This window comes from Malaclemys terrapin, chromosome 13 (genome assembly GCF_027887155.1).
Source record: "Malaclemys terrapin pileata isolate rMalTer1 chromosome 13, rMalTer1.hap1, whole genome shotgun sequence".
NCBI classification, from domain to species: Eukaryota; Metazoa; Chordata; order Testudines; family Emydidae; genus Malaclemys; species Malaclemys terrapin.
In genome coordinates, this window is record NC_071517.1 from 39031340 (window position 1) to 39174483 (window position 143144).

At 49.4% G+C, this 143144-nt stretch overlaps 3 protein-coding genes and 1 long non-coding RNA gene across 4 annotated transcripts; 3 read left to right on the forward strand and 1 right to left on the reverse strand.

The window, feature by feature from the left end:
- Nucleotides 1–13719: 13719 nt before the first annotated feature.
- LOC128847371 (butyrophilin subfamily 1 member A1-like) lies at nt 13720–49221 on the reverse strand. The gene is made up of 7 exons (XM_054046760.1): nt 49212–49221; nt 18841–19113; nt 17098–17202; nt 16450–16470; nt 16232–16252; nt 16080–16106; nt 13720–15005 (listed from the first exon to the last, which is right to left on the reverse strand). The coding sequence occupies exons 1-7, from the start codon at nt 49219–49221 to the stop codon at nt 14488–14490; spliced, it is 975 nt and encodes a 324-aa protein (XP_053902735.1). The 3' UTR covers nt 13720–14487.
- Nucleotides 49222–52142: 2921 nt separating this feature from the next.
- LOC128847266 (uncharacterized) lies at nt 52143–55811 on the forward strand. Its single transcript, XR_008446883.1, has 3 exons — nt 52143–52362; nt 55225–55511; nt 55701–55811. It is a non-coding gene; the product is annotated as an uncharacterized LOC128847266 (long non-coding RNA).
- A 1376-nt stretch (nt 55812–57187) lies between these two features.
- On the forward strand, nt 57188–80642 carry LOC128847372 (butyrophilin subfamily 1 member A1-like). Its single transcript, XM_054046761.1, has 5 exons — nt 57188–57536; nt 60413–60694; nt 66282–66389; nt 69669–69701; nt 79562–80642. The coding sequence occupies exons 1-5, from the start codon at nt 57275–57277 to the stop codon at nt 80158–80160; spliced, it is 1284 nt and encodes a 427-aa protein (XP_053902736.1). The 5' UTR covers nt 57188–57274; the 3' UTR covers nt 80161–80642.
- A 28133-nt stretch (nt 80643–108775) lies between these two features.
- LOC128847234 (E3 ubiquitin-protein ligase TRIM39-like) lies at nt 108776–129739 on the forward strand. Its single transcript, XM_054046612.1, has 7 exons — nt 108776–109192; nt 114630–114725; nt 116189–116308; nt 117797–118027; nt 118548–118570; nt 118670–118773; nt 128698–129739. The coding sequence occupies exons 1-7, from the start codon at nt 108776–108778 to the stop codon at nt 129255–129257; spliced, it is 1551 nt and encodes a 516-aa protein (XP_053902587.1). The 3' UTR covers nt 129258–129739.
- The last annotated feature ends 13405 nt before the right edge of the window (nt 129740–143144 follow it).

Genomic DNA, 143144 nt, shown 5'->3' on the forward strand with positions numbered 1-143144 from the left:
GTCAGTATTTTCTGTGGCCACCATCAGGGGTGGGTGGGGGCGGGGGGGCGGAGGGTTTCTATTGTTCCTGGTGCTGTACATAAAGAATTTAGGGGCAAAAGCAGCGGGGGGATGGGGAGAAATTAACAAAAGGGAAAGTGAGGCTAAGTCTCCGGGGAAACATCCTGGCAATGAGAACTGTGGGGCTGGGGAACCATTCCCCCGGGGCCAGTGCTGAGCACCCCATTATTCCATGTTGCCTCTGGGAACCCTGCATCACCAAGCCCCCCAAGACCTCACAGTGCCTATGAGCAGAAACAGCCCCACAGCCACCTCTGAGCCCTGCTCTGGGCCTCTCCCTGTGCTGCCTGCAGGCTGAGTGAGACACAGGCATCGGTAGCAGCCTGGTGTATTGCAGCCTCCAGGATTCCCCAGTGGTAGCAGGGGGTGCTGCCCCCGACAGTGTGTCAGCTGCACTGCACAGCAGTTACATTCCTGCTGGGACTTCACTCCACCCTCCCCCAAGGAGGAGCTGCCCCTGCTGGTGACAGGTCTCTGCAGGGCCAGGGCCCCTAAGCAAGAGCCCCTGGTGAGTCGCACTGGAACACACAGTGCAACAGGAGAGAGTCTAAGGAGAGATCCTGGGGGAAGCAGAATCAATTGTGCACAGGCCCTAAAGTGCCAGGGCTCAGGGCTTCTGGCTGTTCTGCCTGTAGCTAGTTCCATGAGGTGAGGCCCATGGTTGTGAAATGAATGAATGAGACTGAATTTCCCCTCCCTGCTCCTCTCCCAGGGCCCAAGCTGCTGCAGCTCCCCACCCCATCCCACCCCCGCTCCATCTCTAGGGGGCTCTCACCTGCCCAGTCTGCCTCGATTTTGAACTGTGGGCAGAATTTCTGCTGAGTCTGCATCACTCGCAGCTGGGAGGAGTTAGAGGGAGACTTTCATCAACAGGTGTAAATACCGTCCACTGTCCCGGCAGGGCGTGTGGAGGACTCCTGCAAAATCCCTGCCCAGTTCACCGGAACCAAACTGGCTGGGGCAGGGGTTTCCCCATGAGGAGTTATTGCCCCTCCCACTGCTGTAGGTGGCTTCTCAATAGACCACAGAGGGGATTAAAGGTGCAGTTACCCCCAACTCTTTCATCAAGGGCCCCCATTTGCCCACCCCGCCCAGTGCCAGGGGCTCTAAGTGTCTCCCATTTCCTGCTTCCAGATTTCTGACACAATCAGGGCAGTTCTGCCCGCTGATGCCTATGTAAGGGGACTGTTGCCCCCTTACTAACATTCAGTGGGGTGTTTTGGTTGGCTAGCTCCCAGCACTAAAAGGGGAAGGGTCAATGGCAAATCAGGAGCCTGAGACTGACAGTCCCCAGGGGCAATGGGGAGAGGCCAATGCTCCAGATCAGCCTGATTGACAGGGCGGGCAGGCTAATCAGAGAGTCAGGAGGCCGGGGGGGTCCCGTCCTCCGTGTGAACTGGAATGGCCTGAGTCAGACAGAGTGGGGCCGAGCTAAGGAGAGAGCAGGGGCCCAAGCTGAGCTGGAGAGCAGAGCCGTGCCAGAGCCAGAGACGCAGCCCAGGGGGAGCAGATCCTGTGCTGGGAGCAGAACTGCAGCCACAGAGCCAGAGACGCAGCCCAGGGGGAGCAGATCCTGTGCTGGGAGCAGAGCTGCAGCCACAGAGCCAGAGACGCAGCCCAGGGGGAGCAGATCCTGTGCTGGGAGCAGAGCTGCAGCCACAGAGCCAGAGACGCAGCCCAGGGGGAGCAGATCCTGTGCTGGGAGCAGAGTTGCAGCCACAGAGCCAGAGACGCAGCCCAGGGGGAGCAGATCCTGTGCTGGGAGCAGAGCTGCAGCCACAGAGCCAGAGACGCAGCCCAGGGGGAGCAGATCCTGTGCTGGGAGCAGAGCTGCAGCCACAGAGCCAGGTGTGGTGAGCAAGTGGGGCCAGCCAAGAGGGGACCTGGGCAAAGGGCCCAGCACAGAAAGACACCACCAGACAAGGGCCCTTGCAGGCCAGACCGGGAGGGGGACCTTAACCCTACAGAGGGCTGACGCAGGGAAGAAGGGTCCCACCACTCAAAGCCCGGAGGTGTGTGGCCACCACCATTGCAAGTGTCCAACCCGCAGCGTCTCTGCAGCACGGCCAGGGCCTGAGAAGGAGCCTGGGACCTACAAGAAGCAGACTGTGACCTGCCCTGACGTTCCAGAGACACTGTTTGTGATGTTCCCTGCCACAGAGCGGGGTGATGTGTTTTCCTTTAACCTTTCCCATTTTTCCTTGTTCTTTTCTTTAGATTAATTGTTAATTAAATAATTTGTGTTTGCTTTAAATTGTATGGAATAATCAGTGGGTCAGGGAGGTGCCCAGTGCAGAGAGAGTACCCCGGAGTGGGGACACTCTAGCCCCTGCCCTAGGTGACCACAGCAGGGTTGGGGGTCGAGCCCCCCCAGGAATCCTGGGCCCAGCCTTGTTGGGGTTACGAGGACTCAGACAGACGGGAGAGTGGAAGGGGAGCCCTCAAGGGCAGGGAGGCCTCTGGGTAAAGGAAGTGGGAGCGGGGACTCAGATCCTTTTGCTAGCCCACCTCACCGGGGTAGTGCAGAAGTCAGGAAAGTTCCCCACAATAGCGGGACCATTCCCCCGCTTACATAATTGGCGTCACGAACAGGATCCTATCCACAGGGTCCACCCCATTGGTTTACTTGTTGAATTCTAGTTGCACGGTCCGGGCCTGGTTAAGCATCCTACCATGGCTGGAATTGAGGAACTACGGGCCCAGTTTGCTGAACTTCAGCGCAGATTATCAGACCAAGCTGAGGCATTGCAGCAAGCTAGAACAGAACAGAGAGAAGCCTTATCACTGGCTAAGGCAGTAATAGACCAACAGGCAGCAGAAACTAAGAAACCCCCTACTATTTATGTCCCACGGGAGCAGAAGGTCACGGAGTTTGGTGGCTTCCCGACAAGACCAGGAGACATTACGGTAGAAGAGTGGGTCAAGTCTGTGAAGGCGGCTCTGCGTGTGCTAAGAGTACCTGAAGAAGATCATGTAGACTTCATAGAGGAACACCTCAAGGGCCAGGCCAAGGCCACAGTAAAGTTCATGGCAGTGGCGGACAAAAAAAATGTGGAAAAGGTATTTGAACTCCTCCTAGAAGTGTATGGGGACAAGGTACCTATTGGAACCCGACTAAAGGAGTTCTTTGAGAGAAAGCAGGAGCCCGGTGAAACTATCCGGGCATATGCATATGACCTCCAGGAGAAAATGAGCAGAGTGGAGCGGCGAGACCCTCAGCGAGTTCCAGACCCAGATACGGTTCTGAAAGAGCAGTTAGTGCTGGGGCTCCAGGATGATTCCCTCCGCCGTGAAATGAAAAGGAGGTTTAAGGAAGAGCCCAGTAAGAAGTTCCATGAACTCATGCAGGCTGCCATTATGTGGTCAGAAGAAGAGGAAGTTCCTGTGGCAGAGGCGGCCAAGCCTAATCCCCATACACGAAGTGGGGGCCTAGTGAATGCAGCTGCTGGGGAAAAGGTCCTGCCCCAAACAGCGCTAACATTGGAAAGCTTAAGTGAAGCTGTCCAAAAACTGGCGGTCCAACAGGGGGAGATGCTGAAAGTGATGACCGAGTTGATGAAAGAAAAGAATCCCATCAGTATGCCAAAGTATCCAAGGGCACCGGGATCCCGAAGAGCCCCACTGAAGGACGAGCTGGGAAGATACATTTGTTACACTTGTGAAAGGCCAGGACATACTAGCCGAGAATGTTCACTGAGAAGGAGAATGGAGTCCCAGGCACTCAAAACCAATGGGGCACCAGGAGCAAGTGGTCCCTCTACAGTAGAAGGCCAAGCAGTGGCAGAAGGTTTCCTAGGCCTGTCCTTCGTGGAAAATCCCTCTGCATACAGTGTTGAGAGGAACATGGGCAGTGCCAGCATATCTAGCGACTTCTGTAAGCGAGCATTTGGAGACTGTCTAACTGCTGAAGTATGTATAGCAGGGGTGAAGACCAGATGTTTGTTAGATACTGGCTCAGAAGTCACCACCATTACTGAGTCACATTTTCAAAAATATCTGAAGGACAAGGACCTGACCATGCACAGCACACGGTTTGTACGTCTAACAGCTGTTAATGGATTGGCAATCCCAGTGGTGGGGTGCCTTGAAGCAGACATAGAGTATATGGGCCAGACACTGCCAGGAAAATGCATCTTCATCCTGAAAGACAAAGCCTCAAAAGGGAGCCATATAGGAGAAGGAGTCCCAGGGATTCTAGGGATGAACATAATTAGTGAGCTGAAGGAGCTACTCTTACCAGGAGAAGGGACCAGGAGGATGAACTGTCACGAGCACTCTACAAGGAATGCTGTGCTGAGTAGAGTACTGGCTCGAGAGGAGAGGCAGAGTCTTTCCCTGGGCCCCACAAGGCATATGGGAAACGGTAAAGTGGGCAGAGAACGGAAGACCATTATTCCTCCTTGGAGAGGGAAGATCCTTGACGAACACAGCTGTGTACCAGGAAATGAGCTGCAGGTGACGAGGGAGAAGGGAGGACGAGTTACCTTTCTTCAAGAAAGATGTGATGGGAGACTACCAGCTCCCGTTCAAGCGGCACGTCAAGGGCTGATTCCTGCACATGTGGCTAACATAAGGGCGTTGCCAGAGAAGCATCAAGAAGTCTTTTCTAAGAATGAGATGACCAATTATGATGACCAGGTCAAAGGTCACCATGACAGGCTGAAGATAGCCTGGAAAGTTGCTCTCAGTACAACTAAAGACACAGCCCAAAGGAGGAAAAGGACTTATGATAGCAAGTCCAGTGGGGCTCTCATCAGATCTGGTGACTGTGTACCAGTTCGTAGCCGTAGACGCCGGAGGTGTAATAAAATACAGGACAAATGGAAGCCAAATCCCTCCACTGTGATCACCCACAACAATCCCGAACTGCCAGTGTACCCTAACCAGCCTGAACGAGGAGGTCCTGGGATAGTAGTACATAGGGACCAGTTGAAACATTGTACTCTTAGTCCAGACAGGGACCATAGGAGGCATAGATCAGTACACCCTGCGGAGGCTGAAACCAATTGGGAAATTGTTCTAGTCCCACAAACCGAATACAGAGGGGGACAGAGTGGGGCAAACCCAAACCCTAACAAGAATGGCCAGATCCTTCAAACTGACCCAGTATTACCCGAGGATAGGAAAATAGAAAATATGGGTAACGAACCGCCAGTCTTAAGAAGGTCCCAGAGGGCTAATAAGGGCATACTTCCTGTTAGACTTAAAGATAATTATGTTATTGGTTCTATGTAGTGTTTTAATGAATATTGTTATGTATGGTATTAAGAAGTAGATGTGGAATGTTAAATATGTTAAATGTTCTTTTGATAATTGTTAATGGGTTGTTAATATACAATGACATGGGTATATGTTGTTACCATGGGGCCTGGATGTACCGGTGTAAATATTGTGGATGTGGCAGTATTTTAGCAAGGGGGAATGTAAGGGGACTGTTGCCCCCTTACTAACATTCAGTGGGGTGTTTTGGTTGGCTAGCTCCCAGCACTAAAAGGGGAAGGGTCAATGGCAAATCAGGAGCCTGAGACTGACAGTCCCCAGGGGCAATGGGGAGAGGCCAATGCTCCAGATCAGCCTGATTGACAGGGCGGGCAGGCTAATCAGAGAGTCAGGAGGCCGGGGGGGTCCCGTCCTCCGTGTGAACTGGAATGGCCTGAGTCAGACAGAGTGGGGCCGAGCTAAGGAGAGAGCAGGGGCCCAAGCTGAGCTGGAGAGCAGAACCGGGCCAGAGCCAGAGACGCAGCCCAGGGGGAGCAGATCCTGTGCTGGGAGCAGAACTGCAGCCACAGAGCCAGAGACGCAGCCCAGGGGGAGCAGATCCTGTGCTGGGAGCAGAGCTGCAGCCACAGAGCCAAAGACGCAGCCCAGGGGGAGCAGATCCTGTGCTGGGAGCAGAACTGCAGCCACAGAGCCAGAGACGCAGCCCAGGGGGAGCAGATCCTGTGCTGGGAGCAGAACTGCAGCCACAGAGCCAGAGACGCAGCCCAGGGGGAGCAGATCCTGTGCTGGAAGCAGAGCTGCAGCCACAGAGCCAGAGACGCAGCCCAGGGAGAGCAGATCCTGTGCTAGGAGCAGAGCTGCAGCCACAGAGCCAGAGACGCAGCCCAGGGGGAGCAGATCCTGTGCTGGGAGCAAAGCTGCAGCCACAGAGCCAGGTGTGGTGAGCAAGTGGGGCCAGCCAAGGGGGGACCTGGGCAAAGGGCCCAGCACAGAAAGACACCACCAGACAAGGGCCCTTGCAGGCCAGACCGGGAGGGGGACCTTAACCCTACGGAGGGCTGACGCAGGGAAGAAGGGTCCCACCACTCAAAGCCCGGAGGTGTGTGGCCACCACCATTGCAAGTGTCCAACCCGCAGCGTCTCTGCAGCACGGCCAGGGCCTGAGAAGGAGCCTGGGACCTACAAGAAGCAGACTGTGATCTGCCCTGACGTTCCAGAGACACTGTTTGTGATGTTCCCTGCCACAGAGCGGGGTGATGTGTTTTCCTTTAACCTTTCCCATTTTTCCTTGTTCTTTTCTTTAGATTAATTGTTAATTAAATAATTTGTGTTTGCTTTAAATTGTATGGAATAATCAGTGGGTCAGGGAGGTGCCCAGTGCAGAGAGAGTTCCCCGGAGTGGGGACACCCTAGCCCCTGCCCTAGGTGACCACAGCAGGGTTGGGGGTCGAGCCCCCCCAGGAATCCTGGGCCCAGCCTTGTTGGGGTTACGAGGACTCAGACAGACGGGAGAGTGGAAGGGGAGCCCTCAAGGGCAGGGAGGCCTCTGGGTAAAGGAAGTGGGAGCGGGGACTCGGATCCTTTTGCTAGCCCACCTCACCGGGGTAGTGCAGAAGTCAGGAAAGTTCCCCACAATAGCGGGACCATTCCCCCGCTTACACCTAGAACATTCGCTGAAGTGTTAGAATTGATCAGATGCAGCATTGAAACATTATTGTGTTACAGAAAGAGAGGTGAAATGCATTGAGTTGAATGTAAGGCCCCTGTACCTCAAAGCTGCACCCTGGAACCTCCATATTCACCACTGTCAGATCATTATGATATGTTTTGTACAAAGTATGCCTTGTGAGGTATCATTTTAAAAGTCTTGATCTGTTGGGCTGTGTGTGTTATTGTATGTGAAGTTATGAATTATTGCTATACGTGTTACTAAAATATGTTGTTGGGTTGGGAACACCACAACTAGCCTTTCAGGTACAACAATGGAGTAGCCAGACAGCGGTTAATGGCTCATCAACACCCATCAAGGAAAGAATCCACTATCCCGAGATTGTGTACAATGGAGACTGCTTGACCAATGGGGACAGACTGACCCCCACGTCACAGCAAAAGATCTTTCCACCAAGCTGGAAGAAACTATAACAGAAGGGGGTCCCAGGCTGGAAAAGAGTCTCAGCTGGTGTATTGAGGAACTAGACCATCTGTCAGGGTGAGACACTGCTCGATTCAAATCCTGTTTAGTTTGTAGAACTTAACCTGCAAATTTATTTTAATTTCTTATGTAACCAGCTTTGGTCTCTACATTTGCTACTTATAACCACTTAAAATCTCTATCTTTCTGTAGTCAATAAATCTGTTTGAAATTTAATCTAAAACTGTGTGTTTTGGTTGAAGTGCTTGGAAAATCTCAGCTCAGTTTACAAAGGCTAGTGCATGTCCTCTCCACCTCCAGGGAGGGGGCGGCCTGGGTAATGAACTTATATTGGCCAGGCTTCTGACCAGTGCAGGACAATACAGTTCTGGGGTGCAAGGCTGGGGAGTTGGGGGGAATTAGCTGGAGCCTCCCTATTGATAGTTCATGTGTGTCTGGGAGATCATTCATGTAACTCAGTTGGGTGTGTCCCTGCCTGTGCATGTCTGTGTAAGTGCAGCACCTGCCAGAGGTTTGTGGCTTGACGTCAGTATCACAGCGTGAGAGGGATGCCCCAGGTTGGTGGGAAAGGGGACTCAGTGATCCAACAGGTTGCTCCCCGGGGACCCCGTCACAGCCTCCCAAACTCGGCCAAATATGGTGGAAGGGCTGAACACTCCAAAGGCCAAGTTCCTAAGTCCCTATTTTAGGCACTAAGTCCGGGTTTTGGCACCACCATGATGCTCAAACCCTCTGTCAAACCTGTAGGTGCCTAAATTCACTTGGCCCCTAAGTTTTTTAAAGAAAAAGTTCCCTTTGCATCTCTGCTTGAATCTCTAGGCACGTGCAATACTGCCTCCCTGTGGGCATCTGGAGGCCTATCTCCTGCCTAAGTCCCAGAGCGATGCACAAACCAGTGGAAGATAAGCTGACGAACTTCTAAGGGTCTGGCTGCACCGCAACAAAAGACCCAAAGCAGCGAGTCTCAAAGCTTGAGTCTACAGACTTGGGCTTGTGCTACGGCACTAAAAATAGCCAGGTCATAGTTTCCATTCACGCTGGAGCTTGGGCTCTGAGACAAACTGCCTGGCTGGGTTTCAGCACCCAAGTGGGAACATCTACAGAGCTATTTGAGTGCCGTAGCATGAGTCCTGTGTGAGACTGAGTCTGTAGAGCTGGGCTCTGAGACTCGCTGCCAGGGGTGGGGGTTGTTTTTCTTTTATTTATTTATCTATTTTTCAGGGCAGACATACCCTAAATCATATGCAGGGCCTGATTTTATGGGCATGATCAGAGGCTGCCTCCTGGATTGGGTCTCATTCCAAATCCAGGAAGAGGAGCCTAGTGGCTAGAGCCCTCAGCTGGATGTGGGAGACCCAGGTTCCAGTTCCCCCTGTCTAGAAGAGGGGGAGAAGGGATTTGAAGAGGGGTCTCTGACCCCTCTCAGAAAGTTAGATTCTGATTTGGGGCTCCCTCAATCTCCCCTCCTGAAGCTGTTCCACAGTGGATCAGTAGTGTCAGGGGGGTTGGAGCAGGGGATTGGACCCACGGTCTCCCACTTGGCTGCAGCATCATTTTCTCCCACTCTCTCTCCTGGGCACTGGCCCTTTAACTGACAGGGGGAGGGAGGGATCCAGAATGTTCAGTGGCAGCTGGGAGGGGGCAGCAGCTGGGATGGGCAAATTGGGGCTGGGCATTTTGGGGTGAATGGGGCACAGTCTGCAGAGGATTTTCTATCAATAGTTGATGAGTTTAACCCAATCAGTTGGGGTCTTGCCAACTGTCCTGATAGCAGCCGGGTGGTGCCGCTCCCCCAAGTCCTGTTCTATTCAGTCCTTACAGCCCCTCATCCCCGCAGGGTCCCAGCGCCATCTAGCCAGGCACCAGCCACACGACTTGCATTCGTCCCCTGGGATTCTCCTCTTCTCTCCTCAATGGGGAACGTACGTGAGATTTATGTGAGTTGGCAAATATGACAATTTTAATGGACATAAAGTGGAAAATGATTTGATTCTAAGACACAAGGGGGAATGTTGATGGGAATTTAATCCATTTCTGCACAATCTAATCCCCCCCACCCCATACACACCCACACACATCAGGGCTAATAACTTGGGGCACGAGTTTCTTTTCCAAATACAGGGAAGTTGCTGCAGATTGAAATGGTAGGAAACCCCCGACCATGTGAGATTTTATATTGACATTTGAATATTAGTAGTGAGAAAATGGGACAAAATCTGCAGGGGAAAACAAACTTCAACCATTTGAGGGGGGGGGAGTTTTATTTAAATAAAAAAAACCAATTCTGTCTTTTTTTTTTCCTTTAGCAATATCAGGACAGTTTAGTCACAGCTCCCTTCTTTTTGCTGGGGGGCTGGTTGGGTGATTCCCATGTGTATTGGGAGCTTTGTAAGCTTCTCGTTGAAGATGGTAGGTGATTGAATCTTTAACAAACAGATATTTTCCTTCAAATGTTAGAGAAAAAAACAAATGCACCAATATTATTTCCCACTCAGTCAAGTCGCGGGGGCCCCACAGTGAGAGGTATTGAACAGTTGTAATTCACAGTGACTTCAGCTGGAGAGTGTTGGCACCAGGGGGCTACTACCCCTGAATGGATCTTTAATGGCTCCTAGTGGAGCAGATCACACCAGTGGAAAAAGGTCCACACACAGTAATTATCTTGTGTACCCTGCAGTTTATTTGAGAAGGAATTACAGAAGTGGTAAAGGGTTACATTAAGCACGTAACTCCTCTGTTAGACATTAAAGAACTATACATTAAGAGCTATACATTCCTCTTAGCAAGCATCTCTTTCACAAACATACACAAACAGGCCCTGTGCTAGCCCCACACAGTCCCTGCTTGGCAAACAGAGATGGTGGCTACCAATTCTATGGACAACTTCTTCTCTCCAGGTCTGGTCTCCTCAGCCCTCTGGTCTGTCTCGGATTCCCTCGAGGCAAGGCCTTGGCTGCCTGGAGACCCCTCTGGCTCACAGTCCTACCCGAGCCCACGGAGCAGAGTTTTGGCTACTCTGTCTATCAGCGTTGCTTCTTTAAGCGTTAATTAAGGATAGGGTGACCAACTGTCCCGAATTTATAGGGATAGTCCCAATTTTTGGACCTTTTTCTTATATAGGTTCCTATTACCCCCCAACCCCCTGTCCTGATTTTTCACATTTGCTGTCTGGTCACCCTAATTAAGGAGTCCCCCAACAGTAATTTAATTTGCTTGATTTTTATACTCTTTTTCCTCAAAGAAGTCACATGTCTTAAAAGCATTCCCAGTGGGCGTGTAGATACTAATTTTTACCTATTAATACTTTAGGAGGAGACTGCAGAATGGTGTCAACTGAACATTATCCCACATTCACTCCCTTATCAATCATTCACTTCAGCCCCCTGCGTGATGTCCTTCAACAGGGTCGAAATGCCCCAGTCAGCCCACGCTCCATTCAGGATGTTCTACATGTGTTGTTTGCACTGAAGTCCTAAGCTGATGGGGCCGGAAAGCAGGGGCACAAATAGTTTTGGCACATCAGTTGGCAGCCCCAAGGGGTTTTCTGTGATCCAACCCGTCACAAGTGGGATGGGCAGAAGCCAAAAGGTATCCAGAGGAGAGTGAAACAGGGGTTGGGGGGCACGAGGGAGGGGAAGGAGTGGGGCAGATGGGTGAAATCGGAGACAGGGTGCAGGTACTCGGGTTCAGAAAGGGGGAGATGCACGTCTTGTTTTCAGGGTACAAGTTCCCTTACACCTGTTTCTGCCTCTGGACTGCTTCCCCATTCTAGGAGTGTGAGGTGCCTATCTCCCACCTAAGTCCCAAAGTGAGTTATGGATCAGGGGAAGATCAACATTCAGCTGCTGATCTTGCATGTGAGGCCTGATCCTCCCAGCATGCCTCCCAGATTGGGTCCCATTCAAACAGCTGTTCAATGGAAGAGGTGTTGGTGCCCACCTTATAACTTCTAGCCCAGTGGTTAAAGCACTGAGCTGGAATGTGGAGAACCCAAGTTCAGTCCCCTGTCTCTACCAGGAAGTATTTGAACTGTGTGTCTCCCACCGCTCAGATGGGCGTGTTAATCACTGTGACGGGGTCCCCAGACTGTGGGACTGCTGAGCCCTCTGTCCCACTAACCTGAGCTGCCTCTCACACTGTGATGCTGACAAGCTACAAACCTCTGGCAGGTGCTGCACTTACTCAGCCATCCACAGGCAGGGACCCACCCCACTGAGTTACATGAATGCTTTTGCTAGCAACTCATGAACCAACAATAGAGGCTCCAGCCGATTCCCCCCAACTCCTCAGCCTTGCACCCCAGAACTTTACCATCTTGCAGAGAAGCCTGGACAGTGTCAGTTCATTTCACCCAGTCCGCCCCCCCTCGATGTGGAGAGGACACACACACCAGCCTTTGTAAACTGACCTGAGATTTCCTAAGCACTTCAACCAAAACACACTGTTTTAGGTAAAATATAAAAGAGATTTATTAGCTACAGAAAGATTATTTTTAAAGGATTATAAGTAGCAAGTGTAGAGATCAAAGTTGGTTTCTCAAGAAATAAAAATAAATTTGCAGTCTGAGTTCTACAAACTAAACAGGATTTCAGTCAAGCAGTGTCCCACCCTGACAGATGGTACAAGCAGGCTACAGATCCTCACTACACAGGCTGGAATTGCCTTCAAGCCCGGGACCCCCTTCCCCCATTCAAAGTCTTTGCCCTTCAGACCTTCCACCAGGTGTTGAGTTGGGGGGCGGGGAGGAGAAAAGCCAAGTGATGATGTCACTTCCTCTTTTATAGTTTCTTCCTGCTTTCTGGAAAGATCTATGTTGTGATGTGGGGGTCAGTCAGTCTCCATCGTATATATTCTCTGGATAGTGGATTTTTTCCTTGATGGGTTTTGGAGAGCCATTAACTGCTGTCTGGCTACTCCACTGTTGTAAATGAAAGGCTGGTTGTGGTGTTCCGAACCTCACAACATATTTCAGTAACACATACAGCAATACTTCATAACTTCCCATACAATGACAGCACATACAATCCAACAGGATATTAATATTCAGCATATCAAGACTTTTAAAATGATACCCCACAAGGCATGCATTGTACAAAACGTATCATAATTATACAACAGTGGTGAATATGGGGTTTCCAGGGTGCTACTCTGAGGTACAGTGTGTCACAACCACTGAGCTCCAGGTAGTCTGATGTTGGGATCCTTCAGCCTCTCCTGTTAAAGGTGTTCCACTGGGGATAAATAATGACAGAGTGATGGGAACAGAGTTCCTCAGCTCCAATCACTCCATTATCTACTCACAGTGAACCAACTGCAATAGGAGAGACTGAAGAATCCCACCCTCAGACTGTACCATAGCTCAGTGGTTGCAGCACCCACCTAAAAATGGAGTAACCCCAGTTCAAGTCCTTTCTCCCCCTGTAGCAAAGGCAGGGGGCATTGAACCTGGGTCCCTCACATCCCAGGCAAGTGTGCTATCACTGGCTTAAAGTTATGAAGTGCCTAGCACAGCGGTTCTCAAAGGGGGGTTGGGACCCCTCAGGGGGTCGCAAGGTTATTACAAGGGGGGGTCGCGAGCTGTCAGCCTCCACCCCAAACCCCACTTTGCCTCCAGCATTTATAATGGCATTAAATATATAAAAAAGTATTTTTAATGTATAAGGAGGGGTTGCACTCAGAGGCTTGGTATGTGAAAGGGGTCACCAGTACAAAAGTTTGAGACCCACTGGCCTAGCAGCACCAAAAGAACCCCCACCGCTCCCTCCACCCACATGTTGTGTGCAGGTCAGCAGGGGCCTAACTCATTCCTAGAAGAAATGCCTCAGGAGGTGGGTTCCCATTCGTGGATTGCTAAGCAGAGGTAGGTGTCTCACAGCAATGCAGACTTAGGCACTTATCTTCAAGAGAGGGGCAGAGCTTAGGAAACACCCCTGTTGTTAGCATCTCCCATTGGCTAGTTTAGATGGCTCCGCACCTAGCATGCCGGCTTTGTGGATGGCATTTTAAGGCCCCTGTCTGTCTCCATTCATTGTATAGGGAGACTAGGCACCTAAGTCAGCAAACACAAGACAGTGATGTCATTATACAGTCCTAGTGTAGGTGAGGCAAGTGATGCTTTCACCTCAGTTTAGCTAATCAAGGCTATCGATAACCCTCCCAAACATCCCCCAACCCACAGAATTTTTCTTGACCAGTGACCCTGAGGTGAAACAACCACTTGCCTTCTCTACACACAGATTGTACAATGAGAGACAGAAACCTGCACCCTAGTATAAACAAACCCCTGGAGACTGTCTTCGGAGCAGGTCCTGTCCCATGAACACTGCCCTGGACACCACAGCAATTGCTGATGGGCAGAAGAAATGTGAACAGCACAGTTCATATCTCTTTAGCCACCTCTGAACAAATTCAACGCCTCTGGAAACAAAGAAGAGAGTCAGCACCATGTATTCAGCTCCCTCTCCACAGAGCCCAGCTGAGGAATTCCTGATTGACATGGCTATAGACAGCACAACGGACAGAGCACAGGCTGGATAGCAGCATATCACAGCAAACCCCCAGCTCTCATGAGAGGGACATGCCAGTATATTGGCTGCTGGTGCTGGGGGGACACAACCAAGTAGGGAAGCAAATCCCACGACTCTGCCCCCCAACAATTGCAGCTGGAAAACTATAAAGGGACAAATCAGAATTGTCTTTTATGCTTTATTTACCGTGAACACCTGTCAGAGCGAAAAGGAGCCAAGAAACAGCTTCAAACCCACCCCAATGGAAAACAGACCCACAGGTTTTGGGAACAGTTTTTTTAATGACACTGAAATGGCAACAAAGTCAAGGAAGTAACATATGAAATGAATGAGTGACAGTCTCACCTTCAGTGACGTTTTATAAATCTTTGTTCTGCAGGGAGGGAGGGGGGAGGAGTTTCCAGGGGACATAGAATTAAGAGGCCATAGGACTGGGTGGACTGGATGATGCCAAGATCATAGAGACTGGGGTGTGTGAGACTAGAGAGGCTGATTTCAGGGTCCCCAGTGGGATATACCCCCCGTCTCTCAGGGACACAGTTTGAGCTGGCTTTCCATCCCCAGCCAGAGCCAAGGGCGGATTCTCTCCCCAGGGACAGAGCCTGGCGGGAAAGTGAAGATCGGGGCCTTGTCACCAGCATCGATAAATGTCACCTGCCCCCGGTCACAGTCCAGACAAACCCGGATCCTGCTGGGGGCCCGGCTCAGGAGCAGGGGGGTCGCAGGGGTGGTGAGAGCCTGGTACTGGCCCTGCCTCTGATCCATAGCCCAGATCCCCTCCTCAGGGCTAAGGCTGATCCCTTCCTTCCTCCTCACAGAATCCATGGCCACCCCCACAGCCCAGAGTAGCCCAACTCCCACCCCCACCTCCCAGTAATGTCTCCCTGAGGTGAACCCCTCACAGCCCAGCACACAGCACTCAGTGTCAAATCTCTCAGGATTGTTGTCGGGCAGATCCTGCCGTGTGTCTGCCCATCTCACACTTTTCCGATCCTCAGACAGGACAAGTTCTGGATGAGCCGTGTCTGGATCCAGAGTCACATTCGCTGGGGGGGAGAGAATCAGAGTGTTAGGGGCACAGGTCCGCCCTGGGGGAGTGTTTCATCATATCAGTGACAGAATCGGTCCCAGCTGGAGAGTGAACCAGGAAATATTCCTCCAAGATTTACCCGGCTCTGAATGGGAAGCAGCTCTGAGATCTCAGCATTCACTTCTGAGTTTCACTCCCCAGTCAGAGACAGGTCAGTGACAGAGCATAAAGATTTACTGACCCAGTCCTGAGACTCATAATCTTTCCCCTTGTGCACTCATCTATCCCCAGAGTGGGGATTAGAGACCCTGGAATCAGGGAAGCCCTAGTGGATTTCCCCTCACATCATTCACATAGTCACAACTATCTTTTCTCTGACGTGCCCTCCCTTCCTTGTATTTAAAATCCTGGAGCTTGGATGTCTCTTGTTGATGCCACCCTGACACCTGCTCCATCCTGCCACATAGCTGAGATCTGTCATGTCAATAATGACATGATTCAATAGATTCCCTAATTAAAATTCTGTAGCTAGTCATCAGGCCAGACCAAGAGAATTATCACTCTAGATTTCATTTCTAACAAAGATTTGTATTTATGAGAAAGGGGCTTCTACAAGAGAGGAGAATTAGAGGTGGAGAGAGAAGAAAGAGGGTTTGATAGAAATGAATGCATGGAGGAGAACATGGATAAGATGGTTAAAAACAGCAGGAAGTTGGGATCTGATGGAGAGAGCAGAAAGGGGAGATCACTGTGGATGGAGAGAAGAGAAAAGAAGCACAAGCTGAACACTGATCACAGGGACTCCTTGGTTTGAACTCGTGTGTCTGGTCAGCGCTCTTGTTCCTCTACCTGACACTAGGGCGGGATCCTAAGAAACAATAACTGCTCAGCCACTCGGAGCAGGGACGTTTCCAGAGTTATAGGAGCAATGTGTAAGGAGGACATGTGAGGATGGTCCATTCCTCTCCCTCCTTTGAACCTCAGCATCCTCCCTTCTTCCACCTGGGAAATAGTATAGTTTTCTCCTTGTTTATTTGCACAGCGAAAGGGAGCATGATCCCCCCATTGATTAAATATGATTTTTAATTACCTGCATCACCCAGGGATCTCCTCCACTCTGGAAGCAAACACATAGATGGGGATGAGAATTAAGCCAGACAAATGCAGTATCAATAGGATTCATTATCATAGAAAAGGTTGCATCAGTGTGAGAAAAAAATCAAAACAAAAAAGTGCCCTTACCTAGCTCTGTTTGAAGTTTACCTAAATAATAAACAGAAAGAAAATGCCTCACTCAAGATACATGTACAGTACTGGCTTCCTACCCATTACCGACATAACAAGTTAGGCAATTAGTATTGGTTGTATTGCTTATGATTTTCAAGTTGACATGGTCACAGTCATTCAAAAATCTTTCATAACATAACATTGGTTCTACCAGGAGCAAAAATGGAACTTACTGATAGTGTTGAGATGTTTCCCTAAAAAAAGAAAACATAAATACAATTATTTAGAGCCTTTTTCAGTGACTCCAGATTTAAAAGGATCTTTTCATTATGAGTCCTCAAGTAATAATAAAGTTGCCCGTCTACCAAGCCATTGCAGCTCTCCAGGGACTTGCATGTTGAGTTCCCAGTGGAAGAGAAATCAGTGACACAGAGGCTGGGTACCTTCTAAGTGTAATTTGATTATTTACACACATAGACCTGTCCTAGAACAGAGATGGTCACAAACAGCACACAGGCAATCAAAAACCCCATAAGGCAGGATTTTCATAGGAGCCTAGGGGAGTTAAGAGCCAAAGCATATTGAATTCCAATGGGAGTTGAGACCCTAACTCCCTCAGACCCCACTGAAAATCTAGTTAAACTAGTGCAAACCTGGTTTTAGGCTTATCTTAAGATGAATAGGAAAAGTTTTAAACTAAACTGAAGTAAGCTCTTCTTAAACTGACGTGTCCATGTAGGAGCTTGCTCTGGCTTTACAAAATCAATTTAAATTCACACCTTAAGCTGGTATAACTTTCTCACGTAGAAAAGTCTAAACTGTCTTTTCGAAGGAGAAAACCTCATTCTGATTACACTGTATTTTCCCCTTTACAGCTTTACCTTTTAATTTGAACAGAAAAAGAGTAAGATTGACGAACACCAACAAAATCACCAAAGTCACACTCCAACCCACCATCCAGGGAGATACTCTTGGGAAAAAAGAATCTGAAACACAAAGCCCACATTAGTTTGGAAATAGTAATAACAAACAGTACACTTTTATTGTAGGAAAATGTGTCACATCAGGATTTGTGTGAAATACGTGTAGAAAAATTTCCTCCCTGCAATATAAAAGCTGGCAGAAACCAATTTTAAAAAGAGGTTCTGCTCACACTCTTTTGGTAGTACCAAATGATGTATTAAATACTGTCAAAAGTACTACCACCCAACACCTCATCCCCTCCTCTCTCTCTCTCTCTAGGTGGAGCTAGTCACATCACTTGTTATTAAAGTTGTTCGACACGTCCCATTATAGGGCCTTCTTTTCATTTGCTCATTACTTTCCCAAACTTTACCATTTGGGGAGAAAATTCCCATGCTGGTTGTCTGCCTCAGGCTGAATTTTTTTTTGAAAAGTTTTAGCCAAAATGGCTCCATGATTTCTGAGAACGGGGTTAGGGAATAACACATTGTTCTGATATCAGTGTGTGTGCGCACGCGGCTATGTGTGTGAATAATTATATATATAATTAGTAGTGGGTTTGTTTATATTTTAATTCTGCTTCCTTTACACACGTTCTTAATGTTGTTGGATAACCAGGGCTTCTGACCCCATCACCCAACCCAGGAGCCAATTCAGGGAAACGTGCTTCCTTCTTTTTATGAAATTAATACTACAGTTAAAACACGTAGGAAGAGAAATTATAGTTAATCATTAAATTTCCCAACAGAAACCTTACACATAAGTAAAATTTAAACTTTTGTTACACCAGGGAATTTCATAGTAAAAGAAAACCTGAGGCTTTAAGAGAGGAAATCAATAATTACGGGAGAGCAGATAAATATCCAAATACTCTTCACTTCAGCACAGGAATTCCTGGCATAGGAACTTGTCCAAATCCTATTGATGTCTTTAACCAGCTTTGGATCAGGCCCACAGGGTTTTGTTGTTATGGCAACCCCTTTCCCTGTGAAGTTTGCTAAAGGGTGAGAAATCAAACTCTACATTAAAACATGGAGCTTTTTAGTGAGTGACACACTTAAAGGATCATTCCCGGGGCTCCAGACTTTCATGGCCCTGCCTTGCTTCTGACCTGCCATGAGCACAGACTCCACAAATTTCTTCTGTGTTGAAGAGATCACAGCATATCACGTCTCCCTCTGCATATTCACTGGGGCAAGAAGCCTAGACCTTGATTAACCAGTCCACTAGGAGACAGAAAGTCCAACCAATCAGTAGGGCCCCCAATATACCTTACCACTGCCCTTTGGTGACTGTATGAGAATGAAAATCTAATGTGACTTTAAATATCCATTTAATGTAATATGGGACTACAAACGCTAACCATCATGTTTGAATCACAATAATATACATATATAGTGTTACTACAGGGCATTTCTATGCATTAACATGTTTGGATTTCTTTTATATTGAAGCTTAACCCTGAATCTACTGGGTTTAAAACGCTTGTTTTGAGGTAACTACAATATCCCTGGAATGCATTTTATCCTAAAGTTTGCTCTCAACCTAAACTTTATCTTAATGTAGCTTTTTGTGAGGAAATATTTTAACTTTTGTTATTATTTAACAATCTGATTTCTTCCTTTTGGATATTACAGTGTGTGGTTTTGGTGGTAACTGACCTGATATATAAAATGTTATTGATTCTTTTTCTTGGTTCCTTATAGCACAGGACAAATTCTTGTTTGAATTTTCTGTTATAATGATAGAATTTTTTATTTCAAAGAGACCATGTTCCTCTTCAGATTTGGCTTCAGTTGATGAAGACAAAGGCTGCCCTTTGAGATTTCTCCACAGCACCTCGGGCTCCGGGTACCGTCCATCCAACTGACACACCACTCGGATCCCTCCATCCTGGTGACCCTCAACAGAGATGTGAGGTGCAGAGCCTGAAGCTAAAATGAATCAGTGTTAAATGAGATAAATATACAGCCCAGCATATAAAAGTTTATATTTTCAATAAAACGATTGAATACACTTTCTTTATGGCTGATATTCATGGAAACGTGTCTCCAATGGGACTTAAGCACTTGTTAAACCTTTGCTTAACTGTGCTGCAGTACTAGGACCTCAGCGATGGAAGTGGAAGCCTTACAGAATGTTGGAGCGTGTTAGCAGCAGTGTTGTCAGTGATGTGAAGGGGGCAAGGAATGCAGGAGATTTTCCCCTTGATTTCTGATTTTATAATGTTGGAGGCATGTTTGTTATGCTTATTACCTCCGGGTGGCCAATGGGCGGTAGCTATTTACTGTGAGACGCCTTAAGGGTGCTCCAGGGAGTTGTGGGGCACGTGAAGAAGTTTCTCAAGATGGAGGCTCGGTTAGTTGTCACTGTGAATGTGTAACAGAATAAAAGATCCCCTTTTCCAGTTCTAATCTCTTTTGGGTCCCCATGTCCACTGAAGGCAGGACAAGGAGTAATGGGCTTAATCTGCAGCAAGGGAGATTGAGGTTTGATATTAGGAAAAGGTTTCTGACTGCAAGGATAGTTAAACTCCAGAACAGGCTTCCAAGGGAGGCTGTGGAATCTCTGTCAGTGGAGGGTTTTTTAAGAGCAGGCTGGATGAACCAGTCAGGGACAGTCTAGATTTACTTGGTCCTGCGTCAGCGTAAGGGGGCTGGACTTGATGACTTCTCGAGACCCCTTCTAGCCCTACATGTCAATGATATTGAATTCTACATAGGCAATGAGGATAAAATGAAAACAGGCAGCAAGTTCTATATACTGTGTGAATAAATGAACACCTTTTTTTTATTGTAAAGAAAAAAATGGTTGCATGTGGAAAAAATGAAAGAGTATAATGTATACCAGGAGGACTGGATTCAGTACTCAGAGACAGACTCTCTTAGTACTTCATCACAAATGATATAGAGGATGATAACCATTTTATTGAGCATTTGTGGAGCAAAAACCTATAGTTTGGTGGCCCCGGAAAAGCCCAGTGCCAAATCCTTTGATAAGGTGGTTAAAGTTGTCATGTGCCATATAATCACATGCCATCAGAGATTGTGCAGCATTTTAAATGTAAGTTTCTCCTGCCAATGTGGAACATCGGTGGCAGTTTTTGTAGCAAACCTGTGTCGTTTATCAGAGTACTGTGGTTTTGGAGCTATGTTAACTGCCGTGCTGCAGGATAGACTTGTCTGTGGTTTCATTGAGAAAAGAATTCAGAGACGTCCGTTGGCAGAGTCCATCTTAGATGTTAAGAACGGTTTGGGAATAGCACAAAGCATGGAAGTAGCTGCACAGCATGATTTGGATTTACAAGGAAGCACCAGGCAGCACTTAGATTGTCAAAGAGTTGTGGGCACCATGTACAAATTGTCCAGCATTCTACACAAAGCAAATTAATCTTTAAGTAAACAGAGGTACCTCCTTAAGAACACACAAAGTTGTTTTAGATGTGGGGAGAAACATGATAATATCTCCTGCCCATAAAAGGATATGGAGTGCTGGGTTTGCCAGAAGTGAAGTCATCTTGTAAAAGTGTATGATAGAAAACAGACACATGGAAGGGAAAATGTGGGTCACGAGAAAGAGGTTCACCATATTGCAGAAAAGAAAGAGGAGCCAGAAGCTGAGGACTTGACGTACACCATGTTTAATCAATGAGGAGTCCTTGTGGCACCTTAGAGACTAAGGGTATGTCTACACTACCCGCTGAATCGGCGGGCAGTGATTGATCCTGCGGGGATCGATTTATCGCGTCTAGTCTAGACGCGATAAATCGACCCCTGAGTGCTCTCCCATTGATTCCTGTACTCCACCGCCGTGAGAGACAGCAGTTGACTCACCGTAGTGAAGACACCGTGGTGAGTAGATCTAAGTACGTCGACTTCAGCTACGTTATTCACGTAGCTGAAGTTGCGTAACTTAGATTGATTTCTCCTGCTCCCTCCCCCCCCCCCCAGTGTAGACCAGGGCTAACAAATTTATTTGAGCATAAGCTTTCGTGGGCTAAACCCCACTTCATCAGATGCATGGAGTGAAAAATACAGTACGCAGTATAAATATTACAGTACATGAAAAGATGGGAATTGCCTTACCAAGTGGAGGGGTCAATGCTAATGAGGCCATTTAAATTAAAGTGGAAGTGGCCTATTCTCAACAGTTGACAAGAAGGGGTGAACATCAAAGGAGGAAAATTACTTTTGTAGTGCTAACAAGGCCAATGCAATCAAGGTGGACATCACCCATTTCCAACAGTTGACAAGAAAGTGTGAGTATCAGCAAAGGGAAAGATTACTTTTTGTAGTGACCCATCCACTCCCAGTCTTTATTCAGGCCTAATTTGATGGTGACCAGTTTGCAAATTAATTCCAGTCCTCGCTTACAGACAGCCCCCCAACCTGAAGCAAATACTCACTAGCAACTACACACTACACACTACACAACAAAGACACTAACCCAGGAACCAATCACTGCAACAAACCAAGTTGACAACTCTGTCTGCATATCTATTCAAGGGACACCATCATAGGACCTAACCACATCAGCCACACCATCAGGGGCTCATTCACCTGCACATCTACCAACGTGATAAATGCCATCATGTGCCAGCAAGGCCCCTCTGCCATGTACACTGGCCAAACCGGACAGTCTCTACGCAAAAGAATAAATGGACACAAATCAGACATCAAGAATTGTAACATTCCAAAACCAGTAGGAGAGCACTTCAATCTCCCTGGACACTCAATAACAGACAAAAGTGGCAATTCTTCAACACAAGAACTTCAAATACAGACTCCAAGGAGAAACTGCAGAACTGGAATTAATTTGCACCACAGTTGAGATTAGCAAAGGTGGTGTTATGTCCATATACAGGAGTACAAGTTCCAGTGAGAGGTACAGTCAATGTGGAGGTGGGATACCAGGACCAGAAGCTATACTCACCTTTAGTAGTAGTGAAGGGGGAAGGCCCCAGCCTCATAAAAGAAGACTTTTTAAAGCTATTAAAACTTAACTAGGGAGGCAACAACTATGTCCGTACGCTAAGCATAGAAGCACTTCTTGAAAAACATTCAGAGATGTTCAATGGGGGTCTCGATGCTCCGAAAAGGGATCATTGGCAGAATTTATGTAGATCCAGTTGCTAAATCGCTTTACTTGAAGCCCAGGTCAGTACCCTATGCCACGTGCCATAAGGTAGAGCAAGAACTCGACCGATTACAAGCAGCTGGTATTATTGAGCTTGTCCAGTTCTCAGACTGAGCTGTTCCTATTGTTCCAGTGTTGAAATCAGATGGTGGAGTGAGGATATGCGGGGGCTACAAGGTCATAGTCAACCATGTGGCCCAGTTAGATACGTAACAGTGCCCCAGGAAAGAAGAGCTGTACACTATCTTATCTGGAGGAAAACCTTTCACAAAAATCGATTTAAGAAATGCATACCTCTAAATCTCTCTGGACAATAGATCTAACCCCTTTGTAATGATCAATACTTCCAAAAGGTTGTTTTGTTACAACCACCCACCAGGAGTGCCAGTAGCTCTGGGTATTTTTCAAAAGGCGATGGACAATTTATTCCAAGGCCTGCCACATGTCTGTGTATACCTTAGAGATATTCTGACTCAAGATTCTCTTGTAATCAGAACACTAACAAAACTTGGACCAGGTATTACAAAAATTGGCTGACACTGGTATGCATCTTAAGAGGAAGAGGTATATTTTTCAGGCTGCTGAAGTCATTTATCTGGGACACAAATTTGATGCAACTGGCTTACATTCATGGTGGAGAAAGTATAGGCCATTACCAAGGCACCACCACCAAAGTTAGTGTCTGAACTAAAATCCTTTCGAGGCCTTTTAAATTATTACAGTATTTTTCCTCCCCAACTTGACATCTATCTTGGCTCCATTACACAAACTGTTATAGAATAGGAAGAAATTCCAGTGGGGTCAAAAAATAGCTTTTGCAGAAGCAAGGAGATTACTAAAGTCATAAGAACATTAGAATGGCCAGACTGGGTCAGACCAATAGTCCATTTATCCCAGTATCCAGTCTTCTGACAGTGGCCCATACCAGGTGCCCCAGAGGGAATGAACAGAACAGGTGATCATTCAGTGATCTATCCCCTGTCACCCATTCCCAGCTTCTGGCAGACAGAGGCTAGGATCACTTCAGAGCATGGTTTTACATGCCTGCCCACCCAGGCTAATAGCCACTGATGGACCTGTCCTCCATGAACTTATCTAGTTCTTTTTTGAACCCTGTTATAGTCTTGGCCTTCACAACATCCTCCGGAGAAGAGCTCCACAGGTTGACTGTGTTGTGTGAAGAAATACTTCCTTTTGTTTGTTTTAAACCTGCTGCCTATTAATTTCATTTCCTGACCCCTAGTTCTTGTGTTATGAGAAGGAGTAAATAACGCTCCCTTATTTACTTTCTCCACACCAGTCATGATTTTATAGACCTCAATCATATCCCCCCCCTTAGTCATCTCTTTTCCAAGCTGAAAAGGCCCAGTTTTATTCATCTCTCCTCATATGGAAGCTGTTCCATATCCCTAATCATTTGTGTTGCCCATTTCTGAACCTTTTCCAAGTCCAATATATCTTTTTTGAGATGGAGCAAACACATCTGCACGCAGTATTCAAGATGTGGGCATACCAGGGATTTATATACAGGCAATATGATATTTTCTGTCTTATTATCTATCCCTTTCGTAATGATTCCTGACATTCTGTTTTTTGACTGCTGCTGCACATTGAGTTGATGTTTTCAGAGAACTATCCACAGTGACTCCAAGATCTCTTTCTTGAGTGGTAACAGCTAATTTAGACCCCATCATTTTATATGCATAGTTAAGATTATCAAACCTTTTAGTTCATTATGATAGTCAGAAGAACTAGTACACCTCTACCCTGATATAACGCTGTCCTCGGGAGCCAAAAAATCTTACTGTGTTATAGGTGAAACCGCGTTATATCGAACTTGCTTTGATCTGCGACAGTGCGCAGCCCCCCCTCCCCCGGAGCGCTGCTTTACCATGTTATATCCAAATTTGTGTTATATCGGGTCCCATTATATCGGGGTAGAGGTGTATTGTCTGGTGACATGTCACCATATGAGGTGGGTGCGGTACTAGCCCACCAAATGCCAGCTGAATCTGAGCATTCCATCAGTTATGCACCAAGGTCACCAGCTCCAGCCAAAAAATATATTATTCCCAGCTAAAATGAGAAGGGCAAGCTGTGGTGTGTGGGAATGAAGTTCCACTCTTAGCTGTATGTCAGGCATTTTTTTATACACTCAAACCACTAACCTCTGAAAGGTCTGTATGGTGAGAGCAAACCTGTACCGTGATGGCATCTACCAGAATCCAGAGATGGACTCATGTATCAGCTTATAACTATGAGTTTGAGTATAAACCTGGGAAAGCATTCGCTAATGTGGATACTCTGAGTAGATACTGAATAGCCTGCCCAAAGTACCTCAGCCTATAGAAACCATCCTGCTTATTGCACTACTGTTCACTTCTCTAATTGATGTAGCACAGATAAGAGAGACAGAGAGGGACTCATTATTGTCTCAAGTCCAGCGATTGGTTGTAAATGGCTGGACAGAGAGGGTAGGTACAGAGCTCCAATCTTATTATGCCCAAATGGAGTTTTTAAGTGTCCAGGCTGGGTGCTTCTTATTAAAACCCTGGGTGATCATACCTCCGGTAAGTAGACCAGTGGTGCTAACATTGTTACATGAAGCACATCCTGGCCTGGCATGCATGAAGGGGCTCGCACACAGTCATGTGTGGTGGGCCAGAATGGATCAGGAGAGCGAGACTGTTGTGCGGCAGTGTGGGGTTTGCCAGTCCAGGCTCTATGCTCCACCGCAAGTTCCTTTGCACCCGTGGGAGTGGCCTCATCAACCCTGGGCAAGGTTTCCTGTTGATGGTGCTGGTCCATGTATGGGAAAATGTTTTTAAATAATAATCTCCAAATGGCTTGAGGCACATGCAGTGCCCTCCTCTACAGCTACTCCTGACAGAATTCTGCATGCCTGTGTGGCTGCAGAATTCTTATGGTCCACAGATATCTGTGCCCCCCACGCAGAAAAATGCAGAAGAAATCTGTGGGGTACATGCACGTCTTCCCGGGCTGCCCAGGTGATGCACCTGTTCCAGCACGCCTGAAGCAGCCATCAGAGACGCAAATCACTGCAGTGGGGGAAGGGGGAGCTGGGCATGCATGCCTGCATGGGAGACGTTAATGAACATCAGGGGGCAGGGCTGGGCATGCGTGAGTGCCAACAAGCAAGAGACACTCTGTCCCTCTTGCTTGCTAATGCGGCTTGCCCGGCGTGGAGGTAAAAGGCTTTGGGTTGTTAGGCATGAGGCAGGCTCTGTCCCCTGTGGCAGAAATGTAGCAGCCTTCCTGCCTATGTTCCTTCATTGCAACAAAGCAACAAGCTGTTTTGCCAGGGTTGGAAATGCAATTAGCCAGTGCTATCCCTTAAATTTCCTGGAGGCTCATTTTATAGCGGACAACAGGAGTTGGACTGAAACAAAATTCAGTCAGTTTTTGCTTGAGAAGGGATAAGGTATGAAAGAATAAGAGTTCACTCTGTGCGTTCCTGAAAATCTGTTTCAATGCTCAAAATAAAACACTGTTCTTGATGTAAAAACAAACAAACATTGTTAATTGTGCTATTGATAATTAATTGATCTCATTCTCTGAGGCAGAAATGTAGCAGCCTGCCTACATAGTAACATTGTTAATGTTCCTACTGTTAGTGCCTACTGTTAGTTAGTTAGTTAGTTCCTACTGTTCCCATTCTCAGTCTATTCCCCCAGGAGCATAAAACCTGTAGAAGTTTTAAGGCTCCTTTAACGTTGCCAGACCTGGAGCACCCACCGAGTTGGCACCTATGGTACTGAGCATGCTCCAGGGGCTGGGGTGTGAAGAAATTTTTCAAGATTTAGGCTTTTTGGTTGTCTATGTGAAGCTGTAGTAGAATAAGAGATCTCCTCTTTCAGTTCTAATTGGTTTGGGTCTCCATATACTACAGACTTCTACACTTTAAGGTTTTGTTTTAAGAGAGTCATAGATGTTAAGGCCAGACAGGACCACTGTGATCATCTGATCTGATGTTCTATCTAACACAGACCATAGGGCTTCCATGAATTAATTCTGTTTGCCAGAAGCTGGGAATGGGTGACAGGGGATGGATCACTTGAGGATTGCCAGTTCTGTTCATTCCCTCAGGGGCACCTGGCATTGGCCACTGTCGGAAGACAGGATACTGGGCTAGATGGACCTTTGGTCTGACCCAATATGGCCAGTCTTGTGCTCTAGTTGGTTTTTCAAGTCCATAAGCTGTGATTCAGCTACAGCACTTTTTAGAACCACAGGTATTAGAGCTGGTGCAGTGTGTCTTGATGCAAATGTTAACAGTCACCAAACAAAGATTTTTTTGTTTTTAATGCAATTGAGGTGAGGAAATGGGCTCTTTTCACTACTGTCCCAGCCGAGACTAATTCAGATCAACTGATACCTGCAGCAAACAGTGGCATGTTTTGGGAGCAAAGTCATCTTTAGTCCTGACAGAAGCCTTCAGTGGATTTTCAGAGAGTTTGTTCGGATAATGTTTAACAGCATAAACAGAACTGCGTATGTGTAAGCAGTTGCAGAGTAATCATGTTTGTGAGGCAAAAAAAAAAAGATAAAAGTAACAAAAAAGCAAGAAAAGATTGGTTTGAAGTAACACTAAACCTGTACTGACAGAGGAAGAGAGAGAACATGGAAATGGGAGACTAATAGATACAAATAATACACCACTACCCCGATATAACGCGGTCCTCTGGAGACAAAAAACCTCACTGTGTTATAGGTGAGACTGCGTTATATTGAACTTGCTTTGGCCCCCCCGTTCCTTGTTCCTTGACCACCCCCTCCAGAGACCCCTGTCCCTAATCACCCCCAGCACCCCACCCCACCCTGCTCCCTGTCCACTGACTGCTCCGACCCCTGACAGGCACTCACCGGCAGCGGTGGGAAGCGGAGCAATGCAGCCCCAGCCCGCTCCACTCTGCCACCTCCCAAACACAGCACTCCATTTCCCGCCGCCGGTGAGCGCCGGAAAGGATGACCCCGTACTCACCTGCGATGGGAAGCGGAGCGCCGCAGCTGGGAGCTGGCAGAGTAGAGCGGGCTGGGGCCACGCTGCTCCGCTTCCCGCAGCTGGTGAGTGCGGGGAGGTTGGGGAAAGGACGCCCCCTGCCCCCGCACTCACCTGCGGCGGGAAACAGAGTGACGCGGCCCCAGCCCGCTCCACTTTCCTTGCCCTGGCCCCAGCCGTGTTGCTGGGGTGGGGGGTGGGGAAAGGTCCCGCACTCACCTGCGGCGGGAAGCGGAGAGCCACGGCTGGAAGCTGGCGGAGTGGAGTGGGCTGGATCCCTTCCCCCAAACCCCCTCCCCTGAGCGACACGGCTGGGACCAGTATGAGGGAAGCGGAGCAGGCTGCTCCTGGCCCCCGACTAATCCCTCGGGTCACTCTGGGACTGTGGGGCCCCCAAAATTGCCCCCCACCACAGCTCCTGCCTCCTAGACCTTGGGGGGGGGAGCCCCTGACCTCCCCCGAGACCCTCTGCCCCTTATCCAACCCCTCGGTTGTATGCGAACCCGTGTTATATCAGGTTGTGTTATATCAGGGTAGAGGTGTATATCAAAAAGTTATAAATAAGCCTGGTTAATAAAGGGAGGTTGAAGCTGTATTGTCCATTGTTGGAGGTGACTGATGAGATCATCCTAATGAGCTTCCCACAAATCGGACATCAGGAATGGTAACATACAAAAGCCAGTAAGTGAACACTTCAATCTCCCTGGACATTCAATAACAGATTTAAAAGTCACTATTATTGAACAAAAAAACTTCAGAAACTGACTTCAAAGAGAAACAGCAGAACTAAACTTCATTTGCACATTTAACACCATTAATCTGGGTTTGAATAGGGACTGAGAGTGGCTGGCTCATTACAGAAGCAGCTTTTCCTCTCCTGGAATTGACACCTCCTCATCTATTATTGGGAGTGGACTACATCCACCCTGATTGAATTGGCCCTGTCAACACTGGTTCTCCACTTGCGAAGTAACTCCCTTCTCTCCATGTGTCAGTATATAATGCCTGCATCTGTAACTTTAACTCTATGCATCTGAAGAAGTGAGGTTTTTACCCATGAAAGCTTATGCCCAAATAAATCTGTTAGTCTTTAAGGTGCCACCAGACTCCTTGTTGTTTTTGTCAATCAATTGATTACAATAGAATATATAGATTTTCCATGGGCGGGGGAAAGTGACAGGGTAGGCAGTTCCACACGCTGGAATAGGTTTTGGAGTAAGACAAGATAGCACATTAGCCAATGGTTAAAAGGTTACATAATGTCTCTGCCCATGGTCTCAAGTTAGCAAGCTAACATTTAATTAATACTTTGATAAAATGTTATTAGTATAAAATATATATGTTGAATTTTGATTTGGGGTCCATAGGAACGGAGCAACTCCTTTGATTGTCCAACAGGTACATTCCTAGGGGCTAAAGCAAAGAAACAGTGAAAGGACATGATAATACAGATTGTCTCCTTTATGTCTTAAGGCAGGGCATTAGTTCCTTGGAAGGGAGGTGGAAGGATGCCATATCATTATAGTGACATGTGCCAATTTTTTATAAACTCAAGGTTGGATCTGTGGGAAGACTGTTTTCCCTTCAGGAGAAAAACAGTAGGAACAGGGATCCTTTGTTTAATTTGAAACATTGGATGAAACATAATTATTCAGTTATTGCTTCAACATCTGGCATTTCTACTGACGAAGCATATCTTAGCAAAGGCAATGTTATCTTGTTTACCCCAGCTTTCTCTTAGCTGATCACTATTTGCTAGGCCTCTGTTCTCTTAACCATTCTCTGGACTTTGGGTCTGAGAAAGAGCTGGCACAATCCATATACCAGGTTGTTATATAAGATGCACATGGATTTTAACCCTTCACTGACTTATTAACTCCACCTCCACAAGTGGCATAGAGTGAAGGTTAATGTAGTTGGGTCAACGCAGTGTCAATGTAGACACTTCATTGCTTACATTGATTGTTTCCGGCTCTCAGGAGCCTTCTCACAATATCCCATTCTGACAGTACAATTGATACAAGCACTCCTGGTGAGGATGCACACCGCCGATACAAGAAACAAACATAGACATGCACAAGCATGTCTGCATAACTGCATGGTGCATAACTGGCTGGATAACCGTATGCATGGTGCATAACTGGCTGGATAACCGTACTCAGAGAGTTGTTATTAATGGTTCCCAATCCTGCTGGAAAGGCGTAACGAGTGGGGTACCGCAGGGGTCTGTTTTGGGACCAGCTCTGTTCAATATCTTCATCAACGACTTAGATATTGGCATAGAAAGTACGCTTATTAAGTTTGCGGATGATACCAAACTGGGAGGGATTGCAACTACTTTGGAGGACAGGGTCATAATTCAAAATGATCTGGACAAATTGGAGAAATGGTCTGAGTTAAACAGGATGAAGTTTAACAAAGACAAATGCAAAGTGCTCCACTTAGGAAGGAAAAATCAATTTCACACATACAGAATGGGAAAAGACTGTCTAGGAAGGAGTATGGCAGAAAGGGATCTAGGGGTTATAGTGGACCACAAGCTAAATATGAGTCAACAGTGTGATGCTGTTGCAAAAAAAGCAAACATGATTCTGGGATGCATTAACAGGTGTGTTGTGAGCAAGACACGAGAAGTCATTCTTCCGCTCTACTCTGCTCTGGTTAGGCCTCAGCTGGAGTATTGTGTCCAGTTCTGGGCGCCGCATTTTAAAAAAGATGTGGAGAAATTGGAAAGGGTCCAAAGAAGAGCAACAAGAATGATTAAAGGTCTTGAGAACATGACCTATGAAGGAAGGCTGAAAGAACTGGGTTTGTTTAGTTTGGAAAAGAGAAGACTGAGAGGGGACATGATAGCAGTTTTCAGGTATCTAAAAGGGTGTCATAAGGAGGAGGGAGAGAACTTGTTCACCTTAGCCTCTAAGGATAGAACCAGAAACAATGGGTTTAAACTGCAGCAAGGGAGGTCTAGGTTGGACATTAGGAAAAAGTTCCTAACTGTCAGGGTGGTTAAACACTGGAACAAATTGCCTAGGGAGGTTGTGGAATCTCCGTCTCTGGAGATATTTAAGAGTAGGTTAGATAAATGTCTATCAGGGATGGTCTAGACAGTATTTGGTCCTGCCATGCGGGCAGGGGACTGGACTCGATGACCTCTCGAGGTCCCTTCCAGTCCTATAATCTATAATCTAAGCGATGTAATTATTGCAGAGGCTGTATGCCGACATACGTTAGGTAGTCTTAATATTGTAGTGTAGACATTCCCCTAGAAATTGACATAGCCTGGTATTCTCTTTGATGCAATTTCGTTTATTGATAAGGAATGTACCAAGTCCTGGTTCTCCAAATGCAAGAGGAAGCAAGAACAAAAGGAACAGTTTCGTAGCTTACAGTCCCAACCCTCCCTAACCAACAGACCCAGAAGTTCTCTCTAACTTCTCCCAGGGTCGCATTGTGCTCACAGGCTCCTGCTTGGCTTCCCTGCTTGTTTGTCTCTGCCTCTCTCTCTCTTCTTGTTGGTTCTCAGTTGTGTGTGTTCGCTCTCTCACACCCCCATCTGGTCACAATATCCAGAGGATTCCTCCCTGCCCATGTCCTTTCACCCCTCACACCAATGGTGCTAGTCTCTGGGCAGACTCGATTAAGCCTTGTTTAGGTGTGGCCCCTTTTATTGCCTCTTACAACTATCTTAAGTGAAAGGTGCATTCACAAATCAGTTTGAATGAGATTTTAACTCAACCCATAACAAACTTTCACCCAGCTCATAATAATTGTTATTTATATTTTCCTGGTGTTGATACAGTTGGGAATTTTTGCTAATTTTTGTTCACTTTTGAATAAACTAGTGAAACAGGGAAATTGTATAAATCAAAACAAATCAATCAATCCTGTAAGAAGCAGCAGAAGCCATGGACATTCCTACCTGATTCCAGCTTGTGAACATAAAACGTAATGAAGAAAATGATAACATCAGGTAGAAACAGGGCCGGCTCTAACTTTTTTGCCGCCCCAGGCAAAAAAGAAGAGCGCCGCCCCGCCGTACCTCCCCCATGAGCGCCGCGCAGCCGAACCCCCCCAGCGCCATCAAAATCCCTGCCCCCCAGCACCACACCACCCGAAGCCCCGCCTCCCAGAGCGCCGCACCAGCCCCCGCCCCCCCAGCACCGCGCTGCCTGAAGCCCCGCCCCCTCCAAGCGCCGCGCCGCCTGAAGCCCCTGCCCCCCTCCGAGCGCTGTGCTGCGCCAGCCCCCGGTGCCCCAGCGCCGCGCCAAGCCCCCGCCCCCCCAAGCGCTGCACCGCCCAAAGCCCCACCCCCCTGAGCGCCGCGCTGCCCAAAGCCCTGCCCCCGAGCGCCGCACCACCGAAACAAAAAAAACCCCTCCAGCACTGCCCCAACGAAACAAAAAATAAAATAAAATAAATAAAAACCCGAGCACCGCCCCGCCCCACGGTGCCACCCCAAGCACGTGCTTGGTCGGCTGGTGCCTGGAGCTGGCACTGGGTAGAAGGGATCTGGCTCTGGAGCTGTGGCAGAAACTTGATCCAGATGACAGGAGAGGAGAGAGAAAATATAAAGATAAACAATGTACTGAATGTAACATAGTTGCAATGATTTAAGACAAGCTGGATACAGAGAAAATGGAAAATTCTGAACAGGATACATTATTGGCCAAGCAAAAGAAGGCCCTTTACGCAACTTAATTGAATTTCTGTGTCACACAATAACTTTTGAATGCTGCAGCTGATGAATTCCAGCATTTCATGGAACAATCTACACAGCAGTGGGTGGAACCCTCTTAATTTTAGGACAAACTCAGAAAACCAGACAGGGGGAATGGGGCACACATGGGCCCCTGGCATCTGTTTACAAAAGCCATCAGTTTTAATCAGGTCTCCAATTGTCTATAGATAAAGAACCAGCTGATGGCTGCCATTCACACCTTCCAACATACCAATAATCCACCATCCCATCTCCTGATTAATGAGGGGATAGGGTTGACCTAGGAGAGAAGGCCTTAAAAGCCAGAGGCTAAGTGACCAAGGGGAGCTAGTGAACAGGGGAGTTTGAGGGGGAGTTTGTGGGAGGGAGACGTCATAAAATCTCTATGACTAGGAAGGGCCACATTGCCAGTGCCAGCGCTGCTCCTGTCTCCTCCACCTGCACCTGTATCCAGACACACAACCTAACCATGGATGCCTCTACCCAGATCATGGTGTGGATTTGCAGAGACTGTGGCCTGCATTTCCCACTCACAGAAAGCCAGACTGGGGGGACCATCCAGTGTGAGAGGTGCCTGTTGGTGCAATCTCTCAGGAAGTAGTGGACGAGCTACAGGAGGAGGTGACTAGGCTGAGGAGCATCTGAACCCATGAGGAATTCCTTGAGAGTATTCATATGGAGACATCCAAGGCTGAGGAAGATATCCAGCTACAGAGGACTGCTGTCACACCACCAGGGGAGGAGGATATGGCTCTGATACAGGGAGGACACTGGCTGCCGGTTACTTCTGGCAGCAGGCAGTTCTCCACCCCTACTCCCAACCCACACACCATGGTGATGGAAAACCGATATGCTGCCCTGGCAACGAGTGATGAGGAATCACCCCAAAGGTGGAGGAGAGGAAGCCATATACCCCCAAGGCTGGGAGGATCGCAGCAACCACTCACAGGAGGAAATGTAGGGTAGTGATTATTGGTGACTCTTTTCTGAGGAGGACGGAGGCACCCATCTGTCGCCCTGACATGGCATCTTGGGAGGTCAGCTGTCTGCCAGGGGCCCATATTCGAGACGTTATGGAGGGATTGTCAAGGATCATCTGGCCCTCTGATTACTACCTCATGCTACTCATCCATGTGGGCACTAATGATACTGCGAGGTATGACCCTCAGCAGATGAGAAGTGACTACAGGGCTCTGGGAGTAAGGGTGAAGGAGTTGGGAGCACAGGTGGTGTTCTCTTCGATCCTTCCGGTCAAGGGTAGGGGCCCAGGCAGAGACAGATGTCTCCTGGAGGTGAATGCCTGGCTGCAAAGATGGTGTCACCAGGAGGGCTTTGACTTAATTGACCACGGGGATGCTGTTCCAGGAAGAAGGATGCTAAGCGGAGATGGGATCCACCTATCGAGGAAGGGGAAGAGCATATTTGGATACAGACTGGCTAACATAGTGAGGAGGGTTTTAAACTAGGTTTGAAGGGGGCAGGTGACCAAAGCCCACCGGTAAGTCAAAAACATGGAGAAAGGGTTGGAATCTGGGGGGAGGGGGGCCGGGGCATGGGCTGTTATAGCAGGGATAAGGGAGATAAGACAGAATGGGGGGGCCAGAAATCAAATCAGTATCTTAGATGTCTGTATACTAATGCAGGAAGTATGGGGAATAATCAGGAAGAACTCAAAATGCTAGTAAATAAACACAACTACGACATAATTGGCATCACAGAGACTTGGTGGGATAATACGCATGACTGGAATATTAGTATAGAAGGATACAGGTTGCTCAGGAAGGACAGGCAGGGAAAAAAAGGGAGGAGGTGTTGCCTTATATATTAAAAATGCATACACTTGGACTGAGGTTGAGATGGAAATAAGAGATGGTTGTTGAAAGTCTCTGGGTAAGGGGTAAAAAACAAGGGTGATATCATGGTAGTGATCTACTACAGACCACCTAACCATGAAGAAGAAGAAGAGGTGGATGAGACATTTTTTAAACAACTAACAAAATCATCCAAAGCACAGAACTAGGTGGTGATGCGGGACTTCAACTACTCAGACATCTCTTGGGAAAATAACACAGCAGGGCACAGATTATTCAACAAGTTCTTGGAATGTATTGGAGACAATTTTTTATTTCAGAAGGTGGAGAAAGCTAATAGGGGAGAGGCTGTTCTAGATTTGATTTTGACAAATAGGGAGGAACTGATTGAGAATTTGAAAGTGGAAGGCAGGTTGGGTGAAAAATGATCATGATTCTAAGGAATGGTAGGCGGGAGAACAGCAAAATAAAGACAATGGATTTCAAGAAGACAGAATTTAATAAGCTGAGGGAGTTGGTACGTAAGAGCCCATGGGAAGCTAGTTTAAGGGGAAAAACAATTGAAGACAGTTGGCAATTTTTCAACAAGACATTATTAAAGGCACAAGAGCAAACTATACCACTATACCACTGCATAGGAAAGATAGGAAGTATGGCAAGAGGCCACCCTGGAGAAACCAGGAGATTGTCAATGATCTAAAAATCAAAAAAAGACTCCTACAAAAAGTGGATCTAAAAATCAAAAAAAGACTCCTACAAAAAGTGGAAACTAGGTCAAATTACAAAGGATGAATATAAACAAATAACACAAGAATGTAGGGACAAAATTAGAAAGGACAAGACACAAAACGAGATCAAACTAGCTAGAGACATCAAGGATAACAAGAAAACATTCTGCAAATACATTAGAAGCAGAGGAAGACCAAGGACAGGGTAGGCCCATTACTCAATGGGGGGTGGGAGGGGGAACAATAATAGAAAATGTGGAAATGGCAGAGGTGCTTAATGACTTCTTTGTTTCAGTTTTCACCAAGAAGGTTGATGGTGACTGGATGTCTAACATAGTGAATGCCAGTGAAAATGAGGTAGGACCAGAGGCAAAATAGGGAAAGAACAAGTTAAAAATTACTTAGACAAAATTGGATGTCTTCAAGTCACCAGGACCTGATGAAATTCATCCTAGGATACTCAAAGAGCTGACTGAGGAGATATCTGAGCCATTAGCGATTATCTCTGAAAAGTCATGGAAGACGGGAGAGATTCCAGAAGACTGGAAAAGGGGAAATGTAGTGCCAATCTTTAAAAAGGGAAATAAGGACAACCCCAGGGAATTACAGACCAGTCAGCTTAACTCCTGCACCAGAAAAGATAATGGAGCAAATAATTAAGCAATCAGTAAGTAAGTACGGCATTTGGTCAGCTTCTTAGGAAAGGAATTTGCAAGTTAAGTGCCCAATCAAGAAACACTTAATGGACAATGGACCTTGGAAGAGTCCAATTCACATAAGAAGTGTACCTGAGGATTTTCAAAGTAGCATGGGAGCAATGGCTGCCACCTGTAAAGTTCTGAGTCATGCATGGACATGTGACTTGCCCATGTGACTCCAAAACTCCATCTTGCAGCTGGATTATGCATAGGAGAGAGGAAGGGGTCTCCACCCACAAGAGAAAGTCTATTTAAGCCCCTGGAAACCCCTCCATTTTGTCTTCAGCTGGCTCAAGAGATAGCCTCTCCACCTACAAAGGATACCTGAAAGAAACTGGAACAAAGGACAGTAAGCACAGGGGTGTGAGTGATTGCTGGCCCCAGACTAGAAGGAGGTTAGTCTGTAAAAGAAGCTTACTGGAACATCTCTGAGGGTGAGATTTCATCTGTAATGACTTTCTTACTGTATTAGGCTTAGACTTATGTGTTTTATTTTATTTTGCTTGGTAATTCACTTTGTTCTGTCTGTTATTACGTCAAACCACTTAAATCCTACTTTTTATCTTTAATAAAATCACTTTTTACGTACTAATTAAACCAGAGTATATATTAATATTTAGGGGGGTGGGGGCGGCAAACAGCTGTGCATATCTCTCTATCAGTGTTATAGAGGGTGAACAATTTATGAGTTTACCCTATATAAGCTTTATACAGGGTAAAACGGATTTATTTGGGGTTTGGACCCCATTGGGAATTGGGCACCTGAGTGCTGGAGACAGGAGCACTTCTTAAGCTGTTTTCAGTTAAGCCTGCAGCTTTTGGGGGTTGTGGTTTGGACCTCGGTCTGTGTTTGTAGCAGGCTAGCGTGTCTGGCTCAACCATGCAGGGCACTGGAGTCCCAAGCTGCCAGGGAAAACGGGCTTAGAGGTAGTCTCAGCACATCAGGTGGCAGTCCCAAGGGAGTTTCTGTGATCCAACCCGTCACAGGCTGTTTAATTTGGACATTAGGAAAAACTTCCTAATTGCCAGGGGGGTTAAGCACGGGAATAAATTGCCTAGGGAGGTTGTGGAATCTCCATCACTGGAGATTTTTATGAACAAGGTTAGACTAGTAGTGGGCAACCTGTGGCCCACGGGCCACACATGGCCCCTCAGGGTAATCTGCTGTCTGGCTGCCAGAGTTTGTTTACATTTGTACGGCCGCATGCAGCTCCCAGTGGAAAGTTAAAAAATGTTTAAACAAAAATGATTTTTTCATTAGAAAATGACTTTTAGAAAAAAACATTAAAATTAATTTTCCTATTATTGGAATGGAATGAAATGATGCTAAATGAGAATATATATTTCAAATTGATTCAAAATAGGAATTCTAATAAAATCAAAACATTTTATTGACCCCTCCCCTATTCTTGCTAGAAGAAGAATAAGAATGATTGAAAAAAAGAAAATAATTTTGCCTCAATAATATTTGATTAAAAATGAAAAAGTCTATACAATATTAAACCAAACAAAAGTGAATTATAGTGGTAAATGTGTTTTAAAATTATTTTTTTCTATCTTTAGACATATAGATTTCCTCAGGAAATCTCCCCTCCAATGACTGTTCACACAGTAGGAGATGATCTGTCAACAGATGGATAAATATGCCTTTTTTTTAAATTATGTCAGGAAATCCCTATTCAGAAGTGCACTTGATCTCATGATCTGCTTTAGGCACATGCTTAATTGCCCCTCATTTCCGAAGGAGAACGGGATGCAATTTTCTGTTTTGATTGATCGTGGAAATACTTTCAAGGGGAAAAAAAGAAAATGATCAGAAACAAAAGGATTCAGCCCCACAGTCAGAGGTAGATAACTAACGTTAACAGGCAGAAAGACAGAACACCTGGGAGTGGCACAGTAAATCTCTTCCAGTATTCTCAATACAGGAAGTTATTTGTTACAAATCTCCCTGGGACATCACTGAGAACAAGATCGGGCCCAGTGGTCTTGAATGAAACATACCCGCAAAAGAAACAAATTAATAATTCAACATCCTGCACAAATCTCGAGTTACACTGCTAGGACAATAATCTGAAAAGCACTGGAATGTAAATCATTGTGAATGTACTTGTAATGTAGTGTTTCCATAACGAGTAAAACAAATGTCATAGGATTATTTAATCTTTGTGTTATTAAAAATATATCCAAGCAATAAGCAGTATATATGAGGGGATATAAGGAGACATTTTGAAGTTAAATTTACCTACCTGATTGTAAAACTCCTCAGAAGAATCAATCTTCAGGCCAGGGTGTGCTCAGACCTCATTTCTTTTGGTGAGATAGTCACTTAAAATGTTAATTATTTCAGTTTATCGAGTTGCACAGATAATTCTGTCTATGAAATACCACAGAGTTTTCTCATTGCTTTTCCTTGCACTGTTTAAAAGAAATCTTATTGTGTTCCCAACATATAAATGTGCTTCCTTCTTGCAACCTTTGCCACGATGGAAAGCAAAAGTAATGTGTGACATTGTGCAGTCTACATGGTTTTATAAATATTTAATAAGTGAATATAATGTAACTGAAATATGCTTCATGCAAAAGGTCTCTTGTAAGGTATCATTACAAAGCTTATAATCTACTGAGTGTGATCATCCTATTTGTATAAATGTACCACTCTTGTATATGGGACTAGAAATATGAAATATAACTCTGAGGGCCTATTGTAATTATGCAAAGTGCGGGCCATTAATAGTGGTTTGGAATCTTAATGGCTCCCATCAACCAGGACAATTGACTGGGCCTCTGTTTGCAAGCAAGCCTTCCTATGAGTCAGGCTGGGAGGAATGAAGGCTTGCGGTCTTACAGCGACTTGTGATCATGTCACATGAACTGGAATCCATCTTTAACCTGGTTCTTTTCCAGTCGGGGGGGGGGGGGGAAACCCAGAGGGGCAAAGGGTTCCCGTCTTATGCAAAAAGATATATAAAGGGGTGCAAGAGAACAAAGGGGGAGAGGAGAGAAGCCATAATGAAGAATCCCCTAGCTACCACCTGAGCTGGAACAAGAGCTGTACCAGGGGAAAGAATTGTGCCCAGGCCTGGAAGGTGTCCAGTCTGAGAAAAAAATTTACTGAAGCATCTCTGAGGGTGAGATTATCTATATTCAGTTTAATTAGACATAGATTTGCGCATTTTATTTTATTTTGCTTAGTGACTTACTTTGTTCTGTCTGATACTACTTGGAACCACTTAAATACTGTATTTAATAAAATCCCTTTTTTACTTATTAATTAACTCAGAGTATGTATTGATACCTGGGGGAGCAAACAACTGTGCATCTCTCTCTATTGGTGTTATAGAGGACGAACAATTTATGAGTTTACTCTGCATAAGCTTTATACAGATTTATTTGGGTTTAGACCCCATTGGGAGTTGGGCATCTGAGTGCTAAACACAAGCACACTTTTGTGAGCTGTTTTCAGGTAAATCTGCAGCTTTGGGGCAGGTAATTCAGACCTTGGGTCTGTGTTGGAGCAGACGGGAGTGTCTGGCTCAGCAAGACAGGGTGCTGGAGTCTTGAGCTAGCAGGGAAAACAGGGATAGAAGTAGTCTTGGCACACCGGGGGGCAGCTCCCAAGGGGGTTTCTGTGATCCAACCCATCACATAATTCTAAAACAATGAGGAGTCCCTGTGGCACCTTAGAGAGTAACACATTTATTTGGGTATAAGCTTTCGTGGACTATAATCCACTTCATCAGATGCATGGAGTGAAAAAAAGTAGGCAGATATAAATATACAGCATGAAAAGATGGGACTCGCCTTACCAAGTGGGTAGGGTTACCATACGTCCGTTTTTTCCCGGACATGTCCGGCTTTTCAGCAATCAAACCCCCATCCGGGGGGGAATTGCCGAAAAGCCACACATGTCCGGGAAAATGCCGGCCGGCACTTCCTCTCCCATGGCGGCTCTGCTCCGCTCCTCCCCTCTCAGATTTACAGAGCCAAGCTGCCCGAGCCAGCGCTACTGGCTTCGGGCAGCCCCCCCCCTGCCTCCGGACCCCGAGCCCCCGGCCAGGCACTTCTCCTACCCGGCTCCAGCTGAGCTGCTCCCGCGGTGCAAGGTCCGGAGGCAGGGGGGGGCTGCCCGAAGCCGGTAACGCTGGCTCGGGCAGCTCGGCTCTTACAGTCTGAGAGGGGAGGAGCCGAGCAGCTCAGCTGGAGCCGGGGAAGGGAAGTGCCCAGCCAGCTCTGGGTCCTGAGGCAGGGGAGGGCTGCCCAAAGCCAGCAGCTCGGCTCTTACAGTCTGAGAGGGGAGGAGCAGAGCAGCTGGAGCCCAGGTAGGAGAAGTGGGGTCCGGAGGCAGGGGGGGGGGCTGCCCGAAGCCAGCAGCTCGGCTCTTACAGTCTGAGAGGGGAGGAGCAGAGCAGCTGGAGCCCAGGTAGGAGAAGTGGGGTCCTGAGACAGGGGAGGGCTGCCCGAAGCCAGCAGCTCGGCTCTTACAGTCTGAGAGGGGAGGAGCAGAGCAGCTGGAGCCCAGGTAGGAGAAGTGGGGTCCGGAGGCGGGGGGGGGGGGGCTGCCCGAAGCCAGCAGCTCGGCTCTTACAGTCTGAGAGGGGAGGAGCAGAGCAGCTGGAGCCCAGGTAGGAGAAGTGCCTGGCCAGCAGCTGGGGTCCGGAGGCAATGGGGCTGCTCCAAGAGTCAGGGAGCAGCAGCAGTCGCCGGAGCCTGCTCTAAGGTAAGCCAGGGATGCTAGCAAAGCTGGGAGTACCATGCGCCACTGATTGCACAGGTGGGGGGCAGCGCTGGGGGAGCTGCTCTGGGGAGTCGCCAAAAAGCACTGACTGTGGTGGGGGAGGAGGGGAGGGCAGTGTGAAAAAGGCAGGAGTGTGCAGAGGGATCAGAGCTCTGGCTGCGATGGGCATCGGGCTGCCTTGCCTGCAAGTGGATCAGAGCTCCTGGGGCTGGGGTGTGCTGTATGGCACTCAGCTCCCCATTTGTGATGAGACACAGCAGTGTGGTGGATCACTGCGAAATACCTGCCCAATCAGAGCTGTGGGGGCAGGACTTGCAGGGGCTGGCTCCGACAGCTCCCATTGGAGCTTTTCCCAGCCAATGGGAGCCACTGAGCTTGGCTTGTGGCGTGCCCAGCACGTGGAGACCCTGGCTGCCCCTGATCCTAGGAGCAAACACAATGCCAAAATGAAAGTGTAAATTCACTGCAGAACTAAAGACGAAGTTCCCATGTTTTCGAAGTGATAGAGATGAATGGGAAGCTGAGTGCATGGTATGTAGACCTGGTACTTACATCTCTGTGAAAAATAAAGGTGCTAATGATTTACAAACTCATGTGGACTCAGACAAGCACAAAAAAGCAGTTCAAGGAGAGAGCTCATCAACAAAATTGACAGATTATTTTGTAAAACCAGGCAGCGAATCAGAGGATGCTGTTACTGCAGCAAAGGGTGCGTTTGCATTTCACACTGTTAAGCATCATAATAGCTTTAAGTCAACGGATTGCACATCTGTCTTGTTGAAGAAGACATTCCCTGATTCTGAAGTGGCACGGAAATTTTCAAGTGCTAGAACCAAGACAGAAGCAATTGTTATCTCTGTGCTTGCACCGCATTCTGTTGATGTTGTTCTGAAAACATTTGAAGAAAATGACATAGCTTACTGTGGAGTTGCTACAGATGGAAGCAATCACGGTTCAGTGAAAATATTTCCAGTAATTATTCAGTATTTCAACTGGAAGAATGGCGGTTTGCAGTCAAGTTTGATTGAGGTCCAGAACACACCTAATGAGACTGCCGACACAATTGCTCATTACGTAAAAGAAACGCTTGAAAAAAATGGTTTGTTCGAGAAGTGTATTGCATTTACAGGTGACAACTGCAATACAATGTTTGGAGGACACCGGCGTGATGAAGATGGAAAGAACGTGTTTGCAAACTTAAAGAAGTTGTTGCAGAAGAGAACATTAATTGGTGTGGGTTGCCCAGCACATATTTTGAACAACTGTGTTCACCATGCAGCAGAAAGAATGAACATTGACATTGAGAACATTATTTTTAAAATTTACCAGTACTTTCATATCTACACTGTCCGAACTGAGCGACTGAAGGAGTACTGTGAGTTTGTTGATGTTGAATACAGAAAGCTGCTTTCTCATAGCAAGACACGATGGCTGTCATTATTTCCGGGCATTACAAGGCTGATACAGATGTTTCCAGCCTTGAAGTCATTCTTTCTGTCACAGGACAAACCACCCATAGTGCTTAAGACATTTTTTGAGTATGAATTAAGTGAGATTTACCTCTGGCACATGCATTCACTCATGAGTGTATTCCAAACTTACATCCAAGAAATCGAAAGGGAAAGCAATTCTGTTGTGGAAGTGCTGAACAGTTTGAACTCGGTTCAGACTATCCTTCTTGAACGCAAGACTCACAACTTTATGTCCCTGAAAGTTAAGGGACTACTGGCACAAAAGCGCATGGAAGGAATTGATGAAGAGTGTGACAAATTCTGTGCTGAAGTGAATAATATGTACAGCAGATGCTTAGAATATTTGGAGATGTGGCTTAGACCCCTTGAAGACTTCTCTTGTTTCAGGTGGATTACCCTGAGTGAGACACCGAATTGGAGTGATGTGGAACCTTGTATCAAGTACCTGACCGATAAGGGGATGCAAATTGATGACGTGAAGTGTTTTGATCAGTACAGCAACCTGAAGAAGTTTACAGAAAGTTGCAACAGTGATGAAGAGTTCAGTAATTTGCTAGCACACCAGAAGTGGACCAAATATTTTGAGAAATCCAAAAACATTGAGTGTCATTCAGAACTGTTAAAGATTGCACAGTTTTTCTTTGCTATTCCTTCTCACAATGCAAATGTAGAGCGAATTTTTTCACTGATGCAAAGCCAGTGGACAAAGGAAAGGACCAACTTGAATGTTGAGTTGTTGAAAGGAATTCTACTTGTACAGTACAACTTCAGACAAACTTCTTGTAAAGACTTTCATGCCTTCTTAAAGAGCAATCAACCACCGCTGAGAAAAATGCGATCTGCAGAGAAGTATGCGTGGGCACATGAGGAGAAAGAAAACTGAAGAACTGGTGAAAGGAAAGGACTCACTACATATAAAGAATTACGTTTTAGAATTAAAGAATTAAATAGCTCAAAATGTCCAGGATTTTACCCGTCAGGGAGGAGAACTGGGTGCTCCAAGGCATCTGGGGAGCTGGGAAACAGAACAGTGTGAGCTGCGTGTCCTGACCGCTCCCAAAAACTGAGCGCCGGGGCAGATCCTCCACTGAGCAGCTTCATTAAAGTCATGGGAGTCTATACTAGTGGAGTGCCTGACTTTAGAATTGGTGCAGTTGTTTCGTGTGGCTGGGAGGGAGGAGGGGGAATGTGGGGTGCTCAGGGGAAGGGGCGGAGACTTTGGGGAAGGGGTTGGAATGGGGGCAGGGAAGGGGTGGAGTTGGGCGGGGCCGGGGGCGGGGAAAGGGGTGGGACCGGGGGAGGGGAAGGGGCAGAGTTGGGGCGGGGCCGGGGCCCCGTGGAGTGTCCTCTTTTTTCAATGTTCAAATATGGTAACCCTAGAGAACTACAACTCCCAGCGGCCCCTGCGACACGACCAACCTGCCCCTGTGAGGCAGCAAGCCGTCGGGGGAGGGAGGGCGCAGGCCCCTGTCCTTTGGGTGGGGGGTGTCTCTGGGCGCCGCTCGGCAGCCATCGCAGGGCTGGGGGGCACCCCAAGGGGGGTTGTGGACGCCAGCGCATTGCGGGGAGCCGGCACTGTCCGGATTTGCGTCCCCCTGGGGCTGGAGCTGCGCCCCGGCCCCGGGCACCAGTCACGTAGGGTTACCATACGTCTGGTTTTTCGGCAATCAAACCCCCGTTCGGGGGGAATTGCCAAAAACCTGTGTGGTGACGACACAGGAAAGGAAATAGAACACCAGGTTTCTGGTAGCTAGAGAGCTTCGAAAGCCTCAAGCAAAAAGCCTCCCAGGAAAACTTTTCCTGGGGTTTTTATTCTTCTCCTTACTTTGTTTACAACTCTTCTTAGTGGTTACATTCTTATGCATGAAGAAAACATGCTGTGTACAATTACATAAAATAGCAAACCCATCTCTTGTGCACGTGAACACCAGCTGCAAGGGTGATGTCAGGTTGCCAATAAGTTTCCCAAATACAGACACTGGGACAAGGTCACTCCTGCCTCGTTGCCAAGGGAACAGTTTGCTGTTCTCGTGGGCAGACGATTCGGGAACAACACATTCCTACAAGCCGAACGTGTCCGGGAAAAATACCAGACGGGCACTTCCTCTCCCGCGGCTCCTCTGCTCCTCCCGACTCAGACTTCGGCTCTGTTTAAGAGCCAAGCTGCCCGAGCCAGCGCTACCGGCTTCGGGCAGCCCCCCTTGCCTCCGGACCCCAAGCCGCCGGACGGGCACTTCCCTTCCCGGGCTCCAGCTGCTCTGCTCCGGCGGCGCAGGGTCTGGAGGCAAGGGGGCTGCCCGAAGCCGGTAGCACTGGCTCGGGCAGCTTGGCTCTTAAACAGAGCCAAAGAGTCAGGGGAGGAGCAGAGCAACTGGAGCCCGGGAAGGGAAGTGCCCGGCCGGGGGCACAGGGTCCGGAGGCATAGGGGCTGCCCAAAGCCCGAGCGCTACCGGCTTCACGGGTTTGCCGGGCAGCCTCCAGACCCTGCGCCCCCGGCTGGGTTCTTCCCCTCCCGGGCTCCAGCTGTGCTGGGGAAGCGCCGGCCGGGGGCACAAGGTCTGGTGGCTGCCCGGCAAACCGTGAAGCCGGTAGCGCTTGGGCAGCCCTTTTCGTGTGGCTGGGAGGGAGGAGGAGGAGTTAGGGCGGGGACTTTGGGGGAATGGGCGGAGTATGGGGCGGAGTTGGGGCGGGGCCAGAGATGGGAAAGGGCCGGGGCCAGGGCCCGTGGAGTGTCCTCTTTTTTTATTTTTTAAATATGGTAACCCTACAAGTGGGGGGTCAGTGCTAACGAGGCCAATTCAATTAGGGTGGATGTGGCCCATTCCCAACATTTGACAAGAAGGGGTGAATATCAACAGAGGGAAAATTATTTTTTGTAGTAACCCAGCCACTCCCAGTCTTTATTCAGGCCTAATTTGATGGTTTCAAGTTTGCAAATTAATTCCAGTTCTGCAGTTTCTCGTTGGAATCTGTTTTTGAAGTTTTTTTGTTGAAGAATGCCACTTTTAAGTCTGTTATTGAGTGTCCAGGGAGATTGAAGTGCTGCTCTACTACTGGTTTTTGAAGTTACATAGGGTTACCATATTTTGTGCCTCCAAATGGAGGACACTCCACGGGGCCCCGGCCCCGCCCCCACCCCGCCCCCACCCCGCCCCCACTCCGCCCCCTCCCCAAAGTCTCCGCCCCCTCCCCTGCTTCCCGCGAACATTTAATTTGCGGGAAGCCTGAAGCAGGTAAGGGGGAGTGTGGGGGGAGGAGGCGCGGCCCAGGCTGGCCCCCCGGCGGCTCCAGCCTGGGTCGGCTCGGGCCCTGGGGTGCCGGCTCCGGCCGACCACCCCCGGCCCGCCCAGCACTGCCGGCCCCCGGCGGCCCAGCGCACCCCCCGGCGGCCCGGCCCCGCGACCCCGGACCGGCCCGCGGCCCCGCGGCCCAGCGCACCCCCCCGCGACCCCAGACCGGCTCCCGGCCCCGCGGGCCCGGCCCGGACCTCGGACCGGCACCACACCCCTGGCTCCCCGCCCGGCACCGCGCCCGGCCCGGCACCATGCCCCCGGCCCCGCGACCCCGGCCCGGCCCCGCACCGTCCCCGGCCAAAGAGGCCCCGGCCGAGCCCTCCCTCCCTCCCGATTTTCCCGGACATGCCCGGCTTTTGGGGATTTCCCCCCGGACGGGGATTTGAGCCCCCAAAAGCCGGACATGTCCGGGAAAATCCGGACGTATGGTAACCCTAAGTTACAATTCTTGATGCCTACTTTTTTTTACTCCGTGCATCTGACAAAGTGGGTTATAGCCCACGAAAGCTTATGCCGAAAAAATTTGTTAGTCTCTAAGATGCAACAAGGACTCCTCGTTGTTTTTGCTGATACAGACTAACATGGCTACCACTCTGAAAAAAGTAATGCTTTAACTAGAAAAGTTGGAGTCATTTCATCGGCTGTGTAGGGAGATTAGAGTCTTCTCTTAAAGGAACAGCTACAGTCCTGCTGAGCTGGAAGGGTCTGTCCCAGCAGACTCAAGCAATTGGGTGTCCCAAGTGATCTGGATCCGGGAAGGATATTGAAGAGAGATATTGTTCTTCCTGCTTTTCTGGGGACTACAGTAAATTGAATGGCCAAACAAACTAAGGAACAAAGGCAGAGACAGCACAGCTGCTTCTGGCCCCTGGAACCCACCGGGCTCGGTCTGCTGCTGGCTTGTGCGCTGCAAGGGGGCTGCTGAGCTCAGCTCTCCTGAGGGGTGTGGGGAAGGGTCCTGCCTCGGTGGAGGAATAACGCAGCCCTCCCTAGACCGCTTCGGCAGAGCATTGCAGAGAACGGCCATGGCTCTGGGTGTCTTGGGCCACCTGAATGCCGGAGTCTGCTGGCTGGGCATGGACCCCTCCAGCTCAGCAGGCCTGTGACTGTTTCTTTAAGAGAAAAGGCTAATCTGGTCACATGACCGCCTGTGTGACTTTCCTTTCGCTTTCCATCTCGGGCAGTGCTGTAAAAGGAAGGCCCCGTTCTCTGCTTGGAATACAAATATTTCTTTTCAAAAGGGCGAGGAAAAGCTGAGAAAACTGCAGCTATTTGGTAGCCAGGGCATTAGCCCTAGAATGTGATCAACTGAAATAGTCACTTACAATGTAAATCATCTCAACAAGACGAATGAAGTTTGATCACCCCCTGAAGACTGGAAAACTTCACAGAAGGACCAGTCAGGTAGGTTAACTTTGCTTCAGAATGATTCCTTATATCCCCGTATATATACTGCTTATTGCTTGGCCAGATTGTTAATAACACGAAGATTAAATAATCCTGTGACATTTATTTTACTCTTTATCTAAACAGTATATTACAAGTATATTCAAAATGATTTACATTCCAATGCTCTTCAGATTATTGTCACTCGAGATTTGTGCGGCAGGTTGATTTAGTCATTTGTTTCTCTTGCGGGTATGTTTCATTCAAGACCACTGGGCCCGATCTTGTTCTCAGTGACGTCCCAGGGAGATTTGTAACAAATAACTTCCTGTATTGAGAATACTGGAAGAGATTTACTGTGCCACTCCCGGCTGTTCTGTCTTTCTGCCTGTTAACGTTACAGTTTCCTACCTCTGACTGTGGGGCTGAATTGTTTTGTTTCTGATACTTTCAAGGGAAAAAAGGAAAATTATTTCCACAATCAATCAAAACAGAAAATTTTTGTTCTCCTTCTGAAATGAGAGGGAATTAAGCATGTGCCTAAAGCAGAATATGAGCTCTGCTATCCTGCTGAATAGGGATTTCATGACATAATTAAAAGAGGCATATTTATACATTGGTTGGCAGACGATTGGAGAGGAGATTTCCTGAGGAAATCTGTAAAACTAAAGGTAATAAAAAACCCTAATTTTAAAACACTATTTTACAATAATTATTCACTTTTGTTTTGTTTGAAATAGTGTATACACTTATCATTTTATATCAAATGTTATTGAAACAAAATTATTTTCTTTTTTCAATCATTCTTTTAGCAAGAATAGGGGAGGGGTCAATAAAATGTTTTGATTTGGTTTGATTAGAATTCCTATTTTGAATCAGTTTGAAATATATATTCTTGTTCAGCATCATTTCACTGAAAAATTAGAAACATTCAAATAATAAGAAAATTCATTTTTAATGTTCTTTTTTAAAAGTCATTTTCTAATGAAAAAATCATTTTTGTTTAAACATTTTTGAACCGCAGCCATGTGCAGCCCGTGGGCCGCAGATTGCCCACCACTGGTTTAACCTGTTCTTAAAAATCTCCAGTGATGGAAATTCCACAACCTCCCTAAGCAATTTATTCCAGTGCTTAACCACCCTGGCAGTTAGGAAGTTTTTCCTAATCTCCAACCTAAACCGCCCTTGCTGCAATTTAAGCCCATTGCTTCTTGTCCAATCCTCAGAGGTTAAGAAGAACAATGTTTCTCCCTCTTCCTTGTAACAACCTTTTATGTACTTGAAAACTGTTATCATGTCCCCTCTCAATCTTCTTTTTTCCAGACTAAACAAACCCAATTTTTACAATCTTCCCTCATAGGTCATGTTTTCTAGACCTTTAATCATTTTTGTTGCTCTTCTCTGGACTTTCTCCAATTTGTCCACACCCTTCCTGAAATGTGGCATCCAGAACTGGACACAATACTCCAGTTGAGGCCTAATTAGCGTGGAGTAGAGCAGAAGAATTACTTCTCATGTCTTGCTTACAACACTCCTGCTAATACATCCCAAAATGATGTTCTCTTTTTTTGCAAAAGTGTTACACTGTTGACTCATATTTAGCTTGTGGTCCACTATGACCCCTAGATCTCTTTCGACAGTACTCCTTCCTAGGCAGTCATTTCCCATTTTGTATGTATGCAACTGATTGTTCCTTCCTAAATGGAGTACTTTGCATTTGTCCTTTTTGAATTTAATCCTATTTACTTCAGACCATTTCTCCAGTTTGTCCAGATCATTTTGAATTTTAATCCTGTCCTCCAAAGCACTTGCAACCCCTCCCAGCTTGGTATCATCCGCAAACTTTATAAGTGTTCTCTCTATGCCATTATCTAAATCATTGTTGAAGATATTGAACAGAACCAGACCCAGAACTGATTCCTGCAGGACCTCACTCGTTATGCCCTTCCAGCATAACTGTGAAACACTGATATCTACCCTTGGGGAATGGTTTTGTAACCTGTTTTGCACCCACCTTATAATAGCTCCATCTAGTTTGCATTTCCCTAGTTTGTTTATGAGATGGTCATGCGAGACGGTATCAAAAGCTTTACTAAAGTCAAGATATACCAGGTTGACCACTTCCCCCCTATTCACAAGGCTTGTTACCCTGTCAAAGAAAGCTATCAGTTTGCTTTGACACAATTTCTTTTTGACAAATCCATGCTGACTGTCACTTATCACCGTATTATCTTCTAGATGTTTGCAAATTATTTACGCCATTATCTTTCTTGGTACAGAAGTTAAGCTGACTGGTCTGTAATTCCCTGAGTTGCCCTTATTCCTTCTTTATAGATGGACACTGTATTTCCCCTTTTCCAGTCCTCTCGACTGTCTCCCGTCTTCCATGAGTTTTCAGAGATAATCGCTAATGGCTCAGATATCTCCTCAGTCAGCTCCTTGAGTGTTCTAGGATGCATTTCATCAGGTCTTGGTGACTTGAAGGCATCTTATTTGTTTAAGTAATTTTTAACTTGTTCTTTCCCTATTTTGCCTCTGATCCCACCTCATTTTCACTGGCATTCACTATGCTAGATGTCCAGTCACTACCAACCTTCTTGGTGAAAACTGAAACAAAGAAGTTATTAAGCACCTCTGCCATTTTCACATTTTCTATTATTTTTTTCCCCACCCTTGAGTAATGGGCCTACCCTGTCCTTGGTCTTCCTCTTGTTTCTAATGTATTTGTAGAATATTTTCTTGTTACCCTTTATGTCTTTAGCTAGTTTGCAGGGCCGTCCTTAGAATTTATGGGCCCCTATGCAGTATAATTAAACTAGTGCCCCTATGGGGGGGGAGGGATGAGGCAACAAAGGATACCGAGTCGCCCAACCCGCCTCATGGTAGTGGAGAGTCACAGATCCCCACAGACACACCCGTACCCTCTCCCTCATGCAGAATGCGCGGCGCCGACGCATTCGGCTTTGTGAATACAGCCCCTGCCTAAGGAGACTGCAGTGTGCACTGGGTGTGCGGGAGCCAATCCGCTCTTACCTGCTGTCATGGATGGTGGGTGAAGCTGCCGCTTGAGGAGGTTAGCTCCCCAGCCCACCTGTAGCCATACTCCACTCCTGCTCTGCCGCAGGCCCCGCCCCCACTCTGCTCAGGCCCCACCCTCTCCCCACTGTATCCCTCCTCTCTTCCCTCCCGCTCCCTGATCACCCCTTCCAGCCAAATCCCTGACCCCAAATTAAGCAAATGACATTTGAAAAAAAAAAACCACTCTTCTGCAATTTCTTTGTAAAGAAAATGGAGCATGTTTTCCACTGCATGCCAGAAGGTGAAGCCTGGACATGCAGAAGGTACCTAATTAAAAACACTAAATTTGGGAATAAAAAATGTCAGTCACGGGTTTTTTGATATACCCTGAAGTTTGTCAGACATTTATTTGCAAAAACTTTGTAATAAGGGCAAGTCAGCTGTCCTGCTGAATACAACATTAAATATTATGGAATACATGATGCAGCTCTTCTCTGTTTTACATTTGCTTAATCAGTATTTCTAAGCTGATTTTATATTTTAAATGTACTCTTAAACCTTCATAAAGTAAGCATTCCAGATTACTACATATTTAACTCACTGAAACAAAGACATTATTTTAAATTAATCAGTCACAGAGGTTTAGTGTGTTCATAACAATGTTCATTGCTTTTAGAAAGAGGGAACACTAATTTACTTTGTGTGAGCTCCATAACAATGGACATGTTTATGAAATCTCACCAACTTAAAAACAATATGTTTCCAAAGATTTTAGGCATAACAAAGGATTTTATATCTTACTAAGGTACTGATTTTACTAGAGGGTTCTCTTAAAACTACACCTCTACCCCGATATAACGCGACCCCATATAACACAAATTTGGATATAATGTGTTAAAGCAGTGCTCGGGGGGAGGGGGGGCGGGGCTATGCACTCCGGTGGATCAAAGCAAGTTTGATATAACGTGGTTTCACCTATAATATGGTAAGATTTTTTGGCTCCCGAGGACAGCGTTATATCGAGGTAGAGGTGTAGTTCATCAGATAGTCAAAAGTAAAGAAAGGGAAACTCGTTTGTCCAGCTATCTGGCAGGAAAGGGGTATTGTCCCTTTAAGGGCTCTCTTCAACAGAGGGGTAAAGGGAGAAAGGGATGGACAGAAAGGACAGGAAGACTTTGGAAGCAAGTTTTTTGTACTATAGTAATTAAAATTAAAATGTGTATTTTAGATAAGGGTGGTGTTTTGATCGGTTTATTTAAAAAAAAATATGTCTGAAGGTCCAAGCATTTAAGGTTAAAGATGAATAGTCAGATTGTGCATGTAAAAATCTATACAAGGATTTTTTTAGAGATGTGATTTTATAATCTTCAGCAACACACCAATGAAATATTTTTAAAGCAAATTTTAAACTAAGGTCCTGTAGACTAACATGTTCTGAGTAAATATTACAGTAATCCACAGTAAATTCAGAAACTGACAGTATATACCTAGGGGTTGGCAAATGCCTGTTAAATGGCTTCATTACCACTTGAATGGCTCTTTCAGTGTTGTGCTAATAGGTCTGACAGGCTGGAGGCTTTTTCACTTTTAAGGGTACGTCTACACTTACTTCCTGGTTCAGCGGCAGGCAATCGATCTTCTGGGATCGATTTATCGCGTCTTGTCTAGATGCGATAAATCGATCCCGGATTGATCCCAGAAGTGCTCGCCGTCGACGCCGGTACTCCGGCTTGGCGAGAGGAATATGCAGCATCGACGGGGGAGCCTGCCTGCCGCATCTGGACCCGCGGTAAGTTCGGACTAAGGTACTTCGAATTCAGCTACATTATTAACATAGCTGAATTTGCGTACCTTAGTCCGAAGTGGGGGGTTAGTGTGGACCAGGCCTTTGTTACTAGATCCTGTCAGTAGTAAGACTCACCAGGCTGCAGCCGCTAGTTGTGGGAGCCTGCAGAAAAGGTCAGAACAGGGACTGGAAGAGGCGGGAGGATGGATACTTAGACCCAGGGGTTCCCCAAATTTTCAGGTGCCCTAAGCAGCCGCGTATGCTGCATATGCCTAAGGACGGCCCTGCTAGTTTGATCTCGTTTTGTGCCTTGGCCTTACAAATTCTACATTCTTGTGTTATTTGTTTATATTCATCCTTTGTAATTTGACCTAGTTTTCACTTTTTGTAGGACTCATTTTTGATTTTTAGATCATTGAAGATCTCCTGGTTAAGCCAGGGTGGTCTCTTACCATACTTCCTATCATTCCTATGCAGTGGTATAGTTTGCTCTTGTGCCCTTAATAATGTCTCTTTGAAAAATTGCCAACTGTCTTTAATTGTTTTTTCCTTTAGACTGGCTTCCCATGGGATCTTACATATCAACTCCCTGAGCTCGCCAAAGTCTGCCTTCTTGAAATCCTTTGTCTTTATTTTGCTGTTCTCCCTCCTACCGTTCCTTGTAATCATGAACTCTTATTTCCATCTCAACCTCAGTCCAAGTGTGTACATTTTTTAATATATAAGGCAACAAATACCTCCTCCCTTTTTTCCCTGCCAGTCCTTCCTGAGCAAGCTGTACCCTTCTATATCAATGTTGCAGTTATGCGTATTATCCCACTAAGTCTCTGTGATGCCAGCTATGTCATAGTTGTTTATTTACTAGCATTTCAAGTTCTTCCTGCTTATTTCCCAGACTTTCTGCATTAATATACAGACATCTAAGATACTGATTTGATTTCTGCCCCCTCTCCCCATTCTGTCTTCTCTCCCTTATCCCTGCTATAACAGCCCATGCTTCCCCCCCCCCCCCCAGATTCCGAACCTTCTCCCAGGTCTCCATGTTTTTAACTTACCTGTGGGCTTTGGTCACCTGTCCCCTTCAAACTTAGTTTAAAGCCCTCCTCACTAGCTTAGCCAATCTGTATCCAAATATGCTCTTCCCCTTCCTCCATAGATGAACCCCATCTCTGCTTAGCAGTCCTTCTTCCAGGAACAGCATCCCGTGGTCAAGGAAGCCGAAGCCCTCCTGGTGACACCATCTTCACAGCCAGGCATTCATCTCCAGGATGCCTCTGTCTCTGCCTGGGCCCCTACCCTTGACTGGAAGGACTGAAGAGAACACCACCTGCGCTCCCAACTTCTTCACCCTTACTCCCAGAGCCCTGTAGTCCCTGCAAGGTATGACCCTCAGCAGATCAGAAGTATCATTAGTGCCCACATGGATGAGTAGCATGGGGTAGTAGTCAGAGGGCCCGATGATCCTGTAACATCTTGGATACGGGCCCCTGGCAGGCAGCATACTTCCTGGGATGCCATGTCAGGGCGACAGATGGGTGCCTCCGTTCCCCTCAGAAGAGGGTCACCAACCACCACTACCCTACGTTTCCTCCTGGGAGTGGTGGCTGAGATCCTCACAGCCCTGGGGGTACATGTCTTCTCCTCTTCAACCTTTGGGGGTGATTCCTCATCGCTCATTGCCAGGGCAGCATAATGATTCTCCATCACCATGGTGGGTGGGTTGGGAGTAGGGGTGGAGCGCTGCCTGCAGCCAGAAGTAACCAGCAGCCAGTGTCCTACTTGTGACAGAGCCATATCTCCTCCCCCCAGTGGCATGACAGCAGTCATATGTAGCTGGATAGCTTCCTCAGCCTTGGAAGTCTCCATATGAATACTGTCAATGAATTCCTTGTGTGCATGGATGCTCCTCAGCCTGGCCATATCTTCCTGTAGCTCTCCCACCTGCTTCCTGAGAGATTCCACAAGCAGGCACCCTTCACACTGGATGTCCCGTTTCCGCCCCCCCCATCCCCCCGCTCCCCAGCCTGGCTTTCTGTGAATGGGAAATGCAGGCCACAGTCTCTGCAAATCGACACCAGGATCTGGTTAGGCTGTCTGTTTGGATGTAGGCGCAAGTGAAGGAGACAGGAGCAGTGTTGGCACTGGCGATGCAGCCCTTCCTAACCATAACAATTATAGTATTACTCCCTCCTACAAACTCCTCTCTTTGCGGTCCATTGGTTGCTTAGCCTCTGGCTTTTGGGGCCTTCTCTCCTAGGTCAGCCCTACCCCTCATTAATCACACAGGGGGAGAGTGATCACAAGGCTGATTGAGGCTGATCAAGGGAGCAAAGGTTCAAACTGTCCCCAAACACACAATCCCACTTCACCCAGTTGACCCTGTAACTGAAATAACCTGAAAGAAAAAGAAAAACACAAACAGCCAAATAAACTCACTCAAACTCACATGTCTACATAGACTCCCTAATGCATTAGACACCTTGATAAGTTGCAAAGGGCCTTGGCCTGGATCTACAAAGGGGCTTAGGTGTTGCAATGCCCAAGTTTTCAGATGATATCAAACTGGGAGGGATTGCAACTGCTTTGGAGGACAAGGTCATAATTCAAAATGATCTGGACAAATTGGAGAAATGGTCTGAGTTAAACAGGATGAAGTTTAATAAAGACAAATGTAAAGTGCTCCACTTAGGAAGGAACAATCATTTCACACATACAGAATGGGAAGAGACTGTCTAGGAAGGAGTACAGCAGAAAGGGAACTAGGGGTTATAGTGGACCACAAGCTAAATATGAGTCAACAGTGTGATACTGTTGCAAAAAAAAGCAAACATGATTCTGGAATGCATTAACAGGTGTGTTGTGAGCAAGACACGAGAATTCATTCTTCTGCTCTACTCTGCGCTGGTAGAGTATTGTGTCCAGTTCTGGGCACCGCATTTCAAGAAAGATGTGGAGAAATTGGAGAGGGTCCAGAGAAGAGCAACAAGAATGATTAAAGGTCTAGAGAACATGACCTATGAAGGAAGGCTGAAAGAATTGGGTTTGTTTAGTTTGGAAAAGAGAAGACTGAGAGGGGACATGATAGCAGTTTTCAGGTATCTAAAAGGGTGTCATAAGGAGGAGGGAGAAAACTTGTTCACCTTAGCCTCTAAGGATAGAACCAGAAGCAATGGGCTTAAACTGCAGCAAGGGAGGTCTAGGTTGGACATTAGGAAAAAGTTCCTAACTGTCAGGGTGGTTAAACACTGGAATAAATTGCCTAGGGAGGTTGTGGAATCTCCATCTCTGGAGATATTTAAGGGTAGGTTAGATAAATGTCTATCAGGGATGGTCTAGACAGTATTTGGTCCTGCCATGAGGGCAGGGGACTGGACTCGATGACCTCTCGAAGTCCCTTCCAGTCCTAGAATCTATGAATCTATGAACTTTTAGACACCTTGAAAATCACTGGAGTCCACAAAGCCTGGGTTAGGCTCCCAGGGTCCCTCTACAATGAATGGGGGAGAGATGCACCTAAAAATGGGATCCACACAAACCAAACTAGGTAGCCAATGGGAGATACCAAGGAGAGGGTGTGTCCTAAGCCCCTCCCTGGTGCTGCAGGGAAGTGCCTATCTCTGCTAATGACCCACAGCTGGGAACCCCTATCCTGGGGTCTGGGGCCTAAGGCTTCTCTTGATACAAGCACTGGGGGGAGGAGGAGCTGCTGCCTCCCTTACAGTGCTTAGCCCATCGGTTAGAGCGTTCCCCTGGGATGTGGGAGACTCAGGTTCAACTCCCCCTTCTGCCGGGGGGGGCAAAGGATTTGAAGAAGGTCTCCCACCTCTCACAAGATTGCTGTAATCACAGGGCAATGGGACATTCCAATGTGGGGATTCCTCAATCTCTCCTGCCGAGATTAAAAACTTAAACAGTCACTGGGCAGAGAGACCAAGTATGTGAGAATGACGCTGTAGTTTGGCAGTCAGGGCATCCTCCTAAGGGACGCGGGGTCCTGTCCACCTGCCCCAGTGATGTAGTTTCAGAACTGGGCTCAGGCATGTGTGAGGGATTCAGTGACAGTCTGAGAGCTGCAGTGTCCTCTCAGTGCTGCTCAGTGCTGGACTTACGGGGGGGAAGAAAGGACAAAAGTAGCTTTTTGCCAACTTTCTACTTGCCCCAATTCCTGGGGCTGCCAGAAGCCAGTTCAGATCCTGGTATTATGTAAAGCAGCCTCAGGACTTCTCCATCTTGCCCCAGCAGGCAGCAGCCCCCAAGGGCCATCACATCTGAGGGGGATCAGTGGAGTTCAGCAGCACTCCAGCCACACCCTTTCCATCCCACCACACCCCAACAACCCTTCAACCCTGGGGAGACGGGGCTGCAAGGGGGTGACTAGAGCTGGTAGCTTTACACCACCTGAGGATTCCCTTACGCTGACAGAATTCCCAGCTGGATGCCTGCACTGGCTTTCCGGCCCCTCGGCACTGCTGGAGAGGCACAAAGGGACCAGGGTAACATCAAAGATCTGGCCAGCTTCATGCAACAATGTATACAAGAGTGTAAGAGGTTTAATGATACATTTAGTCTTGTTTTCATAGGGCATGGCATGTTTGTAAGCTTCTGCCCTGTGTACTGCAACACACTCTGTGTCCTGTAGCTTATTCGCTGCACTTGTAGAGAAATCCCAGCAGTTTGCTAACACAGGTTTGGTTTCATTTGTTTCTCCTGTTGTTCAGAACAAGTTATAATGAAGAGGAGGATTTTCTCATTCTTTCGTGGCTTCACTGTGAGCTCCTCTCTGCCTGGCTATGTCGTTTTCTTCATTGCTCTGCATATTCACAATTTGGCATCAGGTGGGAATTTCTACTTATCCATGAGATTTCTGCCTGCGCATATACCTCCTCCTTCTAAACGTACCAGTTCTCTCACATTACAGCCTCATGTCATTCACCATGTCTGTTCACCCTGGAAGACTAGGCAAGTCACAAACTGGCCCTTTTGTTCCAGATTTTTGGCTGCATTCTGGTACCATCACTCCAGAGAGCTGCTTGGTCCTCCCAGCCAAGAATTTTCCCCTCTTGGGGTTGGTATTTCCCTGAGGGACATGTGGCTGGTTTAACAGCCCAGCCCTGCTCCCTGTCCGCCCCTGGCACAGGAGTATCCTGGGAGTGCTTGGGGCCTAATTTGCAAAACTACAAAGCACTCACCACTGCCAGCAGATTCTGTGGGAGTGTGGTGTGGACGTGTAACATGCCATAAGAATGCAAAGTACTCTGAAAAATGAGGCCATAGGTGTCTCAGTTTGGACACTCAAAGTTAGTGGACAGTTCTGACCTTAATTGCTCTGTGCCTCAGTTTCCCATCTGTAATATGGAGATAATGATACCTCCCTACCTCAAAAGAATGTTGTGAAGATCAATTCCTTAGTGGAAATTGACACACTCAGATAGGGAGGAGCACCACAGAAAAACCCTTGAGTAGACAATATAATTCTATATCTAGTGCAGGATTTGGAGGGTGGCAGTAAATATGGCCTGGATCCCCACACTGAATGATTAGGATAAAAAGAAGCATTGAATAGCTGCTCATTCAGTGAGAACGATCCATCCTGTGCACTGAATGAGGCAGGGTTCCCATGGAAAAAATACCACGTGTTCAAGTAATTAAATACTGTGGGAAACCTTCATTCTGGCATTTCCTAGTTCTGGAGTGCTTGACTTGGCCACCTTAACCTACTTGTTGTATGTAATTAATCTATACAGTTTCTCTCTCTCTGGCATTCTATGATGCAATCACTGTGGTAACCGACTCACAGGTAGCATGTAGCACAGTGAAGCATTTTGCCATAAACTAACATATAGACAAAGACTAAAATGCTTTACTGACAACGATGAGCTAAATTGTGACATTAAACTCCCAGCCCTGCTTTGAGTCATCTGGAGGGGCACAGCCCCAGTGGTATTTCCTTAGTGCATTTTGCCTCAGGCCTTGCCTCTTCCCCTTTGTGGTGCTAGTCTCATACCTCCTGTCTGTGTTAGAGAATTGAAGTACTGCTAACTGAACAGGAGGTTGCTCTAGTGTAAGCACCAGTGCTGCATTGTATCCACACTCTTTCTGTTTCCATCCTGCCCACTCTTGTGCCCTGCCACTCTGTTACAACTAAATTAACATCCATTCAGTTTCTCTCTGATTTAATCACCATTTTCTACCGGTACATTTCACAGCACAGTTCACAGTGACTGGACCTGACCATCCAATCACCGTCTCTGTAGGTGGGGTGGCCGTCCTGCCCTGCCACCTCTCCCCCAGGATGAGCGCTGAGGACATGGAGGTGAGATGGTTCCGATTTCAGTATCATCCATTCGTTCACCTGTATCAGGAGGGACAGGATCAGTATGAAGATCAGATACTTGAATATCATGGGAGGACAGAGCTGCTGAAAGATGACATCACTAATGGGAGTGTTTCCCTGAGAATAGACCATGTCCGGCCCTTTGATCATGGACAGTACACATGTCTTTTTCAATCCAGTATCTTTTATGAAGAAGCCATATTGGAACTGATGGTATCAGGTCAGTTACTTTGTCTTCCTGTTTTGATTTGCCAGTAGTGTAATAAATAGACTAATTGCTTATTGTGAGATACTCCTTGATCTCTCAAGGAGCACTCAAGGAAGATAAGGCCATTACAGAGACACTAAATGAATTCTTTGTATCAGTCTTCACTTCAGAGGATGTGAGGGAGATTCCCACCCATGAGCCATTCTTTTTAGGTGACAGATCTGAGGAACTGTCCCAGATTGACATGTCATTAGAGGGATTTTGGAACAAACTGATAAATTAACCGTAATAAGTCACCAGGACCAGATGGTATTCACCCCAGAGTTCTGGAGGAACTCAAATATGAAATTGCAGAATGGCTAACTGTTGTCTGTAACCTATCATTTAAATCAGCTTTTGTGTCAGACAACTCAAAGATAGCTAATGTGACATCAGTTTTAAAAAAAATGCTCTACAGGCGATTCCAGCAATTTCAGGCCGGTAAGCCTAACTTCAGTACCAGACAAATTGGTTGAAACAGAATGATCAGACACATAGATGAACACGATTTGTTGGGGAAGAATCAACATGGTTTTTGTAAAAGGAAATCATGCCTTACCAGTCAACTAGAATTCTTTGAGGGGGTCAACAAGCATGTGGGCACGGGTGTTTTGGTGGATACAACGTACTTAGACTTTCAGAAAGTCTTTGACTAGGCCCCCCACCAAAGGCTCTTAAGCAAAGTAAGCTGTCATGGGATAAGAGGGAAGGTCCTCTCATGGATTGGTAACTGGTTAAAAGTTAGGATGCAAAGGGTAGAAATAAATGGTCAGTTTTCAGAATGGAACGAGGTAAATAGTGGTGTCTCCCAGGGGTCTGTACTGGGACCAGTACTGTTCAACATATTCATAAATGATCTGGAAAAAAGGGAAAACAGTGAGGTGACAAAAATTTCAGATCTGAATTTAAGAGTCCAGTGGCTGAGCTGCAAACAAAATCATGCAAACTACTGTTAAAATCGCTGCTCTACTGGGGGAGGGGAAGGCAACCAGTCTTTTAACTATCAGTAAATATGATGCTAGAGGTGACCCTTGGATTTACAGGGACCCTTACTTCAGAACTGCATAAATTGGTTGAAACAATAATCAAAGACAGTTACAATAGTTTCAACTCCATGGAATTCCCATGCAATTATATGGAAAGCTCTTGTAGTTCGGAAACTTTTCAAACATGAAACAAGTGTAACTGAGGCACTTTTGTCTTCCTGAATCCAGCAACATCCTGAAATAATTGGTGAAGAGATGTGAACTGTCCCAATCATCTCATTGGGGTATTTAAAATGTCATCATTGATGACTATTTCACTGCTGATGGAAGAGAAACATTTAGCTAATGTACTTTCCCTAGAGTCACAAACTGCTTTTCTTACTCTCTGTTGTGCTAAAGCCCCCATCGTCTGTTCCCTGTCCAGCTGCAAAACTTCTGACAACGAAGATTACAAATAGCTTGTTTTGAAACTCTTTTCTTCATAAGCTGTACTGTGCCTGAGCGAGTGACACAGCCATGTGTGTGAACAGTGTAATAATCTGAGGGCCAAATACCCCAACAAACATGAGAGGCTTTTTCCAAATTTGCAAAAGGAGGCACAACTGGATGCCTGACATTTGAGAACTTAATTAATTTTGAGATTTTTGAATCTCTAGAGGTAAAAGTTCTCTTGAAAATGTAACAATAATAATAAATACTGTAATAATATTTTCATATCAATAACTCGTTCTGATTAAAATTTGAGGGATGTCAGACTAAAATGAGTCTTATAATGGACCTCAGGTTGGAATCTCACCTACAAAGGCACAGCCAGCATCTCTGTAATAATGTTTTCCATTTCTTGCACTCTTCATTCTGAAGGCTTTTAAAGCACTTTATAAGCCACATGCACACATGCTGAAATGCATCCCCCAATGGGCACACAGTGCAGTGCATTGTAATGGAGGGTGGGATTTTGCCCATGGTTATGAAAAATGTCACAGCAGCTTCTGTGTTTATACACAGCGGACAGGGCTTCCGTTTTTGTGTCTCACTCCGGAGATACGAACAAAGTAAACTGGCTGTACTTTATTTATCTTCTACTGAAGGACTGAGTCTACCGTGATGGGATTGAACATGCAATTTCAGGAGTCCAGGTGCCAGGGCTGTAACCAGGGTGGAGCAAGCGGGACAGCTGCCCTGGGCACAAAGCCATGGGGGCAGAAAAATAGGGCAGAAAAATGGGGAAGAAACAGAGGTGACACATAAAGCCCCATGGTGAGGCCAGCCCTGCGTGGTGAGGGTCGGTGAGGGAGTGCCACCTTCATCCCCTGACTTACCTCAGCGGGCCACCCAGCCTGTCTGGGTTGCGGGGGAAGCAACCAAAAAATCTGGGGGGGGGAACGTGGCCGTATGTCCCCTCCCCCCGCTCCTCCCCACGTGTTGCCTTTGTATAAAAAAATGGTAGGGAGCGCAAATATGCTTGCTCTCCCCAAGGCAGTAAAATGCGTAGCTACTGCTCTGCCGGGCACTTCAGACCATAGATCACCCAAGGCTTTTTCCAGAGACTTCAGTGGGTTTTAGGTCAGGCCCTGTCCTCTAACATGCACTGTTCCTACTGAGCTAAGCATTCAGCTTTCAAGGGTGTGTGCACTAGTGAGATTCTGATATTTAGCTGAGCAAACTATTGCAGGCCACAGTGAAGGGAACAGGCTGCCCAGCGCTCAGTGACACACACCTGCACAGCATTTTCCATGTAGCTCTGATGGTGGGTGCTGGGGACATAGAAAGAGAGTTAATTTGCTACTTCTCCTGAAGGTTTAGGCTCCTGTCTGCTTTGCTGAAGGTGTGGAATTAACACAGATTCATTCCATTCTCCTCTAGCTATGGGCTCGGACCCCCACATCTCTGTTGATGGTCACCAGGATGGAGGGATCCGGGTTGTGTGTCGATCGGTCGGGTGGCACCCAGAACCTGAGGCTCAATGGAGAGATCACCATGGGCAGCTGTTATCATCTGCCTCTGAAAAAATATCCAAGGAGGCCAATGGCCTATTTCAAACTCAGATTTCTATTGTTATAACAGAAGATTCCAACCAGAATTTGTCCTGTTCTGTCAGGAACCCGCTCCTCAATCAAGAGACAATATCAACAGTTTTCATAGCAGGTCAGTGCCCGCCCACACTGCACCGGGGTCTGATGAGACATTGCAGATATTAGTAGAGAATGTATATTATTATGCACTTATTACTGACCCCTGTTTATAGCTTTTCTCTGGGTAACACAAGACTCCCTCTATTACTCTTACCTGGGTTTCTTTCTTGCATTATATCCAGAAGACTACACTAATCTAACAGCAGCATCAAGAAGGCAGAATTCAGGACAGAGTCCCACTGGCTTAAATTAAATCTTTACCTGAGTACGGAGTGAAGGATCAGGCCTTAGTGCCATATTTTGGTGGAGTGGCAGCATTTTTAAAGTTGTGGCAGAGTTTTATTTTGACAGGACTGTTAAACCTTTATTTTTGAGAAATGTAGTAAAAGTGGTAAAAAAAAAACGACCAAAACCAGTCATATTGTTATGGGTTGGACATAAGGTGGGCATTCACATGTTCCTGGAATACCGGACATTCTGGTTCTTCTGGGAAGGGTCTGACCCCGCCCCCCCATTGGCATGATCCTAACCCTGCTGGTGAGATGATGCGTGTGAGGTCATGTAGAATGAGGGGACGCTATCTTTGAGAGTGCGCTACCCTGCCCCCAACAAGTGTGACCTTGTATGCACAGTGTGTGAGAGGTCATGCTGCACCAGGGTGGAAGGTGCCATTTTTGAAAGCCAGAAGAGGCAGAGCAGCATGCCCCATCTGATACCAAACAAAATCATGTCTGGTTTTGTCCCATTGCTGGACAGGGGACAAAGGTCTCAAACAGAGCACCAACCGGTTTAATACCAAATGAGCGGCCTCCCTAGTTGGGCATAACCCCTGCCTTTAATTTAAGACAGTGGCAAGAAGCCAGTAAGCTCTTTTGTCAAACCGGAGAGCTGAAAAACTAGCAGCCTTCACTCCAGATACAAGCATATACCACTGTCCAAAACAAAGGCATGTCTCAGGCACATGTGGGTGGAGGCATTTTGCTGGGTATTATTTTGGTAGAGGGGTGTGTGTGAGAGAGAAGCAGCGATTACACAGCTCAGAGGTGGACACAGGGAAGGAGCATAACAAGGACGGAGCGTGGGGCTGAGAAAAGCCTAATGAGAGAGTTTTGGGCAGAGTGCTGGCTGAAAGGGGCTTGGAGCTGTGAGCAAAACAATGGTTTGATTCCTCCTGCTTTGCAGAAGATCTGTCCCTATGTGTGTGGTTTGGTTATTCTATTGATGACCAGCTCACCACAGTGCCCTCCCAGATCCAGAAACACACTCCAGCATTCCTGAACTTCAGTTTTCTACTGCAGTCTAGTGAATAGCTGTGTAACTCAGGGGAAAGTGTGGGTCAGGCCTGTCTCTAGTAACTAGCTTAGTAGGAAGCTAGCCATAGCTCCAGTAGCAGTTGGTTCTGAAGCTCTATAGAGTTTGGGTTCCAACTTTTCTGCCCCTGCTGTGAGAAGTTTACGGGTGCATATAACAGAATTTCTTTTAAAAAAAACTAGTTGATTTAATTCACGCAATGAAAAACCATCCTTTAAAAAGCTGTTTGGTCTCAGTGGGAGGTGGAAGGGACAGCCTTATGGAGAGCTGGAGTCGGAGTGTGTTATTGACAGCCATGTCGAGGATGTGAAGGCTGCTAGGAATGAAGGAATGTATTTTCCTTTGCTTCTGATTTCTAGGCTTTTAGGGTTGTGGTGGGTGTGGCAACATCTTAATGGTCACTAAAGAAAGTTTTTGTTTTTGTTAATTAAATTACTAGTTAGCCATTACTGTAATAAAATAACAACAACACTTCACATGTTTACAACACTATTCATCTCAGAATCTCAGATTGCTGCATTCTGTTATTTGCTGAATAGGCTCTGGTGTTGCCCATAGTTTAATAATCACAAAATGAAGAACCCCCTCCTGGTGCCCAAGCTCACAACGCCGAAATAAGGACCCTAGGGGGTTGTTACTTTGATTTTCCTCACTCAAATTGTGTTGCAGTTAAAATCTTGCAATAAGATATTGTACATATACATTTCTCTTGGGGGTTTAGTTAGATTTTGAATTGACAAAGGGAAAATGGATCTAAACCGATGAATGTATAAGAGTGCAGGGAAGGTGGGAGGAGGAGGAGGAGAGATAAAAGCAAAGTTTGGGAAGCAAGTTTTCCTAGAGATCAATTAAATAGAGCCTACAGTTTGGGACTCTCAGTGCAGTCTGTTGCAGAGATTCCCATTTCATGGAGGTCTCTGATCCAAGCATTGGCCCAGTGCAGAATTGCTTAGCTGCTGAGATTTATCAAGGTCTCAGGGCACTGAGGCTACAGGGCAGATATTTATTTGCTGTTAAATTTAATGATACTTCAGGGAGTGAGATAAGGGGAACAGGAATCCAAGTCAGGTTTTGTTTAACATTGAGGAGCACTGAGAAGAGGTTACCAAGAAAGATGTCAAAGGCCAAATGTTCAGCCAAAACTCAGGGTTTCTCTACACTTGAAATGCTGCAGCAGCACAGGTGCATCTGCCCTGCTGTAGCACGTCAGTGTAGACGCTCATTACAGCAATGGGAAGGGGTCTCCTGTTGTTGCAGTTACACCTCCTGAAGAGGCAGTAGCTGGGCTGAGAGAACAATTCCTCCATCAACCTAGCGCTGCCAGCACCAGGGGGGTTGCTTGGCTTAACTACATTGCTTAGGGGCATGGATTTTTCACAGTCCAGAGCGACATAGCTGGGTCAACCTGACTTTCTAGTGTAGAGCAGGCCTGTGCTTCTAGTTTGTGCCCAGGGTTGGCAGGTGACAATATTTGTATTCACAGAGTTACGGGCTCGTGGTGTCTGAGCACCTGATTAGACTGGAAAACATTAACTGTGACATTCCTGGGTGCAAAGGCATTTTCACCTGAGTATTACGTTCCTACCTAATTTACAGTTAACAAAGGCTGGGATTTTCAAAGGAGGGTTAAGCTCCAAAATCCCTCTGACAATCTAGCCACCAAGGCAACTGGACTATGAGATAAATGGTCACTTACATCAAAAATCACAAAATATTCAAGAAAAAAGAACAGGAGTACTTGTGGCACCTTAGAGACTAACAAATTTATTAGAGCATAAGCTTTCGTGGACTACAGCCCACTTCTTCGGATGCATATAGAATGGAACATATATTGAGGAGATATATATACACACATACAGAGAGCATAAACAGGTGGGAGTTGTCTTACCAACTCTGAGAGGCCTCTCAGAGTTGGTAAATGTGTGTATATATATCTCCTCAATATATGTTCCATTCTATATGCATCCGAAGAAGTGGGCTGTAGTCCACGAAAGCTTATGCTCTAATAAATTTGTTAGTCTCTAAGGTGCCACAAGTACTCCTGTTCTTCTTTTTGCGGATACAGACTAACATGGCTGCTACTCTGAAACCTGTCAAAATATTCAAGTTACACCCAGTCCCAGGAGACCAGTCTCTCATCCAGATCGATTTGAATCCCAGATCTCACTCTAAAGACTGTGCTGGCAGCCAGTTCTATAGTAAACCTATTAAAGTTCATCAGCTAGGAAAAAGGAATGAGAATTATTGAGAAGTTAAAGCAGGTAAAAATATATGTACAGGTGAATCACAGTCTATAATTTCAAAAGGTAGCAGAGATTTTCTAATCTGCCTTTTTCCCAAAAGTCTGTCAGGGCTAAACACATCCCTATCAACATAACCTCTATTATTTATTTTGATGATGTTAACACCTAGATAAGCAAAACTGGTTTTCAGCTATGCATTTGTAAGTGTTCAGTGAGGCCCGGGGCCTTGGCGTGAGCTGGCATCTGGTCTGCCAGCATCACAGAGGGATTAATATTTAATAAGCTGGGCTCCCTGTTCATTCCCCATAGGTATGTCACTGGTTTGTTGTAGGAAGGGGGATCTGCCTCTCCTCCTCAGACGAAGCCCAAGGATTTAGAGACCATGCTGGTTTCACTAGTTCCTGTGTTTTCCTCCATGTTACCCTTTCAAAAATGTGACTAGGTGTTTTCTGCCCATGTAAGGCCCAATTACACTGCAGCTACAGACAGGTAAGGGTGTCCCCAGCTGCACTATGACACAGGTCAGATCTGCAGTGCGGATGGGACCTTCGCCATATTCCATAAGCAGGTTAAGACTTGGACTTCCACTGGTTTAGAAGCAAAGCATGGAGCGCCATAGCTCACCATGAAATCCATAGGTAGCCCCCAATGACTATTCCAGTCAGACATGCAGAGTCATCTTTGCTCACAATACAACTGCATTTAGTCTGTCAGGGTTTGCAAACTGACTGTCACAGATTTACAGGATCTGCATTAAGTAACCCATTGCAAAATACTGCAGGTGCATTCAGTATCCCACCAGCCGCCACCCACTGTCATGGATTTACAGGATTTGTGCTGTGCCCTGGCCTTTAAACAGGGAGGGGCTCTTGAAAGTGCCAGACCCCCAAGGGGTCAGATTTTGCCACAAGAATAAGCCACACAGCATTCACTGAGCCTCTGGGCTCCAGCACTCCCGCTTCTTACTGGGAGCTCTGTCCAGCAAGCCCCTGTGAGGTAGACGCCCTTTCAGAGACTTTTACTCCCTTCATGGGCCAAGGTACTTCAGCAAGTGAGACTCTGCAGTGACACCCCCAGGCAGCCTTTTCCAAACAGAGCGTGTTTTAATAGTCAGCTGGAATACAGCCTCAGGAAGCCCTCAGGTTAGCATAGAGAGGCCAAGGTTAAAACACAGCCCATTCCGGCCCCAGGGCTCCCTGGTCAGGGGCCAGTCTCCAGCACAGCCAGTGTCCTGGCAATCTAATGAGCGCAGATGGCCCTCATACAAGCTGTCTGATTGACCGTGCTTCCTGATGGGTCGCAGGAGTCAACCAAGTGGTTGCTGATGCTTAAGCTTTGCAGCAGCAGTCAGCAGCCCAGTGGCTATGCAATGCATTTTGTGCCATCTGTAACCACTCGTGCTCCAGCCCCCAGTTACTTCCTGGCTCTGACCCTCCACTGCGCCTTCTGACTGTGACTCTGATTAACCCTGGGGCTTAGTCTTTGGCTTTTGACTCCTGGCTTTGATCCCAGGCCCACCTCATCTGGATCTAGCTCTAACTGGTATGCTGAACTCTTGCTCCAACCAATAGGTCAGACCACCCACGCCCTGGTTGCTGACATCCTATGAGAAACGCAGCTGTAGGGACCATCTTGGTGTCCTTTCTTTGTCTCTGATCCTTTGTCTTACTCCCAGGTGAGATCCTGTGTCTCTGTGAGCCCAGTTCCTATCACTGCCTCCTGTCACCTCTGCCCATCCTTGGCCTGCTGCAGAGCCATGCTGAGTTCAAGTTCACCCTGCTGGGACCCTCCCATTTATAAGTGTCAAATGTTTAGTCCTTCAGGTGTCTCCTGTGTCTGTCAGGGCTTCCATTGATATGGGCTGGTCCCAGCCAGTCCTGAACGACCCATTCAGATCACCCCAGACAAACGTCTCCTGCTTTGCTTCAGTGGCAGCATTTTAACCCTTCTGCACCCACTGGGTAGCAATACCCAGGTGATAAGTAGAGAATCATATAAATATTACAGACAGTTTCCACATTGTCACAATGGCGCTTTCTCTTGCAGAGCTGTTCTTCCCAAGGGTGAGTCCCTGGCTGGTGGCGCTGGGGGTGATCCTGGCTCTTCTCATTGCCCTGGCCAGTTACTGCTTCTGGAGGCAGCACAGAGCAAAAGGTAAAGTTAGAAATGGACAGAATGTGAAGAGAATAAGGGAGATTTTCTGTTTTTGTTTGTTTGTTTTTTCCTTCTTTTTTGTTTTAAAGAGAGGGGTTGACTCAGGGACTGGGAATCAATGTTCTGAAGAGAGATTTGGATACTGAGAGATGGAGAGAGGCTGAGGGAGAACAAATCATTCAAATGGAAGAAAGTATCAAGTGCATTCACCCCTATAGCTCTCACTAAACAATCCAGTCCTGGCATTGTTGTTCACTAGTCAGCGGGGATCCATATTGTCTCAGTTGGAAACACAAATGTGACGTTAAATGAATGGCACATGGAACTTTCGCTGAATGGCAGCAGGTTTGGGGGCCTGGCAGCAGGTCATTTCCCTATTGGTAGAGAATTCAGTGACATGGACTGAGGGTGTCTCCTAGTGTAATTTATTGTCAGAATGTACACAGGTCCTCTTTACCTGGAACAGATGTGGCCAAAACTGCCCGCAGGCAGTTACACAGAAACCTCAGCTCAGGCAGAACTGCCCTGCTACCAAGGAGCAGCTCCCTTGAGTGCTCCCACCTAGTCGCTAAGGCCCAGATCCACAGATGGACGTAGCTACCTAAACTCCTCATGTAGGCACCCAAGTCCCGGTATTAGGCACTGCTGCAATCCACAAAACCCTTGCTCGGCTGCCCCCTGACCTTGTAGGTGCTTAAACTCACTTGATGCTTAAGTCTTCTGCAGTAAGAGTTCCCTAGGCACCTGTGTTTCTGCCTCTGGGCATGTGCACTTCTGCCTCTCTCTAGGCACCCGGACATCTATCTCCCACTTAAGCCCCAGAGTGATCCACAAAGCAGCTGGAGATAGGTGTTTGGACACCTGTCTTGCCTACGAGGCCTGATCCAGCCTCTCCTACCAAATCAGGACACATACAAAATCTGGCCAGAGGAGGACCTGGTGGTGCCATCTCCCTTATATCTTTCAGCCCAGTGGTTAGAGAGCTCACTGTAACTGAATTCCCCCCTCTGCCTGATGGTGACAGATTTTGGATAGAGGGTCTCCCACTTCTCAGACTGGTGCCCTAACCACTGAGCTGTGAGCTCCCACCTCCATCTCGCCTGATGAGATTGTTCCACTAGGTACAACTATAATCACTGGGACACTCCAGAGCCTGATGGTGAGGGCCCCCACCTGAGATGTGGGAGACCCAGGAGCTAGTCCCCAGCTCCAAGGACGTTTTAATTGTTTATATACAATGGAACAGCTTCTTCAGGAGAGACTGAGGGAGCCCCACATCGGAATATCCCAGGGCTCAGTGGTTACAGCACACTCCTGAGAGGGGGAGACCCCCTGTCAAATCCTTTGTCTCCTGCAGGCAGAGGGGAAATTGAACCTGGGTCTCCCATGTCCCAAGTGAGGGCCCTAACCACTGAGCTAGAAGTCATATGGGAGGTGGCAGCTCCTCCTCTGGCACATGGAGTTAGGCGAGCACCTAACTGGTTCTCACAAGAAGCAGTTTTCTCTCCCAGAGACTCTGCGATCTGACGTGGAGAGAGAGAAAGGTCAGTGTCTGGGCCAATGGGGCGTGTTAAAGATGTTATGTAACTATTTGCGAACAATGAGGAAGATGAACATGTACCAAGATTCTCTGTAGATGGGTCATTTGGTATTACACCAAAGGGGGGTTGACTGACATCGCAAGATCTTCACAGAAACATGAGTCCTACAGGCACCCTGCTGTACTAATGAACCCAGTGGTTATCAACTGGTGGATCACTGCTCTCTGAACAGGGGTCACAAAAAGCTGTTGGGTGGGTGGGGTGTGGATGGGTGGAGGTGGTTTGTGAGGTGTTCAAAATTTAATTGCAGTTGTAAAGCAAAGAAAATAAAATGTCCAGAATAAAATTGGGGGTGCCAACATCTTCAAAGTTTAACACAACCACTCTGGTACCAGGATCACCCTTGATTGCTCCCTCTTGGCCACTAAGACCAGGATCCACAAAGTTACTGTCAAACCTCCAGACATAGACACCTAAATCCCTGTGAGTGAGGAGGGATGTTTGACTAGGATCCAATGACCTCTGGAACAGGGTGGGCCGAGGCCCTTCCAAAACTACAGGCTCACCCCCTCCATTGGGCAGACAGATCACAAGACCTCACTGCAGACTGGACAAGTATCAGGAGACTCTGTGAACCGTGACAGACATATTGCCCATGCCCATGGCTCCATGGAGGAGCCTCCAGCGAATACCCCTGGCAGGCCGTGGGACCAGGCTGGAATATAGGCTGGTGACCAGGGGTAGGGAAGGACTTGGGTTGGGTCTCTCCACAGCGGGCTGGGTCTCTCAACAGCAGCCTGGGAGGAGGTGTGGCAACATAGCCAGACAGGGGCTTAGCCAGAAAAGGGCCTAGGAGGGCGGGGAAGCAGCAGCCTGGGAGAGGCTGCAGAGAAGCCCAGAAAGGGACAGGCCATGTAGGAAGCAGCCCAGGGAAAAGCAACTCAAGGTCCTGAGCAGAGTGAACAGTCTCTGCATATTTAGGGTCACTGGGCTGGAACCCAGAGTAGAAGGGGAACCCACGGCCTCCCATAGCACCACCTGGAGGAGATGGACATAAACCCCAACAGTGAGGGGAGGAGGACTGACTGAGCCCTGGGTAAGGGACTGCAGAGTTGGAGAATGGGAGAGGCCAGGGATGAGCTGTCTGAAGTCTGGAAGGATTATTGAGCCCAGAGAAGGGCTGTGACCCAGTGGGGGTGAGGGTAGCAGATTGTTCAGCTATTTTACTCATTGAACTTTTTGTTGATCCTGGAAAGGGGAAGGGCCCTGACAGAGCTTTGTGCAGAGAACTGAACCCAAAATTACTTGACCACAAGTTACCCCTCCAGCAGCTGCAGACCTTAGACCCCTGGGGAACTACTGTCTGAGAGGGGAAACTGAGGCATGGCAGCACCTCCATGCTGGGGAGAGGTATCCTGCTATTGTACACACTTCTAAATTAAACCAGTGAAACTGTGTGTGTACACCTGGCCTAAGACAAAGAGACCTTCTCTCAGCCCCCCCGCCCCAACAGCCAGATCTGAGAGGAGTGTGACTGGGATGCAGGCAGTGGGGTGGCTACCATGACTTGGTCCCAGGCAGTGGGGATGCTGAGTGCAAAGCCACCTGGGAAGATCTGAGTGTCCATTTGTTGTCTGTCTGCCTCTTGCACCCTAGTGTGACTGTGCTACGTTAACAGTAGTGATGTGCCCATAAACATGATGTTGAAATTTCACCTCTCTCCATTTTCTCCCCCTAGAGACGCTGCGATCTGACCTGGAGAGACAGAAAGGTCAGTGTCTGGGCCAATGGGGCGTGTTAAAGATTTTATGTAACTATTTGCGAACAATGAGGAACATGAACATGTACCAAGATTCTCTGTAGATGGGTCATTTGCAATTACACCAAAGGGAGGTTATGACTGACATCTCAAGATCTTCACAGAAATGTGATTCCCTCAGGCATCCTGCTGTGCTAATTAACCCAGAATTTATCAACTGGCAGGTCACGACCATCTGGAATGGGATCACGGAAGGCTATTGTGTGTGGGGGTGGGTTGGGGCGGGGAGAGTTATGGGTTGTTGAAGAAATTATAACAGTTGTAAAGCAAAGACAATAAAATGTCCAGAATAACTTTGAGGCTGCTAAAACCTTCCGAGTTTAGGAGGTCACATACAGTCATTGTAGTGGTTGTGATGGATTATCCAGGCTTATCTTAGTTATTGATATATCTTTTACTCTGACTTTTATAGTAAAATAAAAGGGGGTTGTGAAAATTTTTGACTTTCATTGAGGAATGAGCAACCTAAAACCTTTGAGACCGGTGCGTAATTGGCTCCCTCTCTAAGCAGGGGGGACTCCGAAATCTCATTGGGGATTCCCCATTCAACTCCCTTGTGCTGTGTCTACACACAAACTTTCATGAGTTTAACTGAATCAGTTGAAAAGCACCTTGGTTAAAATTGGTGTAAGGAAGGCAGGGCCCTGAGGCAGTGTGTTCAGGGCACAGAACATCGTGTTGCACTGATTGCCCAGTACACTGTGCCATTGCTCACTGTGATGTGATCATGTCCAATGGCCTTTGCTGGTGGCCATGCTCATCGGGCAGAGTTGGGGCTGCGCTGAGAGCTCACGCTCTGGTTCCTTGTGTCGCTTTCATTCAGATCCCAGCCTAACACGGCTCTGGATGTGAGGTTGGGTCCAGTCAATCCGCTCAGCTCACAGACCCACTGACCAGGCCTCCCACTCTGCTCTGCCCCTGAGCCCCTCTCTGTGATCTCACAGAACGGGTGGCTATGGGATCTGGCTGGGCTGTGCAGTGCTTAAGAGCTGCTGAGGCCCCTATATGGCCTGTGCATTGGGATCACTGTGGATCCCCTGTCTTTTGACAGGTCAGTGGCCATGTCAGGAAGGGGACCCTCAGTGCCCACGGGCTGCATTCTTTCACTGCTGCTGTCCATGAAAAATAGAGGGTTTTGTATTATAACTATATCACTGCATCCCCGGTGTTTGGGGCAGGAGAGCTGGAGGTTTGGGCAGCTGGGCAGATATGGGAGGTGATTTTATGTCTTTATTGCAGTTAGCCAGGGTCTTACTTAAGTGATACCTCCAACTGCCCCACTCCCATCCACACACAACCCTCTGAGTTTAGTGGGGCTTTCAGTCCAGGGGAGCTGGCCCATCTGGGGCTGAGGGTTAGAGCCTGGGTAACACTTTCACTTGGGCTGGTAACCTCCCCATTCTGCAGTGAGGACACAGGCTAAATCACTCAGTGCTGACAGTCCTCCAGTGCCATCCCATGATTCCCCCGGGTGTGCCAGAAGCACAGACAATTTCTTCCATAATTCACTGGGAAAGACTCAGCTTAGCTCAGCCGACTCAGCACCAAGAACCATGGGATATGTTTCCAGCAGTCCTAGGGACTCACATGGGGTGTGCAGCACCAGTGCAGACACAGTAACGGGGGTAGGGCTTTGTAGTGGGGTTGCTCACACCCAGGTTAGGTTAACCCAGGGGCTCAGACCGAGGTGCTGATCATCTGGGCTAACTGCAGTGAAGACCTATTCTGGGTGGTATTTCAGACTGAGGAGGGGATACATCTGCCCCCTTTGGCCACAGGCAGAGGTGACATTAAATTTGGGAGGGAAAGGCCTTGATTTCATTATTCTAAACCCAGCAGCCTTCATGGCAAGTAACTGCGTCAGTGCACTGTACCCCAATTTCTGTCACTACATCAAACAGTGAGGGAGAAGCACACTCCAGAGTGGTTCTGATCAAATTATCAGCCATGAAATAGCTATGAATGCTGTCACTATAAGGCTTTAGAGTCTACAACCTGAGATGAAGGGGGCAGTTCAGATCTCTTAGATCAATGGTTTCAGGCTTTCTGCAGACTCAGGCAGACATTGCTGTATTGTTACGGCTGGTTCTCTTTGGAAGTATTTCTTTTTATTAGGGATTTTCTTTTTATTAGTGTTTATTGGTTAAACCCCAAAACCAGAAGCCCCAATTATGGAGCACAACTATGTGGCAATTTTAAAAAAATGGAAATAATATAGCTGAGCAAGTGACTGCCTAATCACATTACACAAGGGCCTGATGATAATGCGGTCAATGGGAACATCTGTAAGCCTGTGGATGTATAGATAATAGTAGAAAATACTCCTGTAAATGTGCAATATGTTAAATCAAATCCTCTTCTTTATGATTTATTTGCAGAAGAACATCGTGAAGAAAAAGGTAATGTTTCTTCGCTAATGTTAGCGAGAAGGGAATATAACTTACACTTCCTACCCAGCTATTGAGAGCTCTTATCAAACAGAACACACTCTGCTTTATACTGCATGCAAAGTAGAGCTCCACCGTAACCCCTTCCATTCTACGCACACTAGCTATGTCTACCAGTGCCCCAGCCACTGAAATGACCTGGGGATTTGCTTCCTAGTCATTGACAGAAGGGAGCAGATGAATGTATTATTTTGTCTTCACTATATATTTAGGGATGGGGAAATGTTAAGTTGTAATAATATTTCTAGCTTCCCCATCAGGGACATTCCTCATCAGGAAGGTGATGGCCAGGGAAAAATTGGTTGCACAAAGGTTGGGACTGGGGTTAGACGTATAATTGTGAATTTCTAAACTTTCAGATATTTAAGTTGTGATTTATTTTTATAACATTTCATGGCAGATTTTCTCAAATGCATTAACTTAGAGTTGACATTTGGGATAATTACCTAGGTACTGTGATGTGATTTTGTGTAATAACTCTTGACCAGTACATTCAGTAATCAGAATCTTTGCCAGATTTGCCATAGCAGATCAGACCAGGGAAGACGCTACTGTGGGATCCTGTCTCCCACAGCACCGGTTGTTTCAGAGAAAGGTTCCAGAAATCCCAATAAGACAATCATGGAATACGCTGCCCAGAGAGCACGTTTCTTCCTAGCTCTAGGCAGTTCAGGATCAGCTTATGCCCTGAATCAGGAGGTTTTACATCCCAAATGATGTGGCAGTTCTAGCTAACATACTGTGACTGTCCTCACTCTCCCTAGATATGTATACTGATACTCAGCTCTTGGTCTGAGTGGTACCTGATGGTGAAGACTCACTGTGTATTTCTTGGGAAAGTATTTCAGCGAAGTTGAAAGGCAGCAACTTAAAAAAATAGGAAAAATATGTTGAGAGAGGGTGAAAAGGACCATCCAATAATCGATTTATCATCTCCGTGCTATTCATCAGTATGTGCACCTCTGCCATGTCCTCTGCTGTCTCCTCTCTAAACAGTCTTAATAACATCTCTCCCCACACTGAAGTCTTTCCATGCTATAATTACCACCTTCTCCCTTTTCTGAATCCTCCACCCTCAATTTCTGCTCTATCCTGTTGGAGATAGTGACCAGTAGAGGCACCGACTTTTTAATGTGTGCGGAGGGGTGGTGGTGCTCGATCCCCTGGTTCTGCCCCACCCCCCACTCCACTCCTTCCCCCAAGGCCCCGCCCCGCCCCTCCCTGTCCATGCCCCGCTTCTTCCCATCCCATTCCACCCCCTCCCCTGAGTGCGCCCGGCCCTCACTCCCCCCCTCCCACCTCAGTGCCTCCTGCACGCCACAGAACAGCTGATCTGCGGCAGGTGGGAGGGAGGGGGAGGTGCTGATCAGTGGGGCTGCCAACGGTTGGGAGGCACTCGAGGGGAGGGGGTTGGCTGCTGATGGGTGCTCAGCACCCACCATTTTTTTCCCATGGGTGCTCAGCCCTGGAGCACCCATGGAATCGTTGCCTATGTGTTCAGCTACATGCTTTTGGATTCTATTTTTAATTATAATTTCAACCAATTTACCGGGATCTGAATTAAAGTTAACTGGACTGTAATTCTCCTTATGACTCTTGCACTTTTTTAAAAATATAAGTGCAATATTTCCTACTCTCTTTTCCTCTGGGTCTTTAGCTGATTTTAATTAGATGCATATTTTTGCTAGCAGCTCGGCTGTTTCCTTCTTAACACTCCTTCAGACTGCTTGTTATGGGCTGTGCAAGTGTCTGCAACTGTTGTGAATGCCTCGGTGCACCTTTTGTCTAAAGAGTTAAACTCCTATTAGGTTTTTGACTCTCATCCTTTTTTATAAGCATGGTTTCAGATCTATTCATTTATTGTTTTCTAGGGAAACTCTTCACTGAATTGGGGCTTGGTAAGTTCCCTTTCCTGGCCCTACATACACACCCTTAATATAATCCATGTTATACACTGTGTCCTGCTCAGCGTGTCTGTGCTCAGGGGAGTTCTCATCTCTCTCTGTGTTTGCTTTCAGGGTTGAGAAGAGCCCAGCTATATGCAGGTACTGTACCTGACACTGACACTTGACTCATGTCAACATCCCACTTGCCCCGGGAGCTCTCTCCTCACTTCCCCAGTGCACCAGCACTTTCACATCAAAAGCAATAGGCTGGAAACAGCAGTGTCCCTGGGGTTGGTGGAAAGGATCAGGCGACACCCCAGGTTTATTACAGAGCAGGGACATGGCCCCTTTGGGAAAGGGCTGATTAGTGATGAAATGCTGCCCCCTGGTGTCACCTTTCCAGGGCGGTGCCTGGGCTCTGCAAGATGGACATTCTCAGCTGTATATAATTAAACGGAACTGCTCAGCTCTCTCCTCCCAGCAGCATCACCATGCTCAGACCGAGCTTTAGCCACAATTTTCTTCTAGCACAACAGGACCAGACAGGAGCTGTTCAGTGTCCCCTGGATTTGGGGGGAGGGAGGCCCTGACCCCACTGCAAGGGCAGACAGGTTTTTATAACCAGCTTGTGACACTCTTCTGACCCAGTTACAACTAACTGTGCCCACGCGGCAGCTTTTCTGTGGCTGAGCTGTGTGTTTGTGTGTGTGTGTTTGTACCCAGCATGCAGCCTGACCATGTGTGTGCCCTGGTGCATGCTGGGAGAGTCTGGGCAGCTCCAGCAGGGATCAGAGATCCCAGGAGCCATGCACACACATTGCAGCCCCACTGGCCCAGGGGTCCATGCACTCTGGGATATCCTACCACACAGAGCTGGGAGGGAGGGGGGCACCCAGGGCAGTTACACAAACACCACTGGGGGTCCTGTTAGGGTCGCCACCTCTGAGGTGCAAAAAAACCAGGACATCTGTCTGCTCCACATACACCACCTATCCTCCCTCTCCCCCCCAACCTCCCGCCCCCGGACTCCTGTTCCTGGGGCTGTGCCAGGCACCAACCTCGCCAAGGAGGACACTGTGCCAGATCTACTTCCCCCCAGTAGTGACCTCCACATCCAGTATTTGCGTGATGTAAATGGGCCCTACTGGTCCCGAGCTCCCCATCTCACTTGGGGCTAATAATGTCCTGGCAGACTCACGATTTCCCAGGACAGTGACCTGAACAAAGGGATGATTCTGGGAAACCTGGACAGGTGGCAGCCCTTGGTCCTGTCGACACAGCACAGTAACACCCAGCTCAGGCGGGTACAGGCAGCCAGACACGTGCCAGCCCAGGCCCCTGGCAGGGACGCTGAACTGCCAGGGTCACTAACATGTTAACTCTGCCGTGTGCCACACACCACGCTTGGAGCCCCCTGGGCCCAGCCCCAGAACACCTGTAACCTAGACTCATGGCAATGCAGGGCTGGAAGGGACCTCAAGAGGTCACCTACTCCAGTGCCCTGTGCTGGGGCAGGGCCTAGACCCTCTCTGGCAGGGGTTTGTCCAGTTCTTACAAACCGCCAGTGACGGGGATCCCACAACCTCCCCTGGAGCCAGGTCCAGAGCTTCATGGTCCTGAGAGTTGGAAAGTGTTTCCTCATCTCCAGCCTCAGTCTCCCTTGCTGCAGATTGCGCCCATTTCTCCTTGCACAGGCCCTCGCCCGGCCCGCTGGGGGTGTCACCAAGTGTGAGCATCGCTGTTATCGCACTGTGGGGGGGAAGGGGAATGCACTGAATGGCTCAGGGATCAGAATGGACTAGCTGGTTCAGGGGGGCACTGAGGGCAGCTGGGGCCTTTCACTCCGCAGTCACTGATCTCAGCCCAGGCTCAGAGTTCTGTTCCCAGCAGACAGGAGCTCATGTCATAACTCACATTAACAGCAGCCTCACCGGCCACCTCTGCAGGGAGGCCAAGGCCTGAATGGGCCGCAGGGACGATTCCTCCTCAGGGAGAGGCTCCAGCAGTTGTCAGGGCTGAGCCATGTTGGCAGGACAGTGGGGGGCTCACACGGCCGCTGTGACGTCCTCATACCCTCGATACACAGAGCTCCAGCAGCCGGGGTGTAAACCCCACTCGTACCCCCAGCACTGAACTCACTGACACTGCCCCAAGGGCCCCTCTCCTCCTGGGGTTGGGGGCTGAGTAAGGGGCACTGGAAGATGGGGGTCAGGGGGCCATAGCCCTATCACTTTTACCAATGGGAGGGCTATTCCCTCCCACTTTTTACCAGCTGTAAGGGTGAGCGATTGGGGGGGGAGGCAGGGACTGAGAGGAGCGACCAGGGGGTCAGGGTGTTGGGGAAAAGAGGTGGTGTGAGGGTTGGGGCTCGGAAAGAAGGGGCGGTGTGAGGGCGAGTGCTTGGGTCGGGGAGAAGGGGCGGTGTGATAGCGGGGGCTTGAGTCAGGGAGAAGGGGCGGTGTGAGAGCGGGGGTTCAGGGAGAAGGGGTGGTGCAGGGGCAGGAGCTTGGTAAAAAGGGCCGGCATGAGAGTGTGGGGCCATGATTTGGGCACCGGTTACCCCTCTACTTTTAGAGAGGTTCCATCACTCCTGGGGAGAGGACCATCCCGGATCCTGATCCACAGGCACATCTGTGTATTTGCCGGGTGCACAGAGCTTTCTGGGTGGAGACACTTTCACGCTCACCCAGGAACCTGTGCTGGGAGGCCCCAATGCTCAGGAGGCCGAGGGCTCTCACTCCCTTGCCCTGGGGGTGAAGGGAGAGGCCCTGGGGCTGCTGTTCCCCATCCCAGGAAGGGGGTGAAGGGGACGTGGACACAGACAATGTCCTCACTTGCACTGTGAGGGGCAGACCTGGCTCCATCCTGGGCTTCAGAGCCTGAGCTCCAGCCTGAGCCTGAACATCTACACGGCTATTTTTAATTCCAAAGAGGGAGCCTCGCAAGCCTGAATCTGTCCACCCCGTTCCGAGACTCACTTCTGCAGGCTGTGTAGAATAGGGTGACCAGACAGCAAGTGTGAAAAATCGGGACGGGGGTGGGAGGTAATAGGAGCCTATACAAGAAAAAGACCCAAATATCGGGACTGTCCCTATAAAATTGGGAAATCTGGTCACCCTATTGTAGATGAACTCAGAGGGTCTCCAGAGTCTGGGTGTGAAAGTTGCCAGCGTGTCTGACCCAGGGCTGGTTAATGAGAGTGGGGGAGTGGCTGGCACAGTCGTTAGATGGAGACACCTAAGCCCCGGGCTCTGAGACGGTCTCTGGGACCATTATCTGCTCTGGGAGACACCCAGGTGCAGCTGCAGGAGGCCACTCATAGCATCCATGGCACAAATGGCTCTGGGCAGAGAGTTTGGGCTGGAACCAAGTCTCAATTTTCAGCCTGATTTGTGGGGGTGAGATCACGGGCCCAGGGGGCATTTGTCTGCAAAGGGCAAATTAAACAGCAGCTCTGGAGTGTCCTGAACCTGGCCTGCCTGTAACTGTGCGTTTCTGGGGATGTTGACAGTCACTCATTGCAAGTCACTGGGATTCGGGCTCCTAAGTTGCTCAGACAGGTTTGCAGTGGAGCTGGGTGAAATGTTTTGGACAAATAGTTTATTTGCTGCAAAATTATATTTCGGGTCAACAGAAACTATTCGCGAATCCATGTCGAGTTTGCTGTCGAGTTTCAATTAAGAGAAAAAGGTGCCGCTGCTTCCCCTCTAGCCTTTAGCCCAGCGGCTGGGCCCTCAGCTGGGAGCCCCAGGTTCAATCCCCCCATGTGATGCCAGGAGGGCTGAAAGCGCTGGGATCCGAGTGACATCCCCCTGTGTCTAAACACTGCCATGGGCACTGGGCCAGAGCGTGGGAGTGAGAATGACTCTGCAGCCCAGTGGGTCGGGCCCCCAGCTGGGAGCCCAGAGTCCAGCTCCCCTGCTCCAGTGACCCTGTAATTATTGATCCATAACCCCAGTGATGGGAGGGGTTACGGCCCCTGGCACAGCAGTGTCTCAGGCTGTGTCTGCCAGTGTTTCCTTACACCGGTGCAAACCCCTAGTGCAGACGCGCTGTGCGGGTGTGAACTGGGACTGGCCCCTGGTGCAGCTTCTCCCACATGGAGGGGGCAGGAAGTGGGGAAATGCCCCCTCCCCTCCCCACTGCCCTGGCCTCATTAGCAACAGCCTATTAATGCGCATTTATACTCCCCCAGAATCTTCCACTGTAATGCCCCCCAAGTGAGCCCAACCCAGACCACTGCTCCCATGGGGGTGGGTGGGGCTGGGCCCGGCGAGGGGAGGGGCTGACTGTGGGGTTTGCCTGGCTGGAAGGTGGTGCACATGGGGCCCGCCAGCATGGAGAGTCCCAGCTGCTCCCCCTGGGGTAGGGCTGCACCCCCAGTGTGTGTGGACACAGCACCGACCTGCTTTGAGCCAGAAACCAACCACACATGGCCCGAAAGCAACAGAGATTCCCAGGGGCCTGCCTCTCCCTCACCCCTCTTTGGCTCTTGCCCCTCCCTTATCCTTCCCTCACCCCTGTGAGGGACCCTGCATCTATTCTGACTCCTCACCAACATCCCTCCCTTTCTTTTCACTCCCCTTCTGCTCCCCTGGGCCCCTGCCCCCCTACTCCCACTTTGCCTCCTTGGCACGTGCCCCTGCCCTCCACCCATCTCTGCCCCACTGGAACTCACCCATCCCTTCTCCCCCTGCCCTACTGGCACCTTCCCCTCTCCCCCAAACATCCTCTGCATCCTGGACCCCACACATCACTTTACACCCCCGCTATGTGCACCTCTCCCCTTTCCCTCCTCTCCTGCCATGTCTTCCACCCCTCCCCACACCCCCATGTGCTTCCCTGGTGCCTACCACTGCCATCACCCCCACACCACCCTCTGATGGCCACCCCACCCGTCACCCTCCTCTGTTGTCCTGGCTTTTGCCCTTCTTACACCCCTCAGCCATCTTGGCACCTGCCCCTCTCCCCACCCTCTCTGACCCCTGGCACCCACCCCTTCCCTCACCCCCCTGTGCCCACCCTTCCTCTAGCCCCACTCTGACCCCCTGGTGCCTGCCCCTTCCCTTGCTTCCCTGTGCCCCCTGGGGTCCGTCCTCTTCTTCTGCTCTCATGCCCACCCGTCCCCTCAGTCCCTGCAGCCCCCAGGAACCTGCCCCTCCATTCACCCCCCTCTGTCCTGATGGTGCCCGTCCCTTCCCTTGTCCCCCCATTGCCCTTGTGCCCGCCCCTCCCCCATGTCCCTCCCTCCACCCCCTCTGCTCCTGTCACCTCCCCCTCCCCTTTCCTCTCCCAGCATCTACTTGTCCCCTCCCCCGCCTCCAGTGACAGCTTCTCACCCCCCCCCCCCGCTCCTCCTGCCCTTTCCCCTCATTGTCTCCTCACAGGCAGACGGGCCCTGACTCCCCTCAGGCAACAACCCCCCCCCCCAGCGATTAATGGGGATGCAGGTTAATTTCCCTTTGATCCCAGTGACCAGCCCCTGCCCCCGGCCCTGACTCTGTGACTCTCTCCCCAGTGGACGTGACTCTGGATCCAGACACGGCAAATCCCTACCTCGTCCTGTCTGAGGATCGGAAACGTGTGAGACACGGAGACAAACGCCAGGATCTGCCCAACAACCCTGAGAGATTTGATTATTGTGTCTGTGTCCTGGGCGCTGAGGGGTTCGCGGGCGGGAGGCGTTACTGGGAGGTGGAGGTGGGAGACAAGACAAGATGGACTCTGGGGGTTTGTAGGGAATCTGTGAGCAGGAAGGGGAATGTCACATTCACACCTGAGGATGGATACTGGGTCGTGTGGCTGAGGGATGGGGAATACAAGGCCCTCACCTCTTCCCCGACCCCCCTCCCCGTGAGCGTCAGGCCCAGCCGGGTGGGGATTTTCCTGGACTATGAGGCGGGCGAGGTCTCGTTTTACAATGTGACTGACAGGTCCCGTCTCTTCACTTTCACTGACACCTTCTCCGGGACGCTCCACCCTTATTTCAATCCCTCTCGCAACGCTGGGGGTACAAACGCGGCTCCCCTGATAATCTGCCCGGTTCCAGCTCAGGCCGGAGGGAATCTCTGTCCCTGACAGTGACCCCGCGGCACAGACTGTCCCCTCCCAGCCCTGCTGATCTTCCTGCCCTCAGTGGTGGGCGCCAGTTACTGCAGCAACTGGACTTTTTGTGCTGACCGGATGCTGCCAGTTTCCCTTTTCAACTGGAGCTTCCAGTCGAAAAACAGACACCTGGGAACCCCCAGCCCTCACCTTCCCCGTCCCCTGCCCCAGGGGTAGCAGATGGGGGTGGATGGGGTCATTTACCCTTGTCAGAATTTTCTACCCCTGTGAAAGCTCAACGTAAAATATGAAAGAAAAAAGATTATTCTAATTTAGAAAATATTATTGTAACAAGGTGTAAATACAAGAACATTTTAATTTACATTTCAACAGTATTTCAAAAACAAGCATCTAAACGTATTTTTAGAATTGGAATTATTTACATCTATTTTTTGATTCTTCCCTCAAGTGTATATTGAAGTTTAACTTCTCTAAATAACGTCATTTGTATTTCAACTGTGGAATTTCAAGAAATCCAAAATATTTATCTTAACAAAATAAACCATGACATTGTCAGAGGAGGTTATTCGGTTATAATGTACATGTGTCGTAAACATCACAACTACACACATGTGCAGCTGCTCTCTCTCCCCCTCTGTTTATTGTCTTGACTGGTTCTCTCTGGAAGGCAGGGCACATACACCCACCCCCTGCACTACATCTTTGAAAATTAATAGGTGAAAAAATGCTAGAATTAATTAAGCAATATATTTAAGTGAACTCACCCAAGATTATATATTTGTCTTTGAAGTTCTGTCAGGAGTAAGTCATTTGATTTTTAACTTTCTATCTACATATAATTGGTAATCAAGATATGACCCTTCCTTTCTTTTTCTCACATCAATTAACAAAACAGTCCCCACGGTGTCCTCTGTACAGTGTGACTTTGCACGCGTGGTACGTGTAAAGTCACGATGGCAGGGGCAGGGTCAAGCCAACGAGGGCGGGCACATCCTGTTCCAGAAGTTCTGTAATATCCAGTAGTCTGGGGATGTGTCAGTGGCCACCCTACTTGTCTACACAGGCGGTTTAAACTGGATTAAGTTGAGTTAATTTGATTTAAAAACGTATGTGCACACATACCACAATCCTTCCCAGCACACTAATTCTGCATTCATGGTGAACTCTGGAGTCCTCTTGCAAAGTGGATCCCCATGCTGCGAATAAAGTTCCATCCGTCTATTGTTTGAGTGCACACAATCCTGCTGCACACCACTTTGGCAGTCCTCCAATAGCTATCCCACACTGCTTTGCAGGGAACTGTTATTGATCTGTTTACCTGCATGTCCTCTGGTGTCTACTTCCCAGGATGAGCCATCCCCCATTCAAAAGTTGGGATGGGGCCGAATTTTGCCCATTTCCTCCTGGGTTTGAGTGTCTCACTGTTGCTGCAATATTACCCCAGGATCCCTACAACACTCCTTGAGCAGCCTCTGGGAGCCGCGCTGAGACCTGGATATCAGCGACATTGGGGAAGAAGCGTTGGTTCAGGAAGCTCTTGTAGCCAGTCACTGCAATAGAGATCTGTCTGTGGTGTCACTGAGGGGCCGTGACTGGGATGCTGACCAGGGCCTGATAAAGGAATTTACATCCCTCTTACACACAGTGACCAGCACAAGAGAGACCTTTATCTGTGCTGATAGGGCCCCACTCAGCGTTACCTGGCAGGGCTGTGTCTGCGCAATAGGGGGAGTGGGTTTGCGGGATTTCCAGGTCCTCTCAGGGCCATTAACTGTGTTATCTGACTCCGAGATGGGAACCTCCCGGCATTTCCTGTGCTGGGGGAGTCTCTGCCCAAGGAGGGGAGTGAAACAGCCCCAGGGGCCAGCACGGAGGCAGGAGTGAGAGCGCCGGGGACCTGCTGTATGGGATGCTCTGCGCTACAGACTCAGCCGTGTGGGGGAGTTGGTCCCAGTGCAATGAGAGGTGGAGTGAGCTGGGGAAGGGGATTTGGTGGCTGGGCCAGGGGAAGGGGCGTGAGAGCCCAGCCCCAGGGCTGTGTGAGTGATGGCCCCAGGCTGGGTAAATGGGACCCGCTCACAGGAAGGAGACCAGGCAGCTTGTTTCCCATTCTCGACACGTGTTCACCTGACCACACGGCTCCTCCACAACTCCACGTCCTTCACCTGGGCACCTTCCTGTACAACCAGAACCCCTAACGCCTCCTTGCTCTGCTCTGTACCCAGCAGCTCCCGCCCTCGGTGCCGTCTGTGGGGAGGGAGCTGGTGAGCCTGAGCTGGGCGAGTGTTGTGCTGAGGTCAGACAGGGGAGGCTGGAAGCAGGTTGGCTTTGCAGTGTTAAAAGAGCTTCATTGCACACACCTAGTGACACGGGTGATTTAGCAGCCCACACACACTATGGGAGTCATGAGATCCTCACAGACATTCACTTTCCTTTGTGTTTCTCTCTGTGTATCCCCCTTGTGTGCTGAGATGCTGCTGCTGGGTGTGACATTAACCCCGTCATTTCACAGACCCAATAGAGATGTCACTGGGATCCATGTTACATTATTCTTGTTTTCCTGGCTTTAATTTCTGGCCTGGCTGCCTGACAATGAACAGAATTGGGACCACGCAGGGACAGAGCAGGTTGTGCTGGCCCCTCCCCTGTCATGTCCCATGGCCCCAGTGGGATGCCAGCAGCAAAAAGGTCAGTGCAGATCAGGGATGGTGCTGTGGAGGGGAAGCCCAGGATAGAGTCATAGAATATCAGGGTTCAAAGGGACCTCAGGAGATCATCTAGTCCAACCCCCTGCTCAAAGCAAGACCAATCCCCAGACAGATCCCTAAATGCCACCCTCAAGGATTGAATTCACAACCCTGGGTTTACAAGGCCAATGCTCAAACCACTGAGCGATCCCACCCCCCCACTGAGCTATCCCTCTAAGCATATCTGCGCCATGTCTGTAGATACCTCATATGTAATTGGGCATGAGATGTCAAAAATATGCATGACACCATGTGCCTGAGAAAATGAAGGCAATTTCTTGCTGTCATTTGTGGGCTGGCCTGAACTGACTCTAGGAGACTGGACAGAGTGTTGAATCTGTGCAACAGGAGGAATGCTCTTGCTTAAACTGCATCAAGTTCAACGCCTATAAACTCCAAATGCTTTACTGGAGTCAAGGCCAATTTCTGGGTATTGAGTTGTAGACCCAGTTGCGCAAAAATGTCCTTTGTGTGGCTCGTAGGGCATCTTTGAAGGACTGAGAAGGCAGTCATCCAGATATGGGTATGTGGTGACGACGCAGGAAAGGAAACAGAACGCCAGGTCTGTGGTAGCCGAAAAGCCCCTCTACCTCCAGGAACTTTTCCTGGGGCTTTTATTCTTTACACTTCCCTGCTTACAACGCTTCTCATTGGTACAAATCTTGCGCATAGAAAAGCCAGGCAGTATACATGCACATAAGATAACGAACCCATCTCTTGAGTGCGTGAACACCAGCTGCAAAGGTGATGTCAAGTTGCCAATACGTTTTCCAAACATAGGTGCTAGAACAAGGTCACTCCTGCCTCATTGCCAAGGGAACAGTTTGCCGTTCTTCAAGGCTTGTGATTAGGGAGCAACACATTCCTACATCCCCCCCTATTTTATTATATATGCGGTGTTTAGACAAAGCACCTTCGCAGGGTAGCATACACAATGTCACTAGATTGGGTAAACATTAAACAAAGCAGCAACATAAAACATCAAAAATTAAAACTAAGACCCCATACTATAAAAGGGTCTTTATCCACTCTAAGGATGGCTATAACTAGATATAATCCCACCAAGGAGGAAAAACGTCTTGGCGGATAGCTTAAACATAACATTTCAGCATATCAATTTGCTATTGCATGCAAAACTATTATCAGTAAGCTTAAAACAGCACATTTCTTTCACTGTCTCACACCCCAGATATTGCTGGGTGGTTTGCAGACAGGAACAAGGCAGGTATTTAACAGACCTTGCATTTATACCTTTCATTACAGAAATAATGAGGGACAGCTGCATTTTGTTATACATAGGCCATCTTGATATCTTAATTCCTTACTTGTTTTGACTTTTGCCAACATACAATATTTTCTAGACCTTATCTACACAAGGTCTTCTACACCTTATCTATACAAGGTCACAATAACTTCTCACACAGTACTTTCTCACCCGCCTCACACAATCCTCGCTTCTACAAATCTCGCGTTATCAGGGTTACAGTTAGCCTGACTCTTGCTAACAAACTGTCATGCATAGCAGTTCTTTTCTGACAGTCCTTTCTCTGCTTCCACGACTCCCCCCTTTTGTACTTCTAGTACAACAAACATTCTTAAATCTCTATTTGCATTAAGCCCTGGACTTCAAATTCTACATCAGATGCTTCAATCTTAGGGGTTCTGATTGGATGTAATGACAATGCATGATTAGCATAAACATGAAAGGTATTACTATTATTACGTCTTTTACAACAATAATAACATAATCCTAAGCTAACTAATAGCAACACAAGCAATAACATTCCCATAGCAATAATATAATGGGGCTGTTGTACAATCTTAATCATAAAGCACAATACATCCTACTTAGTACATAAAATGGATACTCTATAAGCTGTCTGGAAAGCATACTTTTCAACTTAATATATATTTTGAAGCATGTGAATTTGCCCTTGTACTTCAGAGATTTTCTGAATCTCTGGTAACAGTGAAAACAAATTCTGAAATCTATCAGGTACTAAACTAGTCCAATTAAAGGGTATCTGGAACCTAAGGGCTACTTGAAAAACTCTATCTGCAGGCCAGTAAATAATATGATTGCCTGCAGTGGTAATAAAATTAAAATGTATGTCTTGCAATGTGGAGGCTTTAACATACACACAGCTATCATTAGCTTAAAAGAGTAAGTGTCCTGTCAGGGTAGTTCCTTGTCCACTACCCTCCCAGCAAACGTAGTCATAAACAGTGACAACTTCTCCTGGCTTCAGTTTACATATACACTGAAGCTGTGGGGGTTCTAACGGCCAAAATGTCCATTGACTCCCTAACCCCATCCAAATGTCAGATGTAATCTCCGGAGCACTTACTAAAATCAATTGGGCATACCAGGTAGTCTAATTTCCCAGATGTCTTGGTGAATTACCCAATCCCACATGCATCCTCCCTATGGACCCGGCAGGATTCGGTATGTGGGAGCCCACACCCCCTCAACCGGTCCATATGCTTGGAAGGAGCACTGAGAACGTTTGCACTTTTACCCAGAAAGTCTCCAAGTATGTCTTCATGCCACAGATCAGATGGTACTCCTGATGTGTCTGTAAGGGCAGTGGGCCAAGCCTGATGCTCTAGATCATTCCGAATGGCCATTAGCTAGTCATTCAGGAAATCCTGAATTTCTGAACATGCTAGATCCCACTGCAATGCCTTCCCAGCCTCAGTGATATTCAATACCATCTCTGTCAGCAACGTCTGGGTCATTGTCTGTATTTGGATGTGTTACAGGGGTAATAGTGTAATAGAGGAGATGGCAGGGGCAATGGCAACAAGGTGCCTTTGGTACTTATCATTTAAAATCCAATTAGGGAGGGCAATACATGCTGAAGGACTTATCCAAAACACAGGGCGCAGCCTGTAAAATAAACCTTAAAATCTAATCAATACCACGTTCCCAAGAATGGGTTCCACAAGTTTCTTCCTGCTAGTGTATAATTCTTTGTTTCTTCACCAGGGTCAGTTCTTAATGTCTCTTGTAGTCAGGAATTCCTGGACTTTGTGGTTTCAATGAAGCAAGTGTTCCTTCTTCTCTTTTCCTGAAACAGTGTGGTTTAGCATCATACAGGGGAGAGGTTACTAGCACATTACCTTGTAATGGTTTTGCTTCTTCTAGAAAAATCCAGAGGCACAGTAGGTCTGTCAGTGGACAAGGGAGAGGTTACTAGCACTTCACCTTGTCTTTTTTTTTTTCTTTCTTTCTTTCTTTTTCCTGCTGTCCAGAAGACACAGCAGAGCTAGAAGAAGAAATAGGCTTATCATCAGTCAAAGAGTCCTCCCGAGGTGGAGGGGTCTTTTTACAGTGAGAAGCATGGGTCCAGGCAGTCAGTCCTTGGCACTTCACAGTGATGGTGGTGGTTAACAGGACTTGGAAAGGGCCTTTCCAGCATGGAGCCAAAGCAGTCTTTCGTTGATGGACTTTACATAGTCTCAGTTTCCTTGTTTCAATAAATGGCAGGGCTGCTAGGGTCTTTGGGTAGCACTTCTTTTATCTGTGAGAAAAAAAAACCTAACACATTTCATTAGTGCCTGGCAGTGTTTTCCAGATCTCAGTAGCTTGGGCACATTCAGGCCCCCCCTTTTTGTGGCTGTCAGCCAGGTCTTATCTTTGGACTGAGCTTGCTAGCTATTTTTTCCTCAGTTAACTCATTCCGTGCTTTTTCCTCTTCTCCCTTTCTCGGCTTCTTTTAACCTACAAAGGAAACTTTCACTCTTCACTTATACACTTGTTTCCAACAATGAACGCATACACATTGCCATTATACAGTACATTAGTCTTATTAGTCAATGTATGCCATGTACACTCTTCCAGTAAAATAACTTTATTACAGAGCCTTGGAGCAACAAACCGGGACAAGCACACCCACTTTTGAGGAGTTCACTCGGTACAACCTCAGGTGTCTAATCGCTTTCCTCCCTCCCCAGCCCTCTAGCTAGAAATCTGAGGTAGCCAGAAGGATCCCATGGGCAATATGGGGAGTGGGTTAACCTTCCATGTCCTTGTTTCCAAAGACTGTTGGTATGCAAATTTTAACAACAATTTTTCAATTAAAAAATCTGGCCAATGAAGTTTCTTTTTCTTACTTAAGCAAATATATCAGACTTTAGTATATCACATTTTCCTGATTTATCCAAACACTTTGTATTCCAAGTTGAATAAAACAAGTATCTGCTTTTTGATTTAACCTTTCTATTTAAATTTGAGCTAGACTGTCCTATGAAAATATTAAACCCAACAATTCTGGCCACAAGACAAACACCACAAGACAGGACAAAGAACACAAAAATAATTCCTATTGTACCAGTGAATGCATGGTACATTGAATGCTATTCAGCTGGCATCCGTTTTCTCTGATGATCTGAAAGACAGAAGAACCGAGGTCTACCCCTTCTGGGCAGTCAGTCATTGCTTAAAATATTTCCTTTATATACACATACTCTTGTTGATTTTAGGCAAAACAGAGGAATCACCACATATTTCCTTGTATTTGTTTCATATGCAGCCCAGGTTTCAGTGGCTACTACCTTATTAGTTAGAAAATTGCATTAATACAAATGCTTTCTGGCTTGCTTCCAGATCTAAAGCTATCCGCGGCTTAAAGATTCTTACTTAAAAAGGGACACAATTAACTTTCCCGGACTTTTGATTGCCTTTTACTTCTAACTCCTGCTTTCAAACACACAGTGATCTGAAAAAGACAACACAACCTATATTGGTAGGTTTGCAATTCTTTTACCTCTACTACAATATATACTGCACATGTTCTCCACAAATCAATTTCCACAACACTAGCCACATCCATTTTTACACAAGGTGTAACTATTTCTTTATTGAACACCGGGTAAAGGCCATTTACTTAACATATAATTCAAAGAGCTATCCTTAGAGGGTTTTACCAGAGAGTGTCTCCTTATCCTATTAGGACTCACCTTATCGGAGCACGAACCCCAGGGGCTGTGGTGAAGCAGAGAAAAGGGGCGAAACACCCCGTTGGTGCCGTTCCCAGTTTGCCGCAGCCGTTCGGAGTCCAATGTCCGAGCCAGGAGAGTCCCGGCGGAGTCACCAGAAACTGTTACCGAAATATCGGGTCCACCTGGCTGAGAGCCAATAACAGCCAGACAGGGATAAGGAGGAGTTGCTTTATTCTGCAGAATAAAGGAGAGCTTTGCACCTTGGTACAAAAACTCTGTCTCATACACATTTTACCATTCCAATTATCATCCTGGGGATTTGAAATCCCCATGCCTATAATTACTTACTCCTTTCCTTCCTCTATGCCCTCAAAGTTTCCAACCTGTTTTCCAGTCAAGAAGCCATAACGACCCGCAGTCCGGATACCAGGGGCACTGGTGGTCTATTTCCCTTAGGGGGTCCTCAATATGAGCGACCGGGACAACGATGCATGATCGCTGCCGTGTAATCTTTTGTAACTCTCTTGTGTGCTCCTTCTGGGCACTGGAAAGTTCGTCCCCCATACTCATGAATAAGGGGCGGCAAACAGCCGCGGGCGCGCTCGGCATATCCAGCAGGTGAGTAGGGGGTTATCACGTCGGGGTCACCAGCTGTGGTGACAACGCAGGAAAGGAAACAGAACGCCAGGTCTGTGGTAGCCGAAAAGCCCCTCTACCTCCAGGAACTTTTCCTGGGGCTTTTATTCTTTACACTTCCCTGCTTACAACGCTTCTCATTGGTACAAATCTTGCGCATAGAAAAGCCAGGCAGTATACATGCACATAAGATAACGAACCCATCTCTTGAGCGCGTGAACACCAGCTGCAAAGGTGATGTCAAGTTGCCAATAAGTTTTCCAAACATAGGTGCTAGAACAAGGTCACTCCTGCCTCATTGCCAAGGGAACAGTTTGCCGTTCTTCAAGGCTTGTGATTAGGGAGCAACACATTCCTACATGGGTAGATTACGATATCCAATGTTCGTAGATGTGCTGCTATGACAGAGAGGACCTTGGAGAATACTTTGGGTGCCAGTGAGAGACTGAATAGAAGTACTCTGTACTGGTAGTGGTCCTGCCCATAGGTAAATCAAAGGAATCTTCTGTGGGATGGTAGGATTGAGATGTAGAAATACTGTACGTCAAGGGCAGAGAACCAATCTCCCTGCTCTAGAGATGGAATAATTGCTGCTAGTGTGATCATCTTGAATCTTTGCGCCTCAGCGGGAGTGGGGTCCCTGCACTCACAGAGCTGCTGATCGGGATCAGCCAGGCTGCTGAGGAGCTGCTCCCAGGCTATGGGACAAACTCCCACAGGAGCTGAGAACCCCCCAAACATCCCCACGCTGGGTTCCCAGTGCCAGGGGACGTGTCAGACCTGCCCCCAGTCCCCAGCGCACAGAGCACGGCAGGCACCACATCCACCAACAGATACACAGAGTGAAAATCCCTGGCACTGGGGAGAGAAGGGAGCAGGAGAGAATCCCAGGGGACGAATGCGAGTTGTGTGACTGGTGCCCGGTTAGGACTGGGACCCTGCAGGATGAGGAGCTGTAAGGACTGAATAGAACAGAACAGAACGTCGGGGACGGTGCTGCCTGGCTGCTAACGGGCCAGTGGGCTGGATCCCTTAAACTCCCAGCTATGCATTAAATATTGATGTAATATCCTCTGCAGACTGTGCCCCCTTCCCCCAAATTATTTATAATTAACCAAACCCAGCCCCCAACCCCCAACAGTCAATCACCTGCCCCTCCTCTGCTGCTGCCCCCCACCCCCAAGTGCCATGGGATCTTCCGGCTCCATCCCCCACCCTGCCCCTGTTCATGTGCATCACCCAGGGCTCCTGCTGTCCATGTCAGGGAAAGGACTGGGTGGTGGTAGGGTGACCAGAAGTCCCAATTTTATAGGGACAGTACCGATTTTTGGGTCTTTTTCTTATATGGGCTCTTATTACCCCCTATCCCCTGTCCCGATTTTTCACATTTGCTGTCTGGTCACCCTAGGTGGTGGTGATGGTGAGAAATTAAATTTAGATTTTTGACCCTCTGGGTGCTGCCTGTGGGGAGGAGGGTCCCAGTCACACACCGAGCAGCCCCCATTGGGTGGAGAGTGACCCCTCATGCTGCTCTGTCTGGGGCTAGAACCAGATCAGGTCTCGCCAAGTGACCTTTCCATGACTCCTTGTGTTTTTCCCACACTTCTGCAGTGAAATATACTAAAAATCCCCATGGCCCAATCACAGCCTTATTGAGAATTACAGGGCCAGGCAGGAAATCGGAGGAATTCTAGTATCAGTATTGGATTATGGAAAAAAAGCATCAGAATTCAGAAGATTTAATATGAATATTCAATAATTAAAGGGGAAAACTCAATTCTGCGGGAGCAGCAGCGGCTCGGCCTGGGCTCCTGGTTCACAATGGCGGCTGCAGCAGCATCTGTCCAGGGACAGGAGGGAGCAGCCTCCCCTCCCTGAGCAATAGCCAGAGCCCTCTGGTGGGGGCAGCTGGGGAAACAAACAAACCAGAGCCAGAGACCCAGAGAAACGTGGCCCCTGCTGCCATTCAGGGCCCTACAACACCCTCCCTGGGGCCAAGTTCCCATTAGCCCTGGTGGGTCTTTATTTTGGGCACCCCCAGAACAATCCCAGGTTCCTCAAGACATCCCCCTCCTGGGGTGTCCTCATTTCTGTCCCCACCAACTGCGTCTGAGGAGGGGGGAGGCCAATGCTCATGTGGCTGCATCCTCCAGACTTTCCACAGTCCCCCATCCTAGCTGTGGGGGGGAGGGGGCTGCATGAGGGGATTTGCACATCCCAGCTGTGGAGGGACCCATCCAGACATGCAGGACTGTGCTCAGAGATTGGACTGAGAACAGGGGGTCTCATGGGCAGTGTGAGATGTGTATGGAGAACTGGTCCTAAGGTCAGTATTTTCTGTGGCCTCCATCTGGGTGGGCCCTATTGTTTCTAGTTCTGTTTTTGAACATAAAAAAAAATTAGGGGCAAAAGCAGCAGGGGGGATGGGGAAAAATTAACAAAAGGGAAAGTGAGGCTGAGTCTCAGGGGAAACATCCTGGCAGTGAGATTGTAGATAAATCTCTGATAATTTTCATATGACTTTACATTGTGCCTCTTCATATAACCTTGTGGTGGGTCTACCCACGTGTGACCTCTGTTTTCATGGGACTTTGTATCAAAGCCTCATTTAGAAACTTTGCATTGCCCTTGGTATAATATTATAGCCCCTAAGGACAGAATAAGATATAAGAAAAATTTCTTTTTGCTAGCAGTAGAACAAGAGCTTCCCCCCCCCCCCCCCCCCCCCCCCCCCCCCGTCTTAATCAATTGCCCTGTTGAATGAATGAGGTGTGGATGAGCAAGGCATGGAAGGCAGCACCTCCAGACAGCCTCAACTGTTGGAGAGGGGCTGGGAGCCAGACCCAAGGACAATAAAACGTGTCAAGTGGGCTCATTAAAGACAAGCAGACATACCGACGGCCTCGGGGGTTAGAAGCAAGCACCTTCTTTTGGAAACACCCTCTTTGCAGCATTGGAACAACACTCAAAAGAAAGCAGCACAAAGGACCAATGGACACAGACACAGAGTTTGAATCTGGTATAGATTTGCATAAGAGAAAAGCTGCTATAAAAGTGAGGTGTCTTGCAGAGGACCCCGGGTCTCATCTTGTCAACATGGGAGCATCGATCCGGATCGGCAGAAGCCCGGCTCCACCCCCTCCCCCATCTAACTCACCTGGCCAGTGAAGTTAAGGGGAGCAACTAATTGGAACAACAAGACGGAGTGTGTTTGTGTGTGTGTGAGTGTAAGTGTAATATATTATATGCATATGATACAGTGTTAATGAATACATGTATTACTAATAAATGTGGCATTTTGTCTTATTCCCCCTGAGGAGATCCTGTGCAGTACTTTAAGTACAACAAGATCTGTGGAGCTGGGGAACCATCCCCCCAGGGCCAGCGCTGGGCACCCCATTATTCCATAAAAAGCAACAGAGGGTCCTGTGGCACCTTTGAGACTAACAAAAGTACTGGGAGCATAAGCTTTCGTGGGTAAGAACCTCACTTCTTCAGATGCAAGTCAGATTCAGACTAACACGGCTACCCCTCTGATACTTGACACCATTATTCCATGTTGCCTCTGGGAACCCTGCATCACCAAGCCCCCCGAGACCTCTCAGTGCATATGAGCTGAAACAACCCCACAGCAACCCCACAGCCACTTCTGTGCCCTGCTCTGGGCCTCTCCCTGTGCTGCCTGCAGCCTGAGTGAGGCACAGGTAGGGTGACCAGACGTCCCGATTTTATCGGGACTGTCCTGATATTTCCTTGTTTGTCCCGCGTCCCAACCGACATGCGGTCGGGACACTGGACAAACAAGGAAATGCCCCGGAGCCTAGAGCCCGGAAGTGCTCGCACCCCCCCCCGCCCCGACTCCGCCCCCTCCTCCCCCTATTGGCTCCCTCCCCGAATCCCCGCCTCTTCCCCGGGCTCACCATTCCCCCTCCCTCCGCAAAGGGAGGCCCGGGAGACGCAGGGGAAGCGCGGGGCCGGGGTGAGTAACAGTCCGGCCTGGCCCCGAGCAGGCAGGACTCAGTTGGGTGGTAGGGAGAGGAGGGGGGCGGCCCGCGGGGCCAGGCGGCGGCTGTTGTTGTCCCCCCGGGCAGCGGGACTCGGGAGCAGCCGCTGCTGCAGCTCCCACTGCCGCGGGGGAGGAAGCGGCCATGGCGCTCCGCGGCTGCGGCGCCCCCGAACCCCCCGAGCCGGGGCCTGCTGCGGGGACCCAGCAGCGCGTACGCTGGGCCCAGCCCCTGGCCAGTCGCGTCTGGGCTGCTGCCCAGCTGGTGCTATCCCGCGGCAGCCCCGGGGCGGAGGCATCGGCCGCCCAGCCCCGTTCGTTCCCCTGCGGGACAGGGGGGCTGGGGCCTGCTGCCCCCACTCCGGGGCCGCCGCGGGATAGCACCAGCTGGGCAGCAGCCCAGACGCTGACCAGGGGCTGGGCCCAGCGTACGCGCTGCTGGGTCCCTGCAGCAGGCCCCGGCTTGGGGGGTTCGGAGGCGCCGCAGCCACGGAGCGCCATGGCCGCTTCCTCCCCCGCGGCAGTGGGAGCTGCAGCAGCGGCTGCTCCCGAGTCCCGCTGGCCGGGGGGACAACAACAGCCGCCGCCTGGCCCCGCGGGCCGCCCCCCTCCTCTCCCAACCACCCAACTGAGTCCTGCCTGCTCGGGGCCAGGCCGGACTCTTACTCACCCCGGCCCCGCGCTCCTTCTGAGTCTCCCGGGCCTCCCTCCAGCGCTTGCGGAGGAAGCTTTTTTTTTTTTTTTGGCCCCGCCCCCCGCCACGCACCCCCGCGTCACCCCCCCGCCTCCGCCCGCATCCCGATATTTGTCTTGGGTGATCTGGTCACCCTAGGCACAGGCATTGGTAGCAGCCTGGTGTATTGCAGCCTCCAGGATTCCCCAGTGGCAGCAGGTGGTGCTGGCCCCACAGTGTGTCAGCTGCACTGCACAACAGTTACATTCCTGCTGGGACCTCACTCCACCCTCCCCCAAGGAGGAGCTGCCCCTGCTGGTGACAGGTCTCTGCAGGGCCAGGGCCCCTAAGCAAGAGCCCATGGTGAGTCGCACTGGAACACACAGTGCAACAGGAGAGAGTCTATGGAGAGATCCTGGGGGAAGCAGAATCAATTGTGCACAGGCCCTAAAGTGCCAGGGCTCAGGGCTTCTGGCTGTTCTGCCTGTAGCTAGTTCCATGAGGTGAGGCCCATTGTTGTGAAATGAATGAATGAGACTGAATTTCCCCTCCCTGTTCCTCTCCCAGGGCCCTGGCTGTTGCAGCCCCCATCCCACCCCCGCTCCATCTCTAGGAGGCTCTCACCTGCCCAGTCTGCCTCAATTTTGAACTGTGGGCAAAATTTCTGCTGAGTCTGCATCACTCGCAGCTGGGAGGAGTTAGAGGGAGACTTTCACCAACAGGTGTGTAAACAGCACATGTGGAAGCCTCCTGCAAAATCCCTGCCCTGTTCACCAGCACAAAACTGGCTGGGGCAGGGGCTTCCCCACCAGGAATGATTGTCGCTCCCATTGCTGTAGGTGGCTTCTCAATAGACCATAGAGGGGATTAAAGGTTCAGTTACCCCCAACTCTTTCATCAAGGTCCCCCATTTGCCCACCCCACCCAGTGCCAGGGGCCCCAAGTGTCTCCCATTTCCTGCTTCCAGATTTCTGACACAATCAGTGCAGTTGTGCCCGCTGGTACCTAGAACATTTGCTGAAGTGTTGGAATTGATCCGATGCAGCATTGAAACATTATTGTGTTAGAGACAGAGCGGTGAAATGGATTGAGTTGAAGGTAAGGCCTCTGTACATCAAAGCAGCATCCTGGAACCCCCATATTCACCACTGTCAGATAATTATGAAAACACAGAGGTAAAATGAATTGAGTTGAATGTAAGAAAAAAAATACACGTCTGCCGGCTGGCTGGGATGAAGAGGGATGTTGGGGTCAGAGGAGTAGGCGTCATGGGGAAGAAGGGTTTAGTTCTGCATCGAGGGATGGGGGATTATACAGATGGGATACATGTGAATGGGTGACAGGGGAGGGAAGAGAGGTTGAGGGCTCACCTGAGAGGAGGAGGTGGGTGTGACGGGTCCCCACAGCACAACCTGGACTATGGGACCACTGAGCCCTCCAAACCCACCAACCGGGGCTGCCTTTCACCCTGTTTTGCTGATGTCAAGCTACTAGCCTTGACAGACACTGCACATACACAGCCATTCACAGGCAGGGACACACCCAGCAGTGTTACATGAATGATCTCCCAGCCACTCATGGACCGTCAATAGGGAGGTTCCAGCCAATTCCCCCCAGCTCCCCTGCCTTACACCCCAGAATTATGCTGCCTTGCACTGGTCAGAAGCCTGGCCCGTGTAAATTCATTACTTACTTTGCCACTTCTTCATAGGAACGTGGACATGCACCCGGGGCCGGTGCAAGGATATTTTGTGCCCTAGGCGAAACTTCCACCTTGCGCCCACCCCCGCACTCTGCCTCTCCCCCCGGAGCATCGCTTATTATAAACTTTCAAAAATGAATACTGCATAATGTGGCATTGTTCATTAGAATTAATACACGTTCGGCTTGAAATTTTATTTATTTCATTATTTCATCTACATATTTAATGAAAATAAATGACCTTGGGTCTCCTGCATGTGACTAGAGTCCCTCCTGCCCTCCGCCCCATGGATGCAGAAAAGGGCTGTTTTGGGGATCAGAGCACAGAGCTGGGAGTCGGGATCTGGCTTCTATTCTCCACCCTGCCACCAACTCACTGGATGACTTCAGGCAAGTTACTTCCCCGTTCTGGGCTTCAGCTCCCCCCAGCGCTAAGGTGTGAAATGGTTCCTTGCTCCTGGGCTGGAAAGTGCAATGCAGGTGGGAGGGGTGTCTGAAGGCCTGTCTTCCCCACAGGTTTGAGGTGAGGACAGAGTTCCAGCCTCCGTCATGAGTGTCCTGGTTGCTTTACTATGCCCCACACCAATCACTGATGAATCCCCCTACTCAGAGAGCTCTGGCCCAGGGCAGAGGTGTCAGTGTCATTCTGGGCCTGATTTTCAGAGATGCTGAGCACCTGCGGTTCCCCCGATGTCTGTGGGAACTCCAGGGTTCTCAGTACTTCTGAAACTCAAGGCAATTTATTTCGAATGCTGGGCCAGGACTGAGCCTGCAAAGGCAGGCCCATATACACACCTCAATCCACAGCAGATCTCCCATCAATCACAATACAAGCAATCAGGAGAATGATGAGGACCAGTTGGCCCAATGCTGGGAATGGGGAGGATATGGCCCTAATGTGGTCATTAAACTTCTACCTAGTAAAGTTACTGGTGCATCTGCTGTCATTCAGTGGGAGAACAAAAATCTCTTGGGTGCTGCAGCCTGCCCAGCCGCACTTAACCTGAGTTGCTCACACACTTAACTCCGCTGCACTGAGTTGCTCGCACACGTGCAGTGGTTGTGCACCACACAACTGGTCACCCATGTTACATGAAAATCTGGCTCTGATGGTGTTGTAATTAGACTTAACAGTTACTGCCGCATTTCCTAGAACTGACTAACCTAATTGCCTTCTATGAGGAGATAACTGGGTCTGTGGATGAGGGGAAAGCAGTAGATGTCTTAGGGTACATCTACACTACAGGGGGGAGTCGATTTAAGATACGCAAATTCAGCTACGTGAATAACGTAGCTGAATTCGACGTATCGCAGCCGACTTACCCCGCTGTGAGGACGGCGGCAAAATCGACTTCTGCGGCTTTCTGTCGACGGCGCTTACTCCCACCTCCGCTGGTGGAGTAAGAACGTCGATTCGGGGATCGATTGTCGCGTCCCAATGGGACGCGATAAATCGATCCCCGAGAGGTCGATTTCTACCCGCCGATTCAGGCGGGTAGTGTAGACCTAGCCTTATTCCTTGACTTTAGCAAAGCTTTTGATACAGTCTCCCACAGTATTCTTGCCAGCATGTTAAAGAAGTATGGTCTGGATGAATGGACTATAAGATGGATAGAAAGCTGGCTAGATCGTCGGGCTCAACGGGTAGTGATCAACGGCTCCATGTCTAGTTGGCAGCCGTTTTCAAGTGGAGTGCCCCAAGGGTCGGTTCTGGGACCGGTTTTGTTCAATATCTTCATTAATGATCTAGAGGATGGCGTGGACTGCACTCTCAGCAAGTTTGCAGATGACACCAAAGTGGGAGGTTTCAGAGTAACAGCCGTGTTAGTCTGTATCCGCAAAAAGAAGAACAGGAGTACTTGTGGCACCTTAGAGACTAACAAATTTATTAGAGCATAAGCTTTCGTGGACTACAGCCCACTTCTTCGGATGCATATAGAATGGAACATATATTGAGGAGATACATATACACACATACAGAGAGCATAAACAGTGGGAGTTGTCTTACCAACTCTGAGAGGCCAATTAATTAAGAGAAAAAAAACTTTTGAAGTGATAATCAAGCTAGCCGAGTACAGACAGTTTGATAAGAAGTGTGAGAGTACTTACAAGGGGAGATAGAGTCAATGTTTGTAATGGCTCAGCCATTCCCAGTCCTTATTCAAACCGGAGTTGATTGTGTCTAGTTTGCATATCAATTCTAGCTCTGCAGTCTCTCTTTGGAGTCTGTTTTTGAAGTTTTTCTGTTGTAATATAGCCACCCGCAGGTCTGTCATCATAGGACCTAATCACATCAGCCATACCATCAGGGGCTCGTTCACCTGCACATCTACCAATGTGATATATGCCATCATGTGCCAGCAATGCCCCTCTGCCATGTACATTGGCCAAACCGGACAGTCTCTACGCAAAAGAATTAATGGACACAAATCTGACATCAGGAATCAAAATACTCAAAAACCAGTGGGAGAACACTTTAACCTGTCTGGTCATTCAGTGACAGACCTGCGGGTGGCTATATTACAACAGAAAAACTTCAAAAACAGACTCCAAAGAGAGACTGCAGAGCTAGAATTGATATGCAAACTAGACACAATCAACTCCGGTTTGAATAAGGACTGGGAATGGCTGAGCCATTACAAACATTGACTCTATCTCCCCTTGTAAGTACTCTCACACTTCTTATCAAACTGTCTGTACTCGGCTAGCTTGATTATCACTTCAAAAGTTTTTTTTCTCTTAATTAATTGGCCTCTCAGAGTTGGTAAGACAACTCCCACCTGTTTATGCTCTCTGTATGTGTGTATATGTATCTCCTCAATATATGTTCCATTCTATATGCATCCGAAGAAGTGGGCTGTAGTCCACGAAAGCTTATGCTCTAATAAATTTGTTAGTCTCTAAGGTGCCACAAGTACTCCTGTTCTTCTTTTTACCAAAGTGGGAGGAGTGGTAGATATGCTGGAGGGGAGGGATAGGATACAGAGGGACCTAGACAAATTAGAGGATTGGGCCAAAAGAAATCTGATGAGGTTCAACAAGGACAAGTGCAGAGTCCTGCACTTAGGATGGAGGAATCCCATTCACTGTTACAGACTAGGGACCGAATGGCTAGGAAGCAGTTCTGCAGAAAAGGACCTAGGGGTTACAGTGAACGAGAAGCTGAATATGAGTCAACAGTGTGCCCTTGTTGCCAAGAAGGCTAATGGCATTTTGGGCTGTATAAGTAGGGGCATTGCCAGCAGATCGAGGGACGTGATCATTCCCCTCTATTCGACATTGGTGAGGCCTCATCTGGAGTACTGTGTCCAGTTTTGGGCCCCACACTACAAGAAGGAGGTGGAAAAACTGGAAAGAGTCCAGCGGAGGGCAACAAAAATGATTAGGGGGCTGGAGCACATGACTTATGAGGAGAGGCTGAGGGAACTGGGATTGTTTAGTCTGCAGAAGAGAAGAATGAGGGGGGATTTGATAGCTGCTTTCAACTACCTGAAAGGGGGTTCCAAAGAGGATGGATCTAGACTGTTCTCAGTGGTACCTGATGACAGAACAAGGAGTAATGGTCTCAAGTTGCAGTGGGGGAGGTTTAGGTCGGATATTAGAAAAAACTATTTGACTAGGAGGGTGGTGAAGCACTGGAATGAGTTGCCTAGGAAGGTGGTGGAATCTCCTTCCTTAGAGGTTTTTAAGGTCAGGCTTAACAAAGCCCTGACTGGGATGATTTAGTTGGGAATTGGTCCTGCTTTGAGCAGGGGGTTGGACTAGATGACCTCCTGAGGTAACTTCCAATGCTGATAATCTATGAGTCTATGAGTCTGTGGTACTGAATGGAGAAAGCTGAGTGTCTACTGGCAAGTTCTACAGCTTTCCCTGTGCTGGAAAAAATAATCTGCTCTTCAAGCTATACGTAATCCTGGAGTGAAACTGACAGCAATGATCAACATTTATAATTATTTTATTTGTTATGTTGTTTGTGTGTAATTAGTAGTAAATATTGAAATGTGATATCATTTAAAAATTCTTCATCTTGACAAACAATATCCATCAAAAGGCAGAAGAGGATAAGAAATGGGAAAGGGTGATGGATTTCTTCACAATTTCTGAAAACCCCTTCGGATCATTTTTACTCATAATTTCTAAAGATCTGCAGACTTACAGTAAAATTCCATTGTATTGATTTTGTGTGTGATGTGAGTGTATACAGCATCAATTCCTAAGTATTGTTCCCAATGTTTATATAAACAATTCAGAAGTTCAGCATTTCTCAGCATAAAACAGTTATTTCTGGCTGTCAGTTAGAGGAATGAGTTCCTTATTTTGGAATAGGAAAGGAGTCTAGTTTTCTGAGTGATAATTTCTGCACTTATTCAAATCAACACTCACACTATTGCATGTACTGCAAAAGGAATATTACTTTATATCACGAAATAAATTTAATACTTTATTAAATAAATATACATAAGATACGTAGCGACCAGCACTCTAAGATGACCCCGGTTCTATCTTTGAATGAAATAAATGTGTCTTTCACGTGTCCAATTCGGAAAATGACAGCAAAGTTAGGGACAAAGAAGGAAAAAGATGATAGATCAGGAAATCTGACTGGTCAGATTTTGCTGCATACTGCAAATCCTACACAATCAGAAGAACATTTTGAAACAAACAAACAAACAAACAAACAAACAAACAAACAAACAAAAAGTCACAGATGGAAAACACTTTTATTGGAAGACCCTCCAGAAATGAAAATACCACAACAGAATATGGAAAATAAAATAAAATTCACTTTGAAAGGGGCTCTTATTTTCAGCAACTCACAGAAGCAACTGGTATTGTCCAAAAATGTGGAATTTCATTGTCTTTATAGTTAGGCAGGACTTAATAACATGACTCAGTATAAAAAATGAGGAATTATTATAGAAATGATTTTTTTAAAATCTAGTCTTGGGGATTCTAAATAGAGTGGATGGGAGAGTGGGCAAAATGAGAAGATCCAATATCCCAATTCTTTTCCTCTAAATCGAGCATCAGCATCATACAGACAGAAACAAGTAGTGGAGGCAAAGGGAGGATGAAAATGACTAACTTGCCCTTTTCCAGTCTCCATTCAGGCCATCTCCCAGGCACTACACACAGACTTCCCCCACTCACATCTCTTTGTACACACTGTACTATGGAGCTAGTAAGTAATTGTCCTGGAGCAGGCTCAGGGCCCTCAGCCTCCTACGGGAGGGGCAGTGGCGGCTCACACATCTGGGAGCCGCAGAACCCGAGCATGGCAAGGAAGGAACTGGGGGGCACACGGGGGCCGCCGCCTGCATGCATCTGCTACAGCCTGCAGAAGCCCCCGGGGGGAAGCCGGGGCGCAGCCTGGGCAGGAGGGGCGGGGGGCGCGGCTGCTCCCCGATAGTGGCGCCGCTGCCTTTGCAGGGATGCTGCCCCCCCTGCACCGCACCGGCTCCTACATGGCTTGAGCTCGCCGCCCCCGTAAGCCGATGCTTTGGATCTCTGGTCCTCCAGAAGGTGGCTCCTCGCTGCCGAGCCAGGGCACTGCTTTTTACCTCCAACCACTTGGCGCCCTAGACGACAGCCAAGTTCGAGGGGGGCCTCTCGTGTTCTACTGTGTAGTCAGTGTCATCCCCACAATGAAGAGTCATTGAGTGGGGTGATCCAGGGGAAGCAGCTCAAACATCCAATGAGGCTGGACAGGGGCAGGACATCAGCACTGCAGGGGAGGGGTGGGTGTGGCAGTGACATCACAAGGGCCTTTGGCAGGACCTCAGCCTATTGGACAAAGGTGGTGGGGAGGCGATGATCTCACAGAGAGATCTTGACATCAGCCAGGCAGGACAGGGGTAACCTTGGAGATCCCTGTGTCTTTGCTTCAGCACGTCTCCTTCTTGAGGTCTCTCCTTGAGGACTGACAGAGAATTCACTTTCACGTATGTGAGTGCAAGGAGGACCCTCTTCAGAGTTTTCTCCTTTTCTTTTATTGATTTTGCTCGAAAACAGACGTCCCTGTATAGAAGGTAAGAGCCTCCGAGAGGTTTGGAACCTGTTCAGTCTGATCCATCAGGTGCTGGGTTAATTCTAGGAATGGAAAACACAAGATTGAGGTGGCAGCATTGTATTCCCAATGTAGGACTTGTCCCTTAAAATCACTGGGGACATCGGGGGTTTCTCCTTTTCGTTTTCCCATTGAAAATTTTAACCCCTTATTTCCTGGGCTCTATCCCTGCCTCGGGGGGGGGGGGGTTGTTGTCTGTTAGTTAGAACAGGAGTCAGGACTGTTGGCTTCTCTTTCTGGCTCTGTCACCGCTTTGCAGTGTGACACCTTGGGTAGGTCCAATGGGAATAGGGTTAATTCTCTAACTCCAGGCAGCAGTGAGCCTGGGGGAGATAAGGGATGTTCAAGCCATCTGTGAAGGAGAAAGGGATGTTTACAGGTGTTGAATGTCAAGAATTCTAAACTTTGCTAAAATACCTAGTGTAGAGAAACAAGAAATAGTTGGGGCCAAACTTCAACTATTGTCTTTTTTAAAGCCCATTCGGGGATGTGAGTCTCAGAGAGCCATAGATAGGGGGAGCAACTTGCCCAAAGTCCCACAGATCAATAGGCAGCAATGGAACCAGGAGTGACACTCCCTCTCAAAGGCAGGGGGAGCGGACATGAGGGCCTGGTTGCAATTGCCAGCTGTGGGAGGGAGTGTGCAGCAGTGGTTAGTGAAGGGGTCCATCCATGGCTCTGACACTTGGTGTGACCCTGAGCTGGTAGCTGAGGCCCGTTTGCCATCAGTAGATTTGGGGTCCCATTGCTACAGCCCAGGAGGGTTGGGAGGCTCCAGGAAGGTATGTAAAGTGCTGGGATGTCAGGATCCTGGAGCCGCTGTCACCTCCGCACTAGGGGGGTGTTCTGCACCCCGCTGCTGCTGGCTGAGTTTCTCCATCCCTTGGCAATAAGACAGACTCTTGTTTTCACAGCCAGTCGATCTCCCTAGTGTCATCACCCTGCCTGCTGGCTGGGCAGGGTAACTCCTCGGGTCACCCCCTCTCCAGCCTGCTTTGGGCTTGGGGAGTGAGGAGGAGGGTGAGGGACATCTGCTGACCCTGAACATCCGCCATCCATCATACCATCACCTAGAGCAAGTGAGTGGCATTAGGGTTCCTTAGTGGCTTCCCCTGTATGTCTGGGGAGAGGCAGAAACAGGGGGAGAGAATATTTCCAAAGGGGGATTTCATTTGCAAACAGCCCCCGATAGCCCCTCACTCTCCGACTGGGCAGGGGCTTCTTCAGAGACATCTCCAGTGTGTTTGGAATGGTCCCAGCAATGGGGCTCCCAGCCCTTCCCTTGTGGGACATTGTTCCCCAGACTGAGAGTCTCTGAGCTGGGCCAGACCCTGTGAGCTGCTGAGCATGGAAATCAATGGGGAATGAGGAGGGCCCTGGTCTTCCTGTGCCTAGGGTCTTTGTGACTTTGACATCTGGAATGGTCTCCCAGGAGAAGTTCGGACTCCTGGGTTCTGTTCCTTCTCTAGCCTGGGTCGGGGAGTGTGGCCTGGGATGACAGGAGGCGGCTGCTCGTCCAGAGTAACCGATGGTCTTTGGGACTAACCCCATTGCTCTAAAAGGAGGAGATTTCTTGGTTATTGCAGCAGCAGCAGGGCTTACGAGGGGGAACGTTGGGAGCAGATCATGCAATGAACTCCTGCCAGTGTGTGTAGCTTGCACTCCCTGCACTCCTGTGGGGGGAGAAGGGGCTGCTCTGGTTGGAGCAGGGAGGAGGAGGGACCGAAAAGGCCCATGAGTGAAAGGCTGCCTTGACCCCAGACTCACACCTGCTCCCGCTCGGTTCCAGGATGGCCAGGCTCATGAGGATGTTCAGGAAGAAGGCTCTGCAGGTGGCCCCAGAGCCTGAGGGAAGCAGCTGCCATCTTCCCAAGGGGCAGAGCAACCCCTCCGTCCCCGCTGGCGGGGAAGCAGCTCCCGTCCAGGCCAGAAGGCGGAAGTGCCCAGCCTTCTGGCAAACAAAACCCGCTCCCGGCGCAGGCGCCGAGCTGGGAGAGGCCCCGACCAGGCCCAAATGGAGCTGGCTCAGGATGTGGTTTTGCAGACAGGACCCAGCCCAGAAGGGGCACCGGGCAGGGTGGCTCTGGGGCTTGTTGTGTGGGCAGCAGCGGCCCCAGGATCCCAGCCCTCATTCCCAGCAGGAGACATCACCCTGCCCGGTCACTGAGGGCCTTCCAGCCCCCTCAGGCCAGGAGGTGGAAGATCCCTGTCCCAGCACCAGCAGCTCAGCATGGGACAGCAGCAGCACCTGGGACTCTGGCAGCAGTGACGCCGGTGGACGCTGCTGCTTTGTTCCAGGTAGGGAGCCAGGCTGGGCTCAGGGAGGATTGAGGACGGGGATATGAACACCCTGGGCCCAGACACTCTCCCAGTGATATGGTGGGGGGAGGGGTCCCCAGCCCAGGTGTCTGGCCTGAGACACGTGAACCCCACTGACATCAGCAGCAGTCACACAGCTGCCCCTTCAGCAAGAGGAACTAGGGGTGGGGGTATCAAGAGCTGCTGCCACTTTGGTCCTAGATGCTCCAGGGCTGGGGGAGTCGGCACCTCCCATGGAGTCCTGGACAGTGGAGGGGGGGCTCTCTGCTATGGGCTTCTGAAGCTGTTGGGGGCTGGAGGCATCCCTGAGAGGGAGGTGTGGGGCCCGATCTGCCCTGGGTGCCTGAGGTGGGAAGGGGGGTCTTTAATCCTGCTCTCCCCACCACGCCCCTGTCCTTCCCCCAAGTGGCAGCAGGCATCACCCTGTTCCCTTCTCTCCCGGGTGCAGGGACCCCCAGGGATTCAGAGGAGGAGGAATGTGTGGACATGGCCACAGATGAAGCTGCTCTCAAGGTCATCAGAGAGCAGCTCCAGTAAAAAAAAAAGTACAAATGTTCCCCACCTGGGCTGGAACCAAGATTGTCCTGTCACTTCCCAGCATCCCCACACCCTACCGAGGGTCTTGTCCCTGATGATCCACCACCCCTAAGGGGGCCTTTTACATCCATGATGTGGGACCCGCAAGATGGGGGTGTTTGTCCCACAACAGCCGAGGTCTCCTCCCCCCACAGGCACTGTCCCAGTTCCTGATCCTGCTAGGTTAGGAGTTGTGGGGGATTTGGACAATAGGCGGGTCCCCACAATCCCCCATTGAGGGCTAAGCCCTGGAGCTGGTGTGGGTGGGGCAGGAAGGTCCCTAGCTAACAGGTTCTCTCTCGCTATACCCCACTCCTGGTGGGTACAGGATGAGGGGCAGCAGCTCATGTTCCTGCAGGCCATCCACCCCGCGTGTCTCGCTGCACAGGAGAGAGGGCAGGATACGCTGGAGCCGCGCTGCTGCAAGGCGGCTGTGGTGAAGAGGATTGTGGTGAGTGAGACACGTCATATGGCAGCTGGAGGGAGAAGAGAGACATGGGATTGGCAGAGTTATCACCGGGCTAATGGGTGGGAGCTGGGTGGTGTTGGAGGGGGCAGCAGAGGGCAGGGATTGCTGGGGCTGAAGGCTGGGGAGAAGAGAAGGGAGAAATTCTGAGATTGGGCAGTGGGGGAATTGTGGGGCTGGGAGACAAGGAATCACATGGTCCCAGCTCGGTAGTCAGGATGGTGATGAATGGGGGCAGTTTTGACAGGGAGGAGGAAAGAAGGGGATTGGGACTGAGCTGGGCAGGAATCCTGGAAGGGGACAAGTTTGATGGGCAGGAAGAAATCGGAGGAGCAGGAGGTAGTGGGGGATCCTGCTGGCCATGTGGGGCACTGGCTGTGTAATCTCCTCACTGGGAGGTGTCAGTAGGGCCCGAATCTCACACGCTCCTTTGTCTCCTTCGTGCCTCACAGAAGCTCACTGAGGAGCTACCTAAAGACTCTCCACCCAGTGCCATCCTCGCCAACTCCCTGGTTGCAGTGGGCAATCTCAGGTACAGAGACAGCTCCCCCCCCCCCCCGCTGGCTCCCCTACCCCCAGTGCTGCTCTGGCCCAAGGCTGGGAGTCACTGACCCTCCCGCTCCCAGGTCACCTCCTAAGAGTGGCTCCTCTGGCAGAGCTGGTGGGGTGGGAAGGTTCACTCTCTCCTGGCTGGGCTGTTCTTTTCACTCCAATAACATTACAGGGGCCTTGCGGGAGGGGCTCACTCCCAGGCTCAGATACAGGAAGGGCAGCAGACTCCAGGGAACAGGCGCTATTCCTGTCCTGCCACTGTCTGTCTGTGACGCCTTGGCCTTGTCATTCCCTAGCTCAGTGCCTCAGTTTCCATTCTCGCCAGCCTGTGCCTATATCCCTGTGGTTTCATGTCCGTGTTGGCGACAGTCCCACCCTCATACGGCACAATTTAATACCAGCTCCTCTCTCTTGCCAGCACCATGAACCCTTCCCTTGAGCCAGACCTAGAGACCCACCTCTTGCGAGCTGCCCTTCACTATGTCTTCACCCTGGGCACGGAGAAGGACACCACCCACATCCAGGTACATCCTCCTCCTCCATCCTCCTCCTCTTCCAGAGTGGTCCTTGGTCCCTGCTCCCTTGATTCGCTGGAGCTCCAGATTTAGGGATGGGGTAGGCAGAGATGGAACAAGCTGCAGGGTTGGATCCTTCCCTCCAGAGGATTACCCCTCCCTGGGGGATTCCTTTCTTTCTTTCTTTCTTTCTTTCTTTCTTTCTTATGCCGTGTTTTGCCCAGCAGCCCAGCTTCCATCCATAGCAACTTGGCTGTTTCATATTCTTCTGCCTACAAGGCCCTCTGCAGAGACCTGCTAAGCTCATGGATCAAAGATCCAGGTGTCATCAATCCTTGCTAATTGCCTGCAGTGGGATGTGAATGAGAGAGGCCAAGATATGTGTTTGGGAGTCTCACCAGTGCTTCCCAGAGACCCCTCTTCCCATCCTGTGGCAGGTGTAGGCCCAGTTTCCCTAACTCTGACCCATGCTTTGCAGGCGCTGCACAAAGTCATGCCAGAGCTCCTGGATGCCATGCTGGGGAACCTGCTGGCAGAGTCCCCAGATGCAGACAGGCTCCACTGCATCTTGGAGGTGAGCCCCATAAGGAGGGGTGGGAACCAATTTTACCTTAACTCTTTGGGGGACTGGTAAGGAGAGACTGGAAGATCCATTTTCTACTCTGTCCTCCTAGCTGGGTCCACAGTGGGCCGTCCCTGGTTGGGGAGGTCAGTACAATGCAGTGTCAGGTCTTTCTTTCTTGAGGGACAGAGGAAGGAGCTGGGACTTCAAGCCAGAGCTCCGCCTGGTTCTTTCGAACAATAACCACAGGGCCCCTGGCTGCCTTGGGGTGTGAGAGTCTGAAAACCCACCCTTCCCCCGCCCCCCCCCAACACACACACGCCATGAGATTCCGGAGATGGTTCTCAGAGAAGAGGCACATGCTCCTTCCTAGAGAAACAGGAGGACCCCAGGGAATCAGCCCTTCTCTCTGACATGCTCTGAAATTCCTGGGGGGATTGTGCTCTCAGTGACTCCCTACATCCCACCAAGGATTTTAGTAGCAGGGAAGGGCGAGGGTTCAGTCTCCTTTCTGGTGAACTGTTCAGGAATCAGGAGTTCTGGGAAGATGGGACCAGCCCCGACACCGAACCTTGTCCCAATCTAGAGAGACCCTGACAAGTTGTGACCTGCAGGATACAAGCTGCGTCCTGGGGGAAAGAATCCCCTTCTAAAGCTCTGTGATCAATGACTCAGCTATTTCCCCCTGCTCATAATGTCTCGGGCCCCTGGGGCTGGGGGAGGGGGGGTTCATTTGCAAAGCACGTGCACCTGCCCATTGATCCTGACCTGCCTCCTTTCCCCACAGTATGTCAACCTCTGGATCGTGTCCAGGGTGTCGCGAGAGAGAGCCAGGGCCATTAGGAGCAGCACAACCCTGCTCAGATACACAGTCACCCTCCCTGAGTTTGACGTAAGTTACCTCTGACCCCAGCTTCCTGACTCTAGGCATAGGAGGGCTGGTTCCAACGGGCTGTAGGATCTGCTGCTGCAGGGGCTGTGGGTTAGGAGTGTTCCTCATGGGGAGGCAGAGTCAGAGCAGGGAATGAGCTTGGCTTGAGTCAAGTTCTTCTTGTCCTGGTTAAGTGTTGTCCCTGGGCCTTTAAGGGGACCATGCTCCAGACCCTGCTTGGCATCCCAAAGCAGCTCCTGGCTCCCTTGGCAGCAGAGCAAATGAAGGGTCTATCTCAGGCTTCTCTCCCCCAGCATCTCCTGCAGAGGGGCTAAGGGGAAGGCGCCTTCTGGCCCAGGGGTACAGGGAGCTGACAGGAAAATGCTGATGGAGTCCCCTCTTCTCTCCCTTCCATTAGATCTCAGCAGAGTTCCCTAGGATGGGTCACCACGTGGCACAGCTGGCTCTGTTTTCAGTGACCCAGACAAGGACATCAGCCGGCAGGCCAGGGAGGGGACTTACTGGCTCTACCAGCTGCTGCTCCAACAGAGGGGTAAGGAACCCGCTGGGACACGGAACCCAATAGGGGACTGAGAGTGACCATGGGTGGATAATGGGACCCCAGACAATTTCTCTCAGACTGACCGCAGCTGGAGGACAAGTCTCTCTCTGCCTCTTTTCTTCTCCACTCCACTGTGCAGCCACCAATGGGATTGGAAGGACACAGAAACTGCAACCAGAAAGATAAAAGTGCCCACAGCCCAGCTCCATGCGCATTCCCACACCTTGCCCTCTCTGTCTATTTCCCTTTCTATTAACTCTGCTGTTTTAGATAAACGATGGCACTAAATTAGGGGGCTCTTCAGGGATAGCAGATAGAGTTTTAAGGCCTGAGTTCTCAGTGGCACGGGATTACCAACCCCAAACTTTTGAAAATCATGAGTCAGGACAGGGTGACAGGGGATGGATCACTTGATGATTGCCTGTTCTGTTCATTCCCTCTGAAACACCTGGCATTGGCCACTGTCAGAAGACAGGATACTGGGCTAGATGGACTATCGGTCTGACCCAGTCTGGCCATTCTTATGTTCATGAGACTCATTATAAAATCATGAATGTTGGCAACACTTTTGACACTGCGTCTCCTTTACACTGAGGCAGAGCTGCCTTAGCGTATGTCAGAATCAGGCCTTTGAAACATTGATTCCAGCTTAGCCAAGTTTTTGGCCTGTGAATTGAATATCCCTAGACTCGGAAGGATGAGATTTTATTGGTAGATGTCAGTAACTGTTGATTTCACTGTACACAAACAAACCATGGAAAAATATTTCCATTGATAAGTGAAAATTTCAAATAGGCACAGTAAGAAAAACGTTGCGTGAGAACTTACTAGAGTTTGATTTAAGGAGATTTACTTAGTATATTTGGACATGTGATGCTGACAATTTGTGTTTTAACAGTTACACTTTTAAACTTTTTGAATCTCCGTGTCTACTGTCATAAACTAATTATTGTCTGACTAAAATATTGTCTGAATGCCCCCCCCAATTTCCCACAACTGTGCACAATAATATTGATAAAAACTGAAACTTTGGAAGTTTAAATAGATAAATACAAAAAAATCTTACAAATAAATATTAATCTTATCTGTCAAAATTACATATTAAATCGAATGAATTCTGCCAAGCCTAAATATCACTCCTTAGACACGCAGTTCTGTCAGCTCATCAGGACAAGGGGAAGCTGATGTCCATGTGAAGCCCCAGTGACCCCCCCCACCAGCAGAGGGGGCTGATTGCAGGATCGGAGCCTTATTGGGACATTTCTCACCAAAGCCTCCAGGGCTGGAACATTAGGGGTGATCTGTCTCCAGCTCAGCAAACAGCCTGAGTCAGTTCCAGGAAGGGAAACACCCAATTGCTGCTGCTGCAGGCGGGACTTATTTCTGAGCTCAGAAAAGTGAGACTAACCCTGTTACCCTGTCCACAGGGAGCCATGGCCACAGACAACCCCGTGGAAAGTCTCCGGGAGGAAGCTACATGCCCCATCTGCCTGGAGTATTTTAAGGACCTGGTGATTATAGACTGTGGGCACAATTTCTGCCGAGTCTGCATCACCCAGTGCTGGGAGGGATCCGATACAGACGTCTCCTGCCCTCAGTGCAGAGAAACTGTGCAACAGGGAAACCTCAGGCCGAACAGGCAGCTGGCAAATGTTGTAGAAATAGCCAAACGGTTGAGTTTACAGGCAGCAAAGGGAGCAGGAGGGGACGGGGTGTGTGGGGAACACCAGGAGGCTCTGAAACTGTTCTGTGAAGAGGATCAAACTTCTGTCTGTTTGGTTTGCCATCTGTCCCGGGATCACAGAGATCACAGGGTGGTTCCCATAAAGGAGGCTGCGCAGGAGTACAAGGTAGGGAATTGCTGGCAAGTTTAATGGGTAATAACTTTGGATTTTAATCACAGGCTGATTTCACTGAAATTTGCCTGTCACAGGTGTGATGCATCATTCAGCTCTGTAAAGCCTTCATTGTATGGGAGATGCTATAACAAAATTAATGATCTGGCAGTGTGGCGACAGAATCAGGATATCAAGTCTTAAAAGATATCTGATATGGGAAACTTTTCTCTGAGATTCTGAATGTTTTTCAAACCCAGCTTCCCCTGCTGAAATAAGGGGACTATTTACACAATGGCCGGTGTTAACAATCAGTGAGGTTTAAATCACAAGAGCTGCAGGCCAGTCTATGGGAGTGGGTTACCTTCAGACTGGAGAACTGATCCTTTAAATATCAACACCGTTAATTATTTTGTTCCCCATGTGAGAGTGGAGAGGGAGAATTACAGCTCGGCACCGTTTATTGCCAGGGACGCCTCCTTCCAGTGCCACATGCGGGTGATGTTTTCCCCTGTTATTTTCCCCCCAGTAAAGAAGGACCAGGCCCAGAGAGCTCAGCAGAGCCCCGGGGTATATTCTAGCCCCATGAGGGGAGTCTGGCCCCAGGAGCCCCTTGGAGCCAATTAGCAACTCCATCCTGTTTTGAACAATGCACAATTTGAACAGATCCTGGTGTCTCCTTTTGGTGACTCACATGGGTGGGGCTTATTTTGTGGGTGGAGCTTCAAAGAATCCAGCAATATTTGTTCCCACCCCCCCCCCCTCCTGATCCCTGCTCATTTACGAAGCTGTTTTGCTGGATGCAAAGGCTGCTTTTCCACCTCCTGTCTCTCACTAGCCCCTGCTGGCTCCTCCTTCCCTCCCTGCTTCCCTGCAGCACTGCAGGGCTGTCAGTCAAGCAGCACCCCAGGAGCTCTCAGCAGCAGACTGGGCCCTTGGGCAGAGAGGAGGACAGAACTCGAGAGCTCAGAGAAAAGAGAGAGTGAAATGGGGAGATCTCAGGTGGGGGTTCTGGGGGGCTGCCAGGGGTGTTGCGCAGAGCGGGGCTGACGGGGCAGGAGCACGTTGCTGTGCTGTGTGAATGAATCACACGCTGTCAAAGGGGAAGAGAGCCCTGGGGTATTACAGCTCTGGAGCAGTTATAATTATGGGTGGCACATTCCCCCAGACCGAGTGTGTTCCCTGTTCCTCACTGACCTCCAGCCACATCACAGCTTCACTCTGTAGTGGCGTAGCCAGGTTCTAACATCAGGGGGAACGAACACATAAAAAAAGGCGCCACCCGACATATCAAATTACTAATTACATACTTTTAAATTCGTTATGTATATTTATTTGTACTTGAAATAAAAACACAAGAATGATCCAGCCACGGAAGGGTTTGCACAGCCGGTATTTCACAGGAGAACTTCAGATTATTCTTAGATATACTTTAGATTCCAGAAAGTAAATCACAGAATACAGTCGTTTGTAATTGTCACTCCTCGCCCCCGGAGCAGAGCGGCGGCTCGGCTGCGGCAGAGTCATTCCCCGGGCTGCCATGGCTCGCGGAGAAAAAATGCCGGTGAAGAGAGAACACGAGGAAAAAAAAATCCCCTCCTCCCCCCCTTTTTCTTCCTTCTCCACCTCTTCCATTGGCACCAGCTGGGCTTTAGAGCCACCAGGAGCTCTGCCCACCAGATTGTGGCTTTTGTGCTGTTCTGTCGAGGTCTCCTTGGATGTCCTGATGTGAGAAAACTGAAAGCTTGGAAGCCGTGTTAACTTCCAAGTGACAGGTGCCTATTGTAGTGCTGCACGCTTGGTTTCCAGCCGATGGTTCCCTTATTTCTTGGTGTTGCATTGGTGCAGCTCATCTAAACTAGTAATGTTCACCTGTAGTTGCTTACATCGTGGCACATCAGTGCAACCCCCCCTCCAGTGTAGACAAGGGCTTAGGAGGATGGAAAAAGGAGCCACCTATGGAATAATTTCCTACTGTCAAAATAGTAAGCAAGCCACAGAAGAAGAAAATGGCTTCACTTCTGCAAATATCTGCTCTTTCCATTGGAATGCAGGTATATTTCTGTAAAGCAGTGGAGACAGGAATCTAGTACATGCCCTGTGAAATCACAGGCCACTCTTTAAACTGGAATACAAACTTACATGTAGTAATGGGCTCCTGTGTAGTAGATGGAGGAACTGGTAAATAAATAAATAAAAAGCCAAAATAAAATACTTTAAAAAAAAAAACATTTCAATAAACTTTGAGTTACTGGCAAAAATAAAGTAGAATTACATCTGACATGTGCTATTGTAATAAGCTAGGTCACTTGCTGCTGTGGGGAAAACATTGTGAAGGAGTCTGGAAGGACGAAAGTACCACAAGTTTCCTCTTCATTTCTTGCCGTTTAATTCCCCCTTGCAAAAGAACCAGAGGTCAACTCCAAACCCTGCAGAGCAAATAGGATTTTATGGACACATCAATTCAGCTTAAGATAAAATTATTAAATCTGGTAGGGAAGGTACCATGGATACTATATGCAGGGCCATACACAGCTGTGTTCACACCATTATTTGTTGGGGGACAAGAAAAAGAGTTAAAAAAATCTGAAATGGAGTTGCTCCAAGAATAATTTTCTATTTAAGAGAAAAGAAAGCCAGATTAAGAAATATTGCATTTGCTTCTGCAGATATCTGCTATGTCCATGAGAATACAGGTGTGTATGTATACAAATGGAAGTGAGAATTCAAGAAATCCACTGTGAATTTAAGGGCTACCCTTCAATAGGCATGTAAACATGGATCACATATTGAAAAGAATATTCCGTAACATAAGAATACAAGAACGGCCGTACTGAGTCAGACCAAAGGTCCATCTAGCCCAGTATCCTGTCTACCGACAGTGGCCAATGCCAGGTGCCCCAGAGGGAGTGAACCTAACAGGTAATGATCAAGTGATCTCTCTCCTGTCATCCATCTCCACCCTCTGACAAACAGAGTCTAGGAACACCATTCCTTATCCATCGTGGGTAATAGCCATTAATGGACTTAACCTCCATGAATTTATCCAGTTCTCTTTTAAACGCTGTTATAGTCCTAGCCTTCACAACCTCCTCAGGTAAGGAGTTCCACAAGTTGACTGTGCGCTGTGTGAAGAAGAACTTCCTTTTATTTGTTTTAAACCTGCTGCCTATTAATTTCATTTCGTGGCCCCTAGTTCTTGTATTATGGGAATAAGTAAATAACTTTTCCTTATCTACTTTCTCTACATCACTCATAATTTTATATACCTCTATCATATCCCCCCTTAGTCTCCTCTTTTCCAAGCTGAAAAGTCCTAGCCTCTTTAATCTCTCCTCATATGGGACCCTCTCCAAACCCTAATCATTTTAGTTGCCCTTCTCTGAACCTTTTCTAGTGCCAGTATATCTTTTTTGAGATGAGGAGACCACATCTGTATGCAGTATTCAAGATGTGGGCGTGCCATATATTTATGTAAGGGCAATAATATATTCTCCGTCTTATTCTCTATCCCCTTTTTAATGATTCCTAACATCCTGTTTGCTTTTTTGACCGCCTCTGCACATGGTGTGGACATCTTCAGAGAACTATCCACGATGACTCCAAGATCTTTTTCCTGATTTGTTGTAACTAAATTAGCCTCCATCATATTGTATGTATAGTTGGGGTTATTTTTTCCAATGTGCATTACTTTACATTTATCCACATTACATTTCATTTGCCATTTTGTTGCCCAATCACTTAGTTTTGTGAGATCTTTTTGAAGTTCTTCACAGTCTGCTTTGGTCTTAACTATCTTGAGCAGTTTAGTATCATCTGCAAACTTTGCCACCTTACTTTTTACCCCTATCTCCAGATCATTTATGAATAAGTTGAATAGGATCAGTCCTAGGACTGACCCTTGGGAAACACCACTAGTTACCCCTCTCCATTCTGAGAATTTACCATTAATTCCTACCCTTTGTTCCCTGTCTTTTAACCAGTTCAGTCCATGAAAGGACCTTCCCTTTTATCCCATGACAACTTAATTTACGTAAGAGCCTTTGGTGAGGGACCTTGTCAAAGGCTTTCTGGAAATCTAAGTACACCATGTCCACTGGATCCCCCTTGTCCAAGAGTAAGGCAAGAGTGAGAAAAGACTTACTAGTTGTACTGGTCTCTTGTGTGGTAACTATAGCTGGCAATAGAAAAAGAAGACAACAAAATTAAAATAGCATCCCTGAAGGAGAGAGAGAGTGAGAGAGAGAGAGAGAGAGAAAGGGAAAATATATACCAAGCTACAAATGTAACTAAGTATTTGATACCTGTTGGGGTCTCAGCTAGATCACAAAAATACCCGTAGTTGGTTTGTGAGCAATCAAATACATTCGCCTGTATATATCTGGTGACCTGCATTGACTCTAAGCCTTTGAATTATTAATCACACCTGAAAATAATTGTTTTCTTTGTTTTATGTTTTTATACTGTTATAGCTGTGCACAGCACTTTATAAAGTTAAAAAAGATAAGTGACGAATTTCCTCTGGACTGAAAAAAATTATTTAAAACACTATTAAAAAAATTATTTAAACAGGACTGGGGCCGGCCGGCCGGGATGTAAAGGGCTCAGGGCTCCCCGCAGCAGCGGGAGCTCACGGCTCTTTAAATCCCGGCCCCAGCCCAGCTGCCAGAGCTGCGAAGGGGGGGGATTTAAAGGGCTCAGGGCTGCTGCTCCTCAGCCCCCCCTTCTCCCGCCACGCTGGGGGGCTGTGCTGCTGTCCCTTCCCCTCCCGGCAGAGCCCACCCCTGCGGGGGCAGCGTGCACCAAGCGAGGCTCGGCTTAGCGAGCTGGGCAGCTGCGGGCGGGGGGAGCCAGGAAACCGGCCGACGCCGCCTGAAACGAGCAAGCGGGGCTGGGGATGCGGGAGGGCCATGCAAAACCTGGCTCCGGCCGCTTTTAGAAAATCTGCTCAGGGGGGAGCGGCCGCGCCCCCTGCTCCCCTCCTAGCTATGCTCATGTGTACAGTTAATGGGACTGCGCTGGCTCAGGTGCTCAGCTGCTGCCTGAGGGAGGCCACATGTGAGCCTGGACAGACGAGAGCACAGTGGGGTCTTGTTCCTGGCCTGGGTCTGGGTACAGGGCAGCGAGGTGCTGTCCCAACCTCTTCACTCTCACTGGCAGGAGGGATCGTTCAGAACCTTCCCAGCTCTTTCCCCTCTGGCCTGTGCTCGGTGATGGGAAACTTGAGCTCAAACACAGGCTCTGAGAAGCCCTGAGTGTCTGCAGGAAGCAGAGCCCCTGCTCTGAGACTGGCGTCTCTGCTCCCATGAGGCCTTTGGGGCCGGCAGAGCCGAGTCTGCTGCTCGCGTCCAGGGTATTTACTGCTGGTGTATGAAATGCCAATATGGACAGTACTGTCCACCCATCGGACAGGCAGACTAATGGCTGTTTATCGCACACAATGCCCCTGCAGGTGAAACTCCAGGGAGCCCTGGACCCTCTGAGGAAGGAGCTGGAAGAGGCCCTGGCTCTGACGTCTAAAGAGGAGGAGAAAACCACAGAATGGCAGGTGGGTGTCTGGGTTTATTCCTCCCTGAGCCCTTCCCCCTGCAGCTCCCAGGAATGACGGGGCCGTAAAGCTCCAGGATGAGGTTATGAACCTGCTCTGGTTGTTTGCTCCGTTGCACAGGCTTGGTGCTGGCCATGGGCAGCGCATGCATCTGGCATTGGGGGAGGCCGGATATGAGTGCCGGAACCTCCCCTGCGCCCGGATCATCGCCCTGCCCACTGCTCCACCCCCTCTGTCCTCCTCTCCCCGAGGCCACGCTCCGCTCCTGCTCTGCCCCATGGCCCACTCCCTCTCAGCCCCCTCCCCAGAGGCTCACTGTTCACTGTTGCAGTTCGCTCCTCTCCCCCACCCCCTCCCCCAAGGCCCCCTCACCTGCCGCTTGCTGCTTTCTGCCCCCTCCTGTCTTAAGGGCAAGTGACGGGGGGGCAGAGAGGAGCAAGTGGCGGGGGCCCCCCACATACCTGATGGGCGGCAAGCGGCGGGTGCTTCGTTCTTCGGGGGAAGAGTGGGACTGAGGCCTCCGGGCGGAGCGCAGGCAGCACTCCAAAGGCGGCAGGTCTGCAGCTTGCCTCCAAATGGAGGGGCGCTGCAGCCTGTCTGGGGAGGCTCAGCCTCCCCTGGCCTATGGTACCTGCCATCCAGGGTGCTGGCAGCATCAGGCTGTTTCTCTGGGACAGATCTCAGCACAGCAGCTCCCGTAGGCAGAGGAGGAGGGGCCGTTCCTGGCCCTTGTACACTGGTGCAGACCCCCCTCTGAGATCTCTGATGGGGCAAATTCTCAATATGGGGTGCAGTGTTTCCACTATTCCATGGCTCCTGTTTCCCTCCTGCAGGTGGGGATGGTGTGTCGGCTGCTCCAGCCATCGGTTTTCAATGCCCTCCATGACAAAGCTCTGCAGCTTCTTTGCAGCCTGGAGGAATCAGATTGTTCCTTCTCGCTCTGCACCCACAATCCCTGCAGTGACTCTGCCCAGTGCCTGGGCCAGACACTGGAGCTGGGAGGATGATTTGCCCCCATGGGTGAGGTTCAGAGTCACTCAGCTGGCTGGGCTGGGGCCATGCTGGGAGCTGAGCTCTTCTGAGCATCAAACCCAGTTGTGGGTGTGGAGCTTTGTAGAAAATCTGCCCCTAGGCTGCATCTACATGGCCCCAACAGCCAGCTGCAGGCTAGTCACTGAGTAACACCCAGGGGTCTGGGTGGGCTTGTACAGCCCGTGCTGCTGCGGCTTCATACCTACCAGTACCTGAGCTAGCCAGATCAAAGCTAGTCTGGGTGTGTCTACACACGGTGCTGTCACACCTTCATTGCAGTGTGGACACCCCCTGAGTGAACAGAGCCAGGGGCAGGTCAGAGTAAAGCCAGGCAGCGCTCGGCCACTTCACAGCCTCTGTTGCCATCACGTGGCCGCTTCATCCCAGTCACCTGCTACTGTTACTGTGACTTCACCTGTGCTTGTCTGTAGCCAGGTGATGAACCCAGGGGACACAATGTCTGTTCCGGTTCACCTGCCTTTTACAGTGAAATCCCTGCCAAGAGCATAGGGGGTGTGAGGAAGGTGCCAGCAGCAGGGATGAGAGGAGAAGTAGGTGTCCCACTATTCAGATAAAAATGGCCATTTACAAGAGCTGAAATGCTCAGAGCTGGTGCCTCTGGTTCTGCATCTGAAGCCGTATTTAGAGCCCGGCGGAAGTGGCTGATTTTCAGAGGACAGAACCGCAGCAGCTCCCACTGCCCGCACCGGAAGCAGCTGGTGCTCAGTTCCCCCAGACAATAGGGATTTAGGTGCATAACAATTAACAGCCAGATTTGAATGTGTCCCGCAAAGTGACCAGCCGGCGCCATGGAGACGGCTGCCCCTTGGGACAGTCACTGGGGTGGTTCTGAAACCATTGATTATTGCCCCGTGAGAGCGAGTTACGTCCTACATCACCAGAGGTCACGGCCCAATGATCAGTGTCACTCGGCAGAGTAACTGCAGTCCCAGTGATTGTGAGACAAGGCCCAGCAGGGGCGGCCACTCACCCACTGAGAGGGGCTGTCATGGGCCTGAGCCAGGTGGGGGTATCCCCAGGGGTGGGAGCAGGGCCGGGAGGTGACAGGCCCCATGAAGGATGCGCTGTCCGTGTCTGACGGGGGGAGATGTTAGGAGATATGATAACGCTGCGCCACTCGGGTTAGCCGGGGCAGAGGTAGGAGGTGGAAGTTCCAGCACTCAAGCAGCTGCCTCTTCAGAAACGGAGCACAGCCCCTCCCCCACCACACAGGGGGCTGGACAGACAGACGGGTCAGAGCCCTGCACAGGGAAGGGAGGGGGTCAGCGCAGGGCACAGACTGAGCTGAGCTGCAGGGGAGCTAGAGAGGCCAGTGCAGAGCAGCCAGCCCCTCCCCCAGCCAGGATCAGCACTGGCTCAGCATCGTTCCCGCAGATCCTTTCAGGGAGCAGGTGGGGACACAGCTGGCATCAGCCAACCCGCTGCTCTGTGAGCCTAGAGGGCTCCCTAAAGGCTGTGATCCCAGGGGCACTAGACAAATGGGCATGGGGCACTCGACCAGGCTGGGTGAGGCCAAAGCCAGCCCTGACAATGCCCTGGGTGCCCAACACCCACGTGAGTCCCAGGCTGGCACCCAAAGGACTATTAGCACCAGCCCAAGGTCCAGAACTTTGCAGCCCTGGGAGCAGGTTGTCAAAGAAGGAGCATCGCCCACATCTCACTGTGACGGCTCCCTGTGGTGTCTGAGGGCAAAGCACTGGGCACCCAAATCCCCCCACGTACGCCCTGTGCAGCCCCCTGTAAATCTCTCCTGTTCCCTCGATTTCTCCCCACTCCACTGTGTCCATCCCATGCCACCTGCAATAACATACTGCGGCTTTACAAAGCACCCTGGACAACCCCACTGTGGAACTGGCCTTATTAACTCTGAACTAAAACAAACCCTTTATGGTACGTAAATATCCTTACAAACCTGATACTGACCTAATATCCCCTGCTTCATGGTCAGAGGCCCAGTCCGTGTAACTCAACATCCGGCTCATGTTTTCTATGTGCCTTTCCTATCCTTCTATCTCCAGAGGAATGTGAAGAACAGGAGAGAGACGATTGCAGGTGAATTTAACAGACTGCACACGCTGCTGAGAGAGCAGGAGCAGTTGCTTCTGCAGAGCCTGGAGGAGGAGGAGAGGGAGACTCTGCAGAGACTACAGGAAAATGTCACCAAACTCTCCCAGCAAAGCTCCTCTCTGCAGCAGCTGATCACAGAGATCGAGGAGAAGTGTCAGCAACCAGTTGTCGAGCTGCTAAAGGTGAGACGGCATCAAAATTCTCCACCATCCAGAGTTATAGCTCAGATCCCTGGGTCTGGATCCCAACAATGAGAGTAAATGTGTTCTGTGGTTACAGACAAACAGAACATCTGGCTAAGGGCTCCATCAGTTCCAAAATATGGCTGTTCATGTTAGAGTGGAATTCTCCTCCTGGAGACCCAGTGACGCCGTGGGAGAGTAAATGGATGATACAAAAATGATACTGAGCTAAACCCATCCCTGCTCTGACCCCAGAACATTGGACCCAACACAGTCGATAAACACAGATACTGATGGGTTGGGTCCCTAGAAGGTAGAAACCTTCAGCTAAATTCCTGTCTCACCTACATAAATGAAACAAGTATTACTGCAAAACGGTGGATGAGATTTTACCACAAAACAGTGAAGCCTGGGAGGGTTGATCTATTTTTTAGATGAAAGGTTGATGCCCAGAGCGAGATTCACTCAGTTTCATGCACATTGTGTTAATACAGAACATTGATTGTCTTTTTCCTTTCAGGATGTGAAAAGCACATTGAGCAGGTGTGTTTCCCACTTTCATTGCTCTTATATTCCTGGTGGTGGTTCTGGGATGACGTGTGTACAGAGCAGCTGAGTGATGATGGGACGTTTTCTTCATAGGAGTGAGAATGTGAAACTCCAGGAACCAGAAGCTGTTTCTACTGACCTGAAGGACATGTATAAAATTTCCCTTGACATGAATGAAGTGTTGAAAAGATTTGGAGGTGAGTGGAGTCTACTGGGACATTCAGCTGTGTTGTGCCTGGGGATCTGGACAGCGCCTGGGACCCAGGACACGCATGCACCCATCTGACAGGCTTGGAGCTGTTTGATAGCTGGAGGCTGATGCGCTGAGTGCTGGGCAGTTTGCCTGCTACTTACAGCCACCTGCTGGTACTTGCCCAGGTATCTGACCAGGCCCCATCACTCTGACATCCTGATCCCTCCATGGCTGAGTTAATGGGTGTCCCTGAGCCAGGTGCTGTGAGGCCTGGACTGGGCCCATTGTGCTGGGAGCAGCACAGACTGGTAACAGATGACATGTCTGTGCCTCTCTCCTGGGACACGTGAGGGCTGCATGGCGTGGCCACCGCTCAGCACTGCCCCAGCCCCCATTAGCCAAGGCTGCTGAACTTTCTGAGCTGGGGGAGGGGCCGGTCTGGCTGCTGTGGTCTGACCTGGGCCGTGAGTTACTGGGTAACAAGCTGAATCCTACGGGCCCCTCGTCTGCTCTGAGTGCAGCCCAGTGTGAGGTTGGGTCAGTGGTTTGCTGCTCAGTGAGTGAGACTTACTCATGAGAGTGTGACCCTGTCACAGTGTTTGAGCATTGTTACCAGCTTTGCCCGTTACTTTGGGGTACACTCATTTATTAGGGTTACTCTTTTGGGGGCAGGGGGTTCTGTACTTCTATCAATGTGCTGCTTGTGTCACTTGTGTTCTCATACAGAGCTCTACTTCTCCCTTCTACAAGTCCCCGCCCAATGGAGCTATCGTGCAGGACCTAGGTTCCCCAGGGCTCAGTTCTTCCAGCCCCAGAATCAGATGAACACACAGACATACGCATTACCAGAGCATGTCTGAGAGGACCGGGTTAATCAGCACTCCCAAGCTGACCCCTTATATGTCCCTGGACTCAGCAGGCTGGGTCGAGCAGCATTTCCAAGCTGTCACCCTCATATGCCATGGGCACCGCATGGAATAGAGTAACCCTGAGCAGGCTGGGTTGAGCAGCACTTTCAATCTGCCACACTCATATGTCCCAGGTTCAGCATGTCCCTACCCCCACTTTCACGTTACAATTGTTCTGGTAGTAACCCACTTGATGAGCAAACCCCACAGGATCTTTGGGCGCTGCAGGGATCTTTTAGCTTAGGTGCGAGGAACGTGCTACAGAGCAAATCAGGAAACCAAAAAACATCCATGGGGGAGTGGAAGGGGGAGAGAGAGAGAAGCAACCAGCTTAATCATGAAAGTTATTTATTTCCAGGTAATAACCATAGGGGAGCCAAACAAACAGTTATAATATTAAATCTAACTTAAACTTGATTATAAAAGTCAGGTTTACAAAATTATAGCTGATCACACAAGTCAGGGTCAGAAGGCCAGGGGCGGCTCCAGGCACCAGTGCAGCAAGCTCATGCCTGGGGCGGCAAGCCGCAGGGCGAGGCCTGCCGGTCGCCGTGAGGGTGGCAGTCAGGCAGCCTTCGGTGGCATGCCTGCTGGAGGTCCGCCAGTCCCGCGGCTTCGTCGGCAATTTGGCAGAGGGCCCTCCGAAGGCGCGGGGCCGTCAGATCACCCGCAGAAACGCCACCGAATCCGCGGGACCAGCGGACCACCCTCAGGCTTGCCGAAGTGGCTTGGAGCGGCAGAAAACATAGAGCTGCCCCTGCAGAAGGCTATACCTAGAGAGAGAGAGAGTGTGTGTGTGTGTTCTCACCACTTCGTGACAGTTGAATCGATCAGGGGGGTCCCAGGAGATGGTGGTAGCTGAGGGTCTGGAGTGCTGGAGACAGGCAGAGCCCCCAGCACGATCAGTCAAGAGAAGATGAAGTCCCAGTGGAAATGATGCAGATTTTGGATCAGGCATCAGAACACTCACTTGAGTATGGATAGGGGTGTTTGTAGGGAAACAACAATGGTTTGGGGAAGAGAACACTAGATTTGTTTATGGGTAAACTGATCGCTCAAGGGAGTGTACTAAAGTGTTTTGTTCAGGCTAGACAATGGGAGTTGGCTATGTGCAGTGTTCCTTCAAGGGAGCTCACAATGCAATTAGGGAGCTTCACTATTTTGGATACCAATAAAGGAATTATTACTAGAATTGGTCTGATAACCACTGAGCTGGGTGTGTGCACGCATAGGTTCACTAACATCTGGAGCAGAGATCCCCCATGATGCATTGCTTCCCTGCTTTTCTGGTCCCAGAGTTCCCTGTGGTTCTTGCCTTGGAATCTCTGTTTTCCAGTCTGTATGCTAATGGAGATGCCTCCTTGTCCCATCTTTGATGCAAATGAGGCTAGGGGAGTTTCCTTAATCCTGTCACCCTTATCCCAGGGATTTAGGTATGACTTTTCATTGCTTTTTGTAAGTCTTTCTTCTGATCGGTTTTCTTTCAAGCAGAGGCTGGGGGCAGGGGGAGGTCTTTTTTGAGTCAGACAGGCTGGGTACTGCACCCCGGTTCCCCAAGAACACAGAGCTGCTAGGTAACAATTGGAAAACCAAAGTCTACTATAATCCATTTTTCCATGTTTCTGGTTTTCACCAAAATCAACAGGGTTCTGCACGGGAGTGGGATCAGCATAGGGTGACCAGATGTCCCAATTTTATAGGGACAGTCCCGATTTTGGGGGCTTTTTCTTATATAGGCACCTATTACCCCCCACCACCTGTCCTGATTTTTCACACTTATTATCTGGTCACCCTAGATCAGCGGTGTGGGGAGGAGTTTGGAAGGACTGGGGACAAGTGACCTGGCTAGGGCGATGGCTGGATGGGGATGAGGGGCACCCTGACCCTAAACCCTAATCCTAACCCTGAGGTCACTGCCTCACCCAGTATCCTGAGATTTTAGTGCATATCAGGCTTTTATAGTTTTCCATTTTTCACCAAAATCCAGAAGTTTCTGCCCACTGATGCCTAAAACATACTCTGAAATGGAGTTGATGGAATGTGGTTGTCAAACTTATCACATTGCAGACAGATGGACAGACTGACAGATAGAAATGCCATTGAGTTCGGTGTGGGGCCTCACTTCCCTCAGCCAAAAATAATAGTTGATTTTCATAAAAGCTTTAACCTCAAAGTAGTTGTTTTATTTGGGGATAATTATCTAAACAGGCCTTTAGTGTATGTTCACTAGGGCCCCAATTCAGCAGGGTAGTTAAACACATGTTGCACTTTAAGCCCACGAGTCAGTACATCCCTATTCAGTGTGTGCTTAAGTGTTTCACTGAATCGGGCTCTAAAAAAGAAGCAGTAGCTGCTTCACAAGGAGCAAGAAACCCCCTAGTGGCTGATGACAGACTAAACTGCCCCCAGGGAAAGTTTCCTCCTGACCCCCATCAGTTAGCAATTGGCTTGTGCCCTGAAGCAGGAGGGGGTTTCTCTGCCCTCTAGAATGCTTGCATTTTTTGAGAACTGTGATAAGTCTGGAGATTCACATTCCCATATCACTGCCTGGGCCTTTTTGAATTCTTTGTCCATTTGGGGTTTTTTCTTTGCTTGTCTCTTTTTGTTTTAACCCTACCCAGTATAAATTTGTATGTTCTCATTGTCAATCTAAATATCTTTTGTTTTACTCCTGCTAAACTCATGGTCTCAATGCTATCTTGTGACAAGTTGTTCCACAGACTAATTATGCATGCTATAAAACAGTATTTCATAGAATCATCCAACCATAGGACTGGAAGGGACCTTGAGAGGTCATTTCCTCTTACAGTTTGAAATTTGCTGCTTTACAGTTTTCCAGGACAATAATTTACACCTCACCCCACGATGACTTAGTTTCCTTAATAATCTTTTGTGAGGAACTTTGTTAAAGGCTCTTTGAAAGTCCACATCAGTTATGCCAATGGGTTCTCCTTTGTGCACGATTTTACTGACATACTTAAAGCAATTTAATAGATTAGTGGGACACAGGTTTCCTTTCCAGCTCTGCTAGTCAGACCTTATCCTATCATTCTCATAGAGCTGGTTTAGAATTCTGTTTTAGTTTCAACTACTTTAGCAGGTACTGACGTAAGGCTCACTGGGCTGTAATTCTCAGGATTACTCCTACCAAAATTTTAAAGTTGGCTACAACATTCCCAACCCTCCGATTCTCCAGAAGTGTAGCTGATTTTAATGAGATGCATATTATTGTTAGCAGTTCAGCCATATCATGTGATGTCATTTGAGAGCTCCTGGGATTTGCCATCTTGCAGGGATCTAATCTCTCTTGGTGGCTGCTGGCTCTTTAGTTTGTCAGTTTGTTCCAATATCTCCTCTTCACTCCTCGCTCCCTGGTCTTTATTTCCTGAACAGAGAAGCTCCAGGGCAGGTCTCTCCCCAGCAACCTTTCTGGTGGAAACTGATGCAAAGAAACCAGTCAGTCTCTCAGCATTGTTAACTCTGCGATGTGCCACACACCATGCTTAGACCCCCCCACGGCCCCTGAACAGCTGTAACCTAGACTCATGGCAATGCAGGGCTGGAAGGGACCTCGAGAGGTCACCTAATTCAGCCCCCTGTGCTGGGGCAGGGCCTAGACCATCCCTGGCAGGGGTTTGTCCTGTTCTTACAAACCCCCAATGACAGGGATCCCACAGCCTCCCTAGGAGCCTGGTCCAGAGCTTCACAGCGCTGAGAGTTAGAAAGTGTTTCCTCCTCTCCAGCCTCAGTCTCCCTTGCTGTAGATTGCGCCCATTGCTCCTTGAGCAGGCCCTCACCCTGCCCGCTGGGTCACTGGGGGTGTCACCAAGTGTGAGCATCGCTGGTATCGCACTGCATGGGGAAGAGGAACCAGCTGGCTCAAGGGGACAGTGATGGGAGTTGGGGCCTTTCACTCCCCAGTCACTGACCTCAGCCCAGGCTCAGAGTCTGGTTCCCAGCGCACAGGAGCTCACATCATAACTCTCGTTAACAGCACCCTTACCAGCCACCTCCACAGGGAGGGCAAGGCCTGAAGGAGTCGCAGGGACGGTTCCTCCCCAGGGAGAGGCTCCAGCAGTGTCAGGGCTGAGCCATGTTGGCAGGACAGTGCGGGGCTCACACGGCCACTGTGATGTCCTCGTACCCTCGATACACAGAGCTCCAGCAGCCGGGGTGTAAAACCCCACTCGTACCCCCAGCACTGAACTCACTGACACTGCCCCAAAGGGTTGCAGGGGTGAGTAAAGGGCACTGGAAGAGGGAGACCAGGAGGGCATGGCCCCATCACTTTTACTAATAGGAGGGCTAGGCCTCCCACTTTTTACCGGCTGTAAGGGCGAGCAATGGGGGGGGAGGGGGCAGAGAGGAGCGACCAGGGGGTCAGGGTCTTGACGGGGAAGAGGCAGTGTGAAGGCCGGGGCTCGGGGAGAAGGGGCGATGTGAGGATGGGGGTTCGGGGAGAAGGGGCGGTGCAGGGGCAGGAGCTCGAGGAGAAGGGCTGGCACGATTGGGTGACCCCTCTACTTTTAGGGAGTTTCCATCACTCCTGGGGAGAGGACCATCCTGGATCCTGATCCACGGGCATATCTGTGTAGTTGCCGGGTGCACAGAGCTTTCTGGGTGGAGACACTTTCACGCTCACCCAGGAACCTTTGCTGGGAGGCCCCAATGCCCAGGAGGCCGAGGCTCTCACTCCCCTGCCCTCGGGGTGAAGGGAGAGGTCCTGGGGCTGCTGTTCCCCATCCCAGGAAGGGGGTGAAGGGGACGTGGACCCAGACAATGTCCCTGCGTGCGCTGTGAGGGGCAGATCTGGCTCCACCCTGGGCTTCAGAGCCTGAGCTCCAGCCAGAACCTGAACATCTACGCGGCTATTTTTAATTCCAAAGAGGGAGCCCCTTAAGCCTGAATCTGTCCACTCCATTCTGAGACTCGCTTCTGCAGGCTGTGTAGAAGGACCCAAAGTGTCTCCAGAGTCTGGGTGTGAAAGTTGCCAGTGTGTCTGACCCAGGGCTGGTTAATGAGAGCGAGGGGGGTGGATGGCGCAGGTGTTAAATGGAGACACTTGAGCCCCTGGGGCTCTGAGATGGTCTCTGTGACCATTATCCACCATGGGACAATCGCTCTGGGCAGATAGTTCAGTCTGGAGCCGAGTCTCCATTTTCAGCCTGATTTGTGGGGGTGAGATCAGGGCCTCAGGGGGCATTTGTCTGCCAAGAGCAAATTAAACAGCAGCTCTGGAGTGTTTCATAGCTGATGTCCTGAACCTGGGATTTGGGCTCCTAAGTTGCTCAGACAGGTTTGCAGTGGAGCTGGGTGAAATGTTTTGGACAAATAGTTTATTTGCTGCAAAATTATATTTCGAGTCAACAGAAACTATTTGCGTTTGCTGTCAAGTTTCAATGAACAGAAAAAGGTGCTGCTTCTTCCCTTCTAGCCTTTAGCCCAGTGGCTGGGCCCTCACCTGGGAACCCCAGGTTCAATCCCCCCCAGTGATGTCATGAGGGCTCAAACCGCTGGGCTCTGGGTGTCTGATGACGTCCCCCTGTGTCTAAACACAGCCATGGGCACTGGGCCAGAGCGTGGGAGTGAGAATGACTCTGCAGCCCAGTGGGTCGGCCCCCACCTGGGAGCCCAGAGTCCAGCTCCCCTGCTCCAGTGACCCTGTAATTATTGATCTATGACCCCAGTGAGGGGAGGGGTTACGGCCCCTGGCACACCAGTATCTCACGCCATGTCTGCCAGGGTTTCCTTGCACCGATGTAGCTGCACTGGTGCAAACCCCTAGTACAGACGTGCTGTGCGGGTGTGAACTGGGACTGGTCCCCGGTGCAGCTTCTCCCAGATGGAGGGGTCAGTAAGTGGGGAAATGCCCCCTTCTCTCCCCACTGCCCTGGCCTCACTAGAAACAGCCCATTAGTGCGCATTTATACCCCCTCAGAATCTTCCACTGTACTGCCCCCCAAGTGAGCGCAATCCAGACAACTGCCCCCGTGGGGGTGGGGCTGGGCCGGGCGAGGGGAGGGGCTGGCTGTGGTGTTTGCCTGGCTGGAAGGTGGGGCCCGCCAGCATGGAGAGTCCCAGCAGCTCCCCCTGGGGCAGGGCTGCACCCCCAGTGTGTGTGGGGACAGCACCGACCTGATCTGAGCGAGAAACCAACCACACGTGACACCAAAGCAAGAGAGATTCCCTGAGGCCTACCCCTCCCTCACCCCTCTCTGGTTCCTGCCCCTCCCTTACCTGGACCCTCGGTCTATTCTGACCCCTCACCAACATCCCTCCCTCTCTTCTCACTCCCTTTCTGATCCCCTGGGCCCCTGCCCCTCTACTCCCACTTTGCCTCCCTGGCACGTGCCCCTGCCCTCCACCCATCTCTGCCCCGCTGGAACTCACCCGTCCCTTCTCCCTCTGCCCTACTGGCACCTTCCCTCTCCCCCAAACATCCTCTGCATCCTGGAGCCCACCCATCACTTCACACCCCTGCTATGTCCTGGCATCCACCTCTCCCCTTTCCCTCCTCTGTGCCATCTCTCCCACCCCTCCCCTCACCCCCATCTGCTTCCCTGGTGCCTACCACTGCCATCACCCCCCCACCCTCTGAGAGCCACCCCACCCCTCCCCCTCCTCTGCTGTCCTGGCTTTTGCCCTTCTTACACCCCTCAGCCCTCCTGGCACCTGCCCCTCCCCCCACCCTCTCTGACCCCTGACACCCACCCCTTCCCTGACCCCCCTGTGCCCACCCTTCCTCTAGCCCCACGCTGACCCCCTTTCACCTGATCTTCTCCTTACCCCCGCACCCCTCTGCTGCCTACCCCTTTCTTTCCTCCCCCTGCCCCCCAACACCTGACACTCCTCTTGTTCCCTTCCTTCCTGTTGCCCACCCCCTCACCACCCTCTGCCCCACTGACCCCGCTCTGCTCTCGCCCCTTTGCCACCATCAATCATGCCACCTTCTCTTTATTTCTCACCCCGCCCCTCCCCTCCCGCTCTGGCTCCCTGACAACTGTGCCCCTCACCACTCCTCCAGTCCCCTGGTGCCAGCTCCTCCTCTGCCCCAAGTCCCAGCTCTACCCTTACTCCATCTGCCTCCTTGGTGCCTGCTGTTTCCTTTGCCCCCTCTGCCTGCCTTCCCTCACCCCCCTTTGGGACCCCTGGTCTCAGCCCTTCCCCTTACCTCAGCACAGCCCCACCCCTCACCTCTCCTCCTAACCTCTGGGTCCCACCCCTCCCTTCATCTTCCCTCTGCCACCCTGGTGTCCACATTTCCCTTCACACCCCTCTGCCCCCCTTGGTCCCGCCCTTCTCCACACCCCTCTCTCTGCCCCCCTTCGGCTCACCTGCTCCGTCAACCCCCATTCTGCCCCTTTGGCACCAGTGCCTGCCCATTTGCTCCCCCTCATGGTTCCACCTGCCCCACTCCTCATCATCTCACCCCCTGGCAGCTCACCCTCCCCTTGATTTCCCCTGCCCCATTGGAGCTCCCCATTCCCTCACACCCCTTCGCCCCCTGGTGCCTGCCCCATCCCTTGACCCCCGCAGCCTCCTGGGGTCTGTCCCCTTCTTCTCCCATGGAGCCCACCCCACCCTCTCCCCCTGCAACCCTCTGGAACCTGCCCCTCCATTCACCCCCCTCTGTCCTGCTTGTGCCCGTCCCTTCCCTTGTCCCCCCATTGCCCTTGTGCCCGCCCCTCCCCTATGTCCCTCCCTCCACCCCCTCTGCTCCTGTCAGCTCCCCATCCCCTTTTCTCTCCCAGCATCTACTTGTCCCCTCCCGCGCCTCCCGTGACAGCTTCTCACCCTCCCCCCCCTCCCCCGCTCCTCCTGCCCTTTCCCCTCATTGTCTCCTCACAGTTAGAGGGTAGGGTTACCATACATCCTCTTTTTCCCGGACATGTCCGGCTTTTCGGCAGTCAAACCCCCGTCCGGGGGGAATTGCCAAAAAGCCAAACATGTCCGGGAAAATGGCGGCTCTGTTTAAGAGCCGGGCTGCCTGAACGCTACCGGCTTCGGGCAGCCCCGTGCCTCCAGACCCTGCGCCGCCGGAGCCCGGGAGGGGAAGTGCCCGGCTGGGGGCGCAGGGTCTGGAGGCAGGGGGGCTGCCCGAAGCCGGTAGCGCTGAGGCAGCCGGCTCTTAAACAGAGCCGAAGAGTCAGGGAGGAGCAGAGCCGCGGGGGCTGGAGCCTCCACCCACCGGGGCTCTGTGTAACTGACACAGTGTCAGTTACACAGAGCCCCAACCGCTGGAGGCTCTGTTTAAGAACCGGGCTGCCCGAGAGCTACTGGCTTCGGGCAGCCCCCCTGCCTCCGGACCCTGCGCCCCCAGCCGGGCACTTCCCCTCCCGGGCTCCAGCGGCGCAGGGTCTGGAGGCATGGGGGCTGCCCCGAAGCCGGTAGCGCTGGGGCAGCCCGGCTCTTAAACAGAGCCTAAGAGGAGCAGAGCCTCCAGCTGCGGGGGCTCTGCTCATCTTCGGCTCTGTGTAACTTATACAGTGTAAGTTACGCAGAGCCGCCGGAGCCCCGGAGGGGAAGTGCCCGGCTGGGGGCGCAGGGTCCGGAGGCATAGGGGTTGCCCAAAGCCCGAGCGCTACCGGCTTCACGGTTTGCTGGGCAGCCTCCAGACCCTGCGCCCCCGGCTGGGCGCTTCTCCTCCCGGGCTCCAGATGCGCTGGGGAAGCGCCAGCTGGGGGCGCAGGGTCTGGGGGCTGCCCGGGAAACCATGAAGCTGGTAGCACTGGGGCAGCCCTTTCCCCCTGGCTGGGAGTGGGAGGGAGGAGGGGGCGGAGTTAGGGTGGGGAAGGGGCGGAGTTGGGGCGGGGCTAGGGGTGAGGAAATGGGCGGGGCCATGGCCCGTGGAGGGTCCTCTTTTTTTATTTATGAGATATGGTAACCCTATTAGACGGGCCCTGACTCCCCTCAGGCAACGACCCCCATCCCCAGCAATTAACACGGGTGCAGGTTAATTTCCCTTTGATCTCAGTGACCAGCCCCTTCCCCCGGCCCTGACTCTGTGACTCTCTCCCCAGTGGACGTGACTCTGGATCCAGACACGGCTCATCCCCAACTCATCCTATCTGAGGATCGGAAACGTGTGAGAGTCGGAGACAAACGCCAGGATCTGCCCGACAACCCTGAGAGATTTGATAAATATACCATTGTCCTGGGCACTGAGGGGTTCGCGGGCGGGAGGCGTTACTGGGAGGTGGAGGTGGGAGACAAGACAGGCTGGGACCTGGGGGTTTGTAGGGAATCTGTGAGCAGGAAGGGGCAGGTCACATACAGACCTGAGGATGGATACTGGGTCGTGTGGCTGAGGGATGGGGAATACAAGGCCCTCACCTCCCCCTCAACCCCCCTCCCCGTGAGCGTCAGGCCCAGCCGGGTGGGGATTTTCCTGGACTATGAGGCGGGCGAGGTCTCGTTTTACAATGTGACTGACAGGTCCCATCTCTTCACTTTCACTGGCACCTTCTCCGGGACGCTCCGCCCTTATTTCTATCCTGGTGTCAACGCTGGGGGTACAAACGCGGCTCCCCTGATAATCTGCCCGGTCCCAGCTCAGGCCGGGGGGAATCTCTGTCCCTGACAGTGACCCCGCGGCACAGACTGTCCCCTCCCAGCACTGCTGATCTTCCCGCCCCCAGTAGTGGGGGCCAGTTACTGCAGCAACTGGAGTTTTTGTGCTGACCGGACGCTGCCAGTTTCCCTTTTCAACTGGAGCTTCCAGTCAAAAAACAGACACCTGGGAACCCCCAGCCCTCACCTTCCCCGTCCCCTGCCCCAGGGGTAGCAGATGGGGGTGGATGGGGTCATTTACCCTTGTCAGAATTTTCTACCCCGTGAAAGCTCAACGTAAAATATGAAAGAAAAAAGATTATTCTAATTTAGAAAATATTATTGTAACAAGGTGTAAATACAAGAACATTTTAATTTTCATTTCAACAGTATTTCAAAAACAAGCATCTAAACGTATTTTTAGAATTGGAATTATTTACATTTATTTTTTGATTCTTCCCTCAAGTCTATATTGAAGTTTTACTTCTCTAAATAACGTCATTTGTATTTCAACTGTGGAATTTCAAGAAATCCAAAATATTTATCTTAACAAAATAAACCATTACATTGTCAGAGGAGGTTATTCGCTTATAATGTACATGTGTCGTGAACATCACAACTACACACATCTGCAGCTGCTCTCTCTCTCTCCCCCCCCCTCAGTTTATTGTCTTGACTGGTTCTCTCTGGAAGGCAGGGTACATACACCCACCTCATGCACTACATCTTTGAAAATTAATAGGTGAAAAAATGATATAATTAATTAAGCAATATATTTAAGTGAACTCACACAAGATTATATATTTGTCTTTGAAGTTCTGTCAGCATTAAGTCATTTGATTTTTAACTTTCTATCTACATATAATTGGTAATCAAGATATGATCCTTCCTTTCTTTTTCTCACATCAATTAACAAAACAGAGTCCCCACAGTGTCCTCTGTACAGTGTGACTTTGCACGCGTGGTGCCTGTGAAGTCATGATGGCAGAGGCAGGGTCAAGCCAACAAGGGCAGGCCCATCCTGTTCCAGAAGTTCTGGAATGTGCAGTAGTTGGGGATGTGTCAGTGGCCACCCTACTTGTCTACACAGGGGGGTTAAACTGGATTAAGTTGAGTTAATTTGATTTAAAAATGTATGTGCACACATACCACAATCCTTCCCAGCACACTAATTCTGCATTCATGGAGAACTCTGGAGTCCTTTTGCAAAGTGAATCCCCATGTTGCGAATAAAGTTCTATCCGTCTACTGTTTGTGTGCACACAATCCTGCTGCACACCATTTTGGCAGTCCTCCAATAGCTATCCCACACTGCTTTGCAGGGAACTGTTATTGACCTGTTTTTCTGCATGTCCTCTGGTGTCTACTTTACAGGATGACCCATCCCCCATTTAAAAGTTGGGATGGGGCCAAATTTTGCCCATTTTCTCCTGGGTGTGAGTGTCTCACTGTTGCTGCAATATTACCCCAGGATCCCTACAACACTCCTTGAGCAGCCTCTGGGAGCCGCGCTGAGACCTGGATCTCAGCGACATTGGGGAAGAAGCGTTGGTTCAGGAAGCTCTTGTAGCCAGTCACTGCAATAGAGATCTGTCTGTGGTGTCACTGAGGGGCTGTGACTGGGATGCTGACCAGGGCCTGATAAAGGAATTTACATCCCTCTTACACACAGTGACCAGCACAAGAGAGACCTTTATCTGCTGCACTGATAGGGCCCCACTCAGCGTTACCTGGCAGGGCTGTGCCTGTGCAATTAGGGGAGTGAGTTTGGGGGATTCCCAGGTCCTTTCAGGGCCATTCACTGTGTTATCTGACTCCGAGATGGGAACCTCCGGCATTTCCTGCCCTGGGGGAGTCTCTGCCCAAGGAGGGGAGTGAAACAGCCACAGGGGCCAGCGCGGAGGCAGGAGTGAGAGTGCCGGGGCCCTGCTGTATGGGCTGCTCCACGCTGCAGACTCAGCCGTGTTGGGGAGCTGGTCCCAGTAAGATGGAAGGGTGAGGTGAGCTGGGGAAGGGGATTTGGTAGCTGGGCAGGGGAAGGGGAGTGAGACCCCTGCCCCAGGGCTGTGTGAGTGATGGGCCCAGGCTGGGTAAATGGGACCCGCTCACAGGAAGGAGCCCAGGCAGCTTGTCTCCCGTTCTCGCCACGTGTTCACCTGACCACACGGCTTCTCCCCAACTCCACGTCCTTCACCTGACCACACGGCTTCTCCCCAACTCCACGTCCTTCACCTGGGCACCTTCCTGTACAACCAGAACCCCTGACCCCTCCTTGCTCTGCTCTGTACCCAGCAGCACCCGCCCTCAGTGCCATCTGTGGCAAGGGAACTGGTGAACCTGAGCTGGGCAAGTGTTATGCTCAGGTCAGACAGGGGAGGCTGGAAGCAGCTTGGCTTTGCAGTGTTAAAAGGGCTTCATCGCACACACCTAGTAACACGGCTGATTTAGCATCCCACACACACTATGGGAGTCATGAGATCCTCACAAACATTGACTTCCTTTGTGTTTCTCTCTGTGTATCCCCCTTGTGTGCTGAGATGCTGCTGCTGGGTGTGACATTAACCCCATCATTTCACAGACCCAATAGAGATGTCATTGGGATCCATGTTACTTTATTCTTGTTTTCCTGGCTTTAATTTCTGGCCTGGCTGCCTGACAATGAGCAGAATTGGGAATCGGGACCATGCAGGGACAGAGCTGGTTGTGCTGGCCCCTCCCCTGCCATTTCCCATGGCCCCAGAGGGAGACCAGCAGCAGAAAGGTCAGTCCAGACCAGGGACATGTGCTGGGAAGGTGCTGTTGAGGGGAAGCCCAGGATGGAGTCAAAGCCATGGAGCGGGAGTGGGGTCACTGCACTCACAGAGCTGCTGATCGGGATCAGCCAGCCTGGCGAGGAGCCGCTCCCAGGCTATGGGACAAACTCCCGCAGGAGCTGAGAACGCCCCTGAACATCCCCACGCTGGGTTCCCAGTGCCAGGGGATGTGTCAGACCTGCCTCCAGTCACCAGTGCACAGAGCACGGCAGGCACCACATCCACCAACAGATACACAGAGTGAAAATCCCTGCCCCTGGGGAGAGAAGGGAGCAGGAGAGAATCCCAGGGGACGAATGCGAGATGTGTGGCTGGTGCCCGGCTAGACAATGCTGGGACCCTGCGGGGATGAGGGGCTGTAAGGATTGAATGGAACAAAACGTGGCGGACGGTGCTGCCTGGCTGCTAACAGGCCAGTCGACTGGACCTTTTAACTCCCAACTACTCATTAAATATTGATGTAATGTCCTCTGCAGACTGTGCTCCGTTCCCGCAAATTATTTATAATTAACCAAACCCAGCCCCCAACCCCCAACAGTCAATCACCTGCCCCTCCTCTGCTGCTGCCCCCCACCCCCAAGTGCCACGGGATCTTCTGGCTCCATCCCCCACCCTGCCCTGTTAATGCAGCATCATCCAGGGCACCCTGCTGCCCGTGTCAGTGGCAGGGCTGGGTGGTGGTAGGGTGACCAGATGTCCCGATTTTATAGGGACAGTACCGATTTTGGGGTCTTTTTCTTATATGGGCTCTTATTACCCCCCACCCCCTGTCCCGATATTTCTCATTTGCTGTCTGGTCACCCTAGATGGTGATGATGGTGGGAAATTAAATTTAGATTTGTGACCACTCTGGGTGCTGCCTGAGGGGAGGAGGGCCCCAGTCACACACAGAGCAGCCCCCATTGGGTGGAGAGTGACCCCTCATGCTGCTCTGTCTGGGGCTAAAACCAGATCAGGTCTCGCCAAGTGACCTTTCCATGACTCCTTGTGTTTTTCCCACACTTCTGCAGTGAAATATACTAAAAATCCCCATGGCCCAGTCACAGCCTTATTGAGAATTACAGGGACAGGCAGGAAATCGGAGGGAATTCTAGTATCAGTATTGGATTATGGAAAAAAGCATCATAATTCAGAAGATTTAATATGAATATTCAATAATAAAAGGGGAATACTCAATTCTGTGGGAGCAGCAGCGGCTCGGCCTGGGCTCCTGGTTCACAATGGCGGCTGCAGCAGCATCTGTCCAGGGACAGGAGCGAGCAGCCTCCCCTCCCTGAGCAATAGCCAGAGCCCTCTGGTGGGGGCAGCTGGGGAAACAAACAAACCAGAGACAGAGACCCAGAGAAACGTGGCCCCTGCTGCCATTCAGGGCCCTACAACACCCTCCCTGGGGCCAAGTTCCCATCAGCCCTGGTGGGCCTTTATTTTGGTCACTCCCAGAATAATCCCAGGTCCCGCTAGACACCCCCCTCCTGGGGTGTCCTCATTTCTGTCCCCACCCACTGCGTCTGAGGAGGGGGGAGGCCAATGCTAATGTGGCTTCATCCTCCAGACTTTCCACAGTCCCCCATCCTAGCTGGTGGGGGGGAGGGGGCTGCATGAGGGGATTTGCACATCCCAGCTGTGCAGGGACCCATCCAGACATGCAGGACTGTGCTCAGAGATTGGACCGAGAACAGGAGGTCTTATGGGCAGTGTGAGATGTGTATGGAGAACTGGTCCTAAGGTCAGTATTTTCTGTGGCCACCATCTGAGGGGGCCCTATTGTTTCTGGTTCTGTTTTTGAACATAAAAAAATGAGGGGCAAAAGCAGTAGGGGGATGGGGAGCAATTAACAAAGAGGAAAGTGGGGCTGAGTCTCAGGGGAAACATCCCGGCAGTGAGATCTGTGGGGCTGGGGAACCATCCCCCCAGGGCCAGCGCTGGGCTCCCCATTATTCCAGGTTGCCTCTGGGAGCCCTACATCACCAAGCCCCCCGAGACCTCTCAGTGCGTATGAGCTGAAACAGCCCCACAGCCACCTCTGTGCCCTGCTCTGGGCCTCTCCCGGTGCTGCCTGCAGCCTGAGTGAGGCACAGGCATCGGTAGCAGCCTGGTGTATTGCAGCCTCCAGGATTCCCCAGTGGCAGCAGGCGGTGCTGCCCCCTACAGTGTGTCAGCTGCACTGCACAGCAGTTACATTCCTGCTGGGACCTCACTCCACCCTCCCCCAAGGAGGAGCTGCCCCTGCTGGTGGCAATTCTCTGCAGGGCCAAGCCCAGGGCCGGCTCCAGCATTTCTGCCACCTCAAGCAAAAAAAAAAAAAAAAAGCTGCGATCGCTCCTAGAGGGAGTGAGCGACCTGTCGCCCCCGAATTGCCGCAGGTGCCGCCCCTCTCCCTTGGCCGCCCCAAGCACCCGCTTGTTAAGCGGGTGCTTGGAGCCGGCCCTGGCCAAGCCCCCTAAGTGAGAGCCCCTAGTGAGTCACACTGGAACACACAGTGCAACAGGAGAGAGTCTAAGGAGAGATCCTGGGGGAAGCAGAATCAATTGTGTACAGGCCCTAAAGTGCCAGGGCTCAGGGCTTTTGGCTGTTCTGCCTGTAGCTAGTTCCATGAGGTGAGGCCCATTGTTGTGAAATGAATGAATGAGACTGAATTTCCCCTCCCTGCTCCTCTCCCAGGGCCCTGGCTGCTGCAGCCCCCTGCCCCACCCCCGCTCCATGTCTAGGAGACTCTCACCTGCCCAGTTTGCCTCGATTTTGAACTTGGGCAGAATTTCTGCTGAGTCTGTATCACTCGCAGCTGGGAGGAGTTAGAGGGAGACTTTCACCAACCGGTGTAAACAGCGCATGTGGAGGCCTCCTGCAAAATCCCTGCCCTGTTCACCAGCACAAAACTGGCTGGCGCAGGAGCTTCCCCACCAGGAATGATTGTCGCTCCCATTGTTGTAGGTGGCTTCTCAATAGACCACAGAGGGGATTAAAGGTTCAGTTACCCCCAACTCTTTCATCAAGGGCCCCCATTTGCCCACCCCACCCAGTACCAGGGGCCCCAAGTGTCTCCCATTTCCTGCTTCCAGATTTCTGACACAATCAGGGCAGTTCTGCCTGTTGATGCCTAGAACATTTGCTGAAGTGTTGGAATTGATCAGATGCAGCATTGAAACATTATTGTGTTACAGACAGAGCGGTGAAATGCATTGAGTTGAAGGTAAGGCCTCAGTACATCAAAGCAGCATCCTGGAACCCCCATATTCACCACCGTCAGATCATTATGAAAACATAGAGGTGAAATGAATTGAGTTGAATGTAAGAAAAAAAATACACGTCTGCCGGCTGGCTGGGATGAAGAGGGGTGTTGGGGGCAGAGGAGTAGGCGGCATGGGGAAGAGGGGTTTAGTTCTGCATCGAGGGATGGGGGATTATACAGATGGGAATACATGGGAATGGGTGACAGGGGAGGGAAGAGAGGTTGAGGGGTTACCTGAGAGGAGGAGGTGGGTGTGACGGGTCCCCACAGCACAACCTGGACTATGGGACCACTGAGCCCTCCAAACCCACCAACCGGGGCTGCCTTTCACCCTGTGATGCTGGTGTCAAGCTACTAGCCTTGACAGACACTGCACATACATAGCCATTCACAGGCAGGGACACACCCAGCAGTGTTACATGAATGATCTCCCAGCCACTCATGGACCGTCAATAGGGAGGTTCCAGCCAATTCCCCCCAGCTCCCCTGCCTTACACCCCAGAATTATGCTGCCTTGCACTGGTCAGGAGCCTGGCCCGTGTAAATTCATTACTTACTTTGCCACTTCTTCATAGGAACGTGGACATGCCCCCAGGGCCGGTGCAAGGATATTTTGTGCCCTAGGCGAAACTTCCACCTTGCGCCCCCCCTCCTCCGCCCCTCCCCCCAGAGCATCGCTTATTATAAACTTTCAAAAATGAATACTGCATAATGTGGCATTGTTCATTAGAATTAATACACGTTCGGCTTGAAATTTTATTTATTTCATTATTTCGTCTACATATTTAATGAAAATAAATGACATTGGGTCTCCTGCATGTGGCTAGAGTCCTGTATATAAATCTCTGATAATTTTCATATGACTTTACATTGTGCCTCTTCATATAACCTTGTGGTGGGTCTACCCACGTGTGACCTCTGTTTTCATGGGACTTTGTATCAAAGCCTCATTTAGAAACTTTGCATTGCCCTTGGTATAATATTATAGCCCCTAAGGATAGAATAAGATAGAAGAAAAATTTCTTTTTGCTAGCAGTAGAACAAGAGCTCTCCCCCCCACTCTTAATCAATTGCCCTGTTGAATGAATGAGGTGTGGATGAGGAAGGCATGGAAGGCAGCACCTCTAGACAGCCTCAACTGTTGGAGAGGGGCTGGGAGCCAGACCCAAGGACAATAAAACATGTCAAGTGGGCTCATTAAAGACAAGCAGACATACCCAAAGACCTCGGGGGTTAGAAGCAAGCACCTTCTTTTGGAAACACCCTCTTTGCAGCATTGGGACAACACTCAAAAGAAAGCAGCACAAAGGACCAATGGACACAGACACAGAGTTTGAATCTGGTATAGATTTGCATAAGAGGGAAGCTGCTATAAAATGAGAAGAAGAACAGGAGTACTTGTGGCACCTTAGAGACTAACAAATTTATTAGAGCATAAGCTTTCGTGGACTACAGCCCACTTCTTCAGATGCATCCGAAGAAGTGGGCTGTAGTCCACGAAAGCTTATGCTCTAATAAATTTGTTAGTCTCTAAGGTGCCACAAGTACTCCTGTTCTTCTTTTTGCGGATACAGACTAACACGGCTGCTACTCTGAAACCTATAAAAGTGAGGTGTCTTGCAGAGGACCCCGGGTCTCGTCTTGTCAACATGGGAGCATCGATCCGGATCGGCAGAAGCCCGGCTCCACCCCCTCCCCCATCTAACTCACCTGGCCAGTTGTGACGTTATTGATATAATCTGGGACCACATAGATCATTGTTGCAACCAAGGTCCTGTAGTGGCACCCAAATCTTGTATAAAGGGGATCAAATGGGGTGTCTAAGACAAGGTTATGGTTTACTGGTTATGATTATGCTGTCTATATGTGTGTATCAGTTTTGTGGTCGAAGTTATGAATATTGGCTCTATACTGTCTGTATGGCAAACTTATGCTATGCTTCTGGGTGACATCCCAGACAAGCTGAGATTAGCTCTGCCTAGCCTGCTTGATGGCCCATTAAGGACCATCAGCTATACAATGGACCCATTGAGAGAAGGCAGATACGCCTTGTAACTCAGCAAAGTATGCAGGGACTGGCCCATGTGACTCCAGACTCCATTTTGCTGTAATTTTCCATGGTAAGAACAAAGAGGTATTCTGACACCTGGAAAAGACTATATAAGGCGGATGCCTCATCTCCATCTTGTCTTCAATCCTGCTTCTTACCTCTGGAGGAACTTTGCTACAAACTGAAGCTCTGAACAAAGGACTGAGGACCCATCCCAGCGGGGGATGTATTCCAGAGACTTGATTTGAACCTGCAGTTTATTCCATCGCTGCTGCAAGCCTGAACCAAGAACTGTGCCATTACTGTATGTAATTGATTCCATTTAACCAATTCTAACTCTCATCTCTATCTTTTTCCTTTTATAAATAAACCTTTAGATTTTAGATTCTAAAGGATTGGCAACAGCGTGATTTGTGGGAAAGATCTGATTTGTATATTGACCTGGGTCTGGGGCTTGGTCCTTTGGGATCAGGAGAACCTTTTTCTTTTACTTGGGTATTGGTTTTCATAACCAGTTGTCCCCGTACGAGTGGCACTGGTGGTTATACTGGGAAACTGGAGTGTCTAAGGAGATTGCTTGAGAGACTTGCGGTTAGCCAGTGGGGTGAGACCGAAGTTCCCTTAGTCTGGCTGGTTTGGTTTGCCTTAGAGGTGGAAAATACCCCAGCCTTGGGCTGCAACTGCCCTGTTTAAGCAATTTGTCCTGAGTTGGCACTCTCAGTTGGGTTCCGCCAGAACCGCATTGTCACACCAGTGAAGTTAAGGGGAGCAACTAATTGGGAACAACAAGACGGAGTGTGTTTGTGTGTGTGTGAGTGTAAGTGTAATATATTATATGCATATAATACAGTGTTAGTGAATACATGTATTACTAATAAATGTGGCGTTTTGCCTTATTCCCCCTGAAAAGATCCTGTGCAGTACTTTAAGTACAACATTTTGGTGGAGAATGCGAAAGGGGGAGCAAGCATAGAATCCACAGTTATTATAAAACTGGTGTGCACACCGCCAGCTTTAGCAAGCCTGGCACTAGAGGAAAAAGAGTGTAAACTTTCAGTTAATTAACCAAACTCTGAAGGATATAGGAGTTTAGGTTTAAATTGTGTTCATAACTGAGCTAAAGAGGAGAACTTAGTGTTTCTCACTCTAATCCGGGGAAGGATTAACCAAACTCTGAAGGATATAGGAGCTTAGGTTTAAATTGTGTTATAGAGGTACATACACCCTCAGCTGTAGGAAGACTGAGCTAAAGAGGAGAACTTAGTGTTTCTAACTCTGATCCGGGGAAGGATTTGTATAATTGGTGTATGAACCCTCGGTGGTAGCAGGCCGAGCAATACAGAGGGAAGCTTAGCTTCTCTCCCTCTGTCCCAGAGTGGGTTAAAAACATAAGATGCAGATCTTGTTCTGTTAAACCAAACTCTGAAGGATATAGGAGTTTGGGCAGTGTAGTGTGGTTTATGTTTGTTTGTTTTTTTTGTAAGTAATATTGTGGTAATTTCACAATTTTAAAGAAAATGTTTAAGGAATGGAACCAGGAAGGGTGGGGGCTAGTTGGAAAGCCCACCCTCCTTGCTAAATTGGTAGTGGAACAAGGCTTGTGCCCATGGAAAGAAACTGTCTATTGGAAAAAGCAGGATCGGGCCCAGGCAAGCAACAGATAGAGAAACTGAAAAACAGGTTGGGTACAGAGAGTTAAAACAGCACTCTCAAATCTTACAGCAGCAGTAACATCAGGAGAAGAAACATTTGGGCCCCCTCTGGAGATTGGGAAGGGGGATATTTGGGATATTTGGGTAAATTCCTCCTCCCAGGGCCAAAATGCCATTGAAACAGTTAACAACAGTGCCTGCTTCTGCCTAAGATCTCCAGGCCATGGCAAAATGGCTGGAGATTTTAAAACAGAAATTTTTTTCTAGATGGAGTGTTAACGCCCTTTTACTGAAAGAAAGGGAGGATTTACACTCACAAGAAATGCACCAGTTAATTAGCATTTGTGCAGCCCCAAGTACCAAACACACTGTGGCAGAGACTAAGCAGGTTCTGCCATGGTGGAAGCACTGTGCTAATTTAGGGTTACCATATTTCCACAAACAAAAAAGAGGACACTGGCGGGGGGGGGGGGGAAGCCCCGCCCTAGCCCCGCCCCGCCCCATCCACTCCCTCCCACTTCCCACCCCCTGACTGCTCCCCTCAGAACCCCAACCCCCCCTGCTTCTTGTCCCCTGACTGCCCCCTGCTGAGAACCCCCTACCCTAACTGCCCCCCCCCAGGACCCTACCTGTCCCCTGACTGTCCTGACCCTTATCCACTCGCATGGGTGGCAGGGTTGTAGAAATTTTGGTGGTGCCCAGAACCCCCCACCCCACCTGCCTAAGGCTCTGGGAGGGGGGTTGGGTGGGGGAAGGAGGTCTGGGGTGCAGGTCCTGGGCTGGGGATTAGGGTGCAGGAGGGGTGCAGGTTCTGGGATAGAGTTTGGGTGCTGGGTGCAGGCTCCGGGCTGGGGCAGGGGGTGGGTGTGCAGGAGGGGGTGTGGGGTGCAGGCTCTGGGATGGAGTTTGGGGGTGAGAGGCGGTGCAAAGGGAGGGGGTGCAGGCTTTGGGAGGAAGTTTGAGGGCAGGAGGGGGTGTGTGGGAAGGGGGAGGGGGATTGGGAGGGAGTTTGGGGATAGGAGGGGATGCAGGGGTGAGGGCTGTGGGTCTGGGGATGAGGGGTTCATGATGCAGGAGGGGGCTCAGGGATGGAGCAGAGGATTAGGGTGTGTGGGGATGAGGGCTGGGGCTGGGGGGTTTGGGGTGTTGGAGAGGCTCAGGGCTAGGGTGGAAGGGCAGGGTAAGGGCAGCCTGTCTTCCCATTAGTGGATGGGGGACGCTAGGACCCGGGGGCAGCAGACAGCAGTTGCTGCTGGCTCTGGCAGTACAGCAGACAAGGGAGAGGCAGACAGGGAGGGGGGACCCATGGAGGGGGGGATGCGCAGAGGGGGGATGGCAGGTGGAGGCTGGGGACCCATCCAACACTCCCCCGCTCCCTGACTGCCCCCCCCCACGACTCCTCTTACCATTCTGGCTCCACGTGGGTCGGTTTGTGTGTTACACAGGACTACAGAGAGAGGGAGGGGGGAGCAGGGGAGGGCTCTGGCTGCTGGAGGCCAATGGGAGTGGGTCAATCGGCCTAGCCGCCCAATCAGCAGCCACACTCTGCATGGAAGGGAGGGAGGGAGGCGAGGGAGAAAACCTCCCCGGACATTTTAACCATGTTACCAATTCCTCCCGGACGGCTATTTAGAGATGCAAAATCCGGATATGTCCGGGGAAATACGGACGGATGGTAACCCTAGAGCTGAGGCTGCACCAATGGATGGATTATCCTGCGTTGATTGGTAATTAGTACTAGCACGATGTCTGCTCTAGCTACAGACAGAAACAGCTATATTAATACAGCAGGGGTATCTGACTGAACTCTGACAATTCAGTTCCCATTTATTGTGTTAATACAGAGGTAATATTTTAGACATGTTTACAGGTGGGCTTGTTACTTGAAATCTCTTTGACTTCACAAACAAGATCAGCTCCCAGACTGCTGCACTGGGCAGCACAGCATGGGAGGAGGTGACCAGCCCTCTGTGGAGAAAGAAGTGATTCAGGACTATTTAGAAAAACTGGACAAGCACAAGTCCATGGGGCCAGATGCGCTGCATCCGAGGGTGCTAAAGGAGTTGGCGGATGTGATTGCAGAGCCATTGGCCATTATCTTTGAAAGCTCATGGCGATCGGGGGAAGTCCCGGATGACTGGAAAAAGGCTAATGTAGTGCCCATCTTTAAAAAAGAGAAGAAGGAGGATCCGGGGAACTACAGGCCAGTCAGCCTCACCTCAGTCCCTGGAAAAATCATGGAGCAGGTCCTCAAGGAATCAATTCTGAAGCACTTAGAGGAGAGGAAAGTGATCAGGAACAGTCAGCATGGATTCACCAAGGGCAAGTCATGCCTGACTAACCTAATGGCCTTCTATGAGGAGATAACTGGGTCTGTGGATGAGGGGAAAAGCAGTGGATGTCTTATTCCTTGACTTTAGCAAAGCTTTTGATACAGTCTCCCACAGTATTCTTGCCAGCAAGTTAAAGAAGTATGGGCTGGATGAGTGAACTATAAGGTGGATAGAAAGCTGGCTAGATCGTCGGGCTCAACGGGTAGTGATCAAAGGCTCCATGTCTAGTTGGCAGCCAGTTTCAAGCGGAGTGCCCCAAGGGTCGGTTCTGGGATCGGTTTTGTTCAATATCTTCATTAATGATCTGGAGGATGGCGTGGACTGCACTCTCAGCAAGTTTGCAGATGACACTAAACTGGGAGGAGTGGTAGATACGCTGGAGGGGAGGGATAGGATACAGAGGGACCTAGACAATTAGAGGATTGGGCCAAAAGGAATCTGATGAGGTTCAACAAGGACAAGTGCAGAGTCCTGCACTTAGGACGGAAGAATTCCATGCACTGCTACAGACTAGGGACCGAATGGCTAGGTAGCAGTTCTGCAGAAAAGGACCTACGGGTTACAGTGAACGAGAAGCTGGATATGAGTCAACAGTGTGCCCTTGTTGCCAAGAAGGCTAACGGCATTTTGGGCTATATAAGTAGGGGCATTGCCAGCAGATCGAGGGATGTGATCATTCCCCTCTATTCGACATTGGTGAGGCCTCACCTGGAGTACTGTGTCCAATTTTGGGCCCCACACCACAAGAAGGATGTGGAAAAATTGGAAAGAGTCCAGTGGAGGGCAACAGAAATTATTAGGGGGCTGGAGCACATGACTTATGAGGAGAGGCTAAGAGAACTGGGATTGTTTAGTCTGCAGAAGAGAAGAATGAGGGGGGATTTGATAGCTGCTTTCAACTACCTGAAAGGGAGTTCCAAAGAGGATGGATCTAGACTGTTCTCAGTGATACCTGATGACAGAACAAGGAGTAATGGTTTCAAGTTGCAGTGGGGGAGGTTTAGGTTAGATATTAAGAAAAACTATTTGACTAGGAGGGTGGTGAAGCACTGGAATGGGTTGCCTAGGAAGGTGGTGGAATCTCCTTCCTTAGAGGTTTTTAAGGTCAGGCTTAACAAAGCCCTGACTGGGATGATTTAGTTGGGAATTGGTCCTTCTTTGAGCAGGGGGTTGGACTAGATGACCTCCTGAGGTCCCTTCCAACCCTGATATTCTATGGTACTGAATGGAGAAAGCTGAGTGTCTACTGGCAAGTTCTACAGCTTTCCCTGTGCTGGAAAAAATAATCTGCCCTTCAAGCTATACATAATCCTGAAGTGAAACTGACAGCAATGATCAACATTTATAATTATTTTATTTGTTATGCTGTTTGTGTGTAATTAGTAGTAAATATTGAAATGTGATATCATTTAAAAATTCTTCATCTTGACAAACAATATCCATCAAAAGGCAGAAGAGGATAAGAAATGGGAAAGGGTGATGGATTTCTTCACAATTTCTGAAAACCCCTTCTGATCATTTTTACTCATAATTTCTAAAGATCTGCAGACTTAAAGTAAAATTCCATTGTACTGATTTTGTGTGTGATGTGAGTGTATATAGCATCAATTTATAAGTATTGTTCCCAATGTTTATATAAACAATTCAGAAGTTCAGCATTTCTCAGCATAAAACAGTTAGTTCTGGCTGTCAGTTAGAGGAATGAGTTCCTTATTTTGAAATAGGAAAGGAGTCTAGTTTTCTGAGTGATAATTTCTGCACTTATTCAAATCAACTCTCACACTATTGCATGTACTGCAAAAGGAATATTACTTTATATCACAAAATAAATTTAATACTTT

Coding starts and splice junctions, on each gene's coding strand:
- LOC128847371 (XM_054046760.1), bottom strand. Junction 17,203..18,840: donor AATAACATTTTATATATCAG/GTCAGTTACCAC, acceptor TTTGTGTTTCAG/ATTCTTTTTTCCCAAGAGTA. Junction 16,471..17,097: donor TTTTCTGTTCAAATTAAAAG/GTAAAGCTGTAA, acceptor TTCTTTTTTTAG/GGAAACATCTCAACACTATC.
- LOC128847372 (XM_054046761.1), top strand. CDS start 57,275: ATGAGCGCTGAGGACATGGAGGTGAGATGGTTCCGATTTCAGTATCAT. Junction 60,695..66,281: donor ATCAACAGTTTTCATAGCAG/GTCAGTGCCCGC, acceptor TTTCTCTTGCAG/AGCTGTTCTTCCCAAGGGTG. Junction 66,390..69,668: donor GAGGCAGCACAGAGCAAAAG/GTAAAGTTAGAA, acceptor TTCTCCCCCTAG/AGACGCTGCGATCTGACCTG.
- LOC128847234 (XM_054046612.1), top strand. CDS start 108,776: ATGGCCACAGACAACCCCGTGGAAAGTCTCCGGGAGGAAGCTACATGC. Junction 116,309..117,796: donor CAGCAGGGATGAGAGGAGAA/GTAGGTGTCCCA, acceptor TTCTATCTCCAG/AGGAATGTGAAGAACAGGAG. Junction 118,571..118,669: donor GTGAAAAGCACATTGAGCAG/GTGTGTTTCCCA, acceptor TTTTCTTCATAG/GAGTGAGAATGTGAAACTCC.